Genomic DNA, 120,359 nt, shown 5'->3' with positions numbered 1-120,359 from the left:
ATAAAATATTTCTGTTTTTAATATTATCTTTTACTTAAAGATATTATAAGTATATTTTCAAAAGAAAAAAAATATTTTATGAAATATTAGTTACTGCTATTATCACATCAATTAATGATAGAGATATATAGTTAAGATTTGACAGGGGGCTTCCAATGGAACAAAACAAGCCAATCAGAATGTTTAGTGATATGTGTATATGTCCCTATATATATATATATATATAAATGTATGTATATGTGTATATGTGTACACACAACACACTAAAACGTTGTCCCTCACTTTTCATCTGTTACCCTCGCAACTTTGTTGGCGTCTGTTAACGTTGTGCTGCTGTCTCCAAACACACTCACAACACATAACAAACTCAATCCATCACCTCACTGTCCAAAACCCTAATCTTTCACTGTTCTTCTGTTGTCACGCTGACCCAACACTTTTTTCACTTGAACTTCAGGAAAGGAACCCTTTTTACCACACCCACATGAAATCATCGTCCATTCAGGTCTGGGTTGGTTTGCTCAATATCACTGATTCATTTTGCAAGTAAAAGTTCAATCTTTTTGTGGTGTCTTTGTGTTTTTCTTGAATCTCTTAGCATCCATCAGGCTGATAGGTTAGGGTGTTGTGTGTTTGGGCAAGTGGGGTTTAGAAGGGGAAATCTTGGGAGTTGGGTGGATTGGTGAGAGAAAAAGGCAGTTATGGTGACTGCTGAGACTGAGATTGGTGGGGATCAGAAGGGGATTGTTGCTCCTAAGTCCCCTTGGAAGACTCCTGCTGGTGATGGGAAGGGAAGTGATGTGTCTGTGATGATGGGCACTGAGGCTTGGCCAGCTCTCTCTGATGCACAAAGACCACCCAAAAATGTTGAGATTGCTGCTGCTTCTGTGGCAAATGTTGGTGAGGTTGCTCCTAGACCTCCTTCTATGCAGGTTAGTATGCTCTCTGTGGTGTAATTGTGATATAGAAAATGCTGTGCATATATTCTTTGAAATATATTATTGTGTTGAATTTGTATCTATCTTTTCTGCTGTTTTATATCGTTATAGAGTTGATTTGAGTTTGTGATTACGACATGGAAAATGTAATGCGTAGATTCATAAAAATGTAATATGTAATTGAGTTTGTATATATGCTTTTGCTGTCTTGTATTGTTACAGATTTTACTTGAGTTTGTGATTACGACATGGAGACTGTAATGCATAGATTCATAAAATGTGATATGTTATTGAGTTTGTCTATATATTTTTCCTGTCTTGTATTGTTAGAGAGTTTACTTGAGTTTGTGATTATGACATGATAATTTTAATGCATACATTCGTAAAAATGTAACATGTCATTTAGTTTATATACTACTTTTGCTGTCTTGTATTTTTTTCAAAATTTATTTGTTTAGGATAGACATGTGTGTCTGATTATGATCTTCACGATTTTCGGAAGTTTTGCTAGTATGAATTTGTGGTTATTGATTAACATTGGATGGTTTAACAGATAGCTTAGGTGTTTATTGTTTTTTAGCCATTAATGTTTAATAAAGCTTGTATGCTTAATGCGATAAAAGTTTAGCCTTTTGGAATGTAATATATATTTTTTATTTGTGTGTTGTTATTTTGATTTAACAGAAGGTGAATGATTCTGGAAATATTAACCCGGTACATAAGCTGCCATCATCCCGTCATCCAAAGCTGGGTGCTAAGCGAAACTCAAGTGGTGCACCTCCCTTTCCTGGTCCACTGCCTTATCTTCAGCCAGTTCCTCCAATTTTTTATCCTATGGTACCGCCTCCACATATTGCTGTTCCTGGTTATGCTTTTCCACCTGGTCCAGGACCTTTTCCCGGTGTAGAAACTCCTATGGGGAAGCCGGTATCCCAGCCACCAGGACAAGCTTTTGCTCCGCCTGCTCATGCTGTTGATCCCAAAAGTGTTCAGCCGCCAGTGCAAGGGGAGCCAAATGCTTATGCTGCTAATTTTTCTAATGGAAGACCAAACATCCAGGAACAAGGTGACCATCCAAATCATGCCTGGCATCATCAGAGGCCTTTTCCTTCCAGAGCAAACATTCCTATGCAACATGGTTTCGGACCAAGGCCATTTATACGGCCTCCATTTTATGGTCCGCCTCCGGGGTACATTGTTGGTCCAGGCTTCCCAGGTAAAAATTAAATACAGTCCTCTATTTATGTTTTTATATCTATTATTACAAGGACACCCATATACTTCCTTTTGGTGTGAAGGCACTTCTGGATTTCTCAACCTGAATGCTACTTGAGGATTTTTCTTTAATTTCTTCATTCTCCATCAATTAGTTCTTTAATCCAATTTTAATTTTCTGGATAGGATCTGCCCCATATTGGGGTGTCACTATGCCACCTCCTGGCTCCATTAGAGGACCCCATCCTCGGCAATTTGTTCCATATCATGTCAACCCCACGCCTCAGCCACCACCTCCGGACACTGCATCTTTGAGGACTAGTATTGTTAAACAGATAGACTATTACTTTAGGTATGTACTTTCGTTGTTTTGGGTGACTTTATATTATATTTGGTGTTAATTGTTGGCCACAGTTAAATATATGTCTTAAAGACCTGATGTGATAAACCTTTTTGTGGAGGTTCTTTTTATCCCACATCATCTGAATGATGAGAATGATGTTTCTGACTTTCAATTGATGACATTGTTCTGTTATTTTGTATGTTTTTATTGTGAAAGTGCTGTACTTGTAGATTCATTGATGTCAATCCTGTATCTCTTATATTTTGACAATTGCGTAAGTTTAACATTTAGATGGTATTGTTGAAGAATTATTGACAGACATGACAAAGTGGAAATTATTTTTATTGTTTGGAGTTGGGAGAGCTAGCTAATGAACATCAGGAATTTCTTTGGAAATTCAATGACAATATCTGTTTATTCCATTTTTTTTTCAAGTAAACGAAAGTAATTCGTATGATAGAGTAGTTCATTGAGCAAACTGCTGACTCCCAAGCCATCTTTTGGCAGTGACGAAAATCTGCAGCATGACCATTACCTTATTTCCTTGATGGATGACCAAGGATGGGTTCCCATATTCACTATTGCTGGTTTTAAAAGGGTATGTCCAAAGTATATTTTACCTCCCAAATCTACTATAGTGTTCAGATGTTTTCTTTTCTTCTGGTGAGTTCGGTGTTATTTCCCCTTTCTATCTTGCCTTAAATGATTTGAATTATCTTGTTAGGTCAAGAGGATGAGCACAGACATACCTTTTATCCTTGATGCACTTCAGAGCTCTAATAATGTGGAAATTAAGGTTATTTTGCTATTCTGGTTTACTCTTTTAGTGCATATGCTTTTCATTAACTCTAGAATCTAGTGTGTTGCTTTGATTACTTTTTCTCCTGAGCAAATTTCTTTTATGGTACTCTATTTTTTTCTTGGGAGTTGGTAATTTCAGATGTTTATGTCAGGAGTAGTACATAGATTTTCTTAAGAAACATTTTAAAAGTAATGGCATGTGGCTTTATGTTTGTAGGGAGTTTTAAACTCGTACATTTTTTTCAAGTAATGAGTTTTTTCTTTCCACACAGGCATGGACCGACCTTAAATCAGCCCAATTCCTGAGCCCTTTTAATTTGGTCAACTGATTATTTGTATACTATAGATTATTTTTCAAAAATAATAGTCACACACATTTTTAAAAATCAGATTATAGTGTTTTTTTTTTATTTAACATAAATCAATTATGATTTCATAATATTCAGTCTCTATTTTCTTATTTATCTTCCCTAACCTATATGTCTAGACTTTCACTATAATTAGTTTATTATAAGGCGGATTGGTACAATGGCAATATAACCTTGCCATTATGCCAACACTCACCCTCCAATACTGTTTCACTATATTTCAGAAGAAATTCTGTTTTGAAATATTGCATACATATACATTAGCTCATAGTAGTAATACGACAATTGTGTGGGACAGTGGTGTGGTTTTTTCAAAGTGGATGAGTGCAATAGTGTGCTTTTCATGCCCTGAAATGGTGCTACCATGTAGGCTTCAAAACCCCTTTTTTACTCCTGGAACATCAATGTTTTGGGTTATTTTTGGATAAGATATTCCACAAAAGGTTATTTATATTCCCTTGCACATTATAAAACTTTTTTATTGTGTATTCCATTCTTTCTTCTTTAGACTTCCCAGGTCACATTTTACTATTTTATCTTTTTTTTTCTTTTCTATTAATTTCATCATCAATCATTTTTTTTGTCTTCCCTTAATAAGCTCTCATCGCTCCTAAATTGATGTGATAGTGTGTACACCAAGAGTTATTATTTTCCATCAATTATTTCAATTTTGGGTTTTATTTTATATAGTATAAATTATTTAGCTTTTATTGCAAAGTCAGTTGCTATTCACTGTTCTGCTACATAATAATTCTTGAGTCCAATGCATTTGTAACATCTGTCGTATAGATGTGCTGAGTTTATGAGAATTGCATCGAGCTAGTTGTTTATTCAAGAGGACATCTTTGTTTGGGATCGTTTCTTTATATTTTTTCCAACTTTTCCTTCATTATCTTAGTTGCCTCACTTGTAATTTGCTTTATTTTTATAGGGTTACAAAATAAGGAAATGCGATAATTGGTCAAAATGGATTCGAGTTTCTTCAGGAAATTCAGAATCATCTACAGCTCAGATTCAGCAGAACCAACTTGTAGATGGTGCTGTCAATTCCCTTGAGAATAGTGATGCTGCTGGAGATAATACAATAGAGACATCTGAGGCAAATCCTAAAGATGCTGTTCATAATTCAATTTTGGCTGAACATGATCAGCTCAATGAAGATAAGTTGCAAGTTTCACATGCAAACCAAGGAAACAATACGGAGAGCCATTATTCCAATGGTAAACCGATTGTTGCAACTGGTGAAAATGTCAAATTGTGTGATTTTGACACAATTAGCAGTAATTTACGTGATCTACAAGAAACTGAGCCCAAAATATTTGACAATAATGAGACTAGAAACATGGATGCATTGAATGATATGGATGTCCAGGACCTTACAAATGATTTTGGCAATACCTTTATGCTCGATGAAGAGATAGAGCTTGAGCAGAAGATGATAAAGAAGAGTGAACTTTCTTCTAGTGGAAGGTACTTCACAGTTCTGTTCTACCTTTATGCAAAAAGTGTTTTTCATAGACTATGACAATTGTTGCATATGCCACTCTCTTTATGCTAAAGACAATTTTCTTTATTTCTTTGTAACATGAAATTCAAAGATTCCTTTTTTTCCACCCTTGACAAAACAATGTGTTTATATTCTGTTTGAGATGTTAAAATACTTCTCTTTACTTTTCTTGTCTGATGCAGAGAATAGTATTAAGAGATTTTTGTGCCATGTCATTTTTGCATATTCTCTTCTTTTTGTTTAAGTCATGTGATAGAGTTTTTTGGCCTAAAAGGATTGACGATGAAGATGATGAGATGGCTGTCATTGAACAGGATGTTCAAAGACTAGTAATTGTCACCCAGGTATTGATATTGCTGATTTAATTGAAAATAAGTTCAAATGTTTATTCTTTCCTCTAAAGTGGGTTATCATTCAAATTGGGTTTCAATTTTATAGTCAAATTATCTATAAACAATCATGCTGATGAAAATTCAAAAAACAAATTAAGGGTCTTTTGATTTGATGGATATCAGAGGCTGGAACTACATAACTATAATGCACTGTACACTGCTTACTTATAAATTATAACTAAAAAGACTACGTAATGCCTATTTTTTTGGTTTCAATGAACAAGTTGGAAACTGATTTAACCATATCATGTTAAAGTGTTAATTACTGTGAACTGATTGTTTAATAATTTTTGTATTTTGATGTACAGAATGGTGATCCTAAACAAGGATATAGAGGTGGTGGCAAAGAATCAAAATCCATTTCCAATGAGCTTGCTTCTGCAATAAATGATGGGCTTTACTTCTATGAGCAGGTAAAGTCACCATTCTTTTATGTTACCAATTGTGATTTATTTTTCATTTTATCATCATCTTTAGCAAGTTTTGGTTGCCTCACCTAATTATCAACAGGAGCTGAAACATAGGCGGTCTAATCGTAGTAGAAAGAATAACTCTGATAGTAGAGATCGGAATATCAAATCTCCTAGCCATAATTCGGGTGTGTCAAATTTAAAGGCAGTTGAGAATATAGGTGCAAACAGTGTTGAAGAGTCTGGAAGCAATACTTCTCGAAGGAAACAGAAAGTATTTCACAAACAACCATCTTCCCTTAAGCAGCGGTTTTTCTCAAGTAATTTTAGAAATCATGGAACTAGTCGCAATTCTCACGGAATCATATCCGAAAGTCCACCTAGTAATTCGGTCGGATTTTTCTTTGCTTCTACGCCTCCTGAAAATCATGGGTCAGTTCAAAAGTTCCGGTGCTAATTACTGTGATATGGCTTTTCATAGCCTTGTTTTTCAGTGAGCATGAGATGACATGATTGGTGTATTTGACAAATGAAAATCTATTTCACTAATTATCTTAATTTTGCAGTTTCAAGCCTTCCAAATTGAGTAGTTCACCTCATGGTGGCCTTTCTGGTAGTCCACATGGAGGATTTTCGGGCAGTCCTCATGGAGGATTTTCGGGCAGTCCTCATGGAGGTTTTTCGGGCAGTCCTCATGGAGGTTTTTCAGGCAGTCCTCATGGGGGGTTCTCTGGTAGTCCACCTGTGGGTTCCATGCCAAAGTCTTTTCCACCGTTTCAGCATCCAAGTCACCAACTCTTGGAAGAAAACGGTTTCAAACAGCAGAAGTAAGTGATAATGCTTGATACTGCTGGTATGCACAAGGAGTAATGGGATATATCCGTATAGTTTGCATTTTCAAAATTCCTCATGTGATTGTTCTTCATTTCAGGTACTTGAAGTATCATAAACGGTGTTTGAATGATAGAAAGAAACTTGGAATTGGTTGCAGTGAGGTGAACTTCATTTCTTAGTTTTTTCTAGAAATAATGTTTGGAAATCACTATCTCAAATACTAATGCTTCATTATGTTCACTTCTATTTTGCAATTTGTACCTATTGTTTGATCTATTTCCCACCTTTTTATTACTTAATTCTATGAATTATATTGCATGCATTGATCTATTTCCCACCTTTTTACTACTTTTGACATTTTTTATATTAATTTGCAGTACTCAGCTCTTTCTCTTTGACTTAAATTAAATCCCATCATTAGCAAAATCTGTCTATCAAAATGAGATTGGCTGCAGTTCTATGATCTTCATTTTTGCATGTTATTTTCAATCATGCACTGGCTTATTCTGCTAAATTCTTTTTGTATGTCTATGCAGGAAATGAATACATTATACAGGTTCTGGTCCTATTTTCTTCGGGACCTGTTTGTGCCTTCTATGTATAATGAATTTAAGAAATTAGCTAAGGAAGATGCTGCTGCTAATTATAATTATGGCATAGAGTGTCTTTTCAGATTCTACAGGTATCAATTTCAAATTTTTGTTGGGTATAGTAATTTGCTAATTCTCATGTTTTCTAATTTTCATCTACTGTTTCTTTCAAGAGGCTGATAAAAAAATTTCATCACGCTCAGTTGTTCTGATCTTTGAGTAATTTCTTGTTCAGTTATGGTTTGGAGAAGGAATTTAGAGATGATTTATACAAGGACTTTGAACATCTCACTCTGGATTTCTACCATAAGGGCAACCTGTATGGCCTGGAAAAATATTGGTATAACTGATTTACTCTTATTATTTTTTTTCACTGCACATTAAGTTCAGTTCATGCAAGATTGTTCATAGTGAAAGAAGTAAATCATATCGATTGGCAGTGCAATTATAAACTAAAACAAATGTTCATTGGTCTATAAAGTTTATTTACATAACCACGTTAGTTATATTTGATAATTTCCTGTTCTAACTGACCACAATATTGAACTGTGCTTTAGCTAATCCAAATTAAATCACCATATTAGTAATATATATGTTAGTTTGCCTGTAACAATGTTACCCTGTTTTCAAATAGCACTGCATTTCTATAATTTGGGGAGTGGAGGTGCCACAATCCAAAAATTGATTGTCTTAACATCATCATCATACTCCAGTCCAGCACTTATGCTATGTTCTTTACATATGGCATTGGCAGGGCATTTCACCATTACCGGAAGATCCGCGACCATAAAGAGCCTTTGAATAAACACCCTGATCTGGATAGGTTGCTCCGGGAAGAGTATAGGGGTTTGGAGGATTTTCGTGCCAGAGAAAAGACTGGTGAAAGAGGATTTGAATTAAGTTGAGTGATATGCCTGGTAAATAGACATGGCATAGAGTTTTGATGGCATTCCCAATTTTGATGAGAAGTCTTGACAACATAACAATAGAGTTGTTGTGAAGTAACCGGCCTGCATTTTGGTTTGAATGGAAAAAGAGAGGAAGATTGTTTGTTTGTTCTCTATATTTGGTGAGAAATCTCATCAAAGAGGATTGCTGATTGCTTAGTGTTTTCAGGTTTCTTTGATGATGATGATGATGATTCTATATGGTATACACCACTGCATCCTTTCTTTGGTGGATCTTGCAGACTTTGGGAGACACGTTTTCTTGTCTCAAAAAATGTTGTACATAAAGATGATAGAGACTAGAGTTGTGACATTACAGCATAAGAAAAAGAGGTTCTTGTTTTTATTTTTGGTGGGGGGTGAAAAAGGGGAAAAGGGTTGTACTTATATCTTGCCAAACTTGAACAATAAGAGTGAGAATCTTCTTACTGTACTTTGTCTTCCTCCTCATTTCATTTATCTGACAATTCTTCTCTCACCAATTTGGTATGCTTTCAAAATTATGACATTTTTGGTACAACTAAAATGGAACATGTTCTTTCCTTTGATTTTGGGAATTACTTTTTGTTAACCTTTTGTCCATGAATAAGAGTAAATTGTGTCAATATTCCTTGATTTTGTGAAATAACAAACCAAAATCTTAGTATTTTTATTTATTGACATATAACGTGCTTGGTTACATTAATAATATGGTTTAATTGTGAAAGAAGAAACACTTGAGAAAAAGTTCTTCTAAATGTTAGCAACAGTGAGAATTAGTATAATTTGGTCCAAACATTGAGAGATGTTATGCAAGTAGGTAACTGTGTATACAAACTTCGTATTAGACATACGTTTTCTTTAGATATAAACTAGTAGATAACTGTGTATATCCAAAAAAATGTATTACAAATACATATTAATATAATTACAGTATTTTATTTTATATATTAATTATTATAATTGTTGAAGTTTATAAGTAAAAGGAACATAAATAAATTTTAAACAATTTTTTTACTACATTAAATATAATAATAGTATAATTTCTATATTAGAATATTAAGATTTGTTAGCGACAACTTTACTTTAATAAAAGATCACTTTCTTCTTAAGTATGATCAATTTTATAAAAGTCTACTAGTTGATTTTGATTTTTTAAAGTATTATTTTGAACATCTTGTAATTTGAATATATATATTTTTTGAAGGAACATAAATAAATTTCTAAAAATATAAAATATTTAATTTTCAATTACTATTGAAAAATGAATCTTATATGAAGGAAAAAAGAAAGAGAGAAGATCATCAAGGAACATCACTTTTGCCTATATAAAGTATAAAGAAACCAAGTTGGTTCGAAACTGATAAAATCTTATTTGTTAATACCATAAACATTTCCTTCAAAATCACTAGAAGTAGAAGGTAGAAAAGGCAAGAATATCAACAAGACTGTCTCTTTGTGCTCTTTGATTTGGAACAGCATGCATCGTGAAATATGATCAAAAGGCATACCCACCAAACAACCAAGAATGAGTGTTTTCATCAGCAAGAATAGAATAACAAAGAACAATTTTTTATGTCTTTTTGTTCAGGATCACATTTTAGAACCCATGATCAATGACTACAAGTCTCCATTAAAACACAAACAACGACTGTAGCAATTGAAGGTCTAACATTCCCTTGGAAAAAGGTATTAATGACTAACAGTTAGAACCCTGAAGATCTGTTACGGCTCCTTGTGTTGTTCTCAACTTCAAGGTTGGTAACAAAGCCACAGCCTCACCATCAATGACAATAAGTTCACCATTCTTCAAGCACCTTGTCTTAAATTTTGCACTGAACATCGATAAACACTCATTTAGAAACTTTAATCAGTCTCTGCTTAAAAAAAATGCATAAAAATACCAAGAGGACTAAACTTACAGATATCGATTTCTATTTGCTCTAAGAGTAGTTGCTTGCACTTCCCCAATAATCTGATCTCCAATATAGACCGGAAACTTAAAATTCAAGTTTTGAGATACATACACAGCTCCAGGCTGCAGTCATCCATGACAATAGAAAAGTCAAGGGGCGAAAGAAGAAGAGGTGTTTCAGAAAGTTATCACAAAGAATCAGAACGATTGAATAAATAACTTCATATTATTGTCTTAATTCACATCATTTGTCAAGCACTTTACAAAGTCTATTATTCAAGTTAACCAAATCCAATGACAGGTATCAATGTTTGCCTTAATAAAAAACTTAGTTTGCTGAGATGAGAGTTAAATGCCATTCTCTTCGATTTCCATGGGAAGCATTAGAAGTTTGAAGAGAGGGATAGATTTAAACTTACAAAATGTGTGGAGATGATATGGGGAAAGAGAGAAGACACAAGCATCCCGTGTACCACTGGACCTTCAAATCCAACGTCTTTGGCAGCAGCAGACTCAAGGTGCAAAGGATTACAATCAAAACTCACCTTGGAGTACTGCAGAACATCTTCCTCAGTAAAAGCCCTTGCTTTTCTCAACACATCCCCAGGCTTAAGTACTTCTTGAGGAGTTACCGATGCAAAACCCCTTAGGTTCAGACCCTGAAGTTTGCTACATTGTAAACTCCTGAAGAGCATTCTTGCAAGAATTTTTCAATTCAACGAAACAAATCCTTGACGTCCTCCACTGAGTAAAATTCAAGAAAAATGCACCTTAGCATTCCCACAACTAAAGACCAACTATTCTTTTAAAGTAAAATAAACAAGACAAGAAAAGTTCATCAACTAATGATAAATTAAGGCACCCATTTTCGTTTGTTTGATGTGGCAACTACAGTTTAAAAGAGAGCCAAACTGATTATAAACTACAGTGTACGTCATTGCCGCAAAAAGAAAACGCAGAACAGATCAGCAAATTTTCTTTTGGTTAAAGCATTTTAACAAACAGCTTCCCTGCATGCCAATAGTTGAATATATGTCACAACAACAAACTAAATCTAACATGAATCGAATTTCATCCAAAAAGCTTATCCAAAACAAAAGTCTATTAAACTGCGATAACAAGACAGCATTCTATAAACGGACCTCGGAAAGTTTGGACTTTTTGGTGCCCCTCCTATTTATTTATATAGTATATAAGCCGTTTTAGTAGGTTGTATAAATTTTTTACATAAATAATATTTATTTTTAACATTTAGAATCAGAAAAAAAAATTGTCTTCTAAAATATATATAAAATAAAGAAATGTGACTATGTTGACACAGGATAATAAGGATTGAACAGAGATGACAATAGAACAGATTATTTCACATATGTCTATTAAATAAATACCTATCAGGTTTAAATAAGTTCAAATATTTTTAAATGTTGGATCTTGCACCGTTCAAAACTTTTTCGAGCCTAACATAACGTAAATTGAAAATGGGTCAGGAAATTTACGTTAACTCACGCATTTTACGATGTTAAATTTATTATAAGATTTTTAAATAAAAATATTTATTTATTTTTCCGAATTTTTAACCGTATTGATTTTTATAAAAGAATGTTTTATATTATTTATTATATACAGAATTATAATAATAAGGAAAATCAAATAATATATTAATAATATGAAAAAATAGTAATTATTAATAGATTTATTTAAGCTAATATCAAATGTTTTATAACAGAAAGAAATATATGACATTAATAAATATTAAAAGCTGAATAGGCTTTGCTAGAGAAAAATAAGAATAATATTTAATCAGGGTCACTAATGATACTCACAATGACAACAAAAATTACAATTGCAGCGGGTACGGTTGAAAAAAATTGAAAAATGCGATACTAAAGCATGAATAAAACTATTGTTTTTTGTAATATTACAATATTCATGCAATATTAAAGCATAAAAAATTATAAAGCACCAACAACTATAGCATTTCAGTATTAAAACCACGGTAAGTTATGAACAATAACAACAATCAAAACCTAATATTGTTATTATTACTATATGAAAACGCATATTATGTATTCACAATTTTTTCAAATTTTTAAAATTTATTTGAATAGTTAAATATTGTAATTAGAACATTTACCATCTGTTTATTTAATTTAAGAGAAGTTGGAAAATAAAGGTCGAATAAAAATAGTGATAGAATAAAGACAAGTTTGAATTTCCATATTCTTTATTATTTTATATTTTATATCATTTTATTTATTGACAATTAATTACACGGTTTCTTGTTAAAGTTAAACACTATAAAAAAAGGTTTAATACCTATTTTGATCCCTCGAAAGGAGGGAAATGTTCAACTGCGTCCTACTTTTTTTTAAAAGTTAAAAAGGATCCCAATTTTTGAAAAAGTGTCTATTTTATGTGAATGTGTGGCTTCTGAGGTTAAATGACGTGTAAAATTTAAATTAAAAAAAAATATTTTGAGGGGTAGGGGTTGTTTGCTCTTGTATTGAAGAAGATGCAGATGTTGATGGAAGACTGACTATGGAGGATTTACTTGCAGGTTCAAAGAGTTTGATGTGCCGATGACGAATCTTAGTTGGGTGATTTTCGCGAAAGGGATGATGTTTGTTATTCGCTATGAACTCGTGACAGGTGACTTTCATCATACCCATTTAGGTTCAACTTCACGCCCAATCCTACACAATGCATCAAGTTCATTCTCAACCCCTTTCAATACCAATAGATACCCGACAAGATACCAACTCGTGATCTTCATCTAATCTCAAGATTTTCTTTCATCTACACAAAAAAAAACAGATCAAAGCACAAACAAATCACTCAAATTCAATACATTCAACCCAAGAATACATCCTCAATCTCCCAAATTAAGTACATTCAACCCAAGAATACATCCTCAATCTCCCAATTTCCACTTAGTCTGCAAACTCTAAACTAGCCATCCCAACCCCATCCACATCCTGTCTCCACCGCAACCGTGAAGCTCCCACCCCCATCGCTCACCACCAAGCTTACCGTCGCCAGCACACTTTTATAAGTCGCGTGACCGCAACCCCAAACCCTTGCGCCATCACAGTTTCACCATCTCCTCGCGTAAGCAGCCAACATTCGGGTCTCGTCGTCGCTTGCCTCTGGCCATTCGGAGCTTCCGTCGTCGATGTTGTTCATCATCGTGGTCGTCGCCGAGACATGGTGACTCTGACTTGCTTCTCATTCTTCTCGGAAGGCCAAACGGCCAACACCTTAACTTGCGGCTGGTCACCTTGCCACCTCCTAAATGCCTCCCTTCTCTTGCTCATTCTCACGGAGAAAACCCTAAGAAGGTTTGGGCTTAGCCCATCTTCAACACAAGCAAGCAGCCATATTCTCTGTCAAAATATTTTTTTTTTAATTTAAATTTTATACGTCACTGTCACATAATGACATAAACTAGACACGTAATTATGTTTTGTCCACGCGGTTAACTACACCATTAAAAAATTAACACCGTGACAAAAAATAATTAAATTAAACAATTTTTTCAAAAGTTGATATCCTTTTTAACTTTTTAAAAACCGTAGGACAGTTAAACATTCTCCGCTTTCGAGGGAAAAAAAGGTGTTAAGTCTAAAAAAACTTTGATTACTTCTAACAAGCATTTCAAACATTTATAACAAATTTGTTTAACCAATCAAAAAATGAGTTATTTTCCCTTTTATTTTCCATATATACTTCGTTATTAATAAATTTCTTTTACGTTTCTAAATTTTTAAATTCTTCACATTAGTATATTTTTGGATTTGTAAAACTCAAAACTATAAATAAACCAGTTTTATGATGTAAATACAGAAATTTTGCAAATTCCGCGGCTTCTGAATTCAAATCTTCATCCAACGATTTATATAAAATTGGATAGTTAATTATTTGAAGTAAACATCTTTGAAAGAATTTCCGTATAAGAGTTCATAGATTTGTAAAAACTAAAGAAAACACGTAAAAATTATAAACAAAAAACTCACAAAGTCAAACACTCAGACTATGCAGTGTAAGCATAATTTCAACTACTAAAATAAAAAAAGAATATAACAAATTGCAATAAAGTAAATTGAGACCTTTTGCTTTTCCAGTTTAAAATATCATCAACCATAAGGCAACGAGAATGTAGGACACCAAAATGCTTTCATATGAACTGTAATACACATTTAACCTTTTGAAAAACCAAGGATATTTTCCAATAAACCACGGGTCTTCCATAGTGCACATTCGAATACTAAGATATTAACAAGCTATCATTAAAATGTGTGGAAGTACTTGATTATAATAGACATAGTAAAAGATTAAACACATGTAAACGCAAGAGCAAAATGCTTTAACATGTGCAATAATCTTTCAAAAACCTACTGCGCAGCCGTGCGCCAAGTCTAGTCCAATTGTCTTCCCAGTTATAGTCAACTAAACAGCATAAAAGTTCATCGGTGTTTCCTTTATAAGGCAGCATTAGGATTTCCTCAGCAAAAGAACATAGAGCTAGAGACATTATCATTCAATCTAGGCAACTGAGGGACAGGGTGAGCACCACTATGACTAGAAGCTGTCTCCGATCTTTCCTCAAATTTCATAAACTGCCCCATCTGAGTAGCAGCCAAGTGAGCATAGCAGATTGGAGCAACTGCAGAAGTTTATTCACCAAATTAGGCACACATACAACCATAAAAAATAAACAAATAAAGCAAAAAAAATCGAGTGACAAATTACCAACAGATATGGCAGTGGTGCTCCTCTGATACCTGTTGTCACAAATAAAGAAATCTTATTCAACGACTCTAGATGCCAAGATATTAAATAATAATATATTAAAACAGCAACTTACACGTATGATAACGAGTGCACAAGTTCCTGCAGATCATCAGCTGAAAACCCAATCTCATCTAACAGAACATGATAATGTGTAGGCCTACTAGTACCCTGAATAGTACGTTTTCAAAATAATTAAACATGTTAACAGAAGTTGTGACAAAAAACAACACTTGTGAAATTGCACGTCGCGACGACAGCAAACATTTGAATAACAAAAGAAGAAACAGGCACATAATGCGGTCATAATAAAAAGTGCAGTAAACCAAGATTCAACCACGATTTACAAGTTCTGTAATTTGTAAAATCAGACACAAATACGAATAAAACCGTGCAAAATAAACACTAAAGAAAAGTAAACAAATGAATCAATAGTTATGCATATATGAATTCACTATATACAGTAAAAAAGGTCAAATTCAAAACTAATAAAAACACGTTAAAAATAGCAGTGACAAGAAACTTCGAATACTCACAATCATTCCAGCATGTGCACACATGTAAAAGTCATAATTCCGAGGATGACAAATTTTGTTATCAATCACAGTTCCTGCACCAAGAAAAAAGATCAAATAACAAAACAACTAAATATTATTGACTCTTGCAAAACTTCCAAAAAGGTAACGACGTACCAGGAGGAACATTGTCGGGAGCATCTGCTTGAAAGAATTTAGTATGGTGGTTCTTTTGAGCCACAATAACCAAAAACTTGGGATTCCACTTCTCATCTAAAAACTTGCAAGCCTAATTTAAAAAGGTAAATATTAATCACAGAATAAACAAATGCAAAGTTAAAATATTGTTTGATCAGACCATCGAAACGCACCTCTATAATTTGATCGAGCTCGATGTTTAAAACTTGATTGAACTGGGACTCACTGACTCCATCCCTAAATAGAGAAAAAAAATATAGAAAGTACTAAAAGAATAAAATCTAATCCAATAAAAGAACAATAACTAAATACAAAACTGATGTCTCAGGAAGAGGTAAAAAAGCAATAAATATGTATACATCAACAAAAAATTATGTACTATGCAGAATACGATACGTATGAGTCAACAACTATAACAAAATACAAAACTTTTACAAATATTCACGAAATAATAAAAAAACAACTACAAAATAAAAGTCTGCAGAGTACCCCATCACGTAATTTCATAGCATAATTCTAAAATTAATCATTCAATAAAAAAAGAGAGATAATTTAATGAAGCCATACATAGACCTAGAACAAAAAATTTAATAAAACATCAAAACAATAAAAATTAGTACAAACGCAATTAAAATTTGGGAAAATGTTAACCTGAATATGATTATATTGTCAGGCTTTTTATTCCCAGAACTTCTGTAGAAGTCAAGAAGTAACTCCCTGCAAATATAAATTAGAAAAATAAATGTATACCTCCATATAACATACCTTGTTAAAAGCATAATACGAAACCTTGCTTTCCAATAGCGTCATAAAACTGGAATTGACTTCATAATATATTGCAAGAAATACTTTTATATCTATTACGTCTATCAATAAACCAAATTTAATAAAATAGATGTCATAAATAGACAAATTCACAAACAAATATACGTTTACCTAATTATGCCTTCGTCCACCCCATCGGAGACTTTCTTAAACAAATTGTCAATCATTTCAACCTTCGGAGACTGGGTTCGGACACATGCTCTATACTTTGATATTAGAGGCCACTCCAGAGAACTAACCACCTAAACATAAAGATATTGCTCGTGCAATGTTAAATAATTTATACGCATCATAACAACACACACGACCCTTAAAAAATTACCGCTGCAATAGAAGGAATATCAGTTTGCCCTGGGGAGCCATGAGACACGTCCATGCCAATAACAATGGTGGGAGCTCTGGAAACAACTGGGATAGAAGGAGCATGTTCAGCTCCTAAAATAGAATTCAAGCCACCAAGCTGCACAATGAATAAAAATCAGTGATAACAAACGATATACAAGATGTAGAGCATAAATACAAGCCAGTGCAAAATACCATACCTTGGCATTGATTTTCAGCAAAACATTGGTCAAATATTGATCATTGACCCTTTGAGGCGCTATACACTGTGTAACAATCCCAAAATCAGCAAGATTCCTCTTCTTCCATGGACCTTCAAGGTTCAATTAATTTTAATCAATAATGAAACTTGAACAATTACATATGCAAAGCAGTAAAATACAGTTAAGGATGAATCATATACGTTACCATATAGTTCAGAATTTTTCCTATCAGGAAGTAGACAAAGAAGAAATTGTGGAGGCCCTGGAAGTTTAGATTGTACAAACTCAAGCATTTTCTCGACTCTAACCAAAGGTGGGGATCGTTTATTGCGAAAATCTTCTTCAAAGACGTCAAAAGGTTGTTCAATAGCCTGTCAAAAACAAATAAAAAGTGTTGTCAGCATGTTTATTATGCTTCCAAGTGAACATTTAAATGGAAAACTTACAATTCCTTTCATTTGACCGCACTTGATGAGATCCCTAACAAGTCCCCGTACATCACATCGGGCAGAAAAGTTAACGACAGCCCATTTTTCAATTTTTACAGGCCTAACTAATTTCTGGAGAAAAAAATCCAATCAAAACAAAAATTCACAACAGTTAACTAAGAACAAAAAAATAAAAATGAGAAGTTGATTTAAATACCTTTTGATTGAAGTTCCACCTCCCATTTCTTGGATTGAAATCCTCCCCATTTCCAAACTTTAACTGAACATAATGTTTAATTATCAGTTTCAAATTCAACAAACATTGATAATTAATAAATCAAAGTCTACAATTTATCTTAGACAGCACATAAATATTGATCATGCGAACATTAAAAAGTGGTATTATCTAATATCTAAATACATAAAACAAAAACAATACCTACAAAAGAAATCCATCATTCACATAACTGATTAAACCAAACAAAAGGGGAACGCCAACTTACAACATTTTTTCAGAAAATCTAGCATAGCAGTATTTAAATAACCTTCCATGAACAAATTTCAATTTTAATGAAGTTTATCAAATCTAAATATACGAATAAGACTGACAATACACATTTCAAAGTACTAGCATAATTATAAAACCATTAAAAAATTTACCCTTGGAGCTTGTAAAACACGACCTTCAACTTCAGTAAAGCCAGAGTTGATAGAAATACCACAATTACGAAGCATAGGTTCAGAACCATAATTGCTTCGACTCAAAGCCTGAAATAATAGAAATAACATCAGCTTCATCAGTAAACGTTTGAATCATAGCAATTGGTCAAAATAAATTACAAAGAGACTAACATCTGTCAACACTCTCATCCTCTCTGGAGGCTTCTGCCTAGATTTCTCCACCAATGAGGATCTTTGGAGTGTGGTTAGAGCTTTGGTATACCGTTGAAGGGATACCAAAGAGCAAAGCTAAGCAAAAAATATGTAAAAAATCTTAATCAGTGATGTTCAATTTCAATTTCATATTGTCTACTAAACAAAAACAAATCAACACATTATACCTCAAGTGGAATATATGTTGGCCGCTTCGGCTTTCCAACATTAATACATGGTAGATCACCTGAGTAGCGGAGATCAATGTTTCGACGATTAACAAAATAATCATACACGGTCACCTCCTCAGTGTCATCACCATCAACTCCACCCTTTCTCTTTAATGTAAACCTAAAATATCCACACCAATAAAATCCTAACTTGCAGGATACAATATAACTCTACCAAGAGCAATAACATAAATGTAGAAAATTAATGAACAACGACAAAAAAGGATAATGAAATACAGTTGGTCTTTGCACGGGAGGTCACTAAGCCCAGTAATTTTATACTCTTGATTGGATGGACTTGCTTTAATCCTCAAATTTTTCAGTGTTCTCTTGGCCTGTCCAAAATAGTTAAATAAAAATGGTATTGCTGAAAATAAAAACCAATGAAACAACACAGTGTAGATTTGTCAGAGAATTGGCTTACCTTTACCCAGTCCAGAGAAAACGGATCTTTTACATTCTGATTGGAAATGAGGAAGTCCACCACAGGCCCAGGGGTAACTATCATTGTGGTTGAGACATCTGCAATATTTTTGAGTAAGTTAAACCCAATTATGAAGAATGAATTCCCTGTAAAAGAAATCACCACAAGGAAGCAAGTCCAACCAACAGATGATACCTATGTTAAGTGACAAGCCACTCTGGGTGGTTCTAAAACTAGAATGGAATCCCCGACAGCCAAGAACACCTCCTCCTACATCAGCAAAATTCTTCGGATCATTATGGAAGAATGACTGGCGCACAAGCAAACAGCCTCTGCAGATCAAATTATTGTTAATAAATAATAACAGGCACACACAAAAAAAGATGAAGCAAACTACTATCAAAATTCAATAATGATATTTATTTATGGAATAATAAGAATTTGGTATAAATCACACACTGTTTAGCAGCGTGCTGCCTCAGAATGATATCAAGAACTCTTATTGCTTCCTGATAATTATCAGATTCCTGTCCACGGAGAGCATTGACAATGGCTTGCAGTGGAATCTTTGAAGCAAAATTAATCTCAACTTTAAAAGTTTTCGCTCTATTTGGACGCCTCATTCTCTTCTTGTCGTTCTCATTGATTTCTCCATGTCCATCAGGGCTGGCATTTCCATTATTTCTATCCATACATATGCACAGAATTTTACAGAAAAAGTTAATCAGCAAAAACATTCGTATATAAGCCAGTATTCAAAATGAAAAAACAAAACATGTGAACCTGCCAGCAGAGACAACATCCTCAAGAACAACAGTAAACTCAAGACGATTACGGGCAAGAGAGCCAAGGGTAAAAAGTGTCTTCTCGCCATCATAGGCAAAATCCTTCCCGTTTAATTCAGAATTGTATGTCTCCTGAACCCTGTCAAGGACCTTTCTCCCCACACCCTTACCCTCTACAGGGCGTCCATCTTCATAAGAAAGAGATACCTGCTCAAACATAGACACTGAATACGCCATCCAAATAGACAGAAAATTAATAATACAAATTAATAATACAGAAGAAATAAAAGGACATACACTATACTGAAAAAAGTGACCGTCAGTGTTTCCAACATTTACTCTGAAGTGATTAGTGAGAAGTCGCAACTTCATCCCTTTAGAAGCAAGGCCACGCCTGGCTATTGGAAGCCTCAGGACCTTCTTTTTCTCCGGCTCCATTTTGATAGGCACTACATCTGATGGGATAGCAGGTGGTGGCGGAGGCAGGGAATCCTCAGTGCCATTTGTCCCAAACGAAGACATCTCCTGCATAAACATTATATGGCATTATATGGTCAGATAACATAGAATAATGTCCATATTTTCAGATTTCACTCAGAAAACTAATTAAATTTTCCGACATTACCGACACGCAACAATAACAATTTGCAAAACCCCACAGTATAACGTATTTCTGTAACACAAAAATAATAAATATACTATAAATAATATAGCAAAATAAACCAAATTTAAAAGAGGAAAAATAGATAATGAAGCATATAGTTTCTTTTTTTTTTTTGAAAAAAACAAAAATCCATGGCATCAATAACAGTGAAACAAAATATTAAAATGCCAACGTGTGTACTTGACATACCACCCTAGAAATTCAATTTATTAAAATAAAAATACCTCAAAAACTTAAGCAAACTCCGAAAACTTAAACAAAACTCAGAAAACAAAATGTTCAAAAATCAATAAGTGCATTTATTTTCAAAACAAATAAAAAAATTCAAGATCAAGGCACATGCAGTAGATAAAAACGAAAGGAAGCCACACTCGCACCATACAAAACCCCAAAAAACCCATAAACACGGAAAAAATGATAAATAAAACAATGAAAATGAAATAAGCCAAAGAAACAGTCCAGAAACAGAGAACGCAACTTGTTAACTGGAAATATAGCATCACAAACAAGGAGGAAAGTTAATGAAAAGCCAAATTGTTAAAATAGGAGGTTGTTCTTCACTCACCAGAAAAGCGCGCAAGCACAAACTCTAATAATTAAAAAACTAGTTAAATCCTCAGACATTAGCGACATGCAACAATAAAAATGTGCAAAATCCTACAGTATAACATATTTATGTACAACAAAAAATAACAAATATACAAAATAAGCAGCTTAAAAGAGGAAAAACCGATAATATAGTATATAGTTTCTTATTTAAGTTTAAAAAATAAAAAATAAACCGATCGTATCAAATAGTGAAATGTTAATGCTAAATATTAGAATGAGTAGAATAGACATAACTTCAGAAAAACAAAAACAAAACTCTAGAAAACAAAATGTTCAAGAGTAGGTAAGTGCATTTGTTTTCAAAATAAATACAAAAAAAAAAACAACGATCAAGGTTCATACACATTATAAAAAACGAGAAGAAACAACACTTCTACCATACAAAACCAAAAAATAATCATGAACACCGAAAAAACGGAAGCCATGAAAGAGAAACAAACCGAAGAAACAGGCCAGAAACAGGAAATGCAGCTTGTTCACTGGAGATATAGCAGCGCAAACAAGAAGGAAAGTTAATGAAAAGACAAATTGGTAAAATAATGATGTTGTTCTTCCCTCACCGGAAAAGTGTGTATGCAGAAACCCTAATAATCTTCCAGGCGACGTTGTTCCCCACTCCTCTTCTTATAGCAGTGGCAGGGAGAGAATTATAAACACCTGTTCATCTCCTCGAACTTAAAAAGGAAACGAAAAAGAACTGACTCCTCTCACACGTTGATCTTCTCATGGGCTGACGTGGAGGGCCTTGATCTAAACACACGGTTACTATACCGTCAGAGGACCCCACTTCTCTCATTATTTGTATTTTTATAATTATTAAAACATTGTCCTTTCAATAAATAAATAAATAATCTTCCCATTCAGTATTGTTTGTGGATTTGGGTGGGATATAATTCTGTTGTTCAGAATAAAAAAATTAATGTGGATAATCATCAAAGTAAAAAACAAATAACAATAATAATTACTGCAAGTACATTTTTTATTTGGTCATCAAAACAAATCAGATGAATCAAGTACAAGTTATATATATATATATATATATATATATATATATATATAATTACCAAAATATACTTATATAATAAGTTATAACTAAAATAAATAAAGGGATGACTGTTCTAAAACGTGGAGAAGGGTGATTATGACAGACCCACTTCTCTCAACATTTATTCTTATATACTAATAAATTAAAAATTAATTATTATAAAATAAAATAAAACTTATTCAAATTAGCGGTATGGTTGTGGACATGAAAAACATGATCAATCTAATCTAAACTGAAAATTATTAGAGATATACTGTAATTTTTAAAAATAATTATTGTATTCACGCTTCAACTTACATCATATTTATAAACAAACTCTATAATTTATAACTAAAATTTTGTCATAACATCTTTTGTTTCTATAAATAAATATACTAATAATAAAATAATTTTAAAAACAATAATAATTAGTTACTAAAATATAGTATTACATTTAGATATAAAAATGATTTAAATTTTTTTTTTTAATTTAACATTTAAACTATACCATCTTGTTATAAGATTAAAGAATTAAAAAAAAAATAGTTGTCTGTTATTAATATAAATTGTCTCTTAGTAATATAAATTGTGACGCAAATTTCACTACTATCCATTAAATTCTTCTAAATCTATTGGAAACTGTTATATTTTTAATTAAGTCATTGACGTCTTGTGTTTTTTTATTAACTTATAATAAATATAAATTAAAAGGGGCGATAGGTTGCCTCAACCCTGTGCAAAAAACCATTAAAAAAATTGAAAAGAAAAACAAAATAACTCCTAAAAATAATTTAATTACAAGACATGTATAGAGGCCAAAATGGCTTAGTGACCTGTATTATATTCTCCCATATTTACACTATAAAGATACACCGAAAATATAAACCAAAACAATCACAACCACAACCATAAAAAATATGTGTTAGTATGCTTTTTTATACATCCTTAAAAGTTCTTTTTAGTCAAACACAATAAAACATCAAAATCATCATTCTATCTAACTCAAATTTAGTCAATACAGTAAAATTAAATAATTAAGTGAACATAAACACCAATATAAGTAAGAGAAAGTAATTTTTGAATACATATTTGTAATTCATACACGTATTTTCATTTGTACTAATATAAAATTTATTTTACTACAGTATTCAGTTCATGACCCTTGAATAACATTCATAGTTACTTATTATATATTAATTTATTCTTTATAATTGTTTACTGTGCTTAACCATCATAAATTATCTCACTTGAACGTTAAAAATATATAAACTATTGCATCACTCTTAAGTAAGATGACAAATAAATTTGTATCTTTAAATATATGCAACTCTTCGGTAAGATGAAAAATAAATTTGTATATTTAAATATATGCATCGTGACGGGTAGTTGGTATATATATATATATATATATATATATATATATATATGTGTGTGTGTGTGGTATTTGGCAAAAAATAAAAATAATAATTTAATTTATATTTTATTTAATTAAATTAAATTTATATTTTATTTAATTAAATATATTTTATTTTAAATTAAATTTGAATTTTATATGTTTTTTTAGTATTATTTAAATTTTATTTTGAAATTGTATAAAAATTTATTTTTTAATACTATATATATTTCTAGGTTTTTTTGAAATTAATACCCACGCATATAACAAACTATGAGAGTTTATTTTGCAAATAAAGACAGGACCTACGTCCAAATGTCAAAATCACCTCATGTTTCTTCCTTTAATTAAGTTTGTATATATAACTTTGAATACCTATAATTTAGAGAAATTTCTTCATTCTAATTATCCTTCTAAAACTTTATTTAATTACCTTCACTTACCCTCATTTTATACCCAAGATCCCTACTTCAAAATAACATGCCTTTCTAAGTTTCCGCTTTCTAGTAAACGAATTTATATTTTAATATTTAATTTAATTTTAATATATAGTTATATTTGAATTTTAAATTAAAATTTATTTAATTTATAAGTATTTGATCTTGTTGTAATGCATAGATCAGTTTTTTTTATAGTGGATACTTTATATCTAAATAAAATAGATGTTAATGTTACTGTTACCATCTTAATCTGAATTAATAACAATTAAAGTTCAAATCTTTAAATGTCATTTTAATGATTATAACGTGCTTCTAAGCATTAATATTTTTAAATGTTTTACCAAAAAGGCTTTCAGGCTAATTTTTTTTTGTAGTCCTATCATCTAAAACCTTTTCCTTTAAAACCTCTGTCCGAGAATAATTTATAGCTACAAGAATCAATAGCTTAATGAGCTTAAAAATGTAAGGCCTGAAAAATACAACAGTTATTAGGCTTTATGTGAGTTATTAGGCTTTATGTGAGGGAGTCAGCCCGTATAACTAAAGACACTCTGACCTAAGAAGGGGTCTTTCTTTTCCAACTCTGATTTCATTAGCCACTTCTCCTTTCTCTCTCTAACCTCTGAGTTTTTTTCTTCTTGCTCTAACTTCTCTTTACTTTTTCACCACATTTCACCGTTGAAATTTCAAATAGACGGTGTTCTCTCGTTTACAGAGTTGAGAGTTTGCCATTCATCCGATTAAATTTTGTTTTGGACGGGTAAGTCATCTTTTTCTGTTTCATCATTTCCTTTGAACCTAGGGCATGCAATTTTCTAGTTGCATGTAGTCAATGGTTTTCCTCTCTAGATTCTCTACCTATTCTAGCTCTAAGAGATGTCTCTATCACTAATTTGACGGTTTGTAGGTTGTGTTGAACTTGCTTCTGTGCAAGGGTTACTGTTTTGGGGTTTTTTCTAAAGAGTGTTGAAGGTAAGGGGAGCTGATTATTTTTCTTTGAATTTATTTCTTGAATCTGCTTTGTAAATGAATGCATGTTGAATTTTGGACTGTCGTGCAGTTTTGTACTGTACTTTGATTTTAAGTACATAGGATGGTTTGAATTGAATGATGTAATTGATGAAACTTTGATTGATTGCTTTATAGTGAGTTTAATGAACTTAATTACTGCATTGGATCATGTTAGAAGTGATTTGGAGTGTGAAATATGTTGTAACTTTAGCTAGGTAGAAAACTTGGTGATTTTGTAGTGTTTTAGGTCATTTTGGAGGAAGGGACGTAGTGAATTTGAGAGTTAGGGGTTATGGGTATAATTGGGCTATTGGGGCAGTATTAGCAAGTGGATTGTGACTTGTTTGAGTCACCAAATTGGTCAGAATAGGTACAAAGTGTTAGAAGTGGGTTTGGGGTCCTCTAGTTATTGAGTTTGATGTTTTGGAGTAGAAATTGAGTTGGTTTATTACATCTAATTCCTATGCAAATGACCAATGTAATACTTTACTTTTATCTATAAACATGTTTCATACCAATATTAGTGTTGCAAATTTTAAATTGATCAATTGGATATGTCTAAGATGCACCAAACCAAAAAAATCAAGTTGCTGTCAAAACTGATAAGAATAATCGATTATCTCACTTGATAATCGATTATTCTAGCCAGAGGGTCATATTTTCTTCAATGCTCTCGTCAATAATCGATTATCAGATGTGATAATCGATTATTGTCGTACTGGACGCCACTGCACCAGTTTTGGGTGGTTATCGGGGTTCCGGGTACCATTTTTGGACGCTATTTAGGTCATGTTGGGGTTTTTGGACCTTTCCGAAACTGTTGATGATGGTTTCAAAGTTGTTTTCCTTGTCCAAATATGAGTTTATGGGGTTTGGTTTTGTTTAGTGGTTCTTCTTGGACTGTTATTGTCTGTTAATGTACATGGAATGGTTTCATGTGATTTTTGATGACTTATTAAGTTGTTTGTGGTCTTTTGAAGTATAATTAGTATTATATATATCTATGTTTGTATGCCATGTAAAAGTAAAATATTATATGTAATGGATTTTATAATTACCAAGACTTGAAGTATGGTTTCAAAGTGAAAGTATGTGATTTTCAAAGTATGGTATTGGACGTAATTCCATGATCTTCAAGGAGAAGATTCATGGTGGTGCCCTTAGTGTTTAGAATGATTTACATGGAAGCTCAGTCTTGGGGGTTTTCCTGACGCTCCAATGGTCTTTCATTCTCAAGTAGAGAGGATTGAACCATGTGGTGAGGAGTAGCAGGAGGTCTTAGTCTTGGGGGCTCCCAGTATGCCTCAAGGCCTGGAACAGGCTAACCTCGTGAGTGTGGTAGGGTGGGGAACCCAAGTTTCATAAGCCACCACGAGTGCATAACCCACCATAGCTCGGTAATCATTCTAAGTCCGGACGAGTCAAGTCTAGTATATGACATGCTAGGTTGTATGATTTAACTTGCTTGAATTGAAGTAGTTTTTGATGTGTTGTTTACTCTAATATTGTATGATTGCTTGTAAAACTAGTTCACCCTTGCTTGTTTTTTTTCATTTGTGTATGCTTGTGTGGTGTTTCTTTTTGCAATGATCATCCAATTGGATGTGAGCAGATGAAGAAGAGGTGTCCGTGAAGCAAGCGCTGGAAGATGGTGATGGGGCAGCTTAAGAATTATAGGATCATAATTAGTAGAGCTACTTTGATAATACTCCAAAATGGTCATCTATGTTTAAGAGACCAATTATAACTATACTTTTGGATGACTGTAATCAATAGTCTGATATATGTCTCTAACTGCTTTCCAATATCATAACCTGATGACGTCTTTATTATATATGCATGTTGTATATTTTGGGATGTAACAAAAAAAAAGTATAAAATAGTCATAAGAAAGGGTAAGCTTATATAATTTAATTCATACATCAACATATACATTAACATTTCAATTCACACACAACAAGTGTAAGATCCTTGAAAATATTTGTATGTTAAAATGTAAGATCCATGAAAAAAAAAAATATTTATAATAGTAAATTTTAACATTTTATTAGTAATAATAATTTTAATGGATAGAAAAATGTAAATTTTTGGATATAAAGTTATAGTAATTTTGGAGGGAGAGCTTCAAATTTTTGATAACTTATTTAGGATTTTTTTAGAAATGTGAATAGTGAATAGTGAATAGTAAATAGTAAATAGTGAATAGTGAATAGTGAATAGTTAAAAAAAAAATATTAAAATAAATTATGGAAGAGAACACTCCACGTAGAATTAATCATTCAGAGATAAGAATGGTGAATAAAAAATAATTTTTGAATAGTAAAAATGAATAGTAAAAGTGAATAGTAAAAATGAATAGTAAAAATGAATAGTAAAATTTTTGGCTATAAATAGCCAAGGGGGGGAGGCTGAAGATTTACACCAAAATTCTAGAGAAATTGTGAGAGAAGAGAGTTAGAGGAAATTCTAGTTAAAGAGGGGAAATTCTGGAAGTTTCCGGAGAACGGTTTGAGAAGAGGAAACTAAGTCTGGAATAGAGGTAAGGGAAGCTAACTTTGAGTATTTCTTTTTGTATTATCTTGAGTCTTGAATATGCTATATTTTTCTTTTGTCTGATTTTAAATCTTAAATATGGAGTATTTTGTTTCGAATTTTAAATGAGAATATGTTTTTTTTGTGTGTTAATATCCAAGTGTGATAATTGTAAAATGTGATATTGATTATGTTATGTCAATTGTATGTTATTAGTGGTTTATATTTTTATTTTGGAAGGATTAGAAATTGTCTAACCGGCTCTGCCAGATTCAATTTCTTGTTTCTCCAAACATTTTATTGTTTTCCTTATTTATTTTTATTGTATTTTGGAAGGATTAGAAATTGTCTAACCGGCTCTGCCAGATTCAATTTCTTGATTCCCCAAACTTTTTTTTATTTCCTTCCGTATTTATTTTATTACATTTTTGGAAGGATTAGAAGTTGTCTAACCGGCTCTGCCAGATTCAACTTCTTGTTTCCCCAAACTATTTATTTCTTTACTTATTTATTTTATTGCATTTTTGGAAGGATTAGAAGTTGTCTAACCGGCTCTGCCAGATTCAACTTCTTATTTCCCCAGACATGTATTGTTCTTGTTATTTAATTATATTGTATTGATGGATGGATTAGAAGTTGTCTAACCGGCTCTGCCAGATTCAGCTTCTTGTTTCCCCATGAATTTTTATATTAAGATTATTTTTATGATTGTCAAATATTGTATTCTTCTATGACCATTTATAGTAATGTTTTATTATTGTTAATTGTTTATAATTATCTTGTATGAATTCTATTATGGATGTTTATTGTGATGATTTTATTGAATGAGTTTGTTGGCTGAAATTAATCTTGTTGGAAGGTTTGGAATAAGGGTTCTATAATAGCTTGTATATGGGTATTAAATATATATACAGTGTTTGAGGTTGTTGTGAGAGGAAGTAAAATTAGGCATTTTAAGATTTAGAGCATAAGAAAACAAGGTAGATAAATTAAATAAATAAATTGTTAATTATTGAAGGCCTCCCTTTGTTGGTAGGATAGAGGAACCTTAAAAACCTGAGTTGGCACATCCCTGATCATAGAGCAGCCCTGGCCTGGTCCAGTCAGTTGTGACTAGTCATATGTGCTGGCGTCGAAGGTGAGTTTGATGCGTTCAGACATCTGGGTCCTCTCCGGTGACCAATTGGGGTAAAGAAAAATCTCTACTAGGATGAAAATAAAATAAAACAAGTTGATTGTAGATGCATAATATTATCATGGTAAAAATTTCATATATATTTTATTTATCATTACATTGAGCCCAGACTTTAATATGTAGTTCCTAAGATATGTTGATGTATTTTGGTTGATCCATGATCTTTGTTTGGTGAAAATATGTTGAGTTATACTCGTTATGGGCAAAATGAGTTTATAATATGAAGCATGATATCTGTCAATGTGTTTAATTTATCGATACCAAAACGGGTTATTATGAATTCATGATTAAAGAATGAACATGATTGAGTTAGGTGGATAAGAGGGTATGAATTGTTGGTTTTTATGAAATGTTGGAGTGGATATGAGAAATCATTACTTATGAAATGATGTTTACTACCGGGAGTAGTATGTTCGAGTTATACCATGAGAGTTTGGTATGAGCAAAGTAACACCTGAGATTTATGGAAGCAGGCAGAGAGGGGTCTGACCATAAGGCTTCAGAAAGTAAGACATAGTATGTAAGTGAGGCTTAAGGAAGCAGGCAGAGAGCGGTCTGACCATAAGGCTTCATGAGTAAGCATGGTACACTTGTAAGATTTATGGAAATGAGAAAGATGATTTTGATAATGATGAATTAATGACATCGGAATAATGATATTTTATCAATTGCAGAAATACCTGATTTTAATATTTTTGTTACAAGTTTAATGATTTTATGATATGGTTGGCTTACCCTTATTTGTTTGTACTATGATCATATAACTCATGTTATATGTGATTAGATAATGTTGCAGATGCGGTTGAAAAAGCTTAGAGATGAGAGAGATGCGGGGAAAAACTTTTAGGGATTTTTGTAAAAAGAATAAATTTGTATTGGGAAGATTATGTTGTGTAAAATTTATAAGTTGAAATTTCAATGGTGAAGACTATATTGTTTAAAGTTTGTAAGTTTGGTATTGTACTTTGGAGTAATTGAAATAAAGTTTGATTGTTTATATGAGATATCAAATTAATTTAGTCTCTACTATCAGTAATACCCTTTAAAATATTCGGGTGTTACAACAAGCAGCTTATCCTAGACAAATATATATAAATCTATATATATACTAGACAGACCGTCCGGACTGTATGAATCTGTGTAGCTACAGGCGTCCTTGCACCCGAGTGGTGTAGTAACTGATACACTCAATAGCTGCCACTCGAGGTTAGTCCGTTCTTACGTCGCCCATGTTAACTTATGGACTAAGGACCTCCTGCCATTCCCACGCATGAACTACTCTCCTCTACGTGAAGATGAGTATCACGAAATATCAGGATGGACCATGCCAGCATTAGCATAACCACAGTCATACTTTACCAAATTCCATAATCAACATATATGAGACGTTCCTCCTTGGAACGCTCGTCCAAAATCCAATATCATATAATCGTTCCATATAGTGTTCACACTTTAAGTTCTCATAATTCATCATCATTTCCATCTTTAGATTCAAGAGCATAAAATGACGAACGTTCAGTCCACTGAAGAATTAGGACGAACGTTCAAAGAAAGGTACTGGATAAACGGGGAAGTATACAACGAACGTTACTATCTGTTCGGCCAGTTAAATGAATTGACTCGTTTGGATGTACCCTGGTACTTAAAGAAAATTTCCTTATGAAGACCTTAGACTAGATCCAATGTAAGATGAAGGGTCAAGAATATTTAGGACTATTTTTGTAGTATTTCGCATACGGAAGACGGATGCCAGTAGTTGAACTAACGTAAGGAAAAGTGAATATTTTAAGACTTGAACGAACGCTATTTTATCCAAGTGGTTATTCAATAATACGAGCGCTTGGTATAAGACCGAGCACCACTTATGATGAACGCTAGGTAGATGACCGAGCACCAATGATGACGAACGCTTGGTATAAGACCGAGCGCCATTTAGGACGAACGTTGGGTTTAAGACCGAGCGTTACTTATTTTAAGAGGTAATTTAATGTTATTGAATTTAAGGTATACGACACCTCTATGCTGAGCCGAACGCTCAAACACAGTGATTCCAATGCGGACGCTCGTTCTCAAACCGAATTCTTCCCGAATGAAAGAATTCCATTCTAAGTCATTTTCAGGGAAACCGAACGGTATAAGACCGTACGATGACGAGCGTAACTTATCATAAGGAGAATTATCATATTCAGATTTTTCAACTATCTTAACTCAACATTTCTCATACGATTCATACTTTATAAATTCATATCCATCATTAATTCACATACTTTATAGAGTTCATCATATTAACAAATCAAACTATACAATAGTCACCCATCTTTCAATCCATACGTATCAAAATCAACATACAGTTCAACCAACAGAGATCATATTCATCCAGTACTACAGTGTTCGTTCAGGCATATTCAAACAGACGATATACATATATCCATATCATGCTTTTATACAACATACAAGTATAAATTAAATTAATAAGCTCCCCTTACCCGGATCAGTGAGTACAACGTCCTAAGAGTCCGATTTTGACTTGTCCAACTATGGCTTTTCTACACTCAACGGTTTTTCTTATGTTCTTCACTAAATCAAACCAAAAGAAACGTAGGAGAATTTAGCTCATAACCTTGCATGCAACTGAATCTGGGTTCGCAGGAATTCCAGAAACGAGCGTCTAAGTTGAGAAACTTACCGGTTACAGAATCGGAAGTGATTCGGTCCAAAATGAAGCTCATAGCGTAGGGAGCGTTCCTACGGTTCTGAATGTTGAACGGAGAAGAAATGGATGAGTAACAGTAGAGAGAAGTTGAAGACTTTCTAGAGAGAAGGTAGAGAAAATGAAGAGTTGAGTTCTGAGGAAGAAGGAGAGTGAGTACAGGTGAGTGGGAGAGTTTTTCGAAAATCCAGTTTTGTTCAATCCATGTCCGTTTGGACGAACGTCTCCTCTGCCGACACCTGTACACCCACTTCTGACTTTGGAAACTTCTAACGTGACAATTGGCACTCGTGCATGCAGTGCTTAGTGGATTTTTAATGGCTCTGAACCAGTGACGTGGTTGCATTAATTTGATGTGACAGAGATTTTCAGTGTTAATTATCTAGGGCCTCACATAAGCGATTTAGAAAATAATGTTAACAAAATTGTTAAATTTTTTTATTGTTATATTTATTTAAATTAAATCGATGCATCTAACTTACCAAAAACTATAATCACGATGCAACTATTTTCATTTGATAACCTAAACATTTATTGCAAAAACACAAGAAAACAAAGACGAGAAGATCCCAGCAAAACTTACAAAGAAACATGGAAGAATCTCGATCATGAAAGACTATTGTAGGTAAGATCGAGGACATATACGCTGGCAGCAACATCCTAATAAAGATGATAATAAATAACTAATTAAGAAAATGTGAAATTATTAAATCACTGGTCAGCATACCTTTAATTAAACATCATATTAAATGTTATTTTGCGTGTTAGGAGATGTGAACAAACACAACAATCAAAACCAGATATTCTATTATTACTATATGAAAACGCGTATATTATGTATTCAAAATTTTTAGAAACTTTGAAAATTTATTTCAATTATTAAATGTCGTAATTAAAAAATTTACAATCTGTTCATTTTATTTAAGATATGCTGGAAAATAAAGGTGTAATAAAATTAGTGGTTGATGTATGAGATATTGAGAAATAGTGGTTAAAGACAAGTTTGTATATCCATATTCTTTATTATTTTAGACTTTTAGAATATAAAATATATATATTAGAAACAAACATTTTAAATCAAATACATAGGAAAAGTGAAGTGGTTAACTTAGATGAGTATTGGTGAAGTGGGAAATTCAGTAGCGATTCAAATAAAGTATACAGGAGATTGCAAATGAACTAAATCGTCATAACTTATCGGTATATAACCTAACAATTTTCCTAAAACACTATTTAATGAGAGAATGATTGATAAAAAAAAACAAGTAACTAACCAAATGCATAATAAATTATACCAACTAAATGACTTGAAAAATAAATTCAAAATAGCTTAATCTTATAAGATTACGTGCATTACTCAAGTCTAAGTAGAAAAATATCATATGACATATAAAAAAACAATTATCGTTAAAATTAAACAAATAAATAAATATCGATTTTAGAAGAGAAAAAGAACCATGTTTATTGAGTAGTGCCAATAAATCATTGTTAAATTGACGTCTAACCGTGAAAAGGTGGTGCTCAACACCAAAGAATAGTGAGTCAATATTCAAACGGTGTCCAATATTAAAAAATATTACTTAGAAATAGAATTATATAGATTTGTTCTTCGTAGTTTTTTGGAACCCAACACCCAATTATGGTGAGGGGCTCCCAACAATGAAAATATCATCTTCAAAACCAAAGCTTACATGGAATGACCTCAAACTCATGCATTTGAAAACCAACTCGCAAAACATACCTTTTATAACATAAAGTCATGTGATCAAGACCCAAAAATATCAACAACAATAATAAATAAGGTCAGTTTACTTACCTTACCTAATTAAAATTGTCCAAAATAGTTTTAGACAATCAAAACACCTTTAACTCCATAAAATGTTTTGTTAAAAAAAAAATCAATCTTATGATTATTGATCGAACTCATAAATTATTAAAAAGACAAATGCAAGAAAAAGGTTCACATAAAAAAACAAAAATAGACAAAAATAAAATAAACTTAACTTATCTAAATTGAGAAATTGATCGATTTAAATTAACTTAACTTATCTAAATTAAAGTTGATTGATTTAAATTAAAGATACCGTTATTGATTCTTAAATAAGACAAATAAATGAATAAGAAAATAAAAAAAAACTCGTAGAAAAATAATTTCTGAAAGAGGTTATGTATTTTAAAATAATAAATTTATTTTAAAAACTTCTTATTTATGTAAATTTTTTAATATTAAAATAATTAATCTTATTATTTTTAAATTATCTTTAATTTTAAAATATTATTTTCTAGATTTTATATTTATAATAAATAAATATTTTTCTACGATTCTTTTAATGATATTTTAATGTTACACTATAAAATTTTCCCGTGCAAAATATCAATATATACAAAATAAAGAAATTAAGAGTATCATCTCTTTTGATTATTTTTTATTAAATAAAAAATTCATTTTATGTGTATTATATCAATTTCTTTCATGTTGTACCTAACTGTCAAAACATTTCTTGCATGTTGTAACTAGTTTGGCTGGTATCTTTCCATGTTTTCCGAACATTTCTACGAAGTGTAACAAAAAATTCCATTTACTTTTTTTTTTCTCAATTACCTGCCTTATTTTCAATGTTGATTTTTTTATAAAATATAACATTAAAGAAATACGAGTCAAATATAAAAAAAATTTCAATCCCAAATGGTAAAAAGTGATGAATTTCCCTTTTATGTATATGATCAACGATCAACTTGTTAATGGTTACTTAATCTAAAACTTAGAGTTGATCCTTAAATATTTTTTATAGTTTTTTTAAAAAAATCTATTTTTTTTTCATCTTAAACTTCTTTTTTTCTAACTTTTCCTGTATATATGTAGATATATAAACTTTAGTTGTAAACAACTTATTTTAATCTATTATTTTAGTTTTGCTTATAAATAAAGTATTTTAAATAAAATATTGATATATAATAAAACATACTTCATACCAATATTATAAAGAAATTAATTAATATTCTATTATTATATATATATATATATATATATATATAATTATTTTTAGGTACTATTATTTTAAGATACACTATGTGATGTTATATATATTTTTTTTATGTTTGACCAGAGTGTTACAAAAATGTTTAATATTTTAATTATTAAATAATATTCACTCTTTTATAAATATTTATACTTTACCCATAAAGATTTTGACTAGTATGCGAGAGTTTTTTGCTGGTGAATTTGTCCAATATAATACACATGTTAAAGAATATGGTTCAATAAGGTTCTTTAAGCTTTTCATTATGAATCAGTTTAAACATACGTCTAATTTGATCATATCCACATTTTATAGTTAAATTTCACCAGTTTGGTATCTTGGTTATTACTTGTCATGTAAGTATTATTCCAATAGGAACACAGGTCATGACCTAGGCTAATATTATAAATACAACTGATATTATCAAAGGACTATTCACTTTCTCATAAACACTTATACTAATTTTACACATAAATCCTAACTATATCTTACTAACAAGCGTAAGATAATCTTTTGTAGGTAGATCTTCTTCCTTTCAACAACTGACCATCAAACCTTAAGGCTAACGATATTGAACAATACGGTTGGAACTTTGCCTTTGTTCGTTAGTTCTCACCGACCTTAGAAAACAAGTCGGTCAAGATGCCCAACCTAGCTTCTACCTTGGCCACCTTTTACTTCCTTTGACAAGTGAATTCAAAAAAGAAGACAAAAAAAATGTGAGGACAAGTGCATAAAGGACTCAAAACAATGAGGATTGCTTGAAGTGAAACAACGTTATAGAAAAAAGTTAAAATCATTATCAACTCGCCCAAACTTGTCCAAAGCAACACTTGTCAAAGTCGGCCACATTAAAAAAGAAGTCCGCCTAAAGTTAGTCGTGTCAAAACATAGCTCTCTTAAAGTCGACCATATCAAAAGAGAAGCTCGCATAAAATTGGCCGCGTCAAAACGAAGTTTGCCTAAAATCAATAGCATTTAAGCACTGTTTAAGGCTAGCAACACTAAGCAAAGACTGTCTAAAGTCGACAACACCTAACAAAACCTACTTAATTAGTCGGTAAAAACCCTACTAAGAGATAACATGCAATCACATACACCAAATTAAACTCTCGTAAAGGGACTTATGTTCCTATTTGACTTAATAGGCATATTAAGGAGCATGACCCAATAAGACTCTTCAAACCTCTTCATTATGAAACAACCTAAACCTATATGTAATTGGGTTATATTCACTAAATATCGACAAATTGGTATGTTGATTATTATTTACCATTATATTATTATTTATTAGACTATTATTATACTTTTCAAGTTAGTATTATTTCAATTGGAACATATGTTCATTGTCTATGCTAATTTTATAAATACAATTAGTATTGGAAACACTTATACTCATTTTACACATCAAAATTCTAATTTTCGTAATGACATTAACGTTAAATAGTTTTTGGTAAGTGAATCTCTTTTCTTTTAATAATAAGAGATTCAATTAACAACCATCAAGAACAATCATGCCACCGTTAGAACATCACTACTACCTATAACCAAATCGCGTTCAAATTCCAGTGAAACCAAATATAAAATTTAATTTTTTTAATAACTAAAGTTTACAAGTTAGTAATTAACAAGTGGAGTAAAAAAACAATTTTCTTTGTATATTTCTAATGCAATAAACACTTCTACCCATTATTTTATCTATTTATACAATTTTAACCTATATATTTGAGAAATAAAAATGGCAGTTGGAGAATATTAGAAGATGACGATCCTTGTAACAAAAATAGTGAATTGATCCGTTGACGAAAGTCACGATGTGCAGCACCACAGCCATAAATTATCAAACCAATCTGGATCCTCCCAACCACTTTAGGTGGTGTCAATAATGGTGGTTGCACAGACTTGGCATTATCACACAGAATACGCCACTCACCAATACACCACTTACCATTTCATTTTTCACCACTTTCTTTTTTCTACAACCATCGACTTCTTCTTTCAGACATTCTTAGAGGAATTTATTCATCTGCATTGTAAATATTTCCAGCTTAACTAAATATTTATGGTAATTAAATAAAGAAGAAAATTTACGTTTTAATGTATAAAATTAAGAGTATTTCGTTTTCTTTTTATCGTTTCGTTATGTGTTCTTAGAGAAACCATTATTGTTTCCCTCCCTTCGGTGCGTGACATCCGCTAATGACTAAGTACCGAAAATTGTCCATAAAGGGAACATCGAAAGTCAACAAAGAAACAGAAGAAAAAACGAAAGATAGTGTGAAAATAGAGAGCAAAAGAAAATAAACTTTAATTAAAATAGTAATCTTTTTACACCACCAGTTAATTATATACATAAAAAATTATACAAGTAAGTGGCAAAACAACGGTACCTTTATTACGAGTTGTTGGTAAATTTATTGTTTATATAATAAAAAAAATGTTATTATTTTATTCTTCAAACAGGAGGAAAAGTAGAATAAGGAATTTCAATTATTAAGGAGGGAATTCTTATTAATAATTCTTAATGTTTCAAAAAACCATATTTAACTTAATAAGAAGTATATCAAGAATTTAAATTTTTTACTAATTTTTTTAATATATCAAAAATAATATATTTTAAAGGTACAGCAAAGGAAAACACCAGAGTTCATCAAAAAAACAAGACCAGTAAAACACTGGCTTTAAATCTCATAGAAAAAAAACAAGGAAAAAATAAAAATAAAAATAAAAATTAAAACATATTTAAAACAAATTAAATTTGTAATACATTAAACTGATTTGAAAAACTAAAACTATATAGTATATTATAAAATCGAAGCTCGCCATGTTTTACTGCTCCTTGTTATTCCCAAAGCCGATACTTTCTTTTCAAGTCTTTTCTCTTTCTCTCTCACAAGATTCTCCCCTCTTCCTTCCTCTCTCTCTAGAACTTCGTCCTTTGCTTTCGTTCTTCTCTGCGCGGTCGTTGCGAACCGACGAATAAGAGCGATAACCCTAACACGGCAGTAGAGGTGTACGGTTGAAGCTCAGATCAGCCATGGCAGCAGCAACCTGCACTTCCATGCGGTTCCTACTCTCAGTTTCCCTAACCCTAACTCTGCTCCGCCTCGGCGCCTCCAATTCCGAAGGCGATGCGCTGTACACGCTCAAACGGAGCCTGTCGGACCCGGACAACGTCCTTCAGAGTTGGGATCCCACGCTCGTGAGTCCGTGTACTTGGTTCCACGTCACCTGCAACCAGGACAACCGAGTCACTCGAGTGTATTCTCTCTCTATCCCTCTCTGTTTTGTTTGTTTCTGCGATGTTAAGATTTTTTAGTTTCGTTTCGGTGCTCGATTCTGCTTAATAGTTGGCATTTGTTGCGTTAATCAACACTTCTGCTGCTTCCTGTTTTATCACGCGGTGTTGATTTTTTATTTTTGTTCTTTAGTTAATTGTTTTATAAAATTGAAGGATCCCCCGTGAGGTTGCAGGATTCACTGTTTGCGGTTGGATTCGTTTGTTTTTATATTCAATGAAACAAACAAAGCCGCGTTTTCGTCAAATTACTTCCTGTTGATAGTTAGATTTCCATATTTACTTACCTGTTTCTTGTGGTGTTTATGTGGTTGGAATTCTTTTTATGTAGTTTAATTAGATGCTTTTCTTTGCTGTTTTACATTTTGGGGGCGGGATTATTGTTGCCCATGTTGCATAAATATTATATATAATGCATGTATAAGTTCGTAGTTGAATAAATAATCCATGTATTGACTGTTAAATTTGGCGTCGACCAATAGCAAATGGAAAAGTTTGTTAACTATTATAATAATTAGCTTAAAAGGTTATATTAGCGATGATTTGTGATTGAATATGGTGTTGACTTATAACATACGTAAAGTGCGCATTTAGATGTGAACAAATTCATAAAACTTAATAAATATGTATTGCAATTCATGCTTCTATGTATCGTATGTAGCTGTATTAAATTAAACTTTATTTACCCTTCTTCTTTCACTTATACGAATTAGTAAAGTATTGATATGTATTGGATAAGATACGAGAATAAAAGGAAAACATTGTTCTTAATAGATGGTTGCTATTATAACTGGTAATATGGGAAATCCAACTAAAATGTGTTGGTTTGACTGAATCTGTTGATATTTTGTCCACATTTATGGTGATAATTATGTTGCTTTCTACAGGGATCTTGGTAACTCTAACCTATCTGGACATTTGGTTCCGGAACTTGGGAAGCTGGAGCATCTGCAGTATCTGTATGTTTTCTAAATTTTGGCTAATATTTTTTACCTAGTGTCACTTAAGTCGTTTAGATGTGATCGTATGATGGATAAATACAATATATGTATTAGATATGATACATATTTGATATTAGATTCGGTGATATAATTATTCTAAAAAGTATTGGCCATGCATGTGAGATACTTGTCAACAACATAAATGTAATGAATTATTGTCATCATAAATCGTGTTCTATTGTCAAATGGGAAAAGGAGAGGACTTTAAGTCTATTTAATGTGCTCTTATGATGCATGGATACAATAAATGTATCAGATATATTTATAAAAGGCATCCTATAATACTAATATTCTATAAATGTATCTAGTATGTCTGACACATATCTAGATATGTATAAAAAAAATAAAAATAATAATAAATATATTATTGCAATTATGCAAATCCAAATTAAGAAAACTTCTAGGACATTACTATGAACAAAATAAAAAAGAAATTATTGTAATCATAAATTATTTCCTTTTATCTTCAAGTAGGAAGGATCATCTATAAAGTGCACGATTTCCATTTTTTGGTTCACTAAGGAACAATATATGACATGTAGCTATAAAAGTCACAAAAAGTATCATACATTGTTCATATATATGATATGTGGCTATATTAGATTTTCATAACTTTTATAAAAGGCTTGTGTGCTTCATAGATATATTTCATATTGTACTCATATTATTACTACAATGATTGATCTATTGGCATTTGTTGTGAACTATAGCACCTCATATTTGTGTGTTTCATGTGCTTTTTCTTAATTGGATGCAGTGAGTTGTACAAAAACAACATTCAAGGAACTATTCCTCCAGAACTTGGAAACCTAAAGAGTCTAGTTAGCTTGGACCTGTACAACAACAACATATCAGGCACCATTCCGTCTTCATTGGGGAAATTGAAGAATCTTGTCTTTTTGTAAGTCTGCAATAGCATATTAAGCATGATTGGACTGATCTGTGGCCTTTGCTTCCGCTATCCTTTCATTTGAATTTCTCACAAGAGTTTGAATGATGCAGGAGAATTGCAAGAACATTTGGATAGCTACTCATGGACTTTGGTGTTTTTCAATTATACATTTTATGAGTTTGGACAATTGTGGGCTTTGTGGTTGATGTTACGATGTTGAGCAGTAGTGCATATATTTGATGTTAAGACATCTGAAATATGACAGTATATATGAAATGAATTGCTTCCAAAATTCACATGCTCATATCCAAACTTAGACCTCACTCATGGGAGAAATATTAACTGAGTGTTTAGTTCAAAGGAAGGGATGGAAGGGAAAATAAAATATTTTACTATCTTATCCTTAGAATAGACAAATAAAGCCATCAAGTAAGCATACTTGAGTTTAATCAGTGTTAAGAAACAAAATCTCCCCCTTTAAAAAGAAGGGTAAGAGACTCTAGTATGACTAATTCTGATTAGATTGAGATGATTTCACTCCCAACATTCAGTGGTGTGATTCAATCTATAAACAATCTAAGCAACTTAAAGGATTCCTATGTAGTATGAAAGTGTTCAATCTATAAATTTTGATGGACCCTGTCTGGGCAACATCAGAATCCTTCATAAGTCAAACTACTTGTAGTGAATGGATGACCTATTGAAAATTGCTTGCTTTCAACCAACATCAGGAAGCTAAGTTCAAATCTAAAATAAGTAGCAATCGTAGTTAGTAGTTCCATTTTTGAAGTGTTGGAAGCTGTTAGTCTTTAAATATGAAATAGTTTAACTTACCGGATTCTTAACTGGTAAAGCCTTTGATTATTATTTTGTGGAATAAAATATTCCGTACTCGCATGTTTCTCATATATGTTTTCTTTCAGACGACTAAATGACAACCGACTTACTGGCCCTATCCCCAAGGATCTTGCTGCTGTTTCAAGCCTTAAAGTAGTGTAAGTAAAAATGTTGTCTTTATAAGATGATCATGATAGGATTATTTGGTATATGATGAAGACGTGGGCTTTTGGAGAGACTAAACATTAGCTTATTTTCAGGGATGTCTCCAACAATGATTTATGCGGTACAATTCCTACCTCTGGGCCATTCGAGCATATTCCATTGAATAAGTAGGTCCCACTAAATCTCTCCTGAATTTTGTAATTTTTTTTAATTTTTATTTTTATGTTGGGGTGAGGGAAGGGGAGCAACAATGAGAAACCTAGTAACCTTTCTGCCATGCACTGCTATATTTATCGCTTGCAATTTTTTCTGCTTTATGAGTATGATGTTAAAGATGTCTTGTTCACATTCTGTTCACGAAGGTCCTTTTAAACTGTTATTCACATTCTATTTATCGAACTGTTAAACTGTGATGGTAATATTCAGTTGTTATTTATTGTTGTTTGTGATAATGATATTCTCCAATCGTTTAATGAGATATTATGCATGCAAAATTTTGATTAACTAAATCCGCTGCCCTGTACCAATGCATTTGGGAATAGTGATTGCGGTGAATCTGATTGCATCTTATCTGTCCTATACAGTTAATTATAATCAGTCTTCCTGCATTTTTCTGGTGCACTGATTCTGAAATCATTCAAAAGTTTGAACTCTAGATTATTAGCTGTAGAACATGTTTTCTGCTATCTGGTTATCATTCCTGTTACCTGTTGAATAAACATTTTTTTTTCAATGCTGTAGCTTTGAGAATAACCCTCGTTTGGAAGGTCCAGAGTTGTTGGGTCTTGTAAGTTACGATACAAACTGCTCGTGAATAAGGTGATGTGGTAGGATCTCTCTCTCTATATATATATATTCTAAAATTCAAGTGTATTACCTCATAGTGTAATGGGCAGTGGTAAATGTAATCTCTGGTATATGTAAATTTACATACTGAAGAGCATTGGCATTTGTAACAATATTATGATCTGACAATGATGTTGAGACTTGAATATCATCTATTTTATGTAATACTAGAAAAATTCGACTTGGTTACTCTGAAATTATTTGAAACTCATTCCTTAGTACTACTGTAAAGCAATACTTTTTTGCCAGTTCCTATTGCAAGCCCCGTTATTGTTTCTTTGGCGCCGTGGCATTCACTACACATGTATAACTTTTGCTGGCTGTCAGTGAATATCTTGGGCAAGGAGAAAATCTTTCTTCAAAGATGGTTTACTCTTTACGATTTGATGGGTTACAAACTGGATCATGGTACATGGAATATTCTCTGGCTTTGCTTTTCTTACAAAGGTGACGCGTACGAGGCAAAGATGGAAATGGTAAACAAGACCAGCAAATAGGGTCTTTATGCAATTAGATGGTTCGAGTTAACGACTCAATTTTAAATATAACTTAGATGGCAAAAATGAAATTGCGCGCAGATAGAAGGGGAGGTGTAATAATGGACAATTTAATTTAGGGAGTGATTTACATGATTTTAAATAAATAGCACTTTCCGACGGTTGCTTACATTGGATTGAATTGGTAATTAATTACGACACATTAAATAATTTGTTTTAGCTAGAAAACATGGTATTGTATCCTTTTCAAACTCACCAATTAGTACAGTTATTGCTTGAATTCGTCGATTCAAGAATTGGGAACGTTTAGCATGCTGTAGTCAATGACGACGATAAAGAAATCACGGCAAGCGCTGGTAATGAATTGGAATGCAACAACTCAATTGTCATAACGTCTTGTTTGGTTACGTTATGCATTTTGTTTGAGTTCTTCCAATTGCTTCATGCACGACTTAAAAAATTGGATAATAAATTAAAATATGCTGGCCTCCTTTTTTATTCTCTGCTTCTCTCATTTTCCATTTTTTGCTAAGTGAACGATCAGGTCTCTCATAAACCGTGTTTGCTATTGCGGCATTCAGAATTGTCGTGTTGTGCTTAAAAAAAGAACAAGCAAATTTATGAAAGCTTTCTATAGAAACTAGTATTGCAGCACAATTCCACGCAAACACTTCTAGAAGGCCGGATTCTAACATTTTTATTATACTATTCTACTCATCTGTCTCCGTTCACACAACTACTAAGTTTCAAGTGTGGTTTAATATATAAATTATTTAGTATGTGCATAATAAGCAATAAAAAGTCAGGATGGCCGAGTGGTCTAAGGCGCCAGACTCAAGTTCTGGTCCTCGAAAGAGGGCGTGGGTTCAAATCCCACTTCTGACATTTTATAGTATTTTTTTATCATAAGTAAAAAATAATTTTAAAATAAAATAAGAGATCTTAAAAGAAAGAATAATTTTTGAAAAAAATGCCTTTAGACACGCATTCATAATTATGACACCACTCTTGTAAAGACTCATAGAAAAACATATACAGTGCATTATCAAAACCCTTTTCCATTCTAAGATTTTTCAGTTCATTTGTTGCAACTTCATCGATTATGATCTTCAAAGCTTTCATACTAATGTGCATTTGGCTTAACTTGTGTCATTCATCATTAAGAGGTTTGAGGCATTACAAGTTTGATGTTAAATACATCATTCATAAACCAGATTGCATTCAGCACATTGTGTTCGGAATCAATGGTCATTTTCCATACCCACTATCAGAGCTCACGTTGCTGATATCCATCATATTTATGTCACCATTAAACTTTTTACAGAGGAGACCATTTTAATTTAAATTTAAAAGAAATTATAACATTATTGAAGTTCTACCAAGTTGATCCGACTTTTTCATAATCTTTTAAAAGTTTTGTACCATTTTGATAAAATGAAAGAAAATTACATCATTTTAACTGTCATAGGCTGGATAAATAACGTGAAATAATATAATGACCTTATTTATACAGAATTTAATAATATCATGTTAGATTAAAAATAATTAATAAAAATTCGAAACTATTTTGAGAAATATATAGTTCTCTTTGAGAATTCTACAAATTAAAAACTTCAAAAAACTATAAAAAATATAATTATGTTTGAATGCAAATTACAATTTAACCATACTATTAATTTCAGTAACGTTTTTTTTACTTATGTAATAAAATTAAAATAAAACAATAATTTTTAATTTTTAAGAAATAGTTTAAAACTAATCAATAGCTCACAATAAGTAAATATATTAAATTTGTGAAAATTTATTCAATAAAAAAAAAATCAGTAAAGCACCCGTACATTGGGACAGTAAAAAATAAAAATGGTGATATTTTAGGTTGAATTGAGATTTGAAGAGATGAATGTTGGAATAAACTCATGTAAAATGTGAAAAAGCTATTCCTGTTTGCCTAATTAAAAATTTTGTTTTTAAATTATATTTTTTTACAAGAATAAGTTATTTACCTTTAATGAGTATTCTTTTTAATTAGATCAATAATTTATTCTTTCAAAGAGAATATAAATAAACATAAACACAACATAAACACACAAGGTTAATTTACCGTCTCTCTGTGTGTGTGAAGACTGAAAATCGATTATGGAAAAGAGAAAATTCATTCTCATATATGATAATTGAACTAGAATCGATTCTTCACTATCATGATTCACACATAATCAATTCTCTTCACATATAACTTATGCATAATCGATTTTGAAAAACTTTAAAAAAAATTTAAATATTTGATAGAAAGAATCGATTCTCTTATATATATATATATATATTATAATATACATGTTATGATATAAGAGAATGGTTCTTTTATATTATAATATATAATATATGATATAATATAATAGTAATAGTAATAGTAATAGTAATAATATAAATAATAAATTATATTTTTGTAATTTTAAGTAACACTTTTAATTTTATTTTAATATAAATTTTATCACATTTATCCTAAGAATAAAATACTAATTATTTAATTTTATTTATTAAAAATTTTTAATTTATCTTACACAAACTTTTATCTTAAATTCAGTCAAATCATATAATTTTTTCTTTAATTTAAACAACTATACCTTCATTTCATTTTCCAAATTCATTCCTTCAAATTCAAACACACGATATTGAATTATTATTGTAAATTTAGAAGTATGCACTACTCCTTTGCTAAATGATTTTTTTCCCGTAAGTATCATTATAAAATAGTTAAGAATGAATATAGATTGTTTTGAAAACTCAGAATTCAAAATTTTCCTAATCATAGTTACGACAAATTATCATTCAACAGCTGTAAAACGAAATCCCTATAAAGTAAACAAAACAATAGCCTAACTTAACTTATGATTCTATTTAATTTCGTTTATAGAAGGTATATTTGGGGAATTCTGGTTCTTTATTTATGTATATTTTTGGTTTCATCTTTTACTTTTATTTTTAAATTAAACCAAATCTTTTGTTAATTATTAATTATGTTAGGTCATATTGTCACCTATAGTCAAATTTAAAAATCGTGTTGGTGTAAAAAAAAATAGACTGAAAGTTCAATTATACATTTGTTCTTTTTATATTAGTCTATTATCATACTATTCTACTCGTCACACGTTCATTCCCTTTTGTTAAAAAAATATTAATATTAAACTAATATTTCTCTAAGATATATTTTATGCCAAAAAGTAAAAATTTCTTAAATAAATAAAATTGCAACGAACGTGTTCCATGGTACCATTGTTTTATAGTAAGAAATAAATGACATATTTTTTCCATAATAAAAGTAAAATAGTAAATACATATTTACTTTTACTTTTGTTACATCTTTATTTTATTTAGATCTATTAAATATATGCTTTTATTTTTATTCTAACTTTATTTTCTTTACATTATATATTTCCGAAATTTACAATTTCCATTCTTTCTAAATTTTCTTCTAAGTTTAAATTAAGGAGCGGATAAATATTTAGGTATGCATAAATTAATTTTCAACTTTATTTCGAACAGAATCTATTAAAGTAGATCTATAGGCTCTTTCTATATATTCAAAGCTACATGCTATGCCTTAACGCACAAGCTATGGAGTTGATGAATAAGTAAGTTGTAACAGATATTTGAGAAATTTGGTTGTGGTGGTGTGAGTGTACGAGGAAAAGCAACAACATAATAATGAGCTTAAGAGGTATAACGTTGTGGTGTGTTTGGTTGTGTTTGTCGGAAGTATCACGGGGAGCTGTAAAACAGTACAAGTTCGATGTGCAGTACATGTATGGTGCACCAGATTGCGTGGAGCAAGTTGTGATGGGAATCAATGGCCACTTTCCTGGTCCAACCATAACAGCAGAAGAAGGAGACACCCTTCATATTATTCTCACCAACAACCTCCTCACAGAAGGAACCGTTCTTCATTGGCATGGAATTAGACAGGTTTTTATACACTACTTTCTCATTTTCTTTTTGGAAATACATGTTTTTAAGTCGTACATTACATTTTGGTAGTTTTCGTGATATTATAGTCTCGATTAAGGAATAACTGATGCATAAAAGATATATTGTCTTGGTTAATTGAGCAACCAAAACATAAAATCCTACGCGAACCACTTATCCCTTCTGCAAATCAGACTTTTCGTACGATAACTTTTACGAAAAAGACCTATCATGTTGGTTCTCTGATCAATCGAGACAAAAAGTTTTCTAAAAAATAAAAGATATAAAAAATTTTATATCAAAATATCATTGCCTAATAGAAAATGTAAAAAATATTTGTTGGATGTTTTGTGTTGCAGTATGGAACGCCATGGGCAGATGGAACTGCTTCCATTTCTCAATGTGCTATAGCCCCAGGACAAACTTTTCATTACAGATTCACAGTTGACAGGGTATGTATGTATACAAAAAATTTTAACACTTTTTGTTTTTTGAATAAATGATTTTTGTATGGAAAAAACTTAGATGTTACATTTTTGTATGTTTTATGTGTTTTGCATATGATGTTTGAATGAGCAAAGTATGAGAATTTGGTGGTGAGAATATGGTGCAGGCAGGTACATACTTCTACCATGGACACTATGGTTTGCAGAGAACAGCAGGATTGTATGGTTCTCTGATAGTGAATTTAGCAAAGGGAAAGAAAGAAGCATTTCACTATGATGGTGAGTTCAACCTTCTCTTGAGTGACTGGTGGCACAAAACCACACTAGAACAAGAGGTTGGTCTCTCTTCCATTCCATTCAGATGGGTGAATGAACCTCAGGTAATCAGATTTAAATATGATGTCATAAAATTAAGTTAGATTTAAAGTATATATGTATACTAAGTTTAAGATTTAAGATATACTTATATCAATATTAGAAATCATATATCTATTAAATATAAACTAATATTTATAAATAAAATGTATAAAAGTTTAAAACGATTGTAATTATTTGATCGTTACTTACTTGTAGATATGATCTGAGTTTTTAATTATGATTTAAAAAAGTAAAATTAATTGTGAGAGATACTCAAAAGAGAAAGTAATAGTGCCCTGGTTATTCAAATACCTTCATTTTGATGAAGTGGTCCAAAATTAAAAATATCTTGTACTTTTTAATATTTAATTGAGTCCATAGAGTTTAAAGGTGTGGTTCACCCTAGAAGTAGAAGAAGAAAAATCTACCCACACTACTTAATTAATTTATGAATTTCAGCTTATAAAAACCCTTTAAAATTATTAAGAAATAGATTTTAAATTTATTTTAATTATACAAATTCAATTTATAAAATGAAATCTACATTTATATTTTTAATAGATATAAAACTTGAAACAAAAAAAATTGTGAGATAACCTTTTCAGTCTCTGCTTATAAATGGAAGAGGACAATACAACTGTTCGTTGGCAGCTAATGCTACGAAGACATCGTTGTCTGAGTGCAATTTCAGAGGCAATGAAGAATGTGCGCCCCAAATTTTTGATGTTCATCCAAACATGACCTACAGAATTAGAATTGCTAGTGCCACTTCCTTGGCATCTCTCAACTTGGCCATTGGGGTAACTTTTTATTATTGCTCCATCAACTTTTTATATATGTATCTTCACTTTAGTTGTAATTATATTTTAATCAATATTTTTATTTGTAAAAACATATGTTTCATTCGTATGAAAAATTATCATTATAAAATTAATAAGTTAATTATTTTAATTTAACAAATAATTACTTTTTAAAGAGTAAAACAAGAAAAATAATGTCTATATCAGAATGAATCCTTTTTATATAAATTTTTGTTAGTGATGATGAAAAATATAGTTGTACATTCTTTTGCACAATTTTACGATCAACTAAATTTTTAATTAATTTAGTATTATTTTTTATTATATTTTTAAATTCAGTCTCTATTTTACATTATAAATACAATACTTTATATATATATATATATATATATATATATATATATTTAACGAAATATTAATCTTATATATAATTTTTACTATATTTAACAATATTGATATATAACTTTTTTTGGAAATATTCAAAAAAATGATAGTAATAACTTTGAAATACCTAATAGTTAAATTTATAAATTTCAGTTAGATCATCCGGGTAATTTATTTGGATTATATAATTTAGAAAAATAATCTAACTAAAAATTTAAAAAATGTTGGAAAAAATCTTTTCATTAAATAAATGGAGAAACAGTAACAGCATGGTATATAATAGATTATTCGTTAATCCCATTGATTACTACTCATACTTTTACAGTTTACATAATATGATTTTTACCTACAAATTCATATAATCTTGGCAAAAAGATCTACTTGAATAATCTGGTTCTGATATTTGATTTTGTTTTGGTTGAAGAACCACAAATTGGTGGTGGTGGAAGCTGATGGAAACTACGTGAAACCATTTACTGTTGACGACATAGACATATATTCAGGTGAAACCTATTCAGTCCTCCTCAGAACAAATCAAGATCCAAGGAAGAATTATTGGATTTCAATTGGTGTTAGAGGAAGAAAACCTAACACCCCACAAGGATTAACTATCCTAAATTACAAAACAAACTCTGCCACACTTCTTCCCACTTCTCCACCACCAATAACACCTCAATGGGATGATTACAATCGTAGCAAGACATTCACTTACAATATTTTTGGCCTCAAGGGAACCCAAAAACCTCCTAAATACTATCATCGTAGACTTCTCCTTCTCAACACACAAAACCTCGTTCGTGGTTACACTAAGTGGGCCATCAACAATGTCTCCTTAACATTGCCATCAACTCCTTACCTAGCCTCTATTAACGTTAATGGCTCCTTTGACACTAAAATCCCTCCAAACACATTCTCAGAGGGTTATGACATCTACAACCCTCCCCTCAACCCTAATGCAAACACTGGTAGTGGGGTTTACATGTTCCAGTTAAACCAAGTTGTAGATGTCATACTGCAAAATGCCAATGTACTGAAGGGGCAAAACAGTGAGATTCACCCTTGGCATTTGCATGGGCATGACTTTTGGGTTTTGGGGTATGGAGATGGCAAGTTTCAACAGAGGGATGAGAGAAAATTCAACTTGAAGAACCCACCATTGAGGAACAATGTAGTGGTATTCCCATATGGTTGGACTGCTTTGAGGTTCAGGGCAGATAACCCTGGAGTTTGGCCCTTCCATTGTCATATTGAGCCTCATTTATACATGGGAATGGGTGTCGTTTTTGCTGAGGCTCTTTTAAATGTTAAGCGAATACCTAATCAGGATCTAGCATGTGGCCTTCTTAGGAATGTGTCAATAAATAAGAAACATAACTAAACCTAGTACTTCCCTCTGATGTTTGTCGTTGGTTAGTTTAGTTTGTCTTTCTTTTGTATTTTAGTTTTTTTCCTCATCATTTTCTTGGTGTATGTTGGGCTTTTAAGGATTAGCACATTGGAATTTGAGGATATAAGTTATTTGTAGTTTATTGTTATGTTATCTTAACTCAAATATAATGAACTCGTTATGACATGTTGTGTGAGTCAGTTATTACATTTTTTATCACAAAACTATGCAACATAGTTTGAACATATTCAAGTCAGACATGGTTAGAGTAGTGTTAAATGATAAAGTTAATATAGTTTTTAAAACAATTTTCTACAAAAGGAGACTAATTTAAAAATTTGCAACAGGGAGCAATACACAATATATAGTGTTGAACAATTAAACCAATAAATAGTAATAATTACAAAATTTAACTTGTTTTGTTGGAAATAACTTAGAGCATGTCATGCACATTGTGTTTCTACTATCTTATAAAAATGATTTATTTTAATTTTTTTAAATGATTTTTATACCAAAAATAAAATAAAATCAGCTGAGTGAAAATGTAGTGCTATCTCTGCAGCATAATTACAATCCTCCATGACACTTTTACTTGGTGGCCTGTGCAATTACTTTACTCAATGAACTCGATTCCATTTTGGCAGTTTCCACTAAATCCTCCTACACCACAAAAATTATAATTTTTGAAACATTAAGATGCAACTTCTCAGGTATGTTTAGTGTCATTCTCTAATTATTGAAGTAAAACTTTGTTTGTGATCAATGAACTACTTAAAAAGGAACTAGAGAAATTGCATGTAATTTTTTTCTGCAATACAATAATATAAGCAATTGAGAGTAGAATGATTGCTTTATAATGTTACCTGTGCAGCTATTAGTCTCAGAGTTTTTCTTTTGCTAGTCTCTTGCATGGCTCCAGCAAGCAAAATTTCATCCAATATAAAATATGCCTGCAAGGATCAAGCTCAATTTTAACCTCTGATGCAATATTAACATTAAACAACATTACACAACATTACCATTCTTACTTATACAGGACTGTCAAATTTGTTTCAGAAAAACACAAACAATCACAAAGTAACTGCAAACTTGTGAGGGATCCTAGTCTCGTTTATCACAGAAGCTATCTTGTTTAACATGACAGTAGATCATCAATTTTTATGTCTGAGAGGATATTCAAATAGAACTGTGTGCATTATTAGGATGAGGATTCTTATTCAAGTTGTTGAATAATAACTAAAGAATATAGTTGGGTAGAAAATGAATTACCTTATGAAAATTAAAGATTAAATCCAACTCACAAACCTGGTAAGAGAAGCAAGAGAGAAACAAATTCAGGTGGTTTTGAAACATGTGTAAAATATATTAATTAAGAACATCATTTTTTAACATTTATGGTACTAACACTGCCAAAATAGCGATCCAAAGTCTCAACGTAATGATGAATAATGGTTAGAGTCTCCAATTCATTGTCTTCCTCATCATTACACATGCAGAAGTAGAGGCTAGCATATCTGAACAATAATAACCAAAATCAAGAGTCTCTCAATTATTGTAATTCAATATACAAACAAATTTCTCAGTCACTTAACAAAATTTTCACACCTTTTGTAAACAACTGTGAATCCCCTCCACTCTACGAAGTTGCACAACTTTGGTGCTCGAGAGATAATAAGCCCATTTAGTTCTCGAATTATCTTCCAAAAAAGTAGATTAATCAATGTTTATGCATAATTCAGGCATAAGAAAACAAAAACAATATGCAAAATTATTGCCAAATGGTAACTGAACACTTTGAATATTTTCCAGTGCCTATCAGGACATATAAACATTAACGCTTGATATACAAACATCAGATGTTTACGAAATATGCCCAATTGTAAACTAATTTGTTTTAGTTCCAAAAAATCACATTCTCAATAAAACTGGAGACAAATATCAAACAAGTGATATGCATAATAAATAAACCCATCAAATAATATGTAAGACATTGTAAATCCAAATTACCATGATTCTATGCATTGAGCTAACATTATAACAGATCATTTTATCTTGTATTTGAATTAGAGACAGGTACCTTGGATCTCTCCTTTTGAGAGTATGGTGAATACCATTTTGTGAGTCTCACTTTTCCTTGTCGACTAATGAGAATCACAAACTGAATCTGTAATAGAAAAAGAATGATTTTTTGAATCCACTGAAATGATAATATATATATATATATATATACACACACACACACACACAAATGTGCAAAAACATGATCTGCATAATTTCAAATCGTATCCGTATGAGATGTAAAGGATTAAGCTAACATCACAAATGGTGACATTAGAGGCAGAATGGGTTAATGAGGAAACAGATAATTCTATACAAATATATATGTAACATTTTCACAAATTGAAAGAACAAAAGAGAAAATAATTGAAAATAGTTAAGCAATGAAGATAAAGATAAGGAAAAACAGGTACCATTATGTATTCAGATGAATTTTCTGAGAACCAGCACAGATAAATTTGTCAGAAACTGCTTTTCATCATCCTTAAAAATGAAACAAAGGTATTTCTAATAAGAAAAAAAAAATACTTTAACACAAATTTTTTATAACACTCATTTTTTAACTGATTTATTATTTATTTGTTATTGTGCTAACATATTCTAAATTCAATGGAAAAAAAATAATATGTGTACTATGTCAAAATGTTTGTATTATAATATATCATTGTCCTTCTCATAATCTATATTTTTGTATAAAACAAATATATTATTTAGTAATTTTATTTGGTATCATCTTTTAATAGGATAATTTTATCTTTTAAAGTGTAAAATAGAATTTAATAAAATAATAAAATAATTTTATATTTCAAAAAATTAAATATTTTTTTTAATAACTGCTGTATAATTTTTTAATAATATTTTTTCAATTAATTATTCATAAAAATAATAAAATTACTATTAAAGGGTTTTCGAGATATATCTTTAGAGTTGAATGTTAAAGGGAAAAGATAAAGAAGATCTTTTAATAAATTGTATAACTAATATTTTGTAAAATAAAAATATAATTATAAATCAATATATATGTAATAATTTAATTTTAATAAATAGTCTGTGTATACTCAAATATTTCATATTTTTTATTTATTAACGACAGATTATGATAAAAGTTTAATAATTATTCTAAAAGTTACTATAACTCAGTAACTTTTTATTTATTTTGAAAGAAGATAAAGTATTTCTTAATACTTTATTTTTTTGTAATATCATGATTATCTTCCCTTAATTTTAAAACGAAACATTATCATTATGGTCCTAACAAGGGTCCAACATTATCAACAAAAATCAGCCCATAATATAAAACCCAATAGCATGTATGATTTCACATGCTTAATGTGTTTTAAGTTCTTATTTATTTTATGTGTAAATAGTTAAATTGGTGTCCAAAGTGTATTTTGATGATAGTTTCATTTTTTTTTAATTTAGGAAAATATGAAATTAATAGTAAAAATAAAAAATTGTTAACAAAATTACCTTACCATTAGATTCTACGAATTTTGCATCCCCCATTTGTGCATTCCATAATGTAATAAGGTATAAGACGATAACATGTAGTTATAGCATTTTGAATTATTGTTAGTATTTTTTAAAAGTATTTTAAGATTAAAAATATAAAGGATCTCTTCATTTGAAACTATTGTTATATATATATATATATATATGAGTTTGTTAGTTTACATAATCTCTTAAAATATACCAAATTTTAGTTGACAAAAAAAATCTTTATTTTAAAAGAAACATACTTTAAATATAGAAGTATTTTAATAATTTCAATTTTTAATTTAAAATAAAAATAAAAAAATCAAAAATTATTTAAGTATCTTTAATTTTAAAATTTATAATTCATAATATACTAATGGTTTTTTTCAACTAAAATTTGATATTATTTAAGTTTACAAACCCCCACACACACACACACACACACACATATATATATATATATATATATATATATATATATATATATATATATATATATATATATATATATATATATATTAAACAAAGTTTATGTAATATCTACTGTTGGGCCTGGGCTGGATCTGAAATCTTGATCCAAAAACTTACATCATCAATTTGTATTATGAAGATAAGGAGAAACATTATTAAGTTTCTTCTCATCCTTTTCCTCTTACCATGATTATGACATATCATATTATTATTATTATTATTTTAATTAATAATATCTTACAGTAATTTTATTAGTATCCTTTTGACTAGGACATTGATGATAATATTCTAACAGTGAATATATGATAGAGACGTGACTCAATGTTCTAATTTTGACTTTTAGGTTTCAATTATAAGTATATTATATAATGCCAGAATCAAGACAGTAATTATTATATTAATTAAATAGCACATGTTTTGCATACTTTATTGCACCATGTATGTTTACTTCACCACATTAGTTGGCATATTATTTAATCCAATTATGTTGTTCACTGAGACATTTTATTAAATAATTTTTAAAATTTATTTTATACTCTTTTCTCTCTCTCTCTCTTGCATTATTATAATTTTTTATAAACAATATTTTTATTATTTAAGTTTTCTTCATCAAATTCAAAAAGCATAGGTCTAGAAGCTTATTCTATTTTCTTCTTTATTATAATTATTATACCTAACTATCTTTTCAACTTTCTTTTTAAAAAATTCTCCTTCAACTTCTTCATATTCAAGATACTTTCAATTTCAATAGAATAATTGATAAAACTGGGCTACCTTAGTGAGAGTTGGTAGGTTGCATCTGGAATTATTTTAGGGCAAAAATTATGTTTAAAGAAAGTATGAATAATTTTTAGCAGTAAATATTTTCTTTTAATATTTTATATAAATGTCTATTCCAATTCTCACATCACTGAATAAATTAAAATAAATCATTATTAATCATTCCACACATTCATTATGGTGGCTTCAGAACAAAGTTCATATCCATTTGGGTATTAGGTATTTGTTCCAAACTTACAAGACACATAAAATTAAGTGTTATTAAATAAATATTACATGAAAAAAATTAATTTAGATAAGAATGGATAATTGAAAAAAAAGAAAAAAATGAAAATTACATGAAAGCTTTTGAACTGGGATTTATCTGCTTTCCTTAAAATCAATCTACAAAGAACTGCTGTAGCTGATAAGAGGTCCCTTTAGACAAGCGACACTTTTGGAATCTCCGCATAATATCTTGAAGTATGTCTAAATTTGATTTAAGATAATTTAATAACATTTTAATATATTTATGTGTCATTCTGTTATTAATTGATGTTGGTATTTATGATTATTATTATTGATTATGAAGTAATTTTGAACCAATCATATAATGACACGTAGATGATATTAAAATGTTTGTTAAGAAAATATTGTTAAAATATTATTATTAAAAATGAGATAGTTTATATGAAAAAGGAGCATCTTCTATGATATTGGGAAAGTTGGGGTGCATGAGTGCTTAATCTACAATGTCACATCTTCAATTTTCTTTATGCTAAAGTGTTTTTCATGCCTCCAATAATTGACTCCACACCTTTACCATCATTTTTTAGATTCTTTCATCTACCTCCATCCATTATATCGTAACACTGTTTACATGTACCACTTTATAATTCACTTTTTTCAATATTTTCATTATTAAAAATTTAACTTTTATATTCATAAACAAATTAAAAGGTAAAATAATGCGAGAATAACAATTTTTTCTTTAAAACTTTAAAGTAAAATATACCGTTAAAGTAAAAATTAGATGAAATGTTATATATTATATATGATTAAAAATATTAGTTTAGTCTTGTATTCAAATTTATCGATTAAATTTTTATTTTTTTATAAAGTTTTAATTTTTGTTAATTTTGTTTAATTTCTTTTTTAATTTCATTAAAATAATTAACCGATAGTGAATTATGTATGTCAAATGTTAATGTTATAGTAGTAATGTTTTATGGTAGGGTTAATGTCACATGTTTTGTATTATGTGTTAGTATTTTATATTTAATTTAATTTTTATATTCTTTTTTTTAATCAATTTAGTTTTAATTTTTATTTAAAATAGTATAATTTTGTCTCTTTCTAATTTGAAACCAAATTGAATTTTTATATAAATTTTATGAAATAATTTTAGTTTAGAGATAGAATTCGTTTAAAATTATAATGGAATTTTAGCAGTGGGAATTATCGGTTTTAAATTTTATGTTAAAAGTCACGTAAACTATCTAATTTTATTTTTATATTTGTTATTTTTGTTTAATTCAGTTTCAACTATTTTTAAAAATGAAGCAAAATTAAATTTAATTTCAATTTGAAAGAGATAAAATTGCTTAATTTAATAAAAAAAACTAAATCTAAATTGAACGAATATAGAAACTAAATTAAATATAAAACAGTAATACGTGAGATTGATACTTATATGTCACTGTAACATCATACTCATTTGACCCGTAAACAATATTTTTAAACTAAAAAAGTATTAAAAAAATTAAAAAAATCACAAAAACGACACATAAAATATTCTATTAATCATTTATTTAAATAGCATTAGAAAAAGAATAAAATCAAACAAAATTAAAACTGTATTAAACAAATACAATATTAGTACTGAATTGAAAAAATCAAACTAAAATAAGATTAAATTACTATTCTAACCATTATATATTATATAATACAATTGGGGCCACCATATTGTAATATTAGAGGCCAAAATAAAATCTTATATTAAAAATGTTCTCATACACTAATATCTTTGATAACATCTTTGTTAAACCTTATCCAAAGTTAACTTAAATCAAATCTTTGATATTGTTAATCACTCAATCAAACTATAACGCTTCAAGTTGTTTCTATAATAAATGTCAGATAAATACATATGACACTTCAATGTTATCCAATAAAATATCTCTCTCTCTCTCTCTCTCTCTCTCTCTCTCTATATATATATATATATATATATATATATATATATATATAATTATGTTCACATCATTCTACTATAATCTGTATAACTATTTATATTTATATTCCATATATTCTAAATGTAATTCAGATAATAAATTATTTGTCATTAACAGATAAAATAGTTATTTTTCTTGTTACATATCTAATACATCAATTATGATATATCATATAAGAAAAAAAAACAAATTATAGGAAATAATAAAGAATTCTCTTCAACTTATTCTCGAGTATTTGCAGAAAATGTTTTATTGGATATTATAGTTAGCTGTTGAGTTTGATGTAAGAAAAGAGGAGAAAGTAGAAATGCAGCTGTGTTTCTTTCCATTTAAGACAAAGCAAAACCAAGAGAAAGCAGTGGCTGGGAATACCTTACTTCCCCACATCACATTCAGATCATTACTAGCCACACCCTTTCACCTTTCACTCATTATTTATATTTTACAACATATCATGGTCAACTCTTTCTATAAATAATATAATATTGGAAGCAAAAATCTTCCCTTTTAAAGTTCTACATCTCCACATGAAAAATAAATAAATAATAAATGTGTTTTTTTTAAAAGTTATTTTTAAAAAAACTTTATTTATTCATTTTCTCATATACATGCATGTATATGTTGCAGCATGTTTCGGAGTTTAATGTTTATAGTTTATAGTTTACCATGTGTGTGTAGGATAAAAAATAAAACATCTCCACAAGAATATATTAAAGGAAATGGTTGTATTTCAAATAACTAGGGTTGAGAAACTTTGCATGGCCTTTTACATTAAAAACTAGTCGGTCGTTTTTTTTTTATTTGTATTAAAAAACTAATATGATTATTATTATATTAAATAAATAACTTATTTGTGTAATTATATTTAAGTGTTCTAATCATGAATAATTATAAATGTAATATTTAAATACAGAATTTGATGATATAAAAATTAAATAAATAATTACGGGCGTTTATAACCAATTAAGTAAAAGTAAATAATATTATTTTAATAGTTTTTTTATAAATATAGAAAGAATAACTAATAATCCAATAATAGTAATGGATTATAATAAATGATATTTGGATATGAAATTATTTATTTATTTTAAATTATAAATTTGACATAATATTTGATTATTGTAATAATTAATTATTGTGTAGTAAAACAATATTGTTATATGATTAAAATTTATTTATCGACGAAAACTCTATGAAACAGATATACTTATCGATGGCCAAACGCCTATGGTAATTACCGTGACCTGAAGTTTACGGTAATTACCGATGACTGTACGACTTCGATAAACACTGTCGGTAATTATCGATGCACCAAGCCATCGAAAAGTCTACGGTAATTACCAACGGCCAAAAGCCTACGATAATAATCGACGGCTGCACACCTTCAATAAACATCGTCGATAATTATCAACGTACCAAGCCGTCGAAAAGATCCGTTGGTAATTTTTCCGACAGTCACAATCCGTCGACAGGTATTTCCAACGAGCGGTTTATCGTGAACCTTGAGACCGTCAGGTAGTCGTCGGTAAACGTCCATTACCGATGACCTTTTTTACTTATCGACGGATCATAACCGTCGGTAATTAATTCCTAATTTGTAGTAATTAAAATTTACTATTAAACTTTTAAATTATATATTATATTAAAATAAAATGTAAAATGTGAATGTATTATATTATATGACCCGTAAAATAAATATAACACGAAGTTAATGTTAAAAATTTTGATTTCCATGCATAGTGCATATCTTGTCACTGTCATATGAAAATTTCATTCAATTGTTGTCAAAATCTCTTCTAACATAATATTGTTCGTCATATTTCTTGTGATTATAGTATAGGTTTATGGGCACCAATTTTTTTTTTTTGAGACCAATTGAATAATATTAGTTTCTTCAGTTCCCAACTTTCTTCTCTTTCTTCACCTCTTAAATTCTATACTCTGTTTAGTTTGATTATGAATGTTTAGTCAGAAAAAGTTTGATCACTCCAATATTAAATTAAATGTAACAATCAATTTCTTCAACTACATTAATTGTATCTCTTATTCATACAAATTATAATGAGCTTTCACTTATCAATGACCTAATCATGACCTAATTACACTTTAATTCTAAAACTCATTTGTGTTAATTTTTATAAATACTCTCAATCACATTATACACACCTTGGATGAATAATTTAAATAACCGGTCAAATTATTTTATAAGACACTAGGACTTTATTCATCCCATCAATTTTTCAATTGATATAACCTAGGAGTTAATCACTGAACAAAATTTTATTATAGAAAGACATTTTAAATAAAATTTTTGATCGTATGAATAATTTTTTAATAAATAATTTATATGGAAGTGTACATAAAAAATATATGTATTTAAGTCTTCTGCCACCCTTACATTAAAATTTTAAAAAATAATATGACATATTAAAATAAAACTTCATTATTATATTACATCCTAGATTGTGTAATATTCCTAAATTTCTTGGATTTTCCAATGTTCACACCTTTCAACACAGTGCAATTAGTTATACTCCCCTTTCAAACAATTAGGTGATAACTAATAATGATCTCCATATACTTTGGAAAACTCTGAACTAAAACAAGGGGGAAAAGGTGGGTGCAAATTCATAAATTTGAGCTAACACTCCTAAATTTCCATCAACTTGTATAAAATCCGGAAAATTTAATTATAATTGTTTTAAAATATTCTATTAGACTTAAAAAAGTTAAATTCTCTACATGTCTTTTTATAACTTTAAGGTTTTCCAAAATATCACCATAAAATATCTTTTTTTGTCTTTTTTAAAACATTTAAACCAAGTCTAAAAACTTACTCTTTTAGTTTAAGAGCCAAACTAAATTTTATTAGTTTAAGAAACCACTTAAATATATTCATGTAATTTTTTATTTGTTTTAGTTTTTATATTTATTTTCTATTCAATTAAATCTAATTAAATAGATTTATTATGATCCATTTCGTTAAACTAACATTAATAAAAAAATTTAACTTTTATCTAAATTTAAATATAGAAATCAAATTACTAATTAAACTTTAAAATTAATTTAAAAGTATTATAAATTAAATTTTATAATTTAATCAGAACCACAAATAAGAAAAAGGTGCAAACTTACAACAGACTTTAACTTTTAAAGGAGTTATTGTTAAACTCAACAAGTTTACAATATATTGCATGATCTTAAAAGAAAAAATTCTACAGAACCATGCAGATGATGAACACTCAGTGCAATTAGTTATGCCACCCTTTCAGACCTTTTGGCTAACCTCGCTAAATTTGGTGACAATTATGCCACTGAACACGATGTTTAGCAACAAAAGCCACTGATATGAAAGAAATGAAGGTGCTTTGCAAAACATTAATGTGTTATTGGCACGTAAACTAAGCAAGAACAGGGACAGAAGCTTAACACTGTCAAGTGATATGGTCCTTTCCCTGTCTCACAAATAGGCAATTTCCCTTTCAGCACTGTGAGTGAAGAGGAACCATTGCAATGCACGCCTAAGGATTTGACTGACGACTGCTAAAAGACAAAGACAACGTGTCCCTATGAAAAGACCCCACCACACATTCAACTCCATCACGCAATTGAAAAGCCTCAGCCATCTAAATTGGCATCTGCCAAACAATCTCTGATGGGACCATTTTAACTGTGCGATGTTGAAAAGATAAGCATATTGAGATGAGAAAGATGCACTCTTCTCATCCCACCTAACTAACTTTTGTTCCCATCATAGTTCACCCATATATTCAGATTCCTTAACTATGAATGCCGAGCATTGAAACTGAATAAAAAACTTTATTTAGATAACAGTCGTACTTTGAGTAGCATAGTAGGCTATTACATAAAAACACACATAAAAGAGTTACATTATGGGAACACCCCCTGATGTTTTTTATCCATAACACCACCTGATAAAGACCTGGGAAAGCATATAAATATCTGGACCTAAACATTCAATTACATATATGAAGTAAAAATGCAGTAACTGCATCTGGGTCAAGAGATTTTAGTGTAACCGTTTCACACAATGAAAGTCCTAGGAATACTTGTTTCCTCTTCTCATTTTCACTGGAACCAAATCGAAACCTCTTGCTGCTGTCTGTGACCGGTATCCATTCCTCCCCCTTGTATATCCTTAAAATCAAAAGACGACAAATCACACTGGGGGCTAAACAACATGTGGTTGGTGTCAAAAGGGGCGTTCATGTTCATGGCTTTGAACCTCTCAAATTGTCCTTCCTCACGTGCAAAGTAATTTCCTTCTGTCACCATTCCTTGGCCAGTGAAATAATTGTCACCACGACTGTCCTGTTGCTGTTGCTGTAACATGGTCTGAGAAAAGTTATGATTTTCTGCGGCTACAAAGTTGTTGGAACTTAAGTTATTGTTTCCTATAACATTTGTGTCATATATTGTCATAAGGTCATTTATCATTTTTTGCCCATCTTCCGGAACTCCAAGCCCAGATACACCAAATGAAGGTTGAACCACATTTGCAGCCTGAGATTTAGTGTTGGGTTGAACAAAAGACTGAGGGAATATGACTGGCTTAACCTCAGAATCATGGAAGTTGGAACCACCACCATAATCTGAAGCACTGTTTCTGTATGCACAGTTCAGTTGATGATTGTCCCTAGCCGACCTGTCAGGGAAACCAAGGCGAGGTTCATTGTAAGGGCATTGAGGATGCTCACAAGTATAGATTTTGGGATCCATCATGAGGTTGAAGTCACCAGGAATCTTCCTCTTCCGGATGAAATCAAGGTTTGTGACAACATCTCCCTTAAATGGATGAGAAATTTGTAGTGGTAGTCTTCCGGTGATTCTCTCCATCCCAAGATTAGATGGATGAAGAGGATCTGGCTTCCGGTCTTCCACATCAAAGTTTGGTTCTTCCTCAGCACCATCAACGTCATACTCACTGCAATCGTTGATGACCATGGAGCCATTACCTCCACCAGAGGAAAATGGGGGGCAATAATCAGGATAAAGCTCTCGAGCCAAGGCTTCCTCTTGGTTGATGATGGCAAGCCATGTTGCACTCTCCTTTGCTGTCATTTTGTCCTGAAGGCATTTGGACTGTCTCACAAGCTTCCGAATCTTGGCTATATCAGGAGACATGTGCTTGATGACAGCAGTAAGAACACCAACCTTCCATGCCTTCTTGAGGTCATGAGGTTTCTTGTAAGGTGGAGGGCCTTGATCTTTGGGAAGACCAATTTGAGGCCACCATACTTCATTCCCAGTGGGCCACCATGGTGGAGGAACACCCTTCTCTAATGGGAACCTTCTCTGAGGAGGATCACAGTGCTGCATAAGTGCTGACAGAAGAGAACCCAGTGTTGTGTCCTGTAACTCCTGCAATGTGTGTGGAGTTGGACCAATGGAATTGCAACCATCATTCTTCCCTGGAATTGCATTATCAGCCTGATACTTTGCTATAGCAGCAGGACCATTTCGATCAAACCTGACCTTGTCCTTCCACCATTCGCGAAGATTATCAGATGCTCCAGTCACTGGCTTCCCTTTCTCAGGAATTATGCCATAAACAAACCCTTGTGCTTTGCAGACCTCCATCATCTTCAGCATGTACTTTAGTATTCCATCCTGAGCTCTTGACATCTTTTTCCTCCTAGCTTGCTCCTGGGATTGCCTTTGCTTCACTGCATCTGTCCCTTCCTTTGCCTTCTGTTGTTCTTTCAATCGTTTGTGCCGCACTTTGTCCCTCCACATACGTTTCTCCAGCTCATCCACATCAATTTCTTCATCACTGTAATCATCCTCAACCACAGGATCTGGATCCGTTTGTCTCACAGCAACAACATCCTCGTCCCCAAGGGGACAACTCAACAAATCCAAATCGCCACAAAACCCAATGTCCTCGAACATCATCATCTTTTCTCAGAAAAAGAAAAAAAACAGCCCAAAGATAGACCAAGTCTCCAGGAAAAGGGGTTCAATTCAACCCACCAGCTTCAGATGAAGTGAATAACAAACCGACTTTACAACTGTTGAAAGCCAAAAACAAGGAATAATTGTCAATTGAGGCGGTGCAAAGATCACATGATACCTAAAGCATAAAATCTGTAGCAATATCTTACAAGATTCATTAAGCATGTATTTTGACCACAAATTTCTTCTCTCATTCTCATCCACTATATTTTTTATATAAGCAAAAATTCCATAGTCGATTTGTCACCTATGTTGAATCGATACGACTATTGAGTTCGTTTCACATCTAGGTCATCAGTTCTATAGTATTCACCAATAAAATAAATACAAATAAATCAATTGAAACAATCAAAAGCCATTCAATTATAAAGTAACTTTCTTGGATTATTACTTTTTTCCATGGGGATTCAATAGAGGTGTGATAAAACTATGTTTTAATAATAAGAAGAATATATAAGTACTTATACTTTAATAATATAAAATCCAAAAACTTAGATACGTAAAAAGAATATTAATATATTAAATATATAAAAGTAAACAAGAATTTAGATGAATAAAAAAGAGAGATCAAAAGTAAAAAAGTTGACACCCTGCAACTATGGGAGAGTCTGGGACGTGTCTTACTGATCTGAATGAAGGAGGAGAGTAATGAATTTAAAAAATTCCTACTATTTTGGAGGAGTTTCAAACAGAGCATGTTCCTGAAAAAATTTGAATCCCCTAAAAAATTAAACTCCCCTATTAGAGTGCTGCATCCAAATACGAGTTAAATGCAATACCAAAATTATGGTTTATATCAAAAAACCCAATTCATCAAAAACAGATACTAGATCAGGACTATCCTGATTGAACAGATCCAAATCAACCGCGAAATAAGAATGAAAATATAAACACCAAAAACACATAGCATAGTTCAAAAATGATTTAGAAAAGAAAAAAACAAAGCATTCATCAACTATAATCAAACAGAGTCGATTGACATGTTATATAAAAACATATTACTCACCCAAACCATTAGAGGAAACAATCAAACCAGTCATGAACACGGGATCTAAGGCCAAACTAACAGCCAGGAAACCCCTCAACACCATAAATAGCAACAGTAAACACAGAACAGAACATGATATACTTGTATACATATATATATTTCCAAAGATCAGAAATCATGAAAATACTAAAACTTAACAAATCAACAGAGTAAAAACAGAACCCAAAAAGAAAAGGGAAAAGGAGAATAAGAAAGACCCAGAAATCTATTGACGAAGCAGAGATCAAGAAGAAAGTGAATTGTGAAAAAAAAAAAGAATTTTTTTCATGAGGGGGGTCTTACCAGTAGCAGGAGTTGGTGTAGTTGTAAGATGAACAGAAGTCAATTTGTAAAGAAAAAACAGAGAATTTTTATAGACTAAAAGCAGAGAAAGGAGGAAGAAGAAGAAGAAGGAGAGTGTAGGAAGATGAAAGGTGAGAGAAAATGGTGAATAAGAAAAAGGGACAGAGTTGTGAGCATTATCTTGGTTTTATTTATTATTGCTGATGGTGGTGCCATTGGTGAATGTGAAGTGGGGTGTCATTCATTATTGGTAAGATTAAAACATTGATAAAAAGCCTCAATTGGAGGAGAAAGTGAACTTCCACATACATTTATAACAGAGGTTAGGTTAATCCCATCCCAACCTCCCATTAATTTTTTATTAATATTTATTAATTCATTTATTGTCATATAATGTGTGAATATGATTAATGAAGCTTCTGTTTTATTTTTCATTTTATTCTTCTGTTTTACTTTTTTTTATATGTGTGGTATCCGTGTATGATAACTTTAAAAAAAACTAACTAATTTTATTTATTTTTTAAACACCATAAACAAAATACAAATACAAATTTTCTCTTTTTAATAAAATTTTATAACATTTTTTTCAACTTCTCATCTCTTCCTTTTTAAATTAAACAATATGTTAATTGAGATGACAACCGAGCACAATATACTTTCGAGGTTTTTATATGTTTAAATTTTCATCATTAGTTCATTGTGAGAGTTATTTGTGATTTTCAATCTCAATTTATCTCATTATTACACTAAGAGATCTCAACTTTAGAGTAATTATTCTCTTTCATTTAAAGTTGCATGTATTTCTTTATGTAAAAAAACATGTGCACTTCTTAATTTTCATATTTCTATTTGATACATAATATTTTTTTTAAAATTAATTTATTTTAAATAATTTATATTTTAAAGTAAAAGTATAATGTTGTTAGTATTGAATAGACGTTGAATACAAATTGAAATGTCTATCTATCATTCTCCTTTTCTTTTTATTTCTCCAACAAAAAAATAGAATAATTTATTATATTTTGTCTTTTCTAGTTCTTTTAACATAATCAACAAAGAGACAGGACTATCTAATATCGAATAATGATTAAAAATGTTAATATTGTTATCATTAAACTCTAATTTTTATATAAATTAAATCTAAATATAATTACTTTGATAGTTCATTTATTTTATTATAAAAATAATGTTAAATGGGATCGCTTATTTTAAGGTTATTAAAATAATGTAAGACTTTATGAATATTGTTATGTATAATAATTAATAGTTTAGTCCTCTCACATGAATTTATAAACATTGAGATGTTTCTTTATATTTGTTTTTATATATATATTAAAATACATGTTTTATTAAGAAAATTGATTTTTCTAAAGTCAAAACAAAATAAACATTTCATATTTCCTTATTTTAGAAACTGATTGTGTAAAAACATTAAATAAAGAAAGATCACACAATTTAACTTACCTTTTCCAGTTTGTCTTGTGAGTTAAATTAGTACAAGTAACCTATATTGGTTTTGTAAATAAAATTGGAACAAGCAATCTTTCAATCCAGTGATTAACTCACTAATATTTTCTCTATTTAAAAGAAAAATAAATTTATTTATTTAACTACATTTATAAGGAACTTTGAATCCCTTCCCATCTTTCAAGTGAATATTAATTTACTTCCTTTCCAATTTATTGAAAAAAATATATTTAATAAGATGGTTATTCATACTCTATAATATTAATTATTAAAATAAAAGCATATTGATTGAGAATTAAAACTAAATGTAAAAGTATCTGAAATTTATGATTATCCTTTTATATATATATATATATATATATATATATATATATATATATATATATATATATATATATATATATATATATATATTTACTCTGATTGTATTTAAAGTTACTTTCATGGAAAATGATGTTACTAAAATATTTAATATGAATTCGCATTTGGATGTTTAATGTCAATGTATGGACTTATTATTAAAAAAAGTGTTAGATATGTTTTTGGTCCCTTAATTTTCAGTGAAAATTAGAATTAGTTCATCTTCAAAATTTTGGCCTAATTTAGTCAACAAACTTTAAAATGTGTGAATTTAGTCCTTTTAACTAAATTTTGTTAGATTTATTTAATGTTTCAAGTGCGTTTCAAGCATTTGAGTTGTTTATACCGTTTGACACATTTTTTCTTTAATGTTAACTGAGAAATGCGTTTCAAACATCAAATAAAGTTAACAAAATTTAATTAAAAAGATTAAATTCACACAAAATTTAAGGACTAAATTGGTCCAAAATTACAAAGAGGGACTAATTCCAATTTTTAATAAAAGTTAAGGGATCAAAAAGATATTTAACCCTTAAAAAACATGACATTATCATCATCTGAACACGCATTTAATTATCACTAACAAACTATTTATTTAAATTATTTTTGTTAATCTTTGTCCTAATTTCTTTCCACTTGATAATGATATTAAAATGAAATTCAAAAGTTTACATGAGTTTTTTTTCTTACAAAGACATATAGTTTAATTCAATATTATGGTTTATCTTTTAAACGTGTTCAAGTAAACATGCAAGGAGAAAACATTATTTTTTAATATATATGACGGTGTAAAAAATTTATTTAAACTGTTATCCAATGCAAAATTTGTTTTACATATTTTTTATTTTGTCCCTCTCTTTATTCACTCAATACATGGATAAATTATTTAAAGATTAAACAACACATAAGGGTATAATTAGCATATTTTTTTAACTTTGCAAATAACAAAAATATGATAAAAAAAATTGAAATGAATTGGTATATCTGGTAAAAGTTTTAAGAAATTACAGCCATGAAATGAAATATCATGAATTATCATTCATATAAGAATGTTGTATATTTATGATATATAAACTATTGGGATTCCTCTTTCAATTAATGAAGTTTTTATTAGGAAGAGTTATTTTTAATGAATGAAAAGTCACATCTCTTGATAAGAAATAACATGCATTTATGAATGAAGCGTCATTTCTAAATCTTTATGTATCAAGAGTTACATCTCTTCTTAAAAATTCACTTTTTTTTTCATGAATTACTGATTTTTTTTATATAGTTGTTATTACTCATTAGCATAATTTTTTTTAAAAAAATAAACATGATATATATATATATATATATATATATATATATATATATATATATATATAACTAGGATTTACTCATTAAAAAAAAGTATTGACTTTTCACTTGTAGCTGTGAACAATTGATCAAACTCAATATAAAATTTCAATTGAAATAAAATAATAATCAAGTCTTTTGACTAGATATACTAGGGTCCATGAATTATATGCACTTTATAGTTAATATTAAAAAAAACTTCTATAATTTGATCATTTCTATCTTTAAATATGTTTTTACTTTGTAGCCTGGGCGATTATATTGCTCAATGAACTTGCTTCTATTTTAGCAACTTCCACCAAATCCTCCTGCAAAAAGATGATAAAATAAAATAAAATAAAATAAAATAAAATAAAAAATTGAAACACAAAAGAACATGAGGATAAAAAACTTGCTATATAATATCTTAAAGTGTTTTTAATGTTATTGTCCAATTACAGTTGGACTTTCCTTAGATTTTTATAATACAAATTAAAAAATAAATATGTAATTGTGTTTAAAGAGTAATAAAAAAAGAAGTACAAAAAATGCAGCTAAAATTTATATGACAGGAGAAAAATAGAAGAGGATTTGTTGTAATACATACTTGTGCAGCTATCAGTCTCAAAGTTGTTCTCTTGCTAGTCTCCTGCATGGCTCCCGCTATCAAAATTTCGTCCAATATAAAATATGCCTACCAACATCAAGTTCAATTTTAATCATTCATGCAACGTAAACATCTTCTAAATTCTACATTATTTTCTTACTATATAATTCTAAATTATACGCCACTTCCAATTTTATATTGAAAAAACATTATGATTCATGATCAACCTTATAGAGTTGAACAAAACGTTACAACTAGGTTGAAAAGATTAAGGATATCTGACAAATATAATAAAATCAGAAAGTAATGATAGTTTGGTAAAACAAGTTTAAAATATAGGCCACCGTATGTACCACAGTAAATGAAGAAGAGGTAACAAATTATTTTTATTAGTAATCTTGTTTAATTATTTCACTCAATAAAATGACATTAGATAATCTATTAACTTGGTTGAATTGCATTGGAAAATATTAAAGATTATTTTGAAAAGACCATTGAATATTTTCGATCTTTCATAACAATATAAAACAATTTAAAGAATGGATGGAAGAAAAAATATGTATTAGAGTTTCTTCTCTATATATCATTTCGTTATAAGAATTAAGTGAAAATATATGGAAGTGAAAAGATAGCAAAAGAGAATGAAAATAATAATAATAATAATTTAAGAAACAAAGTGAGTTGTTGTTCAAATAACATTGTTTAATATTCAAATTAAGACTCTTTTTGGGATGGGAACACTAAGACAATTATCTTTTCTTTTAATTTCTTATTTCTGAAATAATGTGAGAAAGTAATGACAAATTGTAAAGTCTCTTAGTTTTAGGAAATCCAGAGCTCAAGTAATATATTAATTGCTTAAGAAACAAGATATGTCATTGAGTTCTCAACTTAAGTGAGAAAGAATCAATAACTTGATTTCATTTTTGAATGAAAGCCATTGAAGCAAGGATGACTAACTAAAGTGATGTTCCTCTATTTTCAAATACATGTTTCATTTATAAAAGTTAAGTGTTATATTTATATGATTTAATTACACTATTATGGATTTCTTTTTTGTAGAAATTATATGAATTATTTGCATTGAGTTATACAATGATGTGATTAAAATGAGAAAAAATAGATATTTAGGAGTGTTTGATCGAGTTGTAGATTTTTGTTTTGAGTAAAAAAACTTATTAAAGAAGGAAACTCGTTATTAAGGTAAATCACATCCATCGAGATACTAAGTAAAAAAAATTAAAGAAGTTTCTTACATAACTTTTATAGAATAAGTCAAATGTGTCTCGAATGAGACGTATTTATACCATATTTCTAAAAGATGTGAGAATAGGAGAAGATAATATTTAACATGACATTTGATTATAAGATCTAATGTTCTCTAGCAATATGCAAATATAGTTTAAGAGGAAACAAATTACCTTATGGAAATTAAAAATCAAATCGAGCTCACAAACCTGATAAGAGAAGTAAGAGATAAACAGATTCAGACCATGAGTACAAATTATGAAAAAATTATAATACAACTATATTTGATACTAACACTGCCAAAATAACGATCCAACGTCTCAACAAAGTGATGAATAATGGCCAAGGTCTCTAATTCGTTGTCTTCTTCGTCATTGCAAATGCAGAAGTAGAGACTAGCATATCTAATCAATAACCAAAACTAAGACATTGTCAACTTTTACACTTGAATGTATTTTGTTAACCATACATTCAAAACAATAAAGTTAACCTTTTATAAACAACTTTGAATCCCTTCCACTCCACAAAGTTGCACAGTTTCGGAGCTCTAGAGATAATTAATCCACATAACTCTCTAATTATCTTCCAAAGCATAAAGAAATAGAACAAATAAAATAAGAATAAGGTTAAGCAATAATGTTGTATACATTTAATTTTAATACAAGAAAAACTACATTTATGACTCAATCTGAATATTATGAGTAATTGTAATTACCATGAGTTATCATTGTAATGGAAGTAATGATAGAATGACACACTTTCATTTGACACACAGTATAAAAGTAAAATAATCATAAAGAAGTGAATTTTTGTATTTTTTTCAAGAAGAAAGTACAAATTAAGAAAAAACTATGTCAAATGAATGTAAAATTTTTGTGTCAAGTATAATTTTTCTTATAATTGATAACTGATATGATACCTTGGATCTCTCCTTTTGAGAATATGGTGAATACCATTTTGTGAGCCTTACTTTTCCTTGTCGACTGATAAGAAGCACAAAATGGATCTGTAACAAAAAAAATTATTACTTTTTACATCACTAAATTATAATATACATAAACATATGAATATGATTTACAACACTTCAAATCAAAATCAAATCCCTCTATACAAGAATTAGATGTAACCAACACCATATCAAACCCAAAATGGGATTTAGTTCATAAGAAGGAATCTCACATTGTGTTTTCTTCAAATCTGTAACATGATTTTTCCGATGGAACAAAATAAATTTGCAAATGAGTAAACATCACAATTGAAAAGAAAAACTTTACCATTGATGGTTGATTTTGAGATAAAAAATAAAACTATTTGAAATTGTTATTTTTCACTTTTCAGACAAGGAGAAGGTATATGTCGTGTTTTATGTGTTTAAATTTTAGTTATTTAGCTCTAGTCTCATTGCTAAAATTGTGGATCAAAGTTAATTAAGCTTTTGATTAAATTTGTAGAATCTAATTGTATATCTAACTGTTTTTTTTAAGGAAAAATAAAATTTTCAAATAAGGATTGATCATTCATAAAAATAATGATTTGTTAGTTAGACGTCCTATGCAAGCCTAACTATGATTTGTTTGATTGCAGGATATTTTGTGTGTAACTCCTTTTCTGGTTTCTCCTTAATGATGTTATATCACAACATAAGAAAACGTGATTAATTATGCAACCTTGCATATTATAAGATTAATTTTTCATCCTCCAACATATTAATGAAATACTAATTCTATTTGAAATTTGTAACTTTCGTTAATTGGACAAGTTCTTGCACGTGACGGAAATTGAATACAATTTTTGTATGACATAGATCATTCCTTACAAGATGTGAGAATAAACTATTTGATAACAAACACATATAATGGGTTCATATATAAGAGAAATATTGATGCATTAAACAAAATCTTTAAAAAAATCTATTGATGTATTGACGTGTACTAAACTTGCCACCTAAATGGTTGGCAACTAAAACATGCCACCACACGTTTTATTTTAATTTTAATCGGGTAATTATAATCGGAAAAAAAAGTATCAATGAGAAAAAAAATTAATAAAATGAGTACATAAAAAATGATAACTTTTTATAAGATTAGCTCTAATCAATATTCCATGTAAATCATAATTACAAATAAATAATAAACCTATTTGAAAAGATATTGCGATATCAAAATAATAATAATTAAATATTTTTGTGTTTATATTGTTTTAAAAAGTTGTACTTTATTTTTAAACGAAATTATATATCTATTTTATCTTTGATTAAAATTGTGTAAAATATTTTTCATTTATTAATATGTAGAAATTATATTATTAAAACTTTGTTTATCATATAAAAATATTTTATATGTCATTTATTAAAAATTATATTTTATATTAAATATAGATAAAGTAGATATACAATTAATTAAGGATGAAATAAAAATTTGAATACAATTTAAAGAAAAAAAGTATATTTAATCTATTATAATAATAATAGTTAAATAAAAGAACTATTTAGTAAAATTATTATTAAGTAAACGCAGAAAATCGATAATGATTATCCTTGGAAGATCTATAAACAAATTATTAAAAAACATAAATAACAATAATAAAATGTTAAATTAATGGATGAGAATGATCGATTGTTTTAGTTTGGTCCAATAGTTTTTTTTTGTTTTTTTTAAGTTGAGTTAAGATATTTACAAGTTCGAAAACTTTTTCAAGTCTAAATCAATCTAGAACTGTTGAGGAAAGTTAATTCTCGTATTATACAGTTTGTGTTTTTATTTAAATAGTTGGTTGTGATTTCATATGTTGTGAACTTGGGTTGGGTTGATAATTTTATTTTGGGTTGGAATGATATTACACTCTGTTTATTGAATTTGTCATATAACATGTAGTTAAGTTATGCTAAATTGTGTTGTTTGATTTGTTGGGTGATTTTGGTATTATGCAAATAAAAGAATTTTGGGTTAGAAAATCGTCAAAGTAGAAAAAAGTTAGAAGCGTCAATTTGAACAAGCTAAATTGTACCCAACAACAATTATGTTTCATGGTGCTAAGTTGTACCACAGTGACACCGAACGCTAACTTTAAAATCTCAACTTAAAGAGCTCCAATGACCTTAACGTTGAATGTTGGTTTTCACAATTGAGCGCTCTTAAGTCACAGAGTTCCAGGGACTACTAGTGTTGAGCATCAGTCTTTATCGTTAAGTGTTCCTTTAACAGTAAGCCTATGTAGCTTCAAAGTTGAGCGCGCCTTGTTACCATTGAATGTTAGTTTGTGTGTTCTGATACACTATTTTTTTGTATTTTTAATTTGATGGTTCTAATATTTGATACTATTGTTGTTCATGATTTTAATGGTGCATATAATTAATGGTGAGAAAGTTGTAGTAGATACATGAGTTGATGAAATTAAAAAGAATTCTATGGGGAAAATCCTATTGTTTTGTGACTTCTTTAGTGTATGCATTGATGTATGAACTCAAAAAAGAAATATCGTAACATTATAATAACCATTCACATTCATATAGAATATAATGGGTTATTTGGTGAGAGCAGTACGAGATCTTAGTCAGAAGATAGGATAATGGCTCATTACTTGAAGGAGATTAACTTACGAGAGGTAGAATGAATTTCATTGACAATGACTCTGCAGAGAGGTCATCATAAATGCATGTCTTTGGTAATTACATTAAATGCATGTATCGAGATAATTGGGTTTAAAAGAGTTGTTAATTATATGATTTATATTTATATGATTGTTTGGAGTGCATTGTGATACAAGATGTTTTTATTAATATATATAACTTTCCTTTATGCAAATTAGCTCACTCTCTTGTGTTTCTTTGTCTTAATTAATATGCAAATTTAGACCTGCAGTCCCATATCTTTACAATTTTTTAATAAAATAGAAATTAAACTCATACTAAAATTAGAAACTGGTGTGGATGAAAGTAAGGAAATTTGAATAATAGAGGTTTTGAGTGAATTATTGAAGGCATGAATTACACTTTAGCGTAAAGAAATTGAAGTGGGGTCGTAGGTGTTTTTTTTTTCTTTCTACACATTGTGATGTGACATTGTAGATTAAGCACTGATGCAGCCCACCTTTCCCCATATCATAAGTGCCACCATCTCAACTTAAATTCACCATAGATGATGATGGCAACCCTTTCATAAAGTGTAAAGTCCTTTTTATATAAACCATCTACTTCTTTTTCTTTTACCTTTTCAGTTACTCTCTTCCTCACTCGTTCTTCTTCTTCATAGTCTATGTTCATTGGTATAGTATGTGTTCACTTAAGATGAATTTAAGAAAGAATAAGCACATGAATTTGAAAATTAAATAAGATGAATTTGAAATTAAATATGTGTGTTTTTGTAAAGATTTAAAAAGGATAAAAAATAATTTTGAAAATAAAACTTATTAAAGTTGATGAAAAATTTGATTGATGTTATAGATTAAAAAATGTTTTAAAAACTAAAAAATGATAGATTAAAAATTCCTTTTAAATTGTAGTATCTTCAAATATATTTTTTCTTATTTATTATTGTTTACGAAATTCAACATGAGCTTGTTACTTTAACATCTCAATTTTAGCAGTTTATCACATATAAAAATAAGATATTATAAAATTGGTAAAACAAAATATATTTGTCACCACTAATAGATATAATATTAGTACAATTATCTAAAATAAAATAATCATAGTAATAATTATATTTATAAGAATTAAATTTAACCACTAGATAATTAAGAAGATGTTTTGTAGCCTCACCATTCTCCATCAACGATACTTCAACACCTATCTTTCATATGCTTCTACCAATAAAGTGATCATCGTAGGAAAAAAACGAGCAACACACCAAGAACAACAAAATAGACAACAGGGTAAGCTAGTATTTGAAAGAAAACTTCATAAACAATTTAATACATCACATATTAATTCAACATTGAAACATTCTATAATTCATATAAACATATAATCATTTAACTCTAGACTAAATTATCTGACAATGCTTTGATATAAAGTTTGCACTCATGGTAGTATTTATACTCTGCAAAGTTATAACCAAGGGTAATTCGACCAACTACTCATGAGGTTAATATTTCACTCATAAGACTCAAAAGTCTAGGGTAAAAACCTTCTGTCATTCTCTCCACCACCTTATTCATCTATACATGAGTTGAATGACAGGTAGAATATAAGGATACTCCATTTCAAAAATTTGTTTGTCAAGCATTCACAATAATTGTCTCAACCATAGAACATCTCCTTGAGATTCTTCTCACATTACATATCATCCTTACTCACAATCAGATTAATATCGTTCAATAAACATCAAATCAAGTATACTCTAACTCAAAATCAAACAAAACATAACTTAAAGAAATCAAGAAAATAATAAAAGGAATTATAAGAACAGACACCAACACCAAGTCTGGCACCCAACGATCCAAAACTCTCGTCCAGCGAAAATAGAGGGTTCTCTTTGCCCAGTGAGAACTCTCGCTCAATCACCACAAAAAATGTGGGTTTTGCTCGTCCAACGGGAACTCTCACCCAACGACTACAAAAACAGTGGACTCTACTCGCCCAGCGGGAACTCTCACCCAACCATTGCAGAAACCGTGGGCTCTGCTCACCCAACGGGAACTCTCGCCCAGCCACTCTGCATAATTCTGGAGAACAACACTATGTAGAATTATGGCTAGACAAACCCCAAATCCCTACCTTAATACATCCCTAGACAAACACTCAGTGTAATCTAACATCCAAAACACTAAATTGGATTCACCAATATATTTATACCTAAACTCAAGTACCATTTATATCATTTTGCATTTTATTCAGACTCACCTACTCCAAATCTCCCTCTAACCCCCCCCCCCTCTCAATTTCTACACATTTCAAATCATATATTGGTAAAATAGGTATCCAAACAAGTTCTAAATCACCTAACAACATATCTTAAACTTCAAACTTTTCCTATTAACCACTCCTCTAGAAACTCACATGCCAAAACCCCATTCTAGACCAAAAACCCACCATTTTCTTTAACCTAATATCATACCAAAGTTCAACAACACTTAATTAAATCAAGATAACCAATCTAATATTTTCAAATCCTCAAGAATCAAGAATAAAAGCACCAATTCATCTACACACAAAAATACATTAAATTCCACTAAACATACCAACTTCATCATGCAACCCAACATATCAAATTTCACAAATCAATTCAATTTCATAAATCAACTCATATACCATCATACAAGCATCAATTAAGATATGTCTACAAGTTAAAACTAATATAACTAGTTGCCCTTACCTGTTAAACGACTGCACAAATTTATAGAACCCCAAACAGTTTCCACAAATCAAAGGACACTATCTGCTCATACGAACAATGGAAACATGATTAAGATACGCCATTATAACCACTGAATATCAGAGAGTCTTATAAAATACTCAAATTTCACATGCAAAAACATCAAGGCTCGTATGCAAAGGAAACGAGACTGACCAAAGCAAAAAATAGAAACTAACTTATTTTTTTAGAAAAACTAATCAGATAAACTTGAAGATCTTGTTGCTGTGATAACTCATAAGGTATTTGATATTCAAACATATGATTGTAGGAGAAGAACTCATAAAGACAAATCAAAGATCTCTAAAAAAAGTTAAGAGATTGTATATTTTAAAATAATGAAATAAATTTATAATAAAACTATTTATATTAAAATCATCTAATATTAAAATAATCATTTAACCTTAAATATCTTATGATTTTAATTAATTTAATTATGTATTTATTATGGGACAGAAAGATAGAAAAGTAAAATAGATAGAGGGAATAACGTACAGTTTGGAAACCTGATATTATGTCCCGGTAAAAAAGGATTAATAAAATATCAAAAATGATAAACTGTTTTGAAGTGTTAAATATTCCAGCATAGAATGTATTTCATGCATTACAAAAAAATTAATTCCAGAAATTCTGTTTTGAAAATCTGATTCCAAAAATTCTGTTTTGAAAATTTTATTTCAGAAACCTTTTCTTCAAATTCCAGGAAATCTGTTCTGAAAAGCTTGAAAAGTTTCTGAAACATATATTCCAGAAGTCACTTCTCGAATAGTAAATTGGTTATTTTGAAATTTTGTGGGGATGCACGAAGAAACTTTGTCGGTGCACGAAGTAAAATTCATTATTGGACAGACTTGTAGGCTGTTGAACTCTATAATTCCTGGGCCAATTTCATTTGAAACTTTGGGCCAGAGTAGAAATTGGTTGGCCCAAAACAGTGATTTTTACTTTTAAACTAAAAGAAATACAATAATATTTCCTTGACATTATATAATAATATTTATTAACCCCGTGAGAAATATAAAAAATTTTATTAAACATTTTATTTAGAATTCACGTATTAAAAATTTTATGATGTTTTCTATATTTATAATTCATTCCGATACAAAGTTAACTTCAGAGTTCTTCATAGAAAAACAAAAGTATATATACTAAAAATTATAAAAGTTAGATTACCAAAAGTTATAAATATTCCTCTGAATAATATGTCAATGTCAATCATTTAAAGGATTATAACATATTTATCAAACATATTAACTCAACATAAGCAAAATGAACATTTTTTGTTAGGTTTAAATTCTAGAGAGTTGCCTACTAAAAAAAGAATAGAAACTTTTAACCAATACTGACATACATACTAAAGTATTTTAATTTGTTGATGCCATATAAAAAATATTTATTTAATTTATCAAAATAATTAAATAAATTACAATAATACTTTATTATTTATTTAATATATTTTACATTCATTTAAATAAAAACAAATATTTTTATTAAAATAAGAAGATAATATTACTTTTAGGTGAAGAATAATAGACTACTTGTTTTAGATCTCATCAAATGTAAGGAGAATGGGAGTTAAGTGGTAGTTCTTTCAAAAACATTTATTAATTATAAAGGTTTTCATATCTTTATTTATTTTATTTTAACTTAATTATTTTTTTAAAAGAACCAATATATAAATATTTTGATCGTTATTGATTTTTGTATAATCAAATAAAGCTGCATCCGAAATTGTTTTATTTTTTACTGGTGAAAACACAGTGTTACGTGTGTTTGTTTTTATTTAATATTAAAAAATAATAAAATTATTATTATTAATATAATTATAAAATTAAAATAATTTTTAAAATTTTATTATAAATAATTTTTATTTAATTTGTCAACATTTTTATAATTAAAAATTGATTAGATTTAAAGAACCGATTAAATAGGAAAAAAAATAACGGTTAAATTTTAAAAAACTCATTTAAAAAGTAAAATTGATAAAATAATTGTTTTAATTTTAAAAAATATTTTTTAAATAATGAAATTGAAAAATAAATATAGGCATTAAATTAGAAATTTCCTATATATATATATATATATTATGCTAACTACAAATTGTTTCATACGAATAATATATTCCCTTTTCTATTGTTTTATTATTATTAAGGTTTAATTGCTTCCTTTGTCCCCAGTTTGGTTGAATTGTGTCAAATTCATCCTCATTTTTAAAAAAGTTTCATTGTCGTCCTCACGTGGTATAAAAGTGTCAATTGAATCCAAACATAGAAAAAATTTGTGTCAAAGTAGTCATTTTTCCTATATCTCTGTGTCTTCCTTTCATATGTCACTTCTCTGGAGCTATGAAAAGCCTTAAATTGGATAAGGTAAAATGAATATCTGTACTTGATTGTATGAAAGGAAGACACAGATATATAGGAAAAATGACTACTTTGACACAAATTTTTTCTATGTTTGGATTCAATTGACACTTTTACACCACGTGAGGACGACAATGAAACTTTTACACCACGTGAGGATGACAATGAAACTTTTTTAAAAATGAGGATGAATTTGACACAATTCAACCAAACTGGGATTAAACCTATTATTAATTAGGATTGGGGCAAGACAAAGTAATTGGGCCGAAAGCCCGTGAAAAAATTTGGGATTTACCCTGAGAAAATTATTGTCTCGATTGTGGTGCCAGAAGAGAGGTCAAGTAGATCGTTGACTGTTTCTTCTCCATCTCCTCGAGATCTAGTTCTTTTAAAAATATTTATTCATTACAAAATTTATCTTTTCAAATATTATTGTAAAAATTAATAATTTTTTCATATATTTGATCTACCATTGGAAAATAAGAAAGGTTGTTTAGTATAAGTAATCCAAATCAAGTAGTTAATATTTAAATTTAAATTTCATAAGATTCAAAATTCGAAATTCAAAATTAAATTATATATTTAATGAAATAGAAAGTAATTAATAAAAATATATACTTAAAAGTAGAAAAAATTGTGAGGCCAATGAGTACAGATAATAAATCCTTTAAATGCTTCTGCTCCAAATAAAGAAAAAATGAAGTATAATATACAAATATACTATTGCACATTTGACTTTTCCTATGTGGTAGGATCCACCTAAATTATAGGCCAAATTAGATAAAAGAAATATTTTGCTAAAAATATTATAATATAAATTTATATTTTTCAACAAGAGTTTCTCAAATATTTGTGACAGTAACACGCAATTTTTAAAAACACATTCAAGTTTTAAAAAGTATTAAAAAACTCATACTTTCTTAAAAAAAATATTAGTATATACATTATTTCACTTAATCATGTTTCAGAGATGTTTTTTTCGTGAATTTGTTTAGATTTATTTAAAAACGTATGCTTTTACTATAACAAATTTGTCTTTTAAACAAGAACATTTTATTAAATAAAAGGAATTGAGTGTATAATATAGTAATTTTATAATGTATTCTTAATATTTAACTTTATCAAATTAAGGCACTCATTAAATGAAAATTCTCTAAGAAATTGATGACAAATCACTTAAAATAGTTTGTTAAAATAATAAAAAAATTCAAACTTATTATTTTCATTAATTTTACTAATTTCCATTAAAAAGAATATTACTGTTTGCATCATATTATACTTTTTCTCCTCTCTATCTGTTAACAAATCACCCGATCTAAATTAATCTTTAAATAATAAAGTCTTCGAATAATGCTTCAAAATTGTAAATATGAAACATTATGCTCTTGAAGAACAAACATTCATCAAGTATTTATTTAAGATATGTTTTGATAAACTTTTATATAATATTCATAAAAAACATTAAACTTTGAAGTTTTGCATTTAAATTATAACATTCCAAAATGTATAGTTTTAATAAAAGATACAAATTTTGCAGGTTACTCTCATAGTGTGTATATATATATATATATATTAAAAATTGAGTTCTATTTTACTTTGGTACTGATAGATAAAAATGAAATTTGAGTCTACTTTAATTTTATAAAATTAATTTATATACCTATATATTATAATTTTCTTTTATTTTTAGTTGTGGATTTTTTAAGAAAAATATTATAAAAATATTAAAAATAACAAACTTTAATAAATTATTTTCTTGTGATTAAATAAAACAACAGTGAGAGTGGGATAATAAAAATTTGCTTTTCGATTTTTGTCTTTTGATAAAACGTGGGACACAAAATAGTTAGCGTTGAAAATGACAATACGCGCTTTCGCATTGGATGCTTAGAAAGTTGTGGTTAAAAGTGATTGTGATGTACTTGTTCAATGACACGTATAAAATTACATACATTTTCTACAAAATTTCACATGATTTTCGCATTAATGTCAACATTCGGACCAAAACCAAACACACCCATAGAGTCAAAGGTACAGCTAACGAGGTCTAATCTAATACTTCATTTGTATCAGAGACAAAAACACACCTTGTCTCTCACACAACAAACCTTTTCTCACTCAAAAATTATACTTTTCAATCGCTTTTATCTTCCTCTTCTGTTCTTCTGAATTCACTTTTCTTATCTAAACCAATGTGAGAAAAATAAATAATGATTACTGAAAAAGTTATAGAATAAGGGAAGAAATGATAATATATGTGTATGTATGACTGTTTTCTATTAGATATATTTTTTCTGTATATGATTTTGTTAATCATGACATGATAAAACATCAACCTACCTACCATGTTTCTCAGTTAATGTTTTCCTCATTCTTCTTCTTCCACACTCTATTCTGCTTCTACCCTTCTCTCAAAATCATAACTTTTCCTCAATCATTTGTTTGCCACATTGCATTTTAGCCCCATTGTTCAGATTTATATCTTCATCTTCTCAGAACCATTGCTTTTCCAACAGCAGAAACAGACTGAAGTTCCCTTCTTCTGAATTTGTTCTTCTACTCAGTTAGCAATTGGTGCTTCTGTTACGCGTATATGCTTCGTTACTCAACTTTACTTCTTGTGAATTGCGAGGTAAGAATGCATCATTGTTTACCTTTTTGCCTTTTTTGTTGGGCGGGGATTATGATTGTGCAGCAAGAAGACAAGGTTACTTGTCTAATAATGCTTACATTATTGTTACTGATGCATTTAAGGTTTTTCTTTCTCTCTTTCACATGAGATTCGTAATTGTAGTAACAAGAAGTGATTTTCAATGTTGCGTTACATCATTATAGAATAATATGCTCTAAAATTAATCTTTTGCCTTCAAATTTGTGTTTACAGTTGCCCCTTTGCTCTCACTTCCAGTGGCACATTCTCTCATATAGTTGGAGTAGGAGCTACAAGGAAAGGCATGCAGGCTATCTGGTTGATGCTATTGTTGTTGGTGGACATTGCATTGGGGAATTCAGACATTGATGCTCTCCTTGAATTTAAGAAAAGCATTCAGAATGACCCTTCTGGATTGGTTTTTAATTCTTGGAATTCCAAGTCTTTAGATTCTGATGGATGTCCTAGGAACTGGTATGGAATATGGTGCAGTGAAGGCAGTGTTATATCAATCACTCTGGACAATGCTGGTTTGGTTGGTGACTTTAATTTCCATGCAATTCTTGGCCTTGCAATGCTTCGCAATTTGTCAGCCGTGAACAACCAGTTCACTGGAGAACTCTCACATGCTTCTGCAATGGAATCACTTGAATATCTTGATTTGTCCCTCAACAAGTTTAATGGATCGTTACTCTCTAACTTGGTTCAGTTGCGCAAGTTAGTATATCTGAATCTTTCTTCTAATGAACTTGGAGGCCCTCTTAGTATAGAGTTTCACAAACTTGGGAAGTTGAAGTATTTAGATTTGCACATGAATAACTTTTCTGGGGATATAATGCATACCTTTTATCAGATGGGAAGTGTGCTATATGTTGACTTGAGCAGCAACAGGTTCTCTGGTGCACTGGATTTGGGACTTGTAGATGAATCTTTTCTCTCCTCAATTCAATATTTAAATGTTAGCCATAATTCCTTGAGTGGTGAGTTATTTGTTCATGATGGTATTCCATATCTTGACAATTTAGAGGTGTTCGATGCTAGTAATAATCTGTTAGAGGGTAATATACCTTCCTTTACTTTTGTGGTATCTCTTCGGATACTTCGACTTGCATTCAACCAGCTCACTGGTTTGCTGCCAGAAGCTCTATTGAGGGAAAGTTCAATGATGTTGTCAGAACTGGATCTTAGTCAAAACAAGCTTGAAGGTACCATCTATGTTTTCTGTGTAAATTGTATCTGTGTTCTTTCCTTAACGTTAAAACTTTTGCATTTTTTATATATGTTTAGTTTGTAAACCTAAACGTAAGATGCAATTGAACTGGTAGTCTACTCCCATTGTGTTGCTGTCAATTGTGCTGATTTATTCATAAATGAAGATTTGGTTGTTAAAAACTACTGCCAATAACCCACATCAGGCTTCTGTTTAGTTACTGAAATGTGAAACTGCAATGCCATTTTTAAGTATCTTTGGGGATTGTTCTTCTGTGGAATAAATAAAATATTTTTCATATTCCTGATGCCATGGCTTCCAAACGTCTTATTCAATGAGTTTCTGCTTACCATTTTCATCACAATTTAAACTTTCTTTGTAGGTCCCATTGGAATTATTACCTCGGTGACTCTGAGGAAGCTTAATTTATCTTCAAACAAGTTGTCTGGCCCCTTACCTCTGAGGGTAGGCCACTGTGCTGTCATAGATTTTAGTAATAACACGCTATCAGGTAATTTCTCAAGGATTGGATATTGGGGGAACTATGTGGAAGTTGTTCAGTTAAGTACAAACACATTGATTGGAATGCTTGCAAATGAAACTTCTCAATTTTTAAGGTTAACTGAACTTAAGGCATCCAATAACTTGTTAGAGGGCTTTCTCCCACCAAATTTGGGAACATATCCAGAACTGAAGGAGATTGATCTTAGCCTCAACCAGCTTTCTGGGTTCCTCCTACCAAGCTTTTTTTACTCAACCAAATTGATTAATCTTAATCTCTCCAACAATAAGTTTTCTGGATCAATTCCTGTTCAATTTCAACCTCCAAATACTCCATTGTATTCTACTGAAAATATTAGTCTGGTGTTTCTTGATCTTTCAAACAACAACTTGAGTGGACCTCTTCCTTCAAATATGAGTAGGCTTCACAATTTGGCATATCTCAATTTATGCAACAACAAATTGGAAGGTGCTATTCCTGATGACCTTCCAGATGAGTTGAGAGCATTAAATGTGTCCTTCAATAATTTTTCCGGTGTGGTACCTGAAAACTTAAAGCATTTTCCCGAATCAGCATTTCATCCAGGAAATACTATGCTGGTGTTTCCCCATTCGCAATCATCTCCAAAAGATGCTTCCAACCTAGGTTTGAGGGAACATCGGTTACATAGAAGGTCTGCCACTAGGATAGCCGTTATTGCATGTTTGGTTGCTGGTGCTTTTGTGATGGCTTTTGTGGGCATAATAATTTACTATAAGGTTCATCATGAAAAAGAAAGGGCTTCTAAACAAAATGAAGCTAGAGATATCACTCAAGAGGGTACTTTCACATCAAATACAGAGACAGTTTACAGAAATTTGGAAGCATTGCCACCTTCTAAAAGGGGCTCTTCTGATGCTGCAAGAAACATTCATCCAGTGGGAGAGAAGAACGAGGAAGAAATGTATTCCCCAATGTCTATTTTGTCACCTTCAAATCCTTCATCTTCTAAAAGCTACCAGTTTGAGAATCCTGATTCCCTCCAAGTATCATCTCCAGATAAACTGGTTGGAGACTTGCACATATTTGATGGGTCCTTGGTACTAACTGCCGAAGAACTTTCATGTGCTCCAGCAGAAGTTATTGGCAGGAGCTGTCATGGAACACTTTACAAAGCAACACTAGACTCTGGTCACACATTGGCTGTCAAATGGTTAAGAGAAGGAATAACCAAAGGAAAAAAGGAGTTGGCAAGGGAAATAAAGAAACTTGGGACCATCAAACATCCAAACCTGGTTTCTGTTCAGGGTTACTATCTGGGGCCAAAGGAACATGAGAAACTGATCATATCAAATTACATGAATGCACAATCTTTGGACATTTATCTCCGTGGTAACCTTAAGTTTATAGCTTCATGTTTGATAGCAGCAATAAACCTAGGCTTTCTGGTCGTTTAACTGTTTGTTTTTTTACTTATATGCAGAAGTAGATAAAGCAAATCTGCATCCTTTGACTCTTGATGAAAGGGTGAGGGTGGCTATAGAAGTGGCACTGTGTCTACATTTCTTACATGATGAGAAAGCCATACCTCATGGCAATCTCAAATCCACAAACATTTTGCTAGAAACTCCCAACAAAAATGTTCTCCTCACAGACTACAGCCTGCACAGGATACTCACTGCTGCAGGTACTACCGAGCAAGTTCTGAATGCCGGCGCACTCGGTTACCGGCCGCCGGAGTTTGCTAGATCGAGCAAACCATGCCCTTCCTTGACAAGTGATGTGTATGCATTTGGAGTGGTGTTGTTAGAGCTCGTAACAGGAAGAAATTCTGGAGAAATAGTTTCTGGGATTCCAGGGGTAGTTGACCTCACTGATTGGGTGAGGTTTTTGGCTGAACAAGAACGTTGGAGCCAATGCTTTGATAGGTTTCTTCTAGTGGAGAAACATAATGGGGAAAAACCCTCAAAAGTACTTGATGAAATGCTAAAGGTGGCTCTTAGATGCATCCTTCCAGCATCTGATAGGCCTAACATGAAAACCGTCTCTGATGATCTCTCAGCAATAATAAGGTAGAGTTGCTGATCATATCATAGCCTTAACCACTAACATCTGCTTAATTTCTTCAAGTTTTGCTTTTCAATTTTGTTGAATTTTGGTCCCTTGATGACAGCACTCAACAACAGGCATTATAACAAACAGGTGAGGATATGAAACGAAATTCTTTATCAAAGGACATTCATTTTTTTCAACCCTTCAATGGGCAGCTTGTGTATATTCATGATTTTTGCTGTACTGTTCTGTGTAATAATTGATAATGCTAGAACACGTTAATCCACCATTTTCCCATAATGCTGTCATCCAAACTCACTCTAACTTCTCTTCCTTTTGTGCTTGATCATGAAAATGTGAATGAATGATTTTGTTTCTAATTTTTTTTTTAATTTCAATTTGATTTACAAAATTTATTCCTGGACCATCTCAATGTTCTCTTGTCCTAAGATTTTTCTCTATATATCATTTGGATATTTTAAAGAATTTGTTTTTCATTAGTTTTAGAAAAAATATATTCTTTTAATTAAATTAAATTTATGAGATTATAAATAGAAAATTAAACATTTCGTTTTCATTTTCTTATAAACATTCATTGAAATAGGTTTGATTCACTTGTTCATTAATATGACCAATGATTAATGTATACATTATACAAAAGAGATTTACGGTTAAAAATGATTTTAGGAGGTTCACCGATAACATTAAGGTAAAAAAGTTATATGTCTAATATAAAAAAAAAATTATGATATATTTACATATGTACTATTTCACTCAATTGAAGTGGTCAAAATTTTCAAACAAAATCAATGAAAAACTTAAGATATCTTCAAATTGATAGCACACACGTAAAATATATATTTATCATTGACATACTTGCGTACATAGCTTCTCCACTAGATTCTCACAAGATAGCTCATCGTTTTGAAAATCAAGAAATCTGTTTTAAAAATAAATAAAAATAATTCAAAATTTAGTTACAAAATAATTTTTAGAATTAAATATAATTTTAGTGCTTTAATTTTTAATAAAAATTAAAATGAATTATATTTCAAAACTTTTAATTAACTAATTTAATCATTTATCTTTATAACAGTATAAATTTAGTCTTTTAATCAAATTTTATTAAATTTATTTAAACTATTGAATGTCTTTCTCTACTAAAATTGAATAAAAATATGTCCTAAACAATTAAAATGTTATCATGAAATTTGAAACATCAAATAAATTTAACAAAATTGTGTTAGAATGACTAAATCCACACATTTTTAAAATTAAGAGTAAATTAGTTAAAGTTTTGACGATGAATTAATTTCAGTTTTTACTAAAAGTTAAAACAACAAAAACATACTTAACTTGATTTTTAAAATATATTTAATTTTATATTTATAAGTTTTAAAATTTAATTTAAAAACGTAACTATCACTCTTAGTCACCTTTACCTACATTTATTTTAATAATTATGGTAATAATTGTCGTTACTGAAAACAGTTTAGTTGGATGTAATATGCAATGACAACATAGAAATATTTTTAAGGAAAACAGTTTTTGTCTGTGTGGCACAATGAAAATAATTTTATTTTTGTAAGAGTTTTTTTTTTCAAGTATTATGTTGTGCATTATACACATCGAGACTTACGTGTTAATGAACTTACTCATAAAAGCATTTTTCTTGATTAAATTGAAATACTAAATATTTTTTAAAAAGTTATATTTTAAATAAAGATGTTAAAATGAGTCATTTTAATAAGATGATGTTATGAGTGAAAAAAAATATAATTTGATTTGATTCATCGTGAATTGATTGATTAGGCAGATGATCTCATTTAAGAATTACTTATTTATTTATTTACTTTATATATTTATTGTAGAAAGTTTTATGATTTATCAAGTATTATTATAAGTAAAAATTATGAAAAAATGGTAGAAAAAAAAAGTGATTGGTAATAGATTGTGTCAAATCATTTAAACACAATTCAAATTAGTTTAACTCGCAGTTTAAGTGAGTAAAATAAATTAGACTCACATCTTAAAAAAATAATTTTTTTATCATGTTAACTGAGAATTGCAGTACATTTTGACACCTTTGTATTTCAATATCCAATTATCACAGTAATAATTTCCTTTTATTAAAACTAAATTAAGTATAATACATTTAATTTCTTAATTAAAATGAACTTAATTATGGTATGTCATCCATTTAAATTGACATTGTTTTAATAATAATTGAATCAATTATTATTAGGAAGTGACAAAACGAACTGTTTTGGAAGTATGATAAATGGTCATTATCATTGTGAATAACTTTGATTTCTAGTCAATCATGGGACAACTTCAGGAGTAAGAAGTATCTCTTCATGTTTCAAAAATTGTGTACCACTATAATCATAACAAAAGAAATCAAAATCATGTACTATATATTTAAAATCAACATGCACATAGAGAAAGAGATTGTATTTTAAGACTCTAGTATTTATTCAAATAATTACACAAACACAAGCATACAAGATGAGATAATGAGAAAAGGATGCACGATAAAACTTAAATGAATAACGTTCAACACCTTCTACCAAGACAATGTGAATTGAACCTAAGAATAACTAACAAACATAAATATTAACAAAACAAAAATCCTCCGATTAGGATAAGATGCTAAAATTGAATTAAAACTGAAAATTTATGAGTTTAATATGCAAAAACAAAAACTAAACCTAAAAGATAAATGCAAAGCTGCCAACAAATCTAATTAATACTTAAGTAAAGTGAATGCATGTAAAATTAAAAACCAAAATTAGAAGAAGGTAAATAAAGAGAACACTTTACATCTAGCGAAGACCTTGGACCGGATCTTCGACAAAAACTCTTGATATTTGTGATGATGGTAATTAAGAAAAAATGAAATGTGTAATACGGTCAACTAAATTGCAAATATAAAAGGTTTAATGTTTTTAACCTGAAGTACAAAATGATACCATTTATTTTTTGATAGAATAGTTTAGTTTTTCTAATATAATATAGTATACATAATTTAGTGTAATTACGTTTATTATATCCAGCCATAATTATTAGATAAACTACATTTGCAATAAATTAAATTAACTTGAAGAAGTTTGTTAGAAGCAAAAGAACAAAAGAAATAACAAATGTGGAATGCGTATACATTAAGGAAAAGATTGAGAGGGTTTATTTATTTTGGGCAATCCATATGAAAAAACAAAACCGCGTGTGTCAAAACGCCAACTAGCAAGTACCCAAAAGAATCTCACTATACAACCTTTGCCATCCAAATGGAACATCCAAACACACCTTTTCCTTTTTATTCCTTCTAAACCTGCCAACTGTACCCCATTCATTCCCCCTCATCAATCTTAATTTAAATTGGATTTTTATACTTCTCAAAAAACTTATATTTCCTATTATTAAAATAAATTCTTTCGAATTCATGCCATTTGTTCAAACTTAAATTCTGTCTCATGTTCATATTTTTCCAAACAAAAATAGAATTAAAAACTCTACTAATAATCACCGCTCACGGTTTGAATTAAGTTTGCAAGATTTGAAAATTACATAGCTATTTATTTGTCACTTATCTAAATAATAAATTAATAATTAATGCAATGCAGCATTATGATCTGTCTGTTATTTTTTATTATCATCCTCATCAAACAAAAATTGTTTCAAGTTATTAGTTTTTTTTATTATTTAATTTTAACAAGACATTTAATATTTTTTTAAACTACAAACAGACACGTTTAATCTTTTAATTTAATTTTAGTTTTAATCTTTTAATTTAATTTTAATTTTAATCGTTTTTTCTTAAATTTTTAATGACACTTCCTCAGAATTTTAATGCCATTTAATATTTTTGAAAATGAGATAAATTTTCTTTACTATTTTATAAACTATTAATTAAATTTCATATTTATTTTTTTCTAAACCGCGTGGATATTCCACTACACGCGTAAACGGTTTGCTTCATATACAGTCACACAGAAGCACCTAAACAAGTTGTAACACTCACTCGTTCTTTTCGCTTCGCTTCAAAGTTCTCATTTGCATTCGTATTTGCAGAGATAGTTTATTGACTCGTCAGTGACTTACTCAATGGCTGACCGAGTTCACCCCCGCGACTCGCCTCCCGTTTCCCCCGAGTCACAATCAGCTTCCCCTCAGGATTCCTCTGTCGTTCCACAAGCGCTGCGGCCACCGCCGTCGGAGAAGCCGGTGCCTCCACCTGGAACCTACGTCATCAAGATACCCAAGGATCAAGTCTACCGCGTTCCTCCGGCCGAGAACGCCCGCCGCTACGACCAATATACTCACCGGAAGCACCGCCGGAGCCGATGCTGTTGCTGCTGCTGCTGGCTCATTGGAATCCTCTCCATTTTGATCGTGCTTCTTGCCATCGCCGCCGGAATCTTCTATCTCGTTTTCCGTCCGAAGGCTCCGAAGTACACCATCGAAGACATCGCCGTCAGAGGAATTAACGTCACGTCGCCGTCGTCCGATGTGGCAATCTCGCCGGAGTTCAACGTCACCGTCAAGGCCGATAACCCTAACGACAAGATCGGAATCTACTATTTGAAGGATAGCTCCGCCGAAGTATTTTACAACGACGCGAGGTTCTGTAACGGTGCACTACCGGCGTTTCACCAGCCGTCCAATAACGTGACGGTGTTCGGGATGGTTTTAAAGGGTAACGGAATCGAGCTTAGGAGCGAGGACCGAAAGTCGTTGGTGGAGTCGCAGACCAAACGGAAAATACCATTGACCGTTAGCATTAGAGCGCCTGTGAAAATAAAAGTTGGGTCCGTTAAGACGTGGAAGATTACCGTTAAGTTGGACTGTGACGTGACGGTGAACGAGTTAACGGCGCAAGCAAAGATCGTTTCTAAACGTTGTGACTATAAGGTTGATCTTTGGTGATGAAAAACATGGACAACTGGAGTCAGTTTTCCTTTTTTTTTTTCTTTTAATTATTATTACTCTTTGTCAGAGATACACAGAAACATTCCTGAGATTATTATACATTGTTTATATTTCAAATAAATATAGCGAAATTTGCAGAAATTATAAAAAATAATAATCATAAATTACATAAACAGTTACATTTATTGATACGCCATGGGTGTGAGATTTTGATTTGGTTTTGCTGTAGGCAGTCCATTTTTATTATAAATGTTTTAATTTTAGTATGTTTTTGCTTACGATAAAACATCAACTTTTTATTATTGACTTGGAATTATTAAAATTATATATTTGGCAAATTTTGTTTATGACGTTATACTTTTAAAAAATTTAAGAAAAAGTAAATATTACATTAGAAAGAGTGTACGTCACTCAATTTAATATAAATATAGAATATTTTGACTCATTAATAATTATGCAATACATTTCTTTCTTGACCATTTCTCAGCGTATAGAGAAGCTAACCTTTCATTATCAATTTATCAATAATGGCAATCTAATAAAACAAGTTGGTATACTTCTAAAAGACATTACTAGGTTTTGATTCTATTACAGTGAGACTTCACTTTTAAAAAAATAATTATTGGTAAATATTTGATAATTAATATTCAAATCTTATTTTTCATCAACAACTAAAATCTTAAATCACTTATTTTACCTCATTCACAAGAAAGTAACGTTTTTTTTTTATTGTATTTACTAATTGGTGAGTATACATGAATGGAAAAGGTCCAGATTTTGCGTAATCAATTAGTGAAATTAACTTGCAGAATTGAATATACTTTTTATTAGGTGGATGATTGAGAAACGAACACTGGACTTATGTATTTGAGGCAGATTAATTAATATATTATTTAAAAATTAAAAGTATTTTTTTGGGAACATACTAATAACACCGTCATTACCGGTGCATCTTTATCAATCTAATATTTCAACATTTACTGTTTCCTCAGCGGCACGCAAAACTTATTACTTATCTCCATAAGTCAAACCTAATTCTAACCACTAGGTGCAAGAACATAATGGTGAGATATTGATTAAAAAATTAAGCAAAATTAATTGCTTTACTTTAATATATGCTTTTATATCCTATAAAATTAATTAAAGTTATCTGGGAGCTATGTTATGTTATGTCATATTTATGCAAACACTTTGTAACCAAAAGAGGGGTGTTATTCTTTTGATAACCATTTTAATATCTTTGTGCCTAAAAAGAAGATTTAATGGCCTTAAAAGCAGCTAGGGGAGTCGAAATTATGAACACTTTTTGAGACATTATCATCGGTATTCAACTCGTTTATCCCAAAAGTTGTTTGAACAATTTATAAATGCAAGTTGTTCAAAATTACGATGTGAACTATTTGAGTGTTTTCTAAAATTTAAGTTAACTAATAATTATGTACACATAACATAAATGAAATAAAAATGACACCAGCAATGAAAATGAAGAAGCAGAGCATATGTCATGGTAGAAAACCTTTATTAGCAAAAATTTGCACCCAAATCTTCACCATCATAATCTCATCAGATGAATCTATCAACTCTTTTTTCTTCATTCATAAACTAAGGTATTCCAATGCCAGAAAGCTCCTTGCTATGTGAAGGTATGAGAGTGTCATTGTACACAATCTTATCATTGCATTGCATATACAAAGAGGCTGTTTCTAGATTTGAAGATTTGAACCCCAAAAGGAGTAATTGAACAATAAGTGTGGCAATCTGTAAGGTCTTTATTACATCCTACCATGCACAAATGCTCCATCCTGTGGACTTGAATGCTAAATATAAAGCTATAAATCTGCAATTCCACAATGTTTCATCGCAATTCTCTTATCATGTGGATGCTTATTTTCAGGCTAAACCACTTGAGATTGTGACTTTGAAGGATCAACTTTGAGGTTCAGAATTCTGCTGACCATCCTGAGACTGAGACTGAGAATTCAGATTACCGTTTTGAGACTGCGAATTCAACCGCTGAAACTTTTTGACCTCCTGAATGTTTTGCCTAAGTTCTGTGTACATTTTGACAGAACAACCAGACAGATTATTTAATTGACCGAGAAACCGAATCAAGCTTCGTCGAAATTGATCAAGGCCTGTTGCCCAGTCCTCTGACATGTCATCTGCCAATAAACCATCGGCTGATTCACCACCAATATCAGCCTTCCATGTTGGCATATGAGGATGAGCACCTTTTCCTTGATTCTTGTCTTGGTGTGGTAAGAACTGGGCAGTATCTGCTGCCAAACTCTTAATGGAATCTGCAACATCCTTTACTGGTAAGGTATTGAGTTTACTCAACCAGAACTCACTGGTGACATATATTGGAGGACCATAACGGATAAGGTCAGGTTGATGCCTCTTTTTTCTCTTAGATGATTTTTCTTGAAGAAGAACACATTTGTGAAGCCATCCGTGTATAGCCTCCAAGTAGAATTTCTGAGCTCCCATCCACTTGGTAAAGCTTGATGACAGAAATTGGAGTTCATTTTCAAGATAGGCAGTGATTTGTCTGCGTAATTCAGAATGCATGGTGATTCTTGCATGGCTGTTGTTATATGCTGCTGACATGATTTGAAACTGAAGTTTGTGGCATTCATGCATCACTTCCCACATCCTACACAACCTGTCAACAAAGCATAACAGAAACTGATGAAATACACAAGCAAGAGGTTGATATCAATCAGCAAAAGCAAATTCACATGTGTGAACCATCCATCTCTGTGACTGTGAAAGCATAAATTGCTTACAGATCGAATCTCAATAAACTGATACGAAAGGTTGATCTAGTTAAGAAAAATGGTTTTGATCTCTGTAGTCTTCTGGTAAAAAAAACTCTATACTGTTTAGCGTGCAGAAAAACCACTATAGCAACGTGCTATACCTCAGTCGTTAAGATCAAAGAGAGATGATCCATAGTAGAAAGGATCTTCTGATTATACCCCATTGCTAAGAACTTAAATAAGGGTGTAATTCAGTCACCTGAACTTGATATAGAATGACTTTCACATAAGCAAAACAATGTATTTAAGTAATAGAGCTATTGATTATCGACTATTGTATTTTGGTTAAGGAAATTTATAGCTTCAATACAAAAAAAAAAAAATACCAAATGAATTTACCAAATATAGCAACTTTCACTAAAATATAAACAGAAACTTGCTAATAAACTTTCTTATGCTATTCATGGTTGGTCTTCTTGGTGCATCTTTTATTCACTCTGGTATTTTTTGTATTATCGAGGCAATGCATGTCGGCATGAAATAGAGAGTCAATAAAACAAGAAAGAGCTACAGAATCATACCCTTCAATCAACTCCTCAAGCTGTGGTTGAAGCTCTTTGTCCCGTAACTCTTCAATCCTCATTGATATGGAGTCTATCCTGTGAATTGCAACTCTGATTCTTGAGTGCAGATCCTTGACTGTTGCACGTGTTTTATCAACCTTAGAGGTTTTTTCTCCTTTTGATTCCAGTTGTCTTAAGATTTTACATTTCGTGTCATATTCTTTTCTGACAATCTCACTAGCCTGCTCACAGAAAAAAACAATGATCTTAGCAAACAGACAGAGAATAAGATATGTGCCAAGCCATTCAAAATATTTTACTGTCAACTGATAACTTCAGGATTTGGTCTAAAAGATTCAAAACAAAGACTTCTGAACATACTATTGCCGAAATATAACACCCACTAAATATACAATGGTTGACAAAATTGTTGATAAGAAATACACTGTACCTTCACTTCATCATAGAGTTTCCTTTCCCAAGCATATAGCCTATCCAAGGTAGATGCATGGCTTCCAGAAATCATACAAGAACTATCAAAGAGATTATTGGTATGGTCCTCAACATTGTCCATTGAATTTGATGCTCCTAAAGGGTTTCTGGATGAGGAGGAACGGGATGATGCCGTCCTGTGCCACGTTAAGTACTTAATCGAGTTTTGAGCAGGTTCTAGGAGGATGTAAAAAGGGAAAAGTTAGATGTTGAATTAAAAAACCAGGTTTCAAAAACGTAGGAATGAACATCGAAATTACAAAAGAAAAAATAGATAGCAAAAATTTATCAGATGGTCAGGTATAACCTTATATTCTGAAATGAGTCACTTTTAATGGCTGACTAGAGAATTTTTTTGTACTTGCAGTATGTAAAAGGAAAAAAACTCAATGAATTTTAAAATAAGTAGGAAATGAACAACATTAGTTACATCTCATAAAAGCCAATTCTCTAAGCCACAGAATACACAACATTCAACAATTTCATGGCAACACCAATAATAGGCAGATTTAATAATTGGCAATTCGAATCACTCCTGCTGAGGAAAATATGTACTCTAAGGGAATACTTTCAATTTGATAACTGAAAGATTGGTTGAACCCCACAAGGCCAGCAATGTCAAGCAAAATAAAAGGATAAACTGTAAAAATGACTCAAAATACCTTCTGGAACCTGGGTTGGGTCTTCTCCACATGAGAAGCATGCCTTCAATAACGAGGATACCACAGAACCATCTGTTACAAATAAGAATTCTCTGGTTTACATTTTAAAACATTTCATTTTGAAATAAAATACACAACAATGAAAAGAAACATCCAAAAGCTTCTTTGAAACAGAAAGTGAAGTTTTCTCTCAACTCAAGGATATCACCAAGATATTTTAGCAAAATATGTAATGTACCATAATCTTAGTTAATGGACATTCATGCAAGGAGTGCCTGCCTGTGGCCTAGAGTATATTCCTTTTCTATTTTTGGCCAAGTGTCTAGAGAGTATCTTAAGTTTTAGCATGAACATGGGGGAAAATTGCATTCCAAATCTCATCTTTATATTTTACTTGCACTAAAAAGTAAGAGCTGATAGGATTTTATATTCCCAAATGAAAACTGATTCAGAGCCAGATAGAAAGAAAAGAAGAGAGACAGCAAGATTACTTTCTTTTCCCGGGAATATTGGACGAAAGTGAAATTTGTTTGCTTCAAGCATCCTTGGAACCTCTTTGCCAGATTCTGAAGCTTTATTAAAGAGCAGTTCAATATCTCTCACGCTTGAAAAGAAATTCTTTGGGGTGACTTTATTTTCACTATGACTTTCCTTCTCCATTGGTTTATTTGTCTCAGGTGGAGGCAAAGCTGCCATAGGTGCAGTCTTTAATGTAGATAAATTAGCAGAGTTTCCCTTTTCTCCATTTACTGATTCAACTTCAGAAGCTGAATGTCCTGACAGAGGCTTGGTTGTGGGAGGTAAAGCATCTTCTTGAACATGAATTGAATTAGCTCTATTCAGATTTTCAAATCTTTGGACTAGAGTTTCTGCAGTAGGCTCTTCATCAAATTCATCATCAGAGTCCCTAGAGTGTTCCCTTCCATGAGATGAAGACTTCTCTTCATCATCTTCTAATTCTGGAATTCCCTCTTCCTCTCTCAGTCTTTGTATATCATCAGCATTCCCCATATCTTGATGCATCCCCTTCCCATCTTGAAAAGAAAATTGATGGTCAATGGGATGAAAGAGACCAAAAAAATCCCATTGTGGCGTTCCAGCTGGAAGAGAGGAATCTTCAAATGCTACACTGGCATGTTGTGTTGTAGTACCTGATGATGTTACTATTCCAATAACAGGTACGGGTGGTCTTTCTTCGACTTTCTTAGAAGAAATAGTGCTATGTTTCATGTGATTTGCTCGGAACTTACCAGAAGGAGGGGAGGGAGTTGGGGAGAATGTTTCATTTTCTGCTGCATCTATGTGATGTGACACAGTCGGTGAAGAGAATGAGAGGGTCCTTTCAGTTAAAGCAAGTGGTTGCTCTGGTGTTGCATTATTGTACAAAGAAGGCTCAACTGGTCCCTCAGGTTCTGTGAATTTTCTGAGAGCTGTTCCTGTATTTTTCAGTGATTGAATATATGAAACATGAGCTGCTGCTAATGAGCAACGCCCATCAAGCGCTTGTCTCACAAACCTCCTCCTTTCACGACATAGCTGCAGTGCCTTGTCATCCTCCATTTTGGAGCTTGATGCTCCCATTATTTCAAATCTAGCTGAATTTAGCTTTCCCTTAATGGAAATCCTTCACTGAAGTTCTATCTGTAAATTCATCAAACAGTAAATGAATAAGAATAATAAACCAGATCAAATCTCTTTTTTAAGGACACAAAAGCATGATTTTCTTTGTAAGACATTAAGAAACAGGACAATTTAAACAACTGGTGGAGATGATAACCATCAAAACCATAAAATGTCACCATCAATTTTCATCAGGACACACAAGCAAACAAAAATTGCTTCTGATCTGAAGAATTTGCTGAGGAAAACAATGCAAGTGAAACCACCGCAAAACAGAAACAACAATTGAAGAGGGAAAATCAGCTCAAACTCCAAAACAATCAAAGAGAAAGAGCATCCACTATCCAAAAAGACAGCAATAGTTGAAAGGTGAAATTGAAAGCCAAAAGACAGTGTTCAAAGCCCAATGAGAGACCCAGACAGTGAGTGAGTGCGTGGGATGCAGAAAGCAACGAAATTTACAGTAAAGGAGACAAATTTCAAGGAAGAGATAAATTATCCAACTACAAAATAGAAAGTGAGAATTGTTTTGAGTAACTAACCAAAAGAAAAGTTGAATTAGACCCAAAAACAAATTATGTAGCAGGAACAAGGAGGGTACCCATAAAGCAGAAATCACAAATTGGAATTTGCAAAAAGATGAAAAATTTTGGTGGGTACCAACTACCAAGGCTGCAGTGAAGCAAAGCTGCACGATATGAACTTGGATTTCAGCAAAGACTCAAGTAAGAGAATCATTGACAGAAACGGGATTTGGGAATTTTCAGAGAAGAGAGAGAAATAAAGAGAGAGAGAGAGAATAATGTTAAGTAAATGTAATGTGATGAATCTTATTACCATTGCTGCTTCCATGCAAAAGAAACATAGGAGGCCACAGTGAATCAGTGATGCCACCTCCGCATGGGTCCCACTATCAGCCGAAAGTGCAGCGTGATTAACACGCGCTTGGAGCATTCAATACTTCAATGCACAAGAAAGCAAATGGTACTATACTATCTTTCTTTTCAAAGGCATCTAATTTTCCATCTTTCATTTTCCATCTTAAAAAAGTGTCTAACTTCTTATATCTATTAGTAAAAAAAAAAAAAAAATTACCCAGAAGAGAAAAAAAATTCAAAGCTTTAATAATAAAGTTACATATATGTTGTTGGTTGAAGTTTAATATTCTGTGCCTGATACAGTTCAGTTGGGTTAGCGTAAAAGTAATAGGATAACGATACTTTGACAACATTTTTTTGTAACATTTTAACATCATTTACGTGTCATTATGTGATTGGTCCAAAATTACTTCAGAATCAATAATAATAATCATAAACACTAACATGAACCAATCACAAAACGACATATAGATGATGTTAAAATGTTATCAAAAAAATGTTGATAAAATATCATTATTCAAAGTATTATGTGACTGTGCAAACTCGTACATGATTGTTTGTTTATTCTATTAAAATATTAAACAAAGTTTGAATTTTTTTTTGTTCAACATGTACATATAAACAAAGGGGTAAATGATATCAGATATTAAGGTATAAGATATTCAAGATTTGCAAATGGGTGAGAGGAGCTTATGTGGTAAAGTAGAAGATGATGAGAAGAGGAGAAAAAGAAAAGTGTGGCCATGTGATGAGTTTTTTTGGCTTGATCATATCTTTTCTGGGTCATGCCTCTAATTGATGTTTTACTTTTCTCTGTAACCTAATTCTAAAATTGTCCTTCAAAATTGTGGGACCACAATAAGTGTCACCATATTCTTCAAGCATTGTGTCAGCTTCTTCCTTACATTTAACAAAAAGTAATCATGCAACCTATAAATTTAATACTTTAAAGATGATCTTTCTCTAAAATAATAATATGGTAGCACCATAACTTTCAACCAGTCAAATCAAAATCGAAACTTTATAGGATTAAAACATGAACCTAACTGTCATGAAGTGTGTGAATCAGAAAAATTTATAGCTTGCAATAATTTTACTCAACTGAGCTAAATTTACCACCTTTTATGTTGTCCTTGTACTCATAAAAAAAAAGAAAAGCATGAACAGTTACTTTAAATGAAAAAAATGGTTACTAGAGAAAAATTAATGGTATTAAAACTTTTGTCTTCTGAACAATAATGATCACTGAGAAATGAAGTAGAAAAGAATAATTATTTAAAAAAATGACATTTTCATCTTTCTTATAAAAAAAATTACATTTCTATAAGAGAGTGATATTATCTCTAATTTAAATATTAATATAATGAATTTTGAATTTATATTTGAATTCTCAACACTTCGGATCAATTTACTTTATTAAAAATTTTAATGTTTTTTAATATTATAAAAATCTGTTTAGTATAGTTTAACTTAAGTGTGTGAAATAAAAGGAAATATCATAATTAAATTTAAGTAAGGATCATGTTATATTATTTAAATTATTATATGATGTATAATGAGAATACTAATTTGCTCTAGCAAAGAAAGAAAGTTAAGATGGCCTAAATAGTTGTTTCTTGTTAACAAAGTGGTTATGCTAGTTTAACAAGGAATAGCTTTTTTCTAAGTTGTTAAAAAGACAAAAATTAAAACAACAAATAATGCTTGGTAGAGAAAATGAAAGAGACCAAATGAATGACAAAGATGCAAGGAGTTCGACAACGACTTCTTATTTTAATTTGATCACTTTTTCTTTGTCATTTTGTCATTTTTTTTATAGAAGTAGCTTACTCTCTTGAGGTTAAATATAATTAATCTCATATTAATGTAATTCTTTCTTTATGATAGAAATTTTTATGTTTTCTCTTTGTGTTCTATGTTATATAGTTGATCATTTATGTCTTTTTTTTATCGAAACATTAAAATATTTTTAGGATTTGATTTTAAAACTGAACAACTTAGAGATTTGATGGTAGATCTGTGTTGATATCTTTAGATCATTCTAAACATTTATCCTTAATGTAATTATTATATAAAAAAATTTAAGGAATTAATATTTTCACATCAATATTTAAAACTTGGCTCTCAATAATTAAGATAAGTTGTAGATTGAAGATATATTGTTTAGAAACTTTCTCATTAAATTGAGTTTATGAAATTCAACCTTGAATGAATGCTTTTATGTTTTAGTGTGAATTATATATAAGAATTCGTATGAGCTAAACACATAAAATCTTTAAAAATTATATTTAAATCTTTTCAATTAAAAAGTTAATATTTTTTATTTTTGGGTTAAATATATTTTTAATCCTTTAATTTTTGGTGAAAATTGGAAATAGTCTTTTTTCAAAACTTTTGGTATAATTTAGTTCCCACACTATTAGAAATGTGTGGATTTAGTCCTTTGAATTAAATTTTTTTAGGTTTATTTGATGTTTCAAACACATTTTATTATAGCATTTAAGTTGTTTATACCATTTCACATATTTTCGCTTCAAAGTTAACTAAGAAATACATTTAAAATATCAAATAAACTTAATAACATTTGGTTAAAAAGACTAATTGCACGCAATTCTTAAGACGGAGACTAAATTGGTACAAAGTTTTGAAGAAAGACTAATTTTCATTTTCAGTGAGAGTTATGGAACTAAAAATATATTTAATTCTTTATTTTTTATATAATGAATTATAAATAAATCTTAAAGAAAAATCAATTTCTAGCATGAAAAATAATTAAATAATTATTTTAAAATAATGTAGTAATCAATATAAAAAAAATTTATTAGGAAATGATGGTTATAAATGAAATTGTAACCATATAAACTTTTAATAACAACGTAATTACTTTTATTATAATCATATCTCTTTAAATCAATCTGTTAGTTTATCTTTAAGAATAAAGAGGTTATACAATTCTAAAAAGAGTGAATTGATAAAACAACGTTTAACAAAAATTAATTAGTTTTTTCATGATTTTTCTCGATTCATTTAACAACAAAATTTTAGAAGCAATTTCAGAAGAATTTTAAAGACTCTTGAATACTAAGAAATGGAGAGAATACTTAAAAAAGATTTAGAAAAGAATTAAGATTTTTATACTGTTTTGATTATCTTAAACATACATTATTATTGAAAATCCACAAAGTTAGATACACTTTACCAGAAATAATATTTAACACATAGAATGAGTATTTTATTTTTAAAACTGATCATGAAACACCCAAGTGTTGAAATCTACTACACCAACACATAAAACTTGTGTACAAAATTCAATCAATTAAAATCAAGAATTGGAGAAATATCAACTAAAATTCAAATAGGAGGTATTTACTGATATTTAGCTTCTAAAGGGGGGTCTCGTTTTCTCATTTTGCACAATTGACAATTTTATTTATTTTATTATTATTTTTTCTTAGAAATGTTTTTCTTAACATAACGATATTGAAAGACGTTGTACTCAATAAATCATAATAACTTAAAAAGATAAGTAACTCAGTACTACACATGCTTAGAAGTTGAACAGTAGTACAAATAAAGTATTAATATACTATCAAATTACTAAAAGAAAATTTTGATGCTGTGAAGGTTGATGTGTTTATCAATAGTAACATATTTGTGAATTACTTTACTACTCAAGATAATTGTATTTATATATACTCTGTTTGTAATTGAATTACATATTATAGGTTGATTAAAATTATTTAATTTAAAAAAATTAAGGGATATAATATGAAATTAAATTTTTATGATAAGAATTGAAATTGGATATTATAAAAACTAAACTTTATTCAATTTAACATTATTAGGAATACTCGTTGGATTGGGTTAGCCTATAACTAAATCCAATCCAACCTGATTTAATTAAGTTCAATTTTATCTATAATTGGGTTAAATATGATTTAACTACACTCAAAATCTAACTTTAAAAAAAAGTGTTATTTTTTTTAATTAGAATGATACTTGAAAATTATAACTTTTAACAAAAAAAAATGGAATTTTTTTCAAAATAATAAGTCAATTGACCCAACTCAATTACATGGTTTAATATTGGTTTGAATTTAACATAAAAAGAAATGCATAAACTTATAATTTAGTTCTATCCAACTCAATATTTTCTTAATAACTTGACCAATGGATTTGCTATGTAAACACCCCTAAAAATTATATATGGTCAACCATTAAAAATTATTATTGTTGGAGATCTCAAACATTGATTATAGATAAGACAAATTTATAATATATAAGTAGATGCAAACTTTACCTAACAAATTGATTTAGTAGGGTCAAGTTAAACTTAATTCTCACTTCTTACATGATATCAGGGACATGAGTTAGAGTTTATCCTAATAAGATTTGTTATTTATTAGATTTAATATGTCATCTGCTATCGAGATGAGTTTACAATATATATGTGGATGCAAACCTCATATGAATTTGTAGGGTTAAATTAGACTTAAAATTAACTTCTTTATAACTTTTAACTAAAAGTAGAATTTTTTTCAAAATAACAACTTAATTGACTTGACTTAATTAAAATGGTTAAACATCGGTTGACTTTAACATAAAAAAATTATAAACTCAATCAAACTCAACCCAATCCATTGTTTTCTCATCATACTGAGTAACGAGTTTGTTTAAATCTTACTTTACAAACATGCCTAAAAATTAGATATGTTCTATCACACAAGATTATAATTATATGATTTTTAACTTAATTGTTTTAAATTTTAATACATTTTTTACATATCTCTATATATAATTTGTTATTAAAAGGAAACTTTAAAGTATTTATAAAAACACAGGTGTGCTTCTACAATAAAATGATTTTTTTAGCATTTATGTACTTTTGCACCGCTTCGGAAAGTTGGAAGGTGAAGACAGTTTAATCATCCAAATCAAACAAATGAATATTTATATCTATTCTAAAGTTTTGCCATATGTTTTTTGAGGATTAGTAGTTTGTTGAACGAGACAAGAGAAAAAAAAAAGAAAAAAAAAATTGCACATATATATATAAAGGAATATTTGAAACTGAAAAGAACAAAACATTCAATTGTATGAGAAGGAGAACAAGAGAAATGCATAAAAGAGATACATTCATATCGAGAACTAAAAGCATACATAATTGTAATAAAAGACATTTTAACATTATTAATCCAAAGAAAAGATGTACAACATAGCATTCAAATGCATAATGAAAGATCTAAAATTTTCTTATCTGTATTATCTTTTTCATGTTGGAGGGTAGAAAGTGGATGCTCCTCATCCTTAAAAAGAAGCAACTCTTGCAATTGCTTTCCTTTTGGCCTTTTTGAAGCACTTGCTATGCTTTCAATGTCTTCAAATTCACACAAGGGTCGTTTCATTGCTCTCTCACGACTTAATTCCTTCATGCCATGAAAAATGGTGTTTGTGAAAACCCTATTAGGGTTTGAATGGTTTAACATTAAGGGGTTATTATTCCTTTGATGATATAGAGAAGTTGCTCCATGAGGCTGACTTGAAAAACCACTTTTTTCACCTTGTAAACCAACATCACTCAATGTTAATTTCTTATTTGAGTGTGATGGAAAACCTAAACCCCACCTTTTACCATATGAACTTGATGTCATTAATGATGATGCATTTGTCGTGCTGTTGAAGGACAAACCATAACCTCCCATCGATTCAGTCTTCGAATCTACAACATTGTTAATTTTGTTGGTAATTTTCATCATTTCATCCCAAAACTCAGATTCAAATCAAATTAAAAAAAAAAAAAAAACTAGACCCTAGACTTTAATGAAGGTTTAAACATATTTCAATCTATAAAAACATATTGGAGTAAATTTGTTTTTGTCTCTGAAATTCAAATGTAATTTGAAAAAAAAAAACTCATTTAAGTTGTTTGGTCTCAAATAACTTGACTATAGATTATATATAAATCACTTATCGACAAACGTTTTACCATGAGTTTGTTTTTCAACGTTGGGAGAAAAAACATTGGGACGACGTTGTAACAAGGTTTTTCTTTATATTAATTACTAAGGCTAAAAATACAATTTTTATATTCGAGATTTAACTAAAAATTGGTGTACCTTGCAGAAAATTTTTAATTGGGTGTATTTGTGAAGGAGGACTCAGAAAACTACGATAACCAAATTTCAACATTTGATCATATTTTGTTGTTGGTGTTCTTGATGCATGAATGTTGATATTTCTGCTTGAAGAAGATGCATAAGGAACCATAGATTGAGTTTTGACATCTTCAACACCTACATTAAACACATAAAAATAAATTCATTATCTTTAACACAATACAAGACTTATGAACTTTATGAAAATATGAAAATTAATAAAAAAAATTAAAATTTGTACCTTGCATGAAATTGATGAGACGAGGATAATTGTTAGATCTGGGTTGGGGTGCCTCTGAATTAACTCCAAGAGATTGATATTTATTGTTTCCATTCTTTTGAACCATTTCTCTCTTGGGAGACAAAAAGTGATTCATCATGAATGTGAAAAAAAAACAAAAAAAAAATATCTTAGAGAAAAAACTCAGAAAGAGTTATTTTATTATGAAAAATAATTTGCAGGATTATCTCTTATTTATATTACAATGTTCTTTTAAAACATATACAAAAGGAAATTAAATTCTTACTCTTTACTCATTTATTTGCTTATTTGATATACAAACTATCAAAGGAATAACAAAACGCGTACTTGGTTAATCTCGAATTTAATAAAGTTGGAATTAATTATAATAAAAAGAGAAAGACTTCGGAGGATAATTAACTGATTATCGATAATTTGCTAATTAGTAGTTGTAAGTGTATTCCCGTAAAATGCAACAATTCATTATACATAGGTTAGATCCAAAATAGTGAGATTAGATTCTTTCTCAATAAGGATGCAAAATAAATAAATAATTAAATATATAGGACAAAAAAAATTAAAGAATATTATGAGTGCATGCATTTTTCAAGTTTTATTTATTATATATTTAATTATATTTTATGTGGTAAGTGTTTTAAAGTGACAATAGAAAAAAGTTGGAGTAACACAACAATAAAATTTTATACATATACAATATATGTAAGAAAGGGAAAAAAAATACAAAAACACTTATATATAAAAAATAAATATTGGAAAATATTTTTGAGATATCCTATAAAAAAACAGTCTAAATATTTATTATTCAACCAACATAAAAATAATGACTTGTTGACTATGCAGTTGACTAAAGTAAAGGGATAGACTTTGTTGTTATTGATACAATTTTTTAATATAATTTATGATTTAACACATGTGTTTGTAGATATAATTACATTTATCTCTAAAAAATACGATATTATTTTTTAAGTAATATCGTTCATTTTTCTCCTTATATGATTAAAAATAATTGTTAGTAGACCATCAAGAAACTATTAAAGAAATTCATTTTTAATAATCTTTTGTCTAAAATGGAAAAAATTAAAGACGAGTATATTAAGTTTTTATAGTTTGATTTAAATTACTCTTTTCCTTGAATATTAATTTAATGTTTTAGACAGTATATGCTATCGATTACATAACATTTATGATTTTAATTATTTATTTGACTATTTATAGTAAAAAATCAACTTCCTATATCACATGCATTAATAAAATATATTAATAAAGCTATCAGATTAGATTAAATGTTATCATATTTGATTTGATAATACTATTACTGTTGATTTTATATCATATTTAATCATACTTCAATTAATAACACATAACAAAAAACTTATTCATATGAAAAATACATTAAAAACATTAAACACTAAATTAATATTTGTCCTCAAGTCTATTATTTTATTCACTGCTTTAAAATATATTTCTAAGCAACAAAAAAAAGATAATGAATATGTTTTATGAATAATAAATAGAGCTAACGATTTTTAAATTCATAATTAAATTTAAAATATATCATAACAGTTTACATAAAAGAATATAGAATTTAAGTTAAACGATACTATGATAATATGTTCTTAAAACTTTTTCAAATTTATTTTATAATAATAATAGTAATAGCATGAATATGATTGAATATTTATTGGTATCAAGTTTTGTAATAACTATGTGTATTTTTTTTATATTTGAAATAGATACATATTGCACTAATATATATTTCAACTTTTATATTTTAAAACATGTTTTATATAATAATTTTGTCAATTTATATTACACTTTGGATTAAAAGTCTCAGTTTATAGAATACTTTTTAAATATTAAAAAACACTTCATATTTTTAGTGTATAATTTGATTTTCATATATGTATTAAATACGGTAACGGTGATTAATACACTTTTCATATACATATAATAATATGAAATCGTAAATTTAATTATTGAAGTGAATCAATTAATATTGAAATTAATAAAAATATATGAATTTATAATAATACTAAAATTAATTATGTATCATACTTAATAAATATAAAAATTAATAAAATATAAAAAATATTAATTTATTGAAACAATGAAGTATTGACATTAATTAATAACATTAATTAAATATCATGTTTTATTAATATAACAATTAATAAATAAGACAATAATATTAACTTATATAAATACTGATTTAATAACATTGATTACTACTTTGATGTGTGGATGCCGGTACAACTGTCAAACTAATAAAGATATACATTTTATATTAATATATATTTCAAGTTTTATAGTCGTGGCAGAGTGTATGAGGGGTCTTGCACTACAATTTTTTATTTTATACTGTGAGTTAAGTATGTTAATAAAAAAATAATTTTAATATGTTTTATATATTTGACATTTTCCAAGTTTTTTGGTATATTTATAAAAATATTATCAACATTTGTCAATAGATTTTTGTTAAGATTCATCACTGTTTATAGTATAAAATATGATCAAAATAATAGTTTATCGATAAAAGTATGAATATATTATACTAAAATACATATTAAATTTTCAAATTTGAAATACACTTTACTTTCAAAACGATAATGAAATTAAAAAAAAAACTTGTAATGTGTCATTTAAAATAAAATATATATAGGTATTAATAGTTATTATTTATTCAAACCTAGTAATTTAATATACATGGACTGAAAAAGTAATAAATTTAATTAATGCATTTGCCTAATTAAAATTAACCAATATACTCTATTTATAAATATTATTAATGTTAATTATCAGTAATACTTAGTAAATACAATATTTAATTCATTAAATATATTTTTAATTTTATGCATACTACATTAACACTTTTTGAATAAAATAGATTAAGTGTTTCATTTAAATAGATTTGACCAATATTGAAAATGAGATAAATTTTCTTTATTATTTTATATAATATTAATTAAATTTTATATATTAATTTTTTTAGATCGCGTGATATTCCACACTACAAGCAAGCTGCAACACTCACTCGTTCTTCTACTTCGCTTCAAAGTTATCATTTCAATTGCATTTGTGTTTGTAGAGATAGTTTATTGACTCGTCATTGATTCACTCAATGGCTGATCGAGTTCACGGCTCGTCTCGCATTTCTGCCGGGTCACAATCAGCTTCGCCTTAGGATTCTTCATTCTACAAACGTTACGACCACTGTCGTTGAACAAGCCGGTGCCTCCACCTACAACCTAAGTCATCAAGATACCCAAGGATCAAGTCTACTGCGTTCCTCTGGCTGAGAATGCCCGCTGATACGACCAATACACTCACTGAAAGCATCGCTGGAGCCGATGTTGTTGCTGAGATTATTATTCATTGTGTATATTTTAAATAGCTTTAATATTTATTTTGGTCCCTAATTTTGGTAGGTGTGTTCAAAGTGATCTTATCTTTGTTCAGATGTATAAAGTTGTTCCATATTTTGTAAAAATGGTTCAAGTTCTTGCTTACAGTGTTAAAAACGCTAAGGGTGTAATTGTCCCTAGTCAAAAGTGAATAAGTTGTCTAGTTATTGAGTGCATGACACGCTAAGGTCAATTGAAATGTAAATTTTGAAAATAAAAGTTAATACAGTGAAAAAGTTATAATAGAGGATAAATGAAATTACATTTAGGTTAGAACCAATTCGCGATTTGGGGTTAAAGAATATGCTGAAATTGATCTTCAAATTGGGTTCCTGATTCGTTAAAGGTGCATTTGAAAGAATCTTGTCTGCCTAATCCACCAGATCACAAGGGCTAATCTGCTAGAACCGCAACCCGTTTCAGCATTCATAATCTCCATTTCTTCATCAATTCAACCACAACAAAAGAGAGAAGGAAACCTACTGCACCCACTTCCGTCTTCTTTACCTGAGTCCGCGACAACACCACCTTCACCCACGACTGCACTTTCCTCGTCTCGCTGTTAGTGTAGAAGCTGGACGTGATCGTCGGACGTGATCGCCGACATTGCTACATCTTTTCCAAGGCACGTAGTTGGCCAAGAGCTCCACCAAAGTTACTAACGACCCTTTTTCTCAATTATTGTTCAACCTTCTTCCTCCTCTTTGAATGAATTTTTTCTAGTTATGAGTGTTTGAGGTGAAGAAGAAGATAACGATGGGGTGATGGTTGCCAAAATGTTGGAAGAGAGTTGAGATTTCTGATTTTTTTTTAATTGCAAATTGACAATTAGGATTTTTAATTTTGCATATGATTTTGTAAATTATGAAGTGAGATTCTGATTTTGAAAAATGCAATTGAGGATTCTAATTTTACACATAATTTTGCATGAACCTTCTCCTTCTACCCAATTCCACGTCCCTTGTCAAATCAATTCATCTTAAACCGTTTTTATAAAATATGAGAAATAAATTACATAAATACTTGCATTTATTGATACGCCATGAGTCTGAGATTTATTTGGTTTTGCAGTAGACTGACTGTTTTTATTATAAATGTTTTCAGTTTAGTATGTTTTTGCTTAAGAAAAAAAATCAACTTTTTATTATTGACTTAAAATTATTAAAATTATATATTTGGTGAATTTTGTTTATAACTTTATACTATTACTCAAGTTTACCTTCACAATAACTTCTTTAATATTCCCAATTAAGCATTAAAGTTTACCTTTTCTACATTAAGATTATTAAATGGCACTTTCTTTATATCAGACAGACTTGGCATATTTGGTGAGGTAAAATATCGAAAACATGCTTTATTTTCTTTTATTGAGGAACAAAACAAATATTTACAAATTGAAGACCAAGACCATAATACATTAAATTTTAAGTTCTAAAATGGCTTCGTATATACCAAAGTGAGGCTCTAAAATTACGTTGACGAGACTTTGTTGAAAACAATAAAATAAATAAATTATAAAGATTTAAAATAAAAACAAGTAAAACGAATCAGTACTGATAAAAAAAATGTTTATCTCAATTATAAAAACATTTTGATTTCAATACAAGGTTTAAAAGCACAAGTCAGAGGACAGTGAAAGTGAAATTGGGGAGTGGTCATTCTTTCAGAACTAGACTAACTTTGAATATTCATTAACTTCTCACAGTAAACTCAGTATACAAACACTTAAACTTGACCAAGGTGATCAATTCTCCTGAACAGAAACATCTGTTTTCCTTCTTTTCTTTTCCTTCTACTACAAGATGAAAACACCACCTTGGCGATGCTCAAAAACATGTAATTACAAAACATTTATAGATCTCAAAAGGAAATAATCTTCCTATGTGAGTGCTGCTCTCCAATCGAAATCACGTCTCCATGATCATGATCATGGAAAAGTAGGGTCAAGACTCCAACTAAACAAAGCACTGAACCAACAAGAAGTTTGTCATACCGCTCCACCCAGTGAAACTTCAGCTGACTGGCTCCGTAAAACGACAATGCTACCAGCGAAGTCATCACAGTTATTGTGCTGTAAATGCGACAAGGGTGAAGCTTGGTAAAAGTAATGAATATCTGAACATTTTTTTAACTTGATTGGCATCTAAACCAAACTAGCACCAGACCTGATTAAGATATTATGGATCCTAAAAGAATTTTTTATTGCAGAACAGCATTAGAAATTATGACAAAAGACCGCAATCTTATTAGAAGCCTTAGCATACATTGTTATAAGAAATGGTTTGCAAGATGTCATGTTATTATAACTTGACATTCCATGTATTTCCATGCATTTTAAGCAGATGTTCAAGCCATGGAGATTTTGTTGTCGGATTCCAGACTAAGCAGTCCAACCAGTTTTAACCATTAATTGTTCACTTGTTCAATTATAATTCAGTCTCAAAACTGATTTGACAGTCAAACATCTTATGTTATGACCTGTTAAAATCACTTAACCTGGTTTAATCTCCTGTTCACATGTCCTAAAAAGTTGTATAAATTTTATAATGTTTCATGGGAATTACAACTTAAAACTCAAGTATTTCCTAACGCTGTTGGCAAATGTTCAAGCAACCCAATTGGTCTAACCATGAGTTGTCACTTGTCTGATTATAATTCAATCTCAAAACTGAGGTGGTGGTCAAACAACTTCAGACAACTTTAAATCACTCGACCTGGTTTAATCAATTTACTTTTCCTAAAAGCTTTTTTGAATTTTATAATGTTTCATGTAAATTATTCTAACGATGTCCTAAAGATTCAACCAGCTAGTTAAAACAGATCAACATGAACTCGAATCTCCGTAATCCCAACCTAGCACTTTTTGGTTCACTTTTAACAACATTGAATAGAATGTATTTCATTAGCTTCTCAATTGTGAAAACAGATTTTCATGATCGCGAAGTAAAAAATTTCTTGGGGACCTTTGCTTTATTCGATGTCAACGTCAACATCAGAATTTTTAACATTGATAATCATTGATACCGTTTTCCAATAAATAACATATCACTTTAAATAACAATAGGTCAACAAAGATCCACGAAACATGCATATGGAAGCAGAAGACGAGTATACACATTTGAAAACAAAGCATAAAATAGCAGGACGGAAAAAATCCTATTGTTTGAGGCAATTAACTCATACCTGAACAATAGTACTACGATGGCAAGCACCATCATGGAAGATGAATTTCCAACTGCGAGAAATACTGGGAGAGTTGTAGCACAAGGAGACAAAGCGGGAACAAGAATAAGTCCAGCTACAGCCATTTTCTCCATTGGTTGGTTGTGTGAATGACTATGGCCACCCTTTCCCGTCAGAAACAACAGTATATAACTACCACCCAGAAATACAAGTAAAAGTGAAGCAACCTTATGCACTGTTTCTTCACCAGCAATGGTGTTCGCCATGGTAATTGCCGTTATACCAAGCAGTGAAGTGGATATTACATGCAAAATTGCTCCAAGAGCAGCTGCATGAAACAAAATGAATACGGTTAAAAACCTTTATCAACAGAATCCTAGAACAGTCATCTAAGTCTTACTATAAATATAAAGGTAAAATCAAACACCATAATAAGCTACACAAAAGTAAGAATACCACGATGCCAATTGCTCTAGAAGTCCAGATATGAAAGGCATTTGAATGGGATTCCAAAACAACTTTCCAATTCTTATATTAATAAATAGTCCTTGATCATGACAAGGAAAACGCCCATTTTAAGTCATGTGAGCACAATGATCCAGCATCAAATGCAGCCATAAACAAAAATATAATTAAATGACCTCATGCGTGACCCAGCCTTCTCAGCTGCATTTTCCAGACAGCAAGCCGGATTCTTCTGTATACAATCTCTATTGCACCGTTTTCCCCTTTTGTTGCTTCTTTTCTATTGCTCTGTTTACCCACTCAATGTCCAGCAGGCTGGGAAATGGGAACCAACTCTCTTGTCAAGTACGTTCTCTTTTCTTATAATTTTTCTGTGTTTTGCTGTTTGTAATTCATTTAGAACAAAATTCCTGGTTATTTGGTTTCTGGTGTTGTTGTTGACTTTGTTTTGTGCTCTGTTTTTCTATATATAAAGAACAGCAATTTTTGTTTCTGAATTCACATTTGATTTTCTTTTCTTTTTGTTCTTATGATTTCTAGCATTCTGGCCCATTCCCTTTTTTGAACTCCGAATTTTGTTAAAGAATTTATGATTCAAATTGCTCTATCAGTAACGAAGATAGGTAAAAAGAAATTTTTGCAATCACTGGTTGAAGATGAGAGTGTCAACTTTACCATCCATAACATCCAGCAAGTCATTTTCCAAATCCTTAGTTCTTTTACAGCTATCCAAGAATTGATCTTGATATTGAAGCGACAGAAGGCACTTTATAAATGCAATGGTAAGTTTAGTTAAACTGGAGAAATCATAGGCAAGACTTTAAATAGATGATAATGTATAAGATAGCCAAATTGCAAGTAGTCATAATAAAAATGCTCCTAGTAAGTGAATGTTCATTTTTTCAAATTTAAGCAATAAGAAAAAAACCCATGTAAATACTAATGCAAATGACGTTTGCACTAAAGTTGAGTACGGATCACATATACCAAATTTGTAAAGACTTTCCATTACTGAGCTTGACTTGTAGTTTGCCATAATGTGAATATGTAGGTTAATATTAAATGATTTAAATTTATAAAATTTAGTATATAACATTACGAAACTAACATTCTTTTTTTTAAAACTGTAATATAGTTTATTCAAATAAGAAGTAGGATTGAGCATAAAATGTTGCAAGACTCACGTAAGAGATCTATCAAGGATATCACAAACTCCAGGTAAAAATCAATCAGTATTTGCTAACAGCAATGAAACAACGTGACAACAACAATTATAATACTTATAAGAAATATGGAATATAATCCACTTAGGAGAAATCAGCGTAAAAGTGACTGAGAGTGACAATGGCAGCTCAGAGAAAGGAGTAAAGAGTCCATGTCCGCCTACCCTTGTCCCCAACCTTATATGTCAAATATATCACACATAGTCAGCAGCATATTTTCAGTTAGTCTCTCTCTCTCTGTTGATTGTTTTAATCCCTCATTATTCGGATCAGCAACCACGCATCCCATTGTTTCAACCAAATCATTTTTACCAGCTGAACTGCTGTAGCTGCTGCTATTTTCAGTCATAAAAACTTGGTTTGTATTGAGTATAATATAACCAAGCTAAAGAACACTTTGAATGTCATGGTGTAATTGATCTCATTCTCTTGAATTATATTGATGATAGCAACAAGCGGTTAGTGAGAGAAAAGGGTGGAGATGGCAAAGATGCAGAAGATGATTTGATCTTTAACATGATACCACGACTTGGAAAGAATCTATAAATGCAACTAGCGCTGGTAAGCCTTTAACCTACCCTAGGCAGCAAACAAGATTGAAGCGGGCAGCTACATTTAAGCTTGCAAGCACTAGGGTAAAGGGAAAAGAGGTGATAATAAAACTCCAGTAGATGAAAATGATAATAAAATAGACTTAAATCTTTAAGAGGATGATTGAAGATTCCAATTAACAACTTCTATTGGAATGTAATGTTTTAATTACTTCAAACCTTAGACACTTAAACTTGCTTATTACCTTATTTTTGTTGCTGTACTTGTTAGTTTTCTTAAAACATACAAATCTTATTGTTAATTATGAATTATGAATATTTCCTAAATTTGACTTCTTCTTTTTTACTTTATCTACAGCACTGCTATAATTAATTATCTAATATCAACATAAAAGCTCAACAACATTAATCTCCCCATCTTGTTATCACATTTTTGCGGTCGACCTCTTCAAATATCTGAGATTCAATGATTGTTAATTAAGTTCCAAACACATATAAGACAAGGAAATGAACAAATACACACAAACGCACAGAAAAGCGGGAAAATATGTAGCACTTCAGAAAGCCGTATGCATTCAGATTCCAGATAATACCATCCAAAGGGAAAAGAGGATAAGGAAACTCAATCGCATCACTAGATTCACCTTTATACAACTCATTTATGAGAACAAATTTGTCCTCGTCCCATTCACTCTACTCGCATCCAAACAAGCAAACGCCGCAACAGAACAGTGCTAAAGAAAACCGCAATCCCTAAACCCTAACGAAGTTTCGCGTACCATACACAACAAAAAAACATGCCAAAAGAAAGCAATGAACTAAAATAAAAATGTCGGTGACCTAAGTTGCGCAATTAAAGAGAAGAGTGATGGAAGGAAGAACTTACTGACGATAAGAGTTGTGGAAAGAGTCCATTTCTGCGCGCGACCTACAATGGAGAAAGGAAGCCAGTGAGTGGGAATGAAAGAATGGAGGAGCGAGACGGTGGCGATTCCGCCGATGGTGGACAGATCTTCAGCGGTGAAGCCACCCATTGCCCACGAAAATAGAGAATCGATCGTTCAGATCTGTTGTGGAACTCTACAAGCATGCAAGCACTATTTCCGATTGGGATGAGAATAACTAAATCTGAATAAAATGGCGAAAAAAGGTGGGAAAATTCATTCTATATCTATCGGAATAAAATATTGCGGTTTATTTTGAAAAATAAATCATTTGTGGGTACAATAGTGCTATATTACTTCAACCTTATTTTTTAATTATATCACTAGAGGAAAATAAGAAGAAGAAAATAAAGTTATTTAAATTTAAAATAAAAGTTGAAATATATTTTTTTTACTATTAATATTAATGTTTCAATTTTGTTTTTATAATAATAAATGTAAATATTAATCCGAACATGTAAGTATGGAAGAAAATTCATACTTTTGCCAATATTTTCAGTCTTTTTAAGTGTCACTATGTGATTGGTTTATTTATAATTATTATTATTGATTATAAAGTAATTTTAGACTATGACACATATATTGTAAGAACCTAAAAATATATATGTATATATTAAAAGAGGATGGGGTGAAAACATTATTAAGAAAAAGGGGAGGGGCTTTTTATTAAAAAGAAAACAGTTTTATAGTTTCTGTTAAACTTTTAGAAAAAGAAGCTGAACTCATTTTCTTAAAAGTGTTCCTCTCTCTAGAAAGCTTCTTCTTCCTCCTCTACCTTCTCTCTAATCTCCACACTGCACCAGCCATTGCATTGTCATTTAGGTGGCGTCCCCGCGTTCCCAGAGTCCCCAGAGTCGGGAGCTCCGTTTTGAACCGAACGTTTTCTTCATTCCTACTGGTAAGTCGTTTTCCCCCTTCTCCTCCACTGTCTTTGAATCTAGGGCATGCCACTTTACTGGTTGCATGCAGTTGGTAGCTTTTCCCTTTAGTTCCTTGTTCATTCTAGCTCAAAGAGTTTTACTCTACCCAATTTGGTGGTTTGTAGGTCCTGTTGAACTTGTTTCTGTGTGAGGGTTACTGTTTTGGGGCTTCTTCTAAAAGTGTTGTGCTTATAACCACCAAGGTAAGGGGAGCTAGTTCTACTCTTGATTTTACTGTGTGGAGTGAATGCATGATAAAATTTGTAGTGGTATGTTGTGGAAGCATGAACTTGGTTCTAGTTAAACTTGAAATGCATGTATGGAAGTGTGTGTTATGTGAATTTGGTGATTGATGGCTATAAACTGTTTGGAATGACTTAGAATGATGAAATTGTGTATGTTGGAACTGTTATGGCATGGAAATTTTGTGGTAGTGCTGTTAGAAAGGAAATCAAATGTCTTTAGGGTCAATTTTAGGCCATTTTAGAGGAAGTGAGATAGTGATTTTGAGCAAATGAGGTCTGCAGCGTTATTGGACTGTTGGGACAGTTTTATCCACTGTATTGTGACTTGTTTGAGTCACTAAATTGGTCAAAATTAGTGAAAAGAGGTAAGATCAGGTTTTGGGTCTCTAAGTTGGGAAAAATTGGTGTTTTAGAGTTAGAAAGGAAGTGTGGTGGTCAAATTTAGAGTTAGGCATTCTTGGTGATCCTAGTCAGTTTAGGTAACTTAGGTAGGTCATGTGTGACTTAGTAGGCATGTTTAAATGGTTAAAAACCAACTCCAAGTTGTAGAATTGAATTTAGACCTCTAGGTTGATAAAATTGAAGTTGTAGAACCTAAATCAATGCATAAACACTTTATAATAATGTTAGAAAGGATTAGAATTGTTTAGATAAGTTTAATTTAGCATGAAAGTTGATTTATGAGTGGTATAAGTTCACCAAAATGATTAGAATTGGTAAAAGGGAGTTAGAGTTGCTCAATTATGCAGAAAAATCTGCAGAATTTAGCTTTCTCAGCAGACAAAATTCGCATAGCGCACAGGGGGGGTGCGCTGAGCGAATTATGTATGGCAGATTGAGTGTTTTCGGTGTTTTTGATGTTTTGGGAGTTCCGGACGTCCGTTTTGGACGTTCTTTAGTTCGTTCTGGGGGTTTTTGACCCTTCCGGAGCCATTGGTGAGGGTCTCCAAGCTGTTTGAATTACTTAAGTATTGATAATTAAAAGTCCTAAAGAAATTCGTCTTAATAAGTGATGGTTTTGTGAAAGTATGTAATGTATGAGTTGTTTTATGACATGGTTGATGTTGTATGATGGTGTATGGGTTTGGTATGAGACAATATAGTAAGAATGCACTTGAATGACTATGAAATTTTATGTTTAATGAATCAAAGTGGTTTATGAGGTACATTATTGATCCAAGAGGAATATCATGTGATTTAAAGTGGTCGGATTGAATATGAAATTAAGATCTCTTGGTGGGATCAGTTAGTGTATTGAATGAATGTGAGAGGCTTCCATATGGGGGTTTATCCCTAACACTCCAACGGTCTTTCATTCTCACTTAGAGAGGATTGACGCGTGTGGTGGGAGTAGTGGGAGGTCCTAGGGTAGGCGCTATCACTGAAGGTCTATTCCGCGGTAACGGACTAGCCTTGTGTATGGTCGGGTGGAACCCCTCGGCAATGGCTTTGCAAAGCAGTAGGGGCCATCACAAGTGCACAACCCGCCCCAGCTCTACATACATTCTATGTCCGGACGTGTCTAGAGTCTTAACATGATAGTATGCTTGTCTTGATGAGTTTTATGAAATAAATGCTTGTGTTTATGATGACTAAGGTGTTTATGTGTGTATGGATATTCTGGGAAATGCTAGATTGATTGAAAATGAATTGTATGATTGTTTGAGACCTAGCTCACCCTTTCATTTGTATGTGTTGCATGTGTTTGCTTTCCCCCTTGCGATGATCATCAAATCCTTTGGATGTGAGCAGTAGGTGATGATGTACCTTTGGAGCAAGCTTTGGAAGTTGAGGAAGACCCAGCCCTAGTGCTTAGGATTTCTACTAGCTCTTAATTTAAATAGCTCTTTATTTTGAAAGACTTCTAGCCTTCATTTTATCATGATCTGTATTTTGGAAACACTCTTTAGGTCCCATTGAATCTTTATTCAATCATGTATTTTGGAGAATTATGAACTTGTACTTAAGTTTCAAAACTTCCCAGCCAGACTTGGATAACTGTACTCCTTAATCCTATCTATTGTGTACTCTTAACTGCTTTCTATTATTATAATCGATGCATTCTACATATATACATTGCTATATATTTTGGGATGTTACATATATAATATTAAAATATTATTAAAAAAATGTTGTTAAACCATCATTTTAAAATTTTAAAATTTCAAAATTGAGTTTAATGCAAAATTTGGTAAATAAATGTATTAGAATTTAAAATCTGATTATGTGAACATAGGAGTGAAATTCAGTTTGAGTATTCAGTGGATTGGAAAATTCGATTGAGTTAAAAATTCGGTAAATGTGTACCAGATTTAAACACGTTATCTTCTATTAATTACAATTTTGTGAATTTTATTGATTTGAGAGTAAGATACATATAGTACTATAGAGAACAGACACGCACCTGTACGAACTCCTTCTTAAGGAAAAGAACGAGAAGGAAAATTTATTGAATGATCGAAACAGTGGCTTGGAGATTACAACCATTGGCTCATTCCTGGGGTAAAGTTGCGAATGCAGTGGGAAATTAGGTGGTACTTAAGTGCACTATAGTTGTTAATTTGTCATACTTCATTTACATATATAATATGGTCTTCTTCCTGTTAAATTTTTAGTACAATTTTTGATTAACAATTTATAAATTTGTATTCTTATTTCTCTCACCTCTTCATTAAAATCATTTTTATTATATATATATATATATTCATTTATATGATAAAAGAAATTTATATTTAATAATACATGTGAGTAAAAAATGTAGTTTGTTAAAAAATTGATGTTACCTTTTTTTTTTCACGATACAACAAGAATTACAGGACTCTAAAAGATAAAGATACAAGATTCTAAAAGACAAAGAGTAAATGAACAAAACATCCCAATCATGTTCCATGGTAATGGCACTCTTAGCTACCATGGCCTTTGCCATATCCACCACTCTCCTTAGCGGCTTGCAAAAGTGCAGTAGCACCCCAATCACAGAAAAACATGGTAGTGCTAATGTCTTTGTGATGTTATCATTGATTGTTTTGCGTTGTTTCGTGGTTGATGTTGTTCCTCTTCATACTCACGTCTCGGCTTAAGGAACAAGATTTTAACAAAGATCTACTTTGTTGATGTTATGAATGAATTACATGTGACTACACAATATGTATTTATAAAATAATACAAAATTGACTATAATAAAAATATCTAATAATCAGGATTTAATCATTCCAATTTTTTAGATTAGTAATGCTTAATTCCCTATAAATTTGTAAGAGGTGATTACGTTCTAACACTCCCTCTTAAGTTGGAGCATGCATGTCATATGTATCAAACATGTTACAAATGTACTCAATTCAAAGGCCTCTAAGGGACTCGATGAACATGTATGCGAGTTGATTGTTAGAATTGACAAAATCAGTAGTGATTTCTCCCTAAATCACCTTTTCTCTAACAAAGTGACAATAAATTTCAATGTGTTTGATTCTTTCATGGAAAATTGTGGTTGATGCAAGGTGCAACTTGATTGTTACAAATAAGCTTTGTTTCATGGATATGGTTGGTTGCAAAAACCAACGACAAGTGCACCGGTCGCAACGTAGTAAGTTATAAATATTGTTATATCTCAAGGGACTTTTGCAACACTCAACAACTATTGCATTCTAACTCACTTAAACCACAAAGTTCACAAAAACACAAGAAACTCTTTTTGGTATTTTTATCAAATAGTTGGTGTGCAAGGAAATGTAACATAGAATATTTACAATTTGTTAAGACTAGAGTTCATTCACTTCACTCTCATGCATTCACAAACATTTCAATTTCATATTCATGTCAAAAACAATTTACAATCATACTCAAATCCTATTATACCTAGTGACTTTGAGCCTATGATAACTTATCAAGTTTGAATTCATTAAATCCTCAACAATCAATCATGCATTAAGTTTAAGAGTCTTAAGATTACTAATGAATCAAGTTCTATTACTAGGTACAGGCATACATTAATTAGGCATTCAATTTTAAGTCTAGATTCCAAAGATATTTTCCAACACCTCAAGAATCACACATCAAGCATGAGAGCAGTCCATATCAAAGATTGAACATGGAATTGAATACTAACATGAATTCGAAAAGCATATACCATTAATAGCACAAAATTACGCAAGAGTTGCATGTTTTACAACTAATCTCAACAAATAAGAATGATCTTTCATGGTGGAGAACTTAGAGTTCTACAAATTGGAGAGATAAGGAATAAATGAAAACTAAAGAGAAAATGCAAGTCCTCTCCTAAGGTTCTTGACAGTTGTTCCATGCTCTAATTGCGCCTCCCCTTCGCGTCAATGCCTCTAACTCATAGCTCCTCTCCCTCATCAACCTTAAGAAGGAGAAAACACCAAGATTTAAGACCCAAGGAGGAGTGAGAGAGCTTTCCAACACCTCAAACAACCTCCAAGGACCTTTCTCAGTCATCCTAAGTCGAGAGTGAAGTGTGGGAGGAAGAAATTTTTTCAAAGCTCGCGATAAACATGTTTAAATATCCCATTTTGACATTTCAACAATATCTATATTAGCACTGCTCAACGCAATAACAGTTAAAACGCGAAAGGGGTTCTTTATCAAACTATTGCTTAGTGTAATTTCACACAATTCAACTCCAGTGCTACTAGACCAGGTGGCGTTCAACGCAATCTCCTTTGTAGCATTGGTTGCTCTTTGACTTTATAGCACTGGACATGATTTTGGACCTACTCAGTGTAGGTATTTGCTCCAAAATGATCAATTATTGTCTAAATCATACTCCCTTGAGTTCTAACTTGTTATCCTTCACCACAAAAGCATCATATTCACTTATTTTACACTTACGAACAAGAAAATTAGAAGTGAAACAAGCATGAAACAACTAAAATAAAAAAATATTAAATATACTAAACATAAAAATAAAACAGGATTAAAACTAGAAAATAATTAATTTATTCATAATAATAAATACACAGAAATTGATAAAAGTTGATATTATCATATGTTCCTTATTTCTCCACCACATTAGAGTAGTTTGTTCTCACCACTCAACAATAAAGTCACCACATTAAGTATATATGTACTAATCAACTTCAGCATTTTAGTGAACAAGAGAAGATTAATTTAAAAATTCAACTTCAGCATTTTAGTGCTTATGTTACTAATCAACTTCAATTTTTATCTTTTCAATTTTAGTGAACAAGCGAAGAATAATTTAAAAATTCAACTTTAGCATTTTAGTGTTGATGTTACTAATCATCCATATTTGAATAATTTATCAATCATGCTTAAACTATGTCATTCTTTATTAACGGTAGGAAAGTCAAATACATTTTGATTGATTGATCACTTAATTTATCTTATTTTAAATCTTTTTTTCTTACATCTATAACAAAAAGATATATTTATAAAATAAAACAATATTACAAAATAAAATGATTTTTTTTTACTAAAAATATTACATCCGTTAATTTGGTGGATGTATTGAAGATTTTAATGTGGTAGTCTATTTTATGCATTTACCCGGTCATGTGAAAGATAAGCTGGCAGTGACCTGTTGATTTTTTTTTTCAAATTTAATTTAAAAGATTTAGTTTTGATATTATATTAATTCAAAGATATAAGTAATAAGATTGTAATTTAAATTATTAATAGTTATAATTAAATTTAATTATTAACTATAATATAATAATTTAATATCTAAATATAATATTATTTTAAATTTATTTAAATAAAATTATTAATTAATCCGTTATAAACTTAAAAAATATTTATATGACTAAATAATAAAAAAAATATGAATTGACTCATAAGTTTGTTTACCACAAGATAAAATAAAGGTATTTAACTTGTTTTAGTACGATAGACCAACTTGATCTATTTTATTTTTTTATAAGTGATGATCGAGTCAAAATAGATTGAATTAACTTGTTTTAGAACTTACACAAAAATATGTTTAGTTAGTAAAAAAATAGAATATGAAATATGGGCGTTACTATATTGTTTTTTTATTATGATTTACTTAAAAAATTAAGACATTTGTATATTTGTTTACTTATAAATATGTATGAAGGTTGTTTATTGTAATGGTTAGTAACCGTTTTTTTATATACACATTTCATTGTAAATTTTACTCTTATTAATATAAATATTTTTAGAAATATATTTTGTATATGTTTATTAACATTTTTATTATAATAATAATTAAAATAATTACTTTTAATTTTTATTTTTTCATAAATAAAAATAGATATACATGTAAGAAGAGACATGTATTATCACTTATGTATTTAAATTCTTTGTTAATGATAAAAAAATTAAGATAATTTTAACTTATTAAATATACTTAATTAGTAATTTATAATTATTTGTAGATTTATCATTCATTTTATAAATTAACTAAGCCACTACGAGTTCGGATCAGGTTGGTTAAAAAAAATATAAAATTTCAATACAGACTAATTTTGAATTCGACCCACTAAGAACTCAATTTACTTACCTGTGGTAAGTCAGATTGGTTCACCTAGTTTGAACTTGTGGTAAGTCGGGTTAACTCTCATTAACTCACGTAACTATTACTTTGCATTCTAATATTATTAGTTAATATTTTGTTATTCTATTGTAGTTAGATATAAAGAATATGAACTTATCCATTTAATAATGTTATTTGTTTTGCTTTTTTATTTATTTTTAGATTGTACTTATAATTAAAAATAATTTTAAATTATATTGTATTTTTTTTTTGTTTCGGGAAGTTAATATCATTTTTAACTAAGATTTATTTATATTTGAATTAAAAAAAATTATTACTTTTTTTAAAATTGAAATAAAAAACTTGTAATTAAATTATTTAATTAGGTCAGATTTAAAGTTTTTTAACTTATTAATAAATAAACTAGATTAATTTACTAATTAGTTAACCTGTGATACTGTTAACCGTACTAATATTTATATGATGTAAATAGAGTACGTTGTTTGGTTAAATCAATATTAATAGCATTAGAAAATGATTATACGCCAATGTATTAAATTTTTATGTCTTTTTAGTTTTTTTTTTCTTCCATTTCTCCTTCTTCTTCAAGGGTTCTCTGCTGTAGCTGTTACTTTAATAGAAATGTCTTTTTGTTCCAGGCCACCTATATTCATTACTTTTAGTAGAAATGTAATATTAGAAAGAATTTAAAATGGAAAGTGATTGATGATGTTTATCTAATTTAGTATTTTAGTGATTGAAACCACAAGGAGGTTATCCATTTTAAGAATGTGAACACTAAAAACATGAATACTAGGATAAAGCAAAAAAAGGTGTGACATGAATGGTTGCAGAGAATAGAAGACTTTTAAGCACATCTACGTTACCATTCTGAC

At 30.2% G+C, this 120,359-nt stretch overlaps 12 protein-coding genes and 1 non-coding gene across 22 annotated transcripts; 6 read left to right on the top strand and 7 right to left on the bottom strand.

Annotated features, from left to right (window-relative positions):
• Positions 1-247: 247 nt before the first annotated feature.
• LARP1A (LA RNA-binding protein) lies at positions 248-8,778 on the top strand. The gene is given in 15 exon segments (XM_047293241.2): positions 248-932; positions 1,623-2,154; positions 2,340-2,505; positions 3,004-3,094; positions 3,221-3,292; positions 4,597-5,135; positions 5,447-5,516; positions 5,873-5,977; positions 6,075-6,406; positions 6,541-6,801; positions 6,906-6,969; positions 7,345-7,490; positions 7,634-7,738; positions 8,153-8,272; positions 8,274-8,778. Coding segments are annotated over 15 exon segments (2,859 nt in total). The 5' UTR covers positions 248-701; the 3' UTR covers positions 8,299-8,778.
• Positions 8,779-9,844: 1,066 nt separating this feature from the next.
• On the bottom strand, positions 9,845-11,701 carry LOC124821371 (hydroxyacyl-thioester dehydratase type-like protein). 3 transcript variants are annotated; one of them, XM_088115016.1, is made up of 4 exons: positions 11,628-11,701; positions 10,659-10,983; positions 10,247-10,362; positions 9,845-10,159 (listed from the first exon to the last, which is right to left on the bottom strand). In XM_088115016.1, exons 2-4 carry the CDS (start codon positions 10,932-10,934, stop codon positions 10,024-10,026), a joined length of 528 nt encoding a protein of 175 aa, XP_087971142.1. In that variant the 5' UTR covers positions 10,935-10,983; positions 11,628-11,701; the 3' UTR covers positions 9,845-10,023. The 3 variants fall into 3 exon arrangements, with proteins under 3 accessions (XP_087971142.1, XP_047149195.1, XP_087971119.1); XM_047293239.2 differs by lacking the exon at positions 11,628-11,701 and adding an exon at positions 11,382-11,582 and having other exon boundaries at positions 10,659-11,249; XM_088114993.1 differs by lacking the exon at positions 11,628-11,701 and adding an exon at positions 11,382-11,582.
• A 2,694-nt stretch (positions 11,702-14,395) lies between these two features.
• LOC124821378 (protein argonaute 4-like) lies at positions 14,396-21,821 on the bottom strand. 3 transcript variants are annotated; one of them, XM_047293248.2, is made up of 24 exons: positions 21,684-21,773; positions 21,564-21,602; positions 20,148-20,375; positions 19,849-20,057; positions 19,525-19,749; positions 19,261-19,397; positions 19,066-19,163; positions 18,879-18,976; positions 18,600-18,762; positions 18,391-18,507; positions 18,199-18,306; positions 17,756-17,818; positions 17,557-17,670; positions 17,316-17,481; positions 17,108-17,220; positions 16,888-17,025; positions 16,677-16,807; positions 16,392-16,457; positions 15,914-15,977; positions 15,720-15,831; positions 15,564-15,637; positions 15,104-15,198; positions 14,989-15,020; positions 14,396-14,902 (listed from the first exon to the last, which is right to left on the bottom strand). In XM_047293248.2, exons 3-24 carry the CDS (start codon positions 20,370-20,372, stop codon positions 14,742-14,744), a joined length of 2,709 nt encoding a protein of 902 aa, XP_047149204.2. In that variant the 5' UTR covers positions 20,373-20,375; positions 21,564-21,602; positions 21,684-21,773; the 3' UTR covers positions 14,396-14,741. The 3 variants fall into 3 exon arrangements, with proteins under 3 accessions (XP_047149204.2, XP_047149205.2, XP_087950678.1); XM_047293249.2 differs by lacking the exon at positions 21,564-21,602 and having other exon boundaries at positions 21,684-21,821; XM_088094552.1 differs by having other exon boundaries at positions 21,564-21,703.
• Positions 21,822-37,285: 15,464 nt separating this feature from the next.
• LOC124834195 (Leucine-rich repeat (LRR) family protein) lies at positions 37,286-41,684 on the top strand. Its single transcript, XM_047308837.2, has 6 exons — positions 37,286-37,709; positions 38,634-38,705; positions 39,505-39,648; positions 40,563-40,634; positions 40,737-40,808; positions 41,383-41,684. The coding sequence occupies exons 1-6, from the start codon at positions 37,486-37,488 to the stop codon at positions 41,453-41,455; spliced, it is 657 nt and encodes a 218-aa protein (XP_047164793.1). The 5' UTR covers positions 37,286-37,485; the 3' UTR covers positions 41,456-41,684.
• Positions 41,685-42,785: 1,101 nt separating this feature from the next.
• Positions 42,786-42,869, top strand: TRNAL-CAA (transfer RNA leucine (anticodon CAA)). The gene has a single exon. It is a non-coding gene; the product is annotated as a tRNA-Leu (tRNA).
• A 2,716-nt stretch (positions 42,870-45,585) lies between these two features.
• Positions 45,586-49,504, top strand: LOC124834194 (L-ascorbate oxidase-like). The gene is made up of 5 exons (XM_047308836.2): positions 45,586-45,944; positions 46,304-46,396; positions 46,558-46,770; positions 47,353-47,547; positions 48,356-49,504. The coding sequence occupies exons 1-5, from the start codon at positions 45,687-45,689 to the stop codon at positions 49,307-49,309; spliced, it is 1,713 nt and encodes a 570-aa protein (XP_047164792.2). The 5' UTR covers positions 45,586-45,686; the 3' UTR covers positions 49,310-49,504.
• Positions 49,505-49,671: 167 nt separating this feature from the next.
• On the bottom strand, positions 49,672-51,855 carry LOC124834196 (AP-1 complex subunit sigma-1-like). Its single transcript, XM_088114504.1, has 7 exons — positions 51,790-51,855; positions 51,396-51,482; positions 50,924-51,015; positions 50,724-50,832; positions 50,588-50,623; positions 50,182-50,268; positions 49,672-49,978 (listed from the first exon to the last, which is right to left on the bottom strand). Exons 1-7 carry the CDS (start codon positions 51,790-51,792, stop codon positions 49,907-49,909), a joined length of 486 nt encoding a protein of 161 aa, XP_087970630.1. The 5' UTR covers positions 51,793-51,855; the 3' UTR covers positions 49,672-49,906.
• An 8,260-nt stretch (positions 51,856-60,115) lies between these two features.
• LOC124834191 (ETHYLENE INSENSITIVE 3-like 1 protein) lies at positions 60,116-63,852 on the bottom strand. 2 transcript variants are annotated; one of them, XM_088094533.1, is made up of 3 exons: positions 63,623-63,852; positions 62,917-62,993; positions 60,116-62,348 (listed from the first exon to the last, which is right to left on the bottom strand). In XM_088094533.1, exon 3 carries the CDS (start codon positions 62,233-62,235, stop codon positions 60,406-60,408), a length of 1,830 nt encoding a protein of 609 aa, XP_087950659.1. In that variant the 5' UTR covers positions 62,236-62,348; positions 62,917-62,993; positions 63,623-63,852; the 3' UTR covers positions 60,116-60,405. The 2 variants fall into 2 exon arrangements, with proteins under 2 accessions (XP_087950659.1, XP_047164790.2); XM_047308834.2 differs by lacking the exon at positions 62,917-62,993 and having other exon boundaries at positions 63,623-63,851.
• A 3,105-nt stretch (positions 63,853-66,957) lies between these two features.
• Positions 66,958-72,882, bottom strand: LOC124834197 (AP-1 complex subunit sigma-1-like). Its single transcript, XM_088114837.1, has 7 exons — positions 72,829-72,882; positions 69,541-69,627; positions 69,112-69,203; positions 68,917-69,025; positions 68,795-68,830; positions 67,374-67,460; positions 66,958-67,095 (listed from the first exon to the last, which is right to left on the bottom strand). Exons 1-7 carry the CDS (start codon positions 72,880-72,882, stop codon positions 67,024-67,026), a joined length of 537 nt encoding a protein of 178 aa, XP_087970963.1. The 3' UTR covers positions 66,958-67,023.
• A 6,511-nt stretch (positions 72,883-79,393) lies between these two features.
• Positions 79,394-84,030, top strand: LOC124834203 (Leucine-rich repeat protein kinase family protein). Its single transcript, XM_047308847.2, has 5 exons — positions 79,394-79,969; positions 80,222-81,192; positions 81,580-83,070; positions 83,162-83,750; positions 83,852-84,030. Exons 2-5 carry the CDS (start codon positions 80,292-80,294, stop codon positions 83,871-83,873), a joined length of 3,003 nt encoding a protein of 1,000 aa, XP_047164803.2. The 5' UTR covers positions 79,394-79,969; positions 80,222-80,291; the 3' UTR covers positions 83,874-84,030.
• A 3,695-nt stretch (positions 84,031-87,725) lies between these two features.
• LOC124834192 (Late embryogenesis abundant (LEA) hydroxyproline-rich glycoprotein family) lies at positions 87,726-88,850 on the top strand. Its single transcript, XM_047308835.2, has one exon. It carries the CDS (start codon positions 87,835-87,837, stop codon positions 88,654-88,656), a length of 822 nt encoding a protein of 273 aa, XP_047164791.1. The 5' UTR covers positions 87,726-87,834; the 3' UTR covers positions 88,657-88,850.
• Positions 88,851-90,136: 1,286 nt separating this feature from the next.
• LOC124834201 (bZIP transcription factor (DUF630 and DUF632)) lies at positions 90,137-95,577 on the bottom strand. Of its 5 annotated transcripts, none has more exons than XM_047308842.2 (6): positions 95,419-95,577; positions 93,630-94,779; positions 93,139-93,210; positions 92,436-92,653; positions 92,003-92,226; positions 90,137-91,324 (listed from the first exon to the last, which is right to left on the bottom strand). In XM_047308842.2, the coding sequence occupies exons 2-6, from the start codon at positions 94,717-94,719 to the stop codon at positions 90,586-90,588; spliced, it is 2,343 nt and encodes a 780-aa protein (XP_047164798.2). In that variant the 5' UTR covers positions 94,720-94,779; positions 95,419-95,577; the 3' UTR covers positions 90,137-90,585. The 5 variants fall into 5 exon arrangements, with proteins under 5 accessions (XP_047164798.2, XP_047164801.2, XP_047164802.2 ...); XM_047308845.2 differs by having other exon boundaries at positions 95,426-95,572; XM_047308846.2 differs by having other exon boundaries at positions 95,301-95,568.
• An 11,510-nt stretch (positions 95,578-107,087) lies between these two features.
• On the bottom strand, positions 107,088-112,024 carry LOC124827060 (Fe(3+) dicitrate transport system permease). Its single transcript, XM_088094492.1, has 3 exons — positions 111,763-112,024; positions 108,638-108,965; positions 107,088-107,525 (listed from the first exon to the last, which is right to left on the bottom strand). The coding sequence occupies exons 1-3, from the start codon at positions 111,908-111,910 to the stop codon at positions 107,315-107,317; spliced, it is 687 nt and encodes a 228-aa protein (XP_087950618.1). The 5' UTR covers positions 111,911-112,024; the 3' UTR covers positions 107,088-107,314.
• Positions 112,025-120,359: the final 8,335 nt, after the last annotated feature.

The sequence above is a fragment of the Vigna umbellata genome, chromosome 1 (genome assembly GCF_029865625.1).
Source record: "Vigna umbellata cultivar VRB3 chromosome 1, Vumbellata_1.0, whole genome shotgun sequence".
Lineage (NCBI taxonomy): Eukaryota > Viridiplantae > Streptophyta > Magnoliopsida > Fabales > Fabaceae > Vigna > Vigna umbellata.
The sequence above is the reverse complement of the archived record's forward strand: the minus strand, read 5'-3'. Positions and strand labels throughout refer to the sequence as shown.

Coding starts and splice junctions, on each gene's coding strand:
- LOC124821371 (XM_088115016.1), bottom strand. CDS start 10,934: ATGCTCTTCAGGAGTTTACAATGTAGCAAACTTCAGGGTCTGAACCTA. Junction 10,363..10,658: donor ATATCATCTCCACACATTTT/GTAAGTTTAAAT, acceptor GGATGACTGCAG/CCTGGAGCTGTGTATGTATC. Junction 10,160..10,246: donor GCAAATAGAAATCGATATCT/GTAAGTTTAGTC, acceptor ATCGATGTTCAG/TGCAAAATTTAAGACAAGGT.
- LOC124821378 (XM_047293249.2), bottom strand. CDS start 20,372: ATGTCTTCGTTTGGGACAAATGGCACTGAGGATTCCCTGCCTCCGCCA. Junction 16,808..16,887: donor ATATTCCTTCTATTGCAGCG/GTAATTTTTTAA, acceptor CTTTATGTTTAG/GTGGTTAGTTCTCTGGAGTG. Junction 15,199..15,563: donor GTGCACATGCTGGAATGATT/GTGAGTATTCGA, acceptor CGTACTATTCAG/GGTACTAGTAGGCCTACACA.
- LOC124834195 (XM_047308837.2), top strand. CDS start 37,486: ATGGCAGCAGCAACCTGCACTTCCATGCGGTTCCTACTCTCAGTTTCC. Junction 38,706..39,504: donor CTGGAGCATCTGCAGTATCT/GTATGTTTTCTA, acceptor AATTGGATGCAG/TGAGTTGTACAAAAACAACA. Junction 39,649..40,562: donor TTGAAGAATCTTGTCTTTTT/GTAAGTCTGCAA, acceptor GTTTTCTTTCAG/ACGACTAAATGACAACCGAC.
- LOC124834194 (XM_047308836.2), top strand. CDS start 45,687: ATGAGCTTAAGAGGTATAACGTTGTGGTGTGTTTGGTTGTGTTTGTCG. Junction 45,945..46,303: donor ATTGGCATGGAATTAGACAG/GTTTTTATACAC, acceptor TTTGTGTTGCAG/TATGGAACGCCATGGGCAGA. Junction 46,771..47,352: donor GATGGGTGAATGAACCTCAG/GTAATCAGATTT, acceptor TAACCTTTTCAG/TCTCTGCTTATAAATGGAAG.
- LOC124834196 (XM_088114504.1), bottom strand. Junction 50,624..50,723: donor TGGATCGCTATTTTGGCAGT/GTTAGTACCATA, acceptor TTCTCTTACCAG/GTTTGTGAGTTGGATTTAAT. Junction 50,269..50,587: donor TAATCTTTAATTTTCATAAG/GTAATTCATTTT, acceptor TGATCCTTGCAG/GCATATTTTATATTGGATGA.
- LOC124834191 (XM_088094533.1), bottom strand. CDS start 62,235: ATGATGATGTTCGAGGACATTGGGTTTTGTGGCGATTTGGATTTGTTG.
- LOC124834197 (XM_088114837.1), bottom strand. CDS start 72,882: ATGAACATAGACTATGAAGAAGAAGAACGAGTGAGGAAGAGAGTAACT. Junction 69,026..69,111: donor TTCAAAGTTGTTTATAAAAG/GTTAACTTTATT, acceptor GTTATTGATTAG/ATATGCTAGTCTCTACTTCT. Junction 68,831..68,916: donor TGGATCGTTATTTTGGCAGT/GTTAGTATCAAA, acceptor TTCTCTTATCAG/GTTTGTGAGCTCGATTTGAT.
- LOC124834203 (XM_047308847.2), top strand. CDS start 80,292: ATGCAGGCTATCTGGTTGATGCTATTGTTGTTGGTGGACATTGCATTG. Junction 81,193..81,579: donor TAGTCAAAACAAGCTTGAAG/GTACCATCTATG, acceptor CTTTCTTTGTAG/GTCCCATTGGAATTATTACC. Junction 83,071..83,161: donor TTTGGACATTTATCTCCGTG/GTAACCTTAAGT, acceptor ACTTATATGCAG/AAGTAGATAAAGCAAATCTG.
- LOC124834192 (XM_047308835.2), top strand. CDS start 87,835: ATGGCTGACCGAGTTCACCCCCGCGACTCGCCTCCCGTTTCCCCCGAG.
- LOC124834201 (XM_047308842.2), bottom strand. CDS start 94,719: ATGGGAGCATCAAGCTCCAAAATGGAGGATGACAAGGCACTGCAGCTA. Junction 92,654..93,138: donor CCCAACCCAGGTTCCAGAAG/GTATTTTGAGTC, acceptor ACATCCTCCTAG/AACCTGCTCAAAACTCGATT. Junction 92,227..92,435: donor AACTCTATGATGAAGTGAAG/GTACAGTGTATT, acceptor TTCTGTGAGCAG/GCTAGTGAGATTGTCAGAAA.
- LOC124827060 (XM_088094492.1), bottom strand. CDS start 111,910: ATGGGTGGCTTCACCGCTGAAGATCTGTCCACCATCGGCGGAATCGCC. Junction 108,966..111,762: donor TTCCACAACTCTTATCGTCA/GTAAGTTCTTCC, acceptor TGTTTCATGCAG/CTGCTCTTGGAGCAATTTTG. Junction 107,526..108,637: donor ATCGTAGTACTATTGTTCAG/GTATGAGTTAAT, acceptor TCGCATTTACAG/CACAATAACTGTGATGACTT.